A 144,179-nucleotide genomic window follows, 5' to 3' on the forward strand; every position below is an offset into this window, starting at 1 on the left:
AAAACTCTAGACAATATATGAGCTACATACTGAAAGTCATTATTACATTTCCTGAGTAAATAATAGAGACAGAGCCATTCTATTAACACATAAGAAATCACATGGTTTTTCTCTCAGGTTTGAAAATGGTCATATCGACTGTGACCATGGCAATGCTTGGCTGTCAGCCAGGTTCCCTGATGTACAGTCTGCAAAGCAAGAAGGAAGGCCCATAGCAAGAGACAGTGACCTAGAAAGTGTCCCAAATTTTAAGATACATTCTTCTATCCTGCATAAACAGTTAGTTGGTTGAACCTTGAATTTTGTAACATAAAAAAGGTTAGAAGTACATGCAGTGAGCTGGCTTTTTGGAGCCTACTACCTATGGTGGGACACCTTGCACAGCCTTGATGCAGGGGATGTGGCTTGGACCTGCCTCTACTAAATGTACCAGGCTCTGCTGACTCCCTATGGGAGACCTTACCTTGTTGGAGGAGGGAATGAGGGATGGGTTGGGGGGCAAGGCTAGTGGGTGGGAGAAGAGAAGAGAGGGGATCTGTGGTTTGTATGCAAAATGAATAAAGAATTTCTTAATAAAAAAACAACACACACACACACACACACACACACACACACACACACACACAAAGAAGTACATGCAGAAAGTCGGTTAGTACAGGGGGTTATGTCTTTAATGTTGTCAACCAGGCTTTTGCAAGGGAAAAACTGGCATTAAAGTTGTTTCATGCCTGACCTTGGTTCCACAATAAAACACCTGGGAACTAGAGCAATTCATCTCCAGGGACAAATAGTCTATTTTGAATTTGCTCTGAGGTCTGTGATTGTCTTGAAACCATGAAATAAAGACCTGGCTAAGAAAGTATATTTTATTCACCAAAATTACACAGTATAAGGTGTCATCCTTCTGACAAATCATAGATATAGCCCCAAAAGTGCAAAACACACCAATGGCCTTTGGAAAGAACCCCACAGCCTGTTCTTTTTAGGGAGGAATTGTGGTGGCACATGAGAAAATTACAGAGAGAAACAACCAGTTTCCACAGCCAGTGACCCCACGGACTTTGCCTAATGGGGCTTCCCATCAGAGAGTTATTCGTCTGGTGGGTCAACCTGTTGAATATTAGCTGTTACCTGCTATATATTCTTAGTGGCCTCTGGCAGGGAAGCAGGCCAGTAAGCAGCACCCCTCTATGGCCTCTGCATCAGCTCCTTCCCTGTTTGAGGTCCAATCCTGACTTCCTTTCATTTGAAAACAAATGTTGAAGTGTACGCCAAATAAGCCTTTCCTTCCCAACTTGCTTTTTGGTCATGGTGTTGGTCGCAGCAACAGAAATCCTAACTAAGATGTAGATTATTTCTAATTATTATTTATCTATTTTTCTCATAAAATGTACTCCTTCCTGAGCTTGTAGTTGCCTACCTCCCTCCCATGTAGGATTCCTTTATGTGTCTCCTTTAATGTTGGCGTAGTAGTCATGAATTGCTGTTGTGAAAGTTCATCAATTCTCCAATTTTTAAATGATAGCTCTGCTGGACATAGTGACCTTGGTTGGCACATTTTATTCTCAAGGACTTAATCCATGTTTTCTCTGGTTTTAGGATTTCTGCAGAAAAGTCAGGTACAGTTCTGGTGAGGTTGCTTTTTTCTAAACTGTATTTTTCTCTTGCAGCTTTCAATGTCCATTCTTGGGTCTGTACCCTTGGCATTTGAACTATGATGTAGCATGGAGAGGCTTTTTGTATGGTCATGTCTATCTGGAGTTCTGAATGCTTTAAGTACTTACCTATTCATATTCTTTCTTGTGTTTGGAAATTTTCTGTTATAATTTCATTAAGTGTGTCTTTGATGCCTTTTTGTATCCCAAGTCCTTCCATTCCATGAATTCTTATGTTTGGTTTCTTGATTGTGTCTCACAGTTGTGAAATGTGCTTATGATTACTTTTCTTTATTATCATTAGTATTAGTACTAAGCAGGGTCTTTAGTCCAGGATGGTCTCCATCTCCCTATGTACCAGAGTGTGACCTTGTACTTCTGATCCTCCTGTCTCCACTTCTGAAGTGCTGTGATTACAGGCATGCTTTATTGCTGTCTGAAGGCCACATTTCCTCAAGCCTGCCTTCAATATCCCTCATAGTCTTTCTTCTGAGGTAAACTACTAGTGATGATTTCCACTGTACTTTTAATTGACTTACTTAATTTTTCACTTGTATAATTTCTATTTGGGTTTTTGTTGTTATTTCCCCAGAATCTCAGTTTACTTACTGAATTTCCCATCCATTTTCTGAATTTTTTTTTTTTAATCCAGAACTGGAACCAAGTTCTTTACTTCATATGTGTGCTTGCTTAAGTCCTCACTGAGGTTACTACTCACTTTTAAAACTAGACTTTTAAAATTCTACTTTGTTTTTGAGACAGTGAATTATGTATCTCAGGCTGGAGCTGAGGGTGACTTGGCTTTGACCTTATTGCGTCTACCTACTGAGTGCTGGGATTAGAGGTGTATGACAACATGCTCAGTTTTTATGTGGTCTTGGGATTGAACCCAAGGCTTTGTACATGCTAGACAAGCACTTACCAACTAAGCTGAAGCCCCAATCTGTCTCATGGCTCTCTGTAAATTGTAAAATGGTCAAAGGCATAAGCTGCCAAGAAATGAACTCCCTCCCCAGCCATCCTCTCCTTTAGCCAAACTGTAAATAAATCTCTTTTCTTTACTAGTTTCTAGTTCCTAACTTCTTAAGAATACAGGAAGACCAAGGCTGGGAGCTTTCGAACCTAAGTGCTCAGTAACAAGGGGATTCCAACTGGGTGCCCATTCATGCCAGCAGTGCTCTGCCCAAGCAACTGCTTTCCACCAGCTTCACCTGGCCTGCTGATAGCACACAAAGCAGTTAAACCAAAGCAGTCTGCAGGAGCAGGTCAAGGCACGGGGCTTTGATGATCCTGTGTGTCCTGACCATGCAGTCCTCCGTTCTAGTACCTGCACTTGAATGCAAACAGTTTCTCTCCTTTCACCAGAGGTTGGGCTGCAGCTCCCTGTGTGGGCTTCTTCTGAGATGGAACTTACATTTCCCACATAAGAAGTTCAGTCTCGGGCTGGAGAGGTGGCTCAGAGGTTAAGAGCACTGGCTGTTCTTCCTGAGGTCCTGAGTTCAATTCCCAGCAACCACATGGTGGCTCACAACCATCTGTAATTTGATCTGGTGCCCTCTTCTGGCCTGCAGTCATACATGCTGTACATAATAAATAAATAAATCTTTAAAAAAAGAAGAAGTTCAGTCTCTATAAATGTGAATTCAAGTGACACAAACCCTGATTCCCAGATTCACGGTGATTTTTGGGTGGTAGCTCACTAAGCCATTGGAGAATTGAAGGGAGGCCTTTAGGGCTTAGGGACATAATAATGTTAACAGAACAAAAAACTTACAAAGAGAAACAAAAAAGAATTTATAAAGAAACATCCAGGTATAACCAGGATGGAATAACCCCTTTCCTTTCCTGGGCTCTGTAAACAAAGGCAAACTCCTCTTCCTCCCATCTACTTCATCTTCTATAAAAACCCATCCTTTCCCATGGTTCCCCACGTTCCAAGTAGACATTCAGTGACACTCCTTTCTCCTTTTGTCAATCACTTTTTTCATTTGCAAAACTGACAGTGTTTATGGGGACCAAACACGTGGAGAATTTCAAAGGAAGGAGACCAGAGACTTTAGAAGACAGTATAAAGTTGACTAAACATGTAGGACACAGGGTCCTTTTGGCAATGGTCCACTGTTTTCCTTAGCAAGGGCTCTAAGTCATTGCCCCACTCTCATCTCTTGAGGCTACCTCACTCTGGTCTCTAATACATTCTTAAGATATATATATGTTCTGTATGATTTATCTGAATCCACTTGTCGGAGACCACAGGGGCGGCAAGGGTGAAATCTCAGTAACATTTAGGAGCACACAGGACTTAACTAAAAAAGAAATAAAAACAAGGAAATACCTTAGGCTCTGAAGTCAGCTTTGATTTTGTAGTTTCACAGCTATCCCTCATTCACTTTGCAATTCTGGACAGGATAACTAATCTCTCTTATTCTTTATTTACTAAAGGGGAATAAAATATTAAAATGAAGATAAGTAATCAGTCAATCATTTAGAACATCATCCTGTAGAAACTGATGAATGAACAGGGCTTGAACATCAAGGCCTCCTTATGCTCCAGGAAGATGTTACTCATCCCTAAGATCTCTTCTGAAACCAAAGCTTGTGAGGGATGGGTGTGTGGCCTCGGGCACATGGAAGATCTCACACACACACACACACACTCACACACCGCAGTTAATTTTCTGGTCATTTGGCCCAGGTGCTGTGTCCCGGACATCTTCACTTTGGCTTCACAGCCAGTAGGCAGAAAGTCTAGTCAAGCCTGATGAGCTGCAGAGCTGAGATAACTGGGCATTATCTAAAGTGGCTAAGTTTGTGATCAGCTTTTACACCGCAATAGAAAACCTTGACTCCCGTGGATGCGATGCCTGAGGCCATGCTGCCACCTGTTGACTTCGAACAAGAACAAGAATTTCACACTCTTGCTTTTAGACATTCAGGCTTGACAGTAACTTCCTATCCTCAGGCTAGCTAGATGAAAAAACAAACTCTACCCTTTAAAAGCAAGCAAGTTGTGTCTCTCTTAAAACACAAACCCATTTGTTTTGAGACTTTGTTTTCCTAAAAAGATCACTATTCTCTTTTCCAATTAAATTGACTAAAGAAATTTGGTTTAAAATTTTCCCAAACATTTTCTAAAGCTATTCCCTGCCTACTTTCCTATGTTGCTTTTGAGAAGTGTAATGCTATTCCACTAATACATGTATATCCAGTCTGTTCTTCCCTTCCTAAGGTTGATATTGCACTGATGTCTGTAACCCTAGCACTAGAGAGGCAGAGGCAAAAGAAAAGTGAGTTTGAGGCCATCTTGAGCTATATAATGAGACAGTATCTCAAAAATACTGAAAAAAAAAACACACCAAAAATAAATTATAGCTAACACAGGGTAAATCAGTATCTATCCATCTCTACAGATACTTATCACATGCCAGTCTGTGTGAATAATTGTGAGCATACATTTATCTGTTTCTCCTTCAAGACCATTGCAAGATTTGGTCTTTCACTTACCAGTCAGATCAACCAGTGAGAAGCAGTATCAGATTCACTTTCAAACACAAAGGACTCCAATGTCCTCTGTGTGCAAAATATTCTTTTTAATTAATTAATTTTATATATAGTGTTTTGCCTGCATGTGTCCCTGCAGGCCAGAAGAGGGCACCAGATCTCATTACAGGTGGTTATGAGCCACCATGTGGTTGCTGGAAATTGAACTCAGGACCTCTGGCAGAGCAGTCAGTGCTCTTAACCACTGAGCCATCCCTCCAGCCCCAAAATATTCTTATGTTTTGTTTTATTTTTGAGACAGGTTTTCTGTGTAACATGGTGTTTCTTACAACATTCTGAGGATTCTAGCACATTTCCAACCAGTAGCTGATCAATTTCATCATTACCTTGTGCTAGAGGGCCTGGGAGACTGTTTGGGATGTGTTACATACAAGTGATGATTTCTATTTCTCATTACTTGTTGTAGCTGAATAAATAACAAAGTTAATTCTGAATCACCTGGATTAAGTTCAGCAGTTTCAATATGTAAAACAACTCTTTCTGCATATTGAGAGTCAGTAACTATATTAAGAGGTTCTGGAAAATCTAATAATACCATGAGAATAGCATATAACTGACTTTTAAACAGATCATAAGGGCTTTGAGCCACTTTACTTTCCTGACTTATAACCTGCCTTTCCTGATTTGTTTGCATCAGTGTAGAATGTAGGGGCTCCAGACAAAATTACAGGTATTAGAAAAGCTGGTATAGGAGCAGCTAAATGCTCAACATAATGAAGAATTGACCAGTCCTTGGAATTTTCCTATATATTGTCATTAAAAAGAAATCTGGATGCCGGGCGGTGGTGGTGCACGCCTTTAATCCCAGCACTTGGGAGGCAGAGGCAGGTGGATCTCTGTGAGTTCGAGGCCAGCCTGGTTTCCAAAGTGAGTTCCAGGAAAGGCACAAAGCTACACAGAGAAACCCTGTCTCGAAAAACCAAAAAAAAAAAAAAAAAAAAAATCTGGATAATGGAGAATAGTAACAGATCTAAGAGTTATTAATACGGTATCCAGCCAATGGGATCTTTACAGCCTGGATCCAATTAGTTCTCTTTATAAACTGAAGTCTTTTGCTTTTGGGATATTTGTTGCTAATCTCTCCAAAAAAAATTACTGCAAGCTCTTTGCCAAGGTTCATTTCCTGTCCTGGAACTCTTTGTAGACCAAGCTGGCATTGATCTCACAGAGATCTTGCTGTCTCTGCCCACCAAGTGCTGGGATCAAAGGTGTGCACTGGCAAAACACTCATACATAAATACATTTTAGTTTTGTAAACACTTTCAGCAGCAGCAATAAATAAATAAATAACTGTTCCGATGAGAAAAAGCTATTGTTACCAAGGGGAAAGGAGAAAGATGGGAACGTGAACCTGAATGGTGTTGGTGGAAAAGAGGGGAGCTACAATCTGTCATCATTACAAGGACGCAAATGGCTGATCTTTTCTTTTTCACCCATTTAGGGACATTAGAAACTAGAACATCAGCTTATCTGCTGAGGGATGTCTTTCTCTATGCTGTACGTATGTTTTATTGCCATTGGTTAATAAAGCTATTTTGGCTTATAGCAAGGCAGGATATGGCCAGGCAGAAAATCCAAGCAGAGATACAGGAAGAAGAGGGTAGAGTCAGGGAAGCACCAGCCAGATGCCCAAGAAGCAAGATATGAAAGTACCAGTAAGCCACTGGCCGCAGGGCGATACACAAATAGAAATGGGTTAATTTAAGATGTAAGAACTAGCTAATAATAAGCCTGAGCCATGAGCCAAACAGTTTGTAATTAATATTACACCTCTGAATGTTTATTTTTTAAGCTGCTGAGGGACCAAGCGGGACAAAGAAAGGGCTCTAGCTACACTTATCAGTATGAAATGGGACTGGTGAGAGGAGGAGTCAGGACCTAGAACACCTCTGGATGTCTAAGCCGAAACTTCCAAGTGAATTCTTCATCATGATGTGCCTTCCCTTATACACAGTACACCTAGACACTCAGAGCTTTGGCTCTAAAGCACCAGGCTGCTAGGCACACGAAGAAACCGTCCAAGGTGGAGGCTAGGGAAAACCAATCTGAAGGCCACTGGCATTGATGCTAGGAAGTTGACCTTAAGAGTCATCAGGAAAGGGCGAGGTAAGGGATGTCCTAGAGATTCTGATAACTAGAGAGCGGATACAGTACTAACAGCACCTTCCACTAATTTCTAGTTCCTCTTAACAAAAGTAGCCTATTCCCCATGAAGTAATGGAGCTATTGATACCTTCTTTCTCACCTTTCTCTAAAGGAGTCCAGTCTGAAGCTCAAAAATCCCAATTTAGACTTCCAACTCAAGCGAGGTAGGGCATGTTAAGCCTAAATGACCATTCAGCTCAACTCTCCATAGCTCATTACTTCCACAGAGTTAGAACAAAGACAAATGATGAGATAGAACATGCTTCCTTGGTTTACCTTAGAAATGGTTTGACCCCAGAATGACCATTTTCTTCAGATGATCCGGGTATAAACTAGCCTATGTAGGAGTTCTCTGGAGCTTCTCCTCTATGAAGCAGAGGATGATCCAGAAAAGCTAAATCATTCATTCTTCACTCAGAAAATGTACTATTATGTAACAAGCATGCAGCCAGGTACTAGGACTACAATGTTGAAGGAGACAGACAGATCCCTACTTTCAGAGGGCTTAAAGTCCAGTGGTGGAAAGAAAATTATAACAGAAATAGACACACCTACTTTTAGGTCCAGCATTCAGTGGTACCTGGAACAAAGCGGCTCAAAAAAGTGGGACAGGGAAGGGCATGAGAGAGTGAACAGAGGATCTCTGCCACCCTGAGTTGTAATTTTATAGCAAATAAGATGTCTTACCACATCCCTTCAGCTTGACCAGTTCCTGGATAAAGTCATAGTACCACTCTCAATGATCCCTTGATCATTACACTCTTCTGTATAAACTCATGTTACCATTTGAGTTGGCAACGTAATGCCTATAAAACATGCCTTTACAAGTACATATAAAAAGACTATTCTCAGAAGTATATGGTATTACACAACACTTAAAAAGGAGAGTTGGGGCATGTAGAATTTAGAAGCTAGAAATCATTATTATCCCTAAATTGAAGTAGGAAGGGAGAAAACAAGTTGGGGTCACAGAAGAAAGGATACCCAAGACCTCTAAGGTGTAAAGCCTTAAAGACTCAGCCTGTGGCAACTTCTGCCCTCCAATCTTATGACTAACCTCAGTCTGAAGTCAAACCTACCGGTACTCAGCTAATCTCAGCAGAGATCAGTCTTCCAGAATACAGACCAGAGCCATGAAATGCTTACTTAGAGAGACAAACAGAAACTGAACAGGCCACTACAGTTCACTGTTGACAGCCCTCTAAAAGTGCTACCTTTTAAACTTTACTAAGAGACCACATATATTCTGGTAATATTTTTTGTTTGTTTTTTAAGCTATCCCTAACACTATCCTCCACACAGAAAATACTCACTACCCTTCACTAGTGGCATCACCATGGGTTACAGGCCAGCCTGCCTGAATAGGACATAAGACTAACAACCCATTGTGAGGACACATGAGTTGTTGTTTCTCAAGTTCTAGAATTCTCAAAGGTTCTGATTCAACACTGTGAGTGTCTGTTCAGTTTCTTCTCAGCTCTTGAGTGTGCCACACTAGAGATCTATCTTTTCCTATTTCAAAATGAAGAAATTAATCTTCCTGAGTCTTTATCTACTTGTATCTGCCAGAGGTAAGTGTTCTCTTTAAACACAAACCCTGGGTGGATACCAAAGGGGGGCTTCTTTTGAGGTACTTCTGACCCCTTCAAGAAAGACCAGTCTTAGTTCCCCAGACCAACCTGCCTTGGAATCAAGAGTTAACCGAGTAAGAGCAGTTCTGAGCACCCCTATACCAACTGCTCTCTCTTGGTTACGGATGTACAGGCGAAAGAGCGCACTGGCCTAATGTGCTTCTTCAACATTTGTGACTGGGGAGGTCACACTTTACCAATACAACTCAAATCCCATCTGGTAATTTTTGTAGATTAATTTTGTGCTATCCTCTTCTAAAGTTGGCCCTACTCAAAGATTAAAGTTCTCTACTGTTGAGTGAAACACTGAGTCCTAGCACCAGCCCCACAAACGGACCTACCCTCAATTGAGGATGAACTCACTCAGCACTGAACGCTACTGGTGTAACTCCAGCCCTTGAGAAGCAGAATCAAGAGAAGCTCTGCAGTTTGAAGCCAGCCAGGATCTCACCCAGACACTGTTGTCGGGGGAAAGGACTATTTGCCTTCTCTCTCCCTCCCTATTTCTAGTCTTCGTGCCTTTCACCCCCAGAGGAATTGGAGGAAGGGTTGGTGGTTGACTTCTGATGACATGAGGGAGGGTTCTTGGATTTCTGACTCTGGTTTGTTAGGTAGGGACATTCATTTCCCTTCATTTGCTTTTCGTGCTTAGGTGAGCAGATCCCACATGTACTTCCTGTGTCTTTAGGTCTCAGAAGTGATCTCCAAACTTTTATTGAAACACTTTTGTCTTTCCTGGTCTGCTGGAGTAGTTAGATGGCTTCCCCCAACATCTAAACTATCTTTGTGTCTCACCTAGACCTGCCGGGAAACCTAGCTGTCCCACTTGTCTGGCTCCACAGAAAATCAGTCTTGATCCCGTTCTTTCATCTTCACCATTCTATTTCTTCTCCATCCTAGGAGCACCACCAGGTCAGCCTGATGAGCTTCTGAACTCTGTAGATCACCAAGCTTCTGTTCAGCAACTCTCGAGTGAGTACTTCTCACTTGCAAATCCTTCGGATGTCGAGGCTTTGTATGAAACGCCTTCAGGTGAGAAAGGTCTGACTGATCATAGTTCAAGTGAACATGAATCAAATGAGCATGCTGCAAGCGAACACGTTTCAGGTGAGCATACTTCAGAAGAACACTCTTCAGAACACAGCACAAGTGAGCATATCACAGGAGAGCACATTACGGGAGAGCACACTTCGGGTGAGCACACTTCAGTAGAGCACACTTCAAGCGATCACACTTCAAGCGAACCTGCAGACCAGTCAAGTGAACAGACTTCAGAAGTGGCTTCAGCTGACCAAGTTTCAGGTGAAAAGGCTGAGGAATCGGGCGAACAGACTTCTGAGGTAACTTCAAGTGACAAAAATGAACAAATTATAAGTACGCCATTTCCAAGCACATCTGCAGGTAAGCCACAATGGAAGGGTATTAGTCTTTGACTAGAGGTTGAAGCCAACCTGGGCTACAGAGTTCAGTGAAAGTCTAGGCAACCGAGCAACACCCTGTCCCCATAGGGAAGAGGAGAGAGATGGACAGAGGAAGGGGAGGAAAGAGAAAGAGGGATGAGAGGTGGAACACATTAGGAACTTAATTTTAGAGAAGCAACGTAAAAGAATCATTAATATGTCACAAATGGCTCTGTCGAAGAGTCTGCTTCTTCACAATATCAGGAAGCATTTTCCAGTTCCATGTGGCCCTAAATTTAACACAATTTGGAGAACCCTCTTTTTTTTTTTTTTTTTTTTGGTTTTTCAAGACAAGGTTTCTCTGTGTAGCTTTGCGCCTTTCCTGGAGCTCACTTGGTAGCCCAGGTTGGCCTCGAACTTACAGAGATCCGCCTGGCTCTGCCTCCCGAGTGCTGGGATTAAAGGCGTGCGCCACCACCGCCCGGCTAGGAGAACCCTCTTTTAAGAAGAGTATCACCAATATAAAATGCTACTAGACTCTCCAACTCCACTGTTCCTAAGAATTTATGAAGGAAGGATCAGCAAGATGGTCAGGGGTGTCATCTATGGTCAAGCTTGACAACCTGAATTCAAGAGCCAAGGCCCACATTGTGGAAGAAGGGAACTGACTCCCTGTTGTCCTCTGACCTCCATATATGCCCCATTCACAGTAGAAAAATAAGAAAAATCTAAAGTTTGATGTCTCAAATTACTATCAGACACAAGTATTTCATTTCACCCAATCAACGTTAATTATTCTAAATTTTTAGATGAGTAACGTAAGGTGATTATCCCGATGTCAGTCACATTTCTAGAAAGCAGTAAATTAAACTTAGGTCTGCTTAAAGCTACTGTTTTGTCTTTGCTCTGCTTCTTTATGCTTTTTGCTAGGGGCTTAGCAAAGAGATAGCATAAGGATGCAGAAGCGATAAGTTGTCACTGATCTTCAAGATAAATCTGAAAACAGAAACTGTGCCTGATGTGGTTCTTGTCTTATTTCAGTACTTGGGAAGCTGAGGCAGGAGGATTGGTATGACTTTGAGGTCAGACTGGGCTAAATAATCAATCTCTCTCACACACACGGAAGGAGGAAGGAAGGAAGGAGGGAGGGAGGGAGGGAGGGAGGGAGGAAGGAAGGAAGGAAGGAAGGAAGGAAGGAAGGAAGGAAGGAAGGAAGGAAGGAAGGAAGGAAGGAAGGAAGGAAGGAATGGGGAGGGGAGAAGGGAAGAAGGGAGGGAGAGGAAAATGCACTCTTTACAGGGCCGGCAACGTTCTAGCATTCTAGTATTGCTGACTTATTAGTTAAATTGACCCCAAGTGTGTCTGTCTTGGGGCGTGAGAGAGTATGACAGAGACTCAGTTACTTAACAGTTTTCTCTTGTGAAGTAAAACATGACAGAAGGGCATTTACTCATAAATTCAAGAAGCCAATGAGATACAGACTAGAATAAAAGTCACCCATAAATTTAGTATTTATGCTGAGGTTACAAATAGAGGTTACAAAGTAGTAAAAGTACTTCAGATTCAGAAGAGAACACGGGAGTCCACACTTGTAATCCCATCCCTGGGCAATTAAGCAAGACCTTGTCTCCGATAACCAAGAGGAGAGGAAGGAGTTAAGAGGGGGAGGAGAGGGAGCATTTGCCTAAGGCCCTGGAGGTTCCATCCCCAGTACTGCCTAAAGAACTAAGAACTGTGCTAACTTTTGCATCCCTCACTCCCCGTATGTGTGACTCAACTAAGTCGTCTCTCGGGAAATTTCATCAGGCTTTTCTTTCAAATTTCAGGCATAGCAATAAATTGCCACGCATGTGCTTATATGAATGATGATGGAAAATGTCTTCGTGGTGAGGGAGTATGCACCACTCAGAATTCCCAGCAGTGCATGCTAAAGAAGATCTTTGAAGGTAGGAGCAACTACTTGGGGTAAACTTGCCAGAGAGCACATTCGAGCATCTTTTAAATTAAAATGGTAGCACACTGGGGAAAGTGGGGGGAGGGATCAATGAACTTGGAGATTCAGAATTCATTCCTTCAAGGACTGAGCAGAATTCTAGGTACTAACAGGCCTATGGCTCTTAAGGGAGTAAAAAGAAAAAAGAAAAGAAATTGAAAAGAGGCTTTCTTCAGAATAAAGAAACCTTTAAGTTGTTCATTAAGCTACTTATATGACTCTACTCAGAACTGTCTAGTTTGTTGATGACTGTATCTTCCTAGGACACAGCACAATGTATAACAAATGGTAGGCATTTAGTAGACACTGAATCAACTATCTAACAACGGTCTACAGACCTATGTGCAGAGGGTAACAAAACTGAGTGCATATTCTCACACCTCTCAACCCTTACAACACTTAGTATCCATCTCCAAAACAAGGCATTTTGGCTACTTCCATTCCATGAACCATACTGCCTGGCTCTGGTTTGCCAACTCCTTGATAGAAATATCCTCCATCTATTTCTATAATCATACATTTAACCATCACTGAATAAACATCAACCACTCATACCACGAGCCTTTCAGAAAGACGCATCAAATACAAAGTGTACAGAAAGACTGTGATCTAACATAATATTAGAGAAAAGTGTCGAGGTGATGCGTGTCTTTTCTCAGTATTTGGGAGGCTAAGGTCAGGGTATTAAGCTCAGCACCCCAGCCTGGACAACAGCAAAGCCATGTCTCAGGAAAGGAGGACAAAGCACATAGAGTGCTGGAAGGAAAAGAGAAGCAGGCGAAAGGGGAGGGTCTTCAGAAAGAACACAGGAAATCCACTAGTACCCAGTCTGGGCTACACAGTAGAATCACCCGAGCAGCTTTTTAAAATCCTAATGCTCCGAACCTGCAATGTGGCTCAGTGAGTAAAGGTGCTTGCCCACCAAGCCTAATGACCTGCGTTGTACCACAGCAACCGCCAGGGCAGGACCAACTCTTACAAGCTGTCCTCTGACCTTCCTACACACATGACCACACGCATGTGCACACAAAATAATGTTAAAAACACTAAATAAACTAAAATTTCTCATGTTCATCTTGTAGCAATGAAATACCAGAAATGAAGAAAACTACTGATTCAGTCATTCTGCAGAGACATGCCCAAAACAAACACCAAAGCCAAATCAGGAATATAAGATATAGACAGGAAACACAGCAAGGTTCTTTGGGTGTGGCGAGTAGAGTAGAAGAAAATACATTAAGAAATGTTGATTGGTCAAAGCAAAATCATCCAAGACTCTCAAAGGCAGGGTAAGATTAATCAGGAAAGCAAATAGGTACAGGGAGAATGGTAGAGTTCCATCTGAGACAGGTAAATTTTAGTTGGATTATCTGCATGGAGATGATCATGTAAAAGTAGAAAAGGGGATTTGACTTGGGTGGACTCTGAGAAATCGAAAACAGAAAATTAGGGGAAACCTTAACAGACGAGTGTCAAGAAAGGGGTAAATAGTATCAAGCTCATGCAGAAATGGTAGGGGGGAGGCATGGAAAATGGCTATGGAATTGGTTAATAGAATTTTTCTTGTGCATCTTTGAGAGAAAAGTTTAAATTCTTAGTACCTGGGGTTCAGATGTGAAGAGAAAGAAGTTAAAGCGGCTAGCCAGCTAGCTAGAGGTTTGTAGGGAAGGCTAATGGCGGGAGAGTAGCATGGTCAAGAGAAAATAATGAGCTTGGTGAACTTTACCATGAGAGGGAGAGAATGAAGAAATAAAAAAGAGGAACGGGCAGCTGGGAAAGAGCAGACAAAAGGAAGGGGACAGGAAAATATACACGCTGAAGTCCTGGTCATCCCTGCATAGGAATACTGGGAACCATGGATAAAGGATAAGGGTGAGAGAAAGAGCTTTCTGTCAATGCCAGTCCGATTCTTCCCCTTCCAGGTGGAAAACTCCAGTTCATGGTTCAAGGGTGTGAGAACATGTGTCCATCTATGAATCTCTTCTCTCATGGAACAAGAATGCAAATTATGTGCTGTCGGAATGAACCTCTCTGCAACAAGACCTAGAAGCCTATGCCCCCACTTCTTGCTCTGACTCAGGCAGCTCCACCACTCTACATGGCTCAATTTATAGTCATGTTCAACTAATTACATCTGTCTCCGCCTGATCAGACAAGAAGCTGGACCCTTATCTTTATTAAAAACCCCATTGCCTATGTCCTCTGTCTTCCTTGCTCCTTTCCTTCCCCAGATTTTCTTTTTTGCAATGAATTCCTATTGTTAAAGAACACAGGCTACAGTCAGATTGTTTTTCATCAGTCTAGTTGCAGACTTGTTTCTTTCCATGACCAAATAAGGTGAATGTTTTGCACAATCATTTATGAAAGCTGAAGAGGTCTCCTGGGTCAGATACAACAGGGAATATAAAGTACATATTAATCTTTCATGGATCATAAGCAATAATGCAGGTCTGTCCCCCACACCCTTCTACTTGTAGTACACACAACTCAGTGCTTTTGTTTTTGAGCTTTTCAGTCTTCAATGGTTCACTATTAACACAATGGAAACAAAATACTCCTTTTGATTTAAGCAATCCGTAATACTTAAATCATGTTCAGAGGATCATCTACTCAGTCACAGAGGAAGGAGCAGGTGGAATACTGAGCAGTCCTTCACCTCAAGGTGTTTTCACATGTATGGTTGCTCCTTATTCTCAGGAAAGAACCAGAGGGTAGAGTGAGGAAAGACAGCATCGTCCTTACTCTACAAACAAGGAAATGTGACACACATGATTGTTTATTTAGACTCCACATCATTACAAACTGATGAAGGTTACAGAACTAGGGGACTCACAGCTGGATTCCAAAACCAAATACGCATGACTTTCAAGTTGTGTCTTCACAGTAAATATCATCCAGCCAGTCCTCTCTTCCCACACACATCCATCTCCTTTTATCCACCACTTCTACATGATTGAAGGCTCAAGATCAGCTGCTGGTCTTGATGTACATTGCAAAGCAACAGACTTTAATTTCAACAAAATAATTTACCACTTTCTAAATACTAAAGCTTTTTGTGTCATGACTAACTTTTATTTATTTATTTGATATCTTACTCTGTAGTCCAGGCTAGTTTATAATTTACTGTGTAGCTCCAGGCTGGTCTCAAATCTGTAGCAATTCTCCTGGCTCAGCCTCCCATGTTCTGGGATCATAAGCATAAGCTACCATGCATAAGAACTCCTGTACATCATAAAACAGTGTCAGTTATAGAACATGTAAACACACACCTACACACACCAACACACAGACACACTCACTCATACAAACGGCCCTTTTCAAAATCCACCTGAACAACAGGTTCCACTGACAACAAATCTAGGCTGAAAGAAATTTTGAACATATAATCTTATCTTTAGATCAAATGGAATTAAAAAATTAGGGCCTGAAACTAAAATCTAGAATTCTCAATTTGCCATATGGCTTACAAGGAGGAGCAAGAAGAAAAGCAAACCCTGTTAACAGGGTTGATACAACTGGCTCCTCTGAGGGGAGGGAATAAAGATCTACTAGCTATAGGCACTGGGAAAATAAAAATGCAAGTGTGTTATTAAAAGCTAAGAGTAAGAGTTCTGGCTTTCACCTACGGGGACCTAACCTATCACAACTACACATTACATACTCAATCAAAAACAAAAAGTAAAAAAAGCTTCCAAAATTCTCCTAAAATAGAGAAGTCACTACAAACAAAAGCAGCCCTGACTCAGATATGTGGGCTTCTGCACGATTAACTTTCAACCCACACCTTACAGGATGACAAAAGCCCGCAGTCAGTGGTCAGAGGCTTCAGGGAATACTGGCTAGGGCTGGCCAACCAGCTGTAATTGAGAGAATGGATCTATTGTAGTGTACGTACAGCATTTAAAGATAACACTTTTGACATTAATAAGATTACACAGGAAGGACAATGCAGCTGTAAACACAGTTGTTCTGCCACAGTCAAGTGAAACACGGCACACTGCTACCCGGTACTTGGGCCACTAAGGCAGGAGGGGAAAGAGCCAGCCTGAGACAGAGAGTTCAAAGGCCAGTCTGAGCTACAAAGGGAGACCCTGTTTCTTAAAAAAAAATAAAAAACTTAGTTGTTACTAATTTTAAATAGATGGCCAGGTGGTGGTGGCCCACGCCTTTGATTCCAGCACTCAGGATGCAGAGACAGGTGGATCTTTATGAGTTCAAGGCCAGCCTGGTGTTCAGAGCAAGTCCCAGGACAGCCAGAACTGTTATATAGAGAAACCTTGTCTCAGAAAACCAAAAGAAAAACAAGGTTTAAATAGATTGTTCTACTTTACAAGAAAAGACAGCAAGAGTCAAGATAACATAGCTACCACAGCAAACAACAGTACAGTGCCTGAAAACAGTAAAACACAATTACCACATGACCTACCAATTCTACCTCTGGGTGGACACAAAAGAATTAAAAACAGAGACTTGAGCAGATATTTATATATCTGTGTTCACACGAGGATCATTTAGAGTGCACAAAAGGTGGCATCAATCCAAACATACATGATTATATAAAAAAGTAAGTGCACGTGTGCCCACGCACACACATGCGATTGTGGAATATAAGTCACAAAAGGAAGGAAGTATGAAATAAGCCAAACACAAAGAAACAAACACAATTTATGTGGAGTACAGGAATATTCAAATTCATGGAGACAAAAGGCAAAATGGTGGGTGTGAAGGGCTGGCAGGAAATCAGTGAGTCATGATCTGATAGAAACAGGCTCTGGAGACAGACAGTACTACATCCCATCAGATGAAAAGACAGTCCCACAGAACTGCACAGCTCAGACCAAACTTGGAATTTCAACTATGATGAAAGTTGTAACTATTGGGAGTGGGGCAGGAATCTGATTTACACTTTAGAAGGATCATTCTGACAGCTTTTCTAGAAAATAAACTACCAAGGAATAAGTAACATTCTTTTAAAAATGACTGATTTTAACCAGTGGTACTACGATGTGAAAACCAGGAGACCGACTAAACTAGGCTCAGGTTTACTTCTGAGTACAGGAGAGGTAGGAAGTATGGCAGCATACACCAACATGTAATAAACTTCAGCCATAAGATGCTAAGTGTTCTTAGCTTCAGACTAATTAACATTGTCATTTATCTACAAAAAGGAATACAAAACCCCAATCATATAATTCATATTTTAATATAAATTTTAGGAACAAAATGAGGTTTTAGTGAGTCTAAAAGGCAAGGAACAAGAATCAGGCCTATTCTTGTGTTTCCTTACACACACACACACACACACACACACACACACACACACACACACACACCACCCCCCAGCCCCTTTTAGTCAGTGTCATCTAGAAACTTGATGGTCAATAAGTTCACTAAGTTAGGAATTGATTTTAAAAATAGAATTTATTTCTAGAGTTAAAATATGACTGTGAATGTAAAAAAAGTTATTCAAGTGTTTAATTTAAAGTAAGATAAGCACTAGAGCTTGTGTTCAACTTCTTCAAAGACCAACCAGTACTTTATACTTGACTAGCTACACCAGGGGGAAAAGCTTGTCATTTTAATCATTATAACTCAACAACAGTTTTCTAGAATTGGTCAAGCCCTTGTGCAGCGCACACACCCAAAGTGAAAATACAGCACATATCCTGGGATGCACTCTTTGTAGCGGGCTCGCTTCATGGATCAATCAACTGTACATGGTCTTTGTTTATTCATCCTTACAATTAAATAGCACAAAAGAAACATGTTTTCTTAGAACGAAGCAAAATGCTCTCATTTTCTTTTCTTTTTTTTTTTTTTAACAGAAGTCATACTACATTGGTATAAAAGCTTGCAAACTCATGCATCCCAAAAGTTGGTTTCTACCGGATAGGTTTCAAATTCAGACCATTTAAACACAGCTGGAGAAATACCTAATGAATTTGATCCATCCTTTCCCCAAAGTATTACATACAATTAAGATACAGTATTATTTGTATGTAAAACATACTCAGAATTGGAAGATGTTTGGATAATAGGAAGAGAACTCTTCAAAAACTATTGTTTGCAGTTTGCAGAACAGGATAATCTTCTCTAGGAAGAATAATGTCAACATAGCAGCACTAGAATCACCAGGGATCTCCAGAGTTGACAGCTTCATCATGTAACAGGAAACCAAACCTTCTGGCTGCTCACAACATCACTCAGCTTCCCTTTAATCTTCAGGAAGTGTCTCTTGAACTCTAATCCATCGCCCTATTTTATGAATAATATTTTGAAAATATAAAAAAAAGATTGTGTCAAAAGATCATATTATCATTCCTGGTCAGTAGAAACAAACATCCTTAGATATGTCCAGTTATGGCATCCCTCGGGTCTTTTTTTTCCTCCCCCTCTGTTTTTCTGAGAAACTGGATTGCAGGTATGTAGAGCTCTAGTTAGTTTTTCATTCCACATAAATCTTTAGCATTTTGACTTATTTGAGCAGGCTATTTTAACATCTTATGGGTTCTTCATTAATAATTTATTAAATGCAACCTGAGTCCAGTCCACTTGTGAAGACCAAATATTCTGGTGGAAATGGCTACATAAATAATTCTCACCTGATCATGTTCTCTTCACTTTCTCACCACATTGAGCTGAGAAAGCAGAATAATGGCATTTTTTTGTTTTGTTTTGTTTCAAGGGTTAGTACCTTTGGACCTACACCAATTGTTTTCCATAAGCAACAAGAATTCGTGAACTAAAAACAAGCCACACTGAAGTCGGCACAGTTTTATCACAGAAAAAGTCCGCTAAACTCTGTTATGACAATAGCTTCAATAGAGAAGCTTTCATAATTTAATTATATGCCAAGAATCTAGAAAAGAATACTGCAACTAATCTCCAACATAAAGAACGTGAATTACTCTTCAACCATCTCTAGGGCCACATATCAACTCTCAGGAAACAGATATATACTGGTTTGGTTTTATACAGAGTAGGCTTTAAAACTAAAAATAATAGTTGAGTAAAATCATAATATTAATCACAAAATGAAGATCATTACATTATAATGTGAAAGCTTTTTAATGTCATAATTTGTATTAAACAGACAAATGTTATATATGAATCAAAATAATTTGAGTATTCCAAAGTACTATAAATGATAACTGTTGGGAAGTATACTTTAAAATTATTTTTAACCCGGGCGGTGGTGGCGCACGCCTTTAGTCCCAGCAATCGGGAGGCAGAGGTAGGCGGATCTCTGTGAGTTCGAGGCCAGCCTGGGCTACCAAGTGAGTTCCAGGAAAGGCACAAAGCTACACAGAGAAACCCTGTCTCGAAAAAAAAAAAAAAAAAAAAAAAAAAAAAAAGAAATTATTTTTATTCTTTTACTCTCTACTTCTCTGAATGTTACAAAAAAAGAAAAAACAATTTTTTAGGGTGAACAAGGTCCCACGTAGGGCTGGCCTCAAACTAGCTATGAAGCCTCAGATGGCACCGAATTCCTAATCCTCCTCCCTGCTGACTGCGAAGAATACAGGCATCACTGCCACACCTGGTTTTATCTGGTGCTGGGGATCCAATCCAGAGCTTTGTGCATACTAAGCAAGCACTCTACAAACTCCAGTGCATCCCCAGTTCCTCAAGATTTTTATACTGAAAAGGTGTCAGGAAAGAAAAGAGAAAAACCAAAAAATTTTCCGAAAAATAGATGACAAAATTCAAAGTTTGTAACACTAAATGAAAATAAAAAAGTTACAGTGTATTTACAAATTCATGTGGCTATGCTCCAAAACATTCTGTGAGGGTCTGAAACCACATAAGATGGAACTTTACATGGCCTATATACCATATGCATTCCTATGTATACACGGCTATGATATAGTTTAATCTATAAATATGGCATAGTAAAAGTAACACAATTAGTAGTAAAACAGAGCAATTGTTAACAATATTCTAGAATAAAATTGCCAGCATTACTACCCTTATACTTTGGAGCCATTACTAAGTAACTGCTACCCCAAAACAAAAAGCATGAAATACTGTCACAGTCAATATGAAGGCCAAAATTAGTAATAGGCAAGTAATATATATAACCTGAACAAAAATATATGCATAAGATATTTACTCTAGGCAAAGAGAAAATTTAGGTCCTAGTTGAGAAATAGTGTAAGACAGCATAAGGACTCATCATGCACATTGGAACTGTGCTCAACCTAAAAAGCTCCAAGCAATAGTGCAGAGGGGTAGACTGCAGTATATAACACATAAAACCATTTAAAAATTCACAGAAATATTTCCATAGAAAAAAAACTATAAATAAAATGCTTTTAAAAATACCTTAGAAAGCCGGAAGTCAACCAGTATCTTCTCATCCATTTCTACAAAATTTATTTTGAAAATCAACTTATTGTTTCTTCTATCAGTTGTTGATACAGTGACCTAAAGCGATAAAAATAAGGTCAAGCCACAAACACACATGAATAGAAAATACTCTTAACGAAACCTCTGTCTCAACAGGTCAGTAATACTTTGGGGATAAAAATGTATACTACAATCCTCGCACAACAGGAGTGGCATAAAGAACACTTTAAATTACAGGGCTAGAGACAGCTCAGGTTAAGAGCACTTGACACCCACTCTTCCAGAGGACCTGAGTTCCATTCCCAGCACCCATGTCAGGAGGCTCCCAATCACCTATAATTCTACCTCCAAAGGATCTGATGCCTCCACACACAGACACTGACATATACATGCACACAGACACACTCATGTATAAAAAGTGTAAAAACAAATCTGAAAAAAAAAAAAAAAATGCTCTCTCTCTCCATTGGGCAAGTCTGCATCCAATCTAAACCAAGCTGTAAGTAGAACTCTAAGTGAACTTTTAGTAACAAAGGAAGACATTTTAGCAAAGCAGAACTGAAAGAAATGATCAAAAGGAATAGGAATGTAATGAAGACTGGGGATGTAGCTTGGCGGCACAGCACCTACCCAACATGGACAAGGCCTGTGTTCAATCCCCAATACTTTAGTCAATCAATCAATCAATCTCATATATAAGAAAGGAAACAAGATTATTACAAGAAAGAAAACAAGAAGTTGAATCTATGGCTGAAAAGCTGCAATACCAGTGAGACGATAGTGAAGGTTTGGAGAGGTCTTACAACTCCCACTTCAGTCCCCCATCCCTGTTCACTTTGGGTTTAAATATTCCCACAAGAGGACTGGTGTAAAGAAAAATCACAGCCAAGAGCCGGCACACAACCCAAACACTTAAGTAAGAACATTGTCAACTCCAGTCTAATATAAAAATGCTAACATTAGAGGTTTGGGACAAAGAAAAAAAATTCTTCAAACCTTCAATTGTTTCCTTTTCAAATTAATAACTTGTATTTTCAAAGCACTCAATGACTACTGATACCTTTTAATTTCCTATGGTTAAAAAAAAATAACTGAAAACTAATAAAACAAACCTGGTTCATACAACTCTTCTTCCACTGATAACCCAACTTCTCGAAGGTCTCTTTCAGGCACTGGTAAGATTTGTCTGCATCCAATTTGGTGAAGAAGCGTGTCATTCTTTTGACCAAGCGCTGCCAGGGGTTCTGCACAACAAAGAAGGAAGCTGGATAAATCCAGGGTGACCAGTTTACAGCAACAGTCTGAAATTCTATTCCTTGACTTAGGATTCTCACCCATAAAGGCCTCCTCTAATTATTTCTTCCTTATCCAAACAATGTGTACCAACTACAAGTAGTAATCACATATAACCTAAGATTTAAGACAACAAAAATAAAAGGCAACGGTGATTTATCTGAAGAATCCAATTCCTTACCTGTGAGGACCCAGGGGTCCCAAGTAACTGACTGTTTACAAGCATGTGATCAGGACACGTAGGCTGTGAAAAGCTGATGCCTTGTACCAGTTTGTCAACATAGGAGGAACCAGTGTCCCACAAGGAAAGCCCTGTCCGTGGCTCTGGCTGGGAACTAGAGAACTTCACATTTTCTTCACTGAGACATTAAGACAGAAGTAAAAAGTGTCATTAATTCTTGGTTTTTAAGATGTTTCATTCTTTTTAACTATTTATTTTGTGTTTCTTTCTTTCTTTCTTTCTTTTTTTTTTTTTTTTGAGATAAAATTGCATCTTGCTGCCTAGATTGGCCTGGAACTATCCATCCTCCTGCTTTAACCTCCCAATTAGCAGTTATCTGTGACTAGAAGTATGTGTGCTACAGTGTTAGACTAAAAATATCTTTAAATAAAACCCACCAGGCCCTTCTTATACCACACAATCATTCTCATTTTGGTGAAATTATTTGCATTATTGAGTAAAATATATACATTTTATTCTTTATGGGGAACAACTACATTTTAAAAAAACAATTTAATCTGCTGATGCATGATGGTGCCCATCTGAAATCCCAACACACTCAGGAAGCAGACGCAGGAGGATTAGTACAAGTTCAAGACCAGTTTGGGCTACCAAGTTCCAGTTCAGTCAAGGTTTCATAGTAAGACCGTTCCTCAAAAAGAGAGAAAGGAAGAAGGAAGAAAAAGAAAGAAAGAAGGAAGGAAGAAAAAGAAGAAAGACAGAGAGAGAGAAAGACAGAGAGAAAGAAAGAAAAAGAAAGAAAGAAAAACAAAGAAAGAAGAAGAAAGAGAAAAAGAAAAAGGAAGGAAGGAAGGAAGGAAGGAAGGAAGGAAGGAAGGAAGGAAGGAAGGAAGGAAGGAAGGAAGGAAGGAAGGAAGGAAAAGAAAGAAAGAAAGAAAGAAGGAAGGAAGGAAGGAAGGAAGGAAGGAAGGAAGAAAGAAAGAAAGAAAGAAAGAAAGAAAGAAAGAAAGAAAGAAAGAAAGAAAGAAAGAAAGAAAGAAAGAAAGAAAGAAAGAAAGAAAGAAAGAAAGAAAAAGAAAAAGAAAAAATTATTCTAATTCTTACCTGGAAGCACTATTTACTGGAGAAAAGTCCAAATTGGAATGAATGTGCTTAGAGAATCCACTAGAAGACTCTGACATACCACCTGAAGTGGCTCGTGGCCTCTTTGCACCTAAAAAGAAACAAATACAAATCTTCTATGAAAGTATTAACTAATCTAACTGGCAATTTGAATAAGTACAGCCACATCTAAATGCATTTATTAAACATAAAATAATATAAAGTTGTTTTTTTAAACGATTCTATAAGAAATGTTACATTACTGCTTCACTAAGACCACAATTTTAACGATACCTTTTATGAGTAACATGATGGTCAACAAAAGACTAGTTAAATAACTTGAACTTTTAAAATGTTTAAATAACTCCTGATGACAGTGAGCACTGAATTACTGTTCCCTTAGAATAGTCAGGATACAGAAAATGAAGCCGTTTTCAACTTTCATTCCTCAGCTAGACTGCAACAGTCCATGCCCCTGTCACCTCACACTTCCTCAAAGGGGTTATCTCAAAACTTCTATCCTCTTCTGAAATTATCAATATCATCCTCCATTCCATCATTACTTAGCATGATATACTATCCTACTGTTAGAAAAAATAATGCCAACAGACCTGAACTAACTCTGCATGTCACTACCAAATTTCCATATATACTTGCTTATGCCTCTCTTCCTCCTTGCATCCTCCCCTCAAGTGTCAAGCCTGATACTTGTACTATGGACCCATTACCCCTTCCTCAACACACACACACACCACACACACACACACACACACACACACACACACACACACACACACACACACACACACAATCTTCCTCAGAAACCCTGATCCTGATGTTCTGTTATTCATTCCCCTTTTCTTAAGTTTCAGCCTCTTCTCCCAGCAGGTGAGTCCAGCCCACAGCCACTTTCAGCTAAGGATAGGTACAGATATAGTACAATACAAAAACATAAAGTTACTTAAAACATTTGAACTCTTGTGTAGTTCCTGACTATGAACATTGGATCATAATATCAAAAGGTTGAACACACCTACATCTATTAGATCTGTCCCTAAAGCCATTTAATAATGCTTAGTGTTAACCAATATTTTTATTAATCCACTCACTAAAATGCTTTATTAGGGTTATGTAATACCAGGCATTACCCTAGTACTAGGTATTTTTTTTTTAAAAGATTTATTTAGTATGTACACAGAAGAGGGAGCCAGATCTCATTACAGATGGTGGTGAGCCACCATGTGGGTGCTGGGAATTGAACTCAGGACCTCTGGAAGAACAGTCGGTGCTCTTAACCTCTGAGCCATCTCTCCAGCCCAGTACTAGGTATTTTAACAGTGAACAAAACTTACAAAAAACACTGACTCCTAAATCTTTTTAAACCATTTTCCTTTATGTGAATATGTGTTTTATCTGCATGTCTGTGCACCACACAAATGCATGCCCTCAGAGGCCAGAGAGTATCAGACCTCCTGGGGTTTGAGTTATAGATGCTTGTAGAATCAAACCCAGGTCCTCTGGAAGAACAGCCATCATCTTCTCACATCTAAACCACTACTGTAGAAGCCCACATTACTTAATCTCTTCCTATTCATTGGAGTATTCAGAAAGATCTTTTAAAACCAAACATATCAACTTGTCATGTTCTTGCTTTTGAAGCCCCTCAAACTTATCCTAATGGTGGTAAGCTCCAGGATAAATCCTTAGCGCAGCTCATAAAGCCCTCCTATAACTGGGCTATCTGCCTTTGCTGAATCAGCTCAAACCTCTCACTCTCCCAATTCTCTATCCACTCACTCAGCCAACATTTACTGCATACCTATGACACGCCAACTACCATGTTGACCACTGGTTAGTGATGCACACAAAACACAAGGTCCATGTCATAGTGAGCTGACCTTCAAGTTCTTCAAATACACTCAATGTACAAAATCTATTTGTCCAAGGGTTGGGGATTTAGCTCAGTGGTACAGCGCTTGCCTAGCAAGCGCAAGGCCCTGGGTTCGGTCCTCAGCTCCAGAAAAGGGAGAAAGAAAAAAAAAAAAAAAGATGTCCCACAAAATCTATTTGTCCAAATGCTGCTGCTTCTGCACAGAATCCAACATGTCTCGCCTGCTAGCTCCTTTTAATCTTCAAAATTTAGATTTCCTGTCATGTCTTCATGAGGAAAAGTCTTCATTGTTTCATAAGACCTCGTCAAAACATTGAGTTATAGCACTCTTTTTAGTTGTTAATTAACAATATTAATTTCAAAATTGTTTTTCCTATTAACTACTAAAATCTTCATTTGAGTAAACCAGAGTTATGACATGGGTTTGTGGTATTTTGTTAAGCATGTTTCACAGAAGAAAATGAGTGTGCTTTCTTTTTTACCTCTGTTAAATGGTTTGTTGTACCATCGATCTTTTTTAATGTCTGGGATGGTAATCCTTGCTGATGGATTCTCAACTAGAATTTTATGAAGCAAAGCTGAAAACAAAACAAGACAGTATTTGTAAAAGAGTTAAGCAGATTAGATAAACTTAAAAGACACAAAAGCCAGGCACACGGCACACTTTGAGAGGCACAGGCAGAATGTTTAAGAATGAGACCAGCCTGGCACATATATATTAATTTTTAAAAAGAACTCATACAATTCTCAACATCAAAAAATGTAAACTAGAACTGAAAAGTGACTCAAGCTTGTAGTCCCAGCACTCAGCAGGCTGAAAGGACTGCCACAGTCAGGTTCTGCCTGAGTTTCAGATCAGCATGGACTAACATAGACCTTGTCTCCAAAACCAAACAAGCCAAACAAGTTAGCATCTGAACACCAGTATCTGGAGTTATAGACTGGAGGATAAGGTAATTCTCTATTTCATAGGGATCTGCTTAGGCTAAATGAGACTGTTGCAAAATCAAAGCCAACAACAATAAAATGTAAAAATTAAACCATAGAAACACTAAATGAGAACACAAAAAAAAACTTTTAAAAAAATATCAGGGTAGAAAAGACCTTTCTAAATATGGCGATACAAGTCAAAAACCACAAATGACAACATTTTAGATCATGAAAAATTTAAAACATCTGCATATTAAAATAACTATCACAGTTAAAATAAATGACAAATTCTAGGAAATGCTGTAACAAACACAATAAATAATATGAATACATTTTTTGGAAAAGCCCCCAAAGGATTAAGAAAAACTATAAATTTCATTACCAAAACTAAGCAAAACTGGAAAAGCTAGTAAGTTACATAAGGGGGTAGGCAACTCACTGTTAATATTAAATTTAAAATAAAGTTTAAGAAGCAGTATCAGTTACAGACTTATTGGTTAAAAAAAATTATTTTGCCAGGCATGGTAGCATACACATTTAATCCCAATATTCAGTAGGCAGAGGTAGACTAATCTCTCTGAATATGAAAGTCAGCCTGGTCTACACAGTGAGTTCCGGGCCAGTCACAGATACGTAGTGAAACCCAGTGTTTCAAAATATAATGTAAAAAATGATGAAATGGTACAAACTTTTAAAAAAATAAATTTGTAAAATAAGCCCATAACACTTAAAAAAATACATACTCTCTTAACTCTGCAATTTTGCTTGTGGGAGAAGGGAAAATTTCTTTTTTCTCTTTTTTTTTAAAGAAGGAAAATTTTTAAGCAAATAATTAAAGGATACACACAAGCATCAAGTAACAGAGATGTTATCACACCTCTTCGCTAAAATAAAATTAAAGGAAAAAAAACCTAAACATATCCATATAATGAATACCATCAGTCTTTAAAAGTATGATCCAGACCAGTAATTATAGATACGGGAAAATGCTGAGTATCAAAACTGAAATAGGTTATGAAATATAAAGTACTAGGGTTTAATTTTTGCAAAAGTATATACTTATAACTAATATATATAATATCTATGTAGTATATATTTGATATATATTTTTTTACATGAAAGCATAGGCACATATATCAGAATACCTTTAAAAGGCTATTTCCAAATGCCACAATTATAGCTGTTTCCTTCCTCCTTCCCGCTCTCTTTCTTGAGATGAGGTCTCACTATGTAGTCCTGGCTGGCCTGGAACTCCCTATGTAGGCCAGGCAGACTCAGAGATCCACCTGCCTCTGCTTCCTGGGTACTGGGATTAAAGACAAGTGCCTCTACATTCAACTATTTTTTTAATTTTTACGTATATTTTCTAAGTTAGCTAAAAGTACTATGGGTCACTTACATTTAAAAAAAAAAAAGAAGAGAAGGAAGAAGAAAGGGAGGAAGAGAGGGAGAAAGGGAGAGAGGGAGGAGAAAGGAAGGGAGGGAGGAAGGAAAAATCAGTTAGCATGAGACTTTATTACCCACAAAACCAATACTTTCAATGTAACAACCAGTTACCCAGAGGAGCAGAATCAATTTTTTTCCAAGGATTGAGATAGGTTTTTTTTTCTTTCCAATCAGAATATTCCTGACAGCTGTCACTGGGCTGGTCCCACGGCAACTCTAAAAATGAAACAAGTTTCAGTTTTCTGAGTGTTCATAAAATTATGTAATAAAAATTTCAAGGAAAAATAATCACACAATAGAATAAATGAACAATACATAAAAAAAAAAAAATGCAAGTTTCCTCCCTAGTAATTCAATATGGTTTTCATACTAAGTTTCATTGAAATATACTCTTTCACATAAAAGCTAGGGATACAGCTTCGTGACAGAGTGCTTGCCTGGTAGGTGTTAAGCCCTGGGTTCAATCTCCAGCAACCCCAAAAGAAGTGTTGAGATTTTCATTTAATAAATATAATTCATGTAAATGAATCTCTCTCTGGGTTACAACTTTCATGGTAGTGAGAAATAAGATGTTCATTTAATTAATTTATTTATTTATTTTGTTTTTTTGAGACAGGGTTTCTCTGTGCAACAGTCCTGGCTGTCCTGGAACTCACTTTGTAGACCAGACTGGCCTCAAACTCAATGAATTAAGCCTGCCTCTGACTCCCAAGTGATAGGATTAAAGGCATGAGCCACCACCGCCCGGCCTATAGTAAGATGTTAATTATAACGGGTTAAATGTTTGCTTCCCCTCTAAATTTTATAATGAAATCCTAATCCCTAAGATAATGAAAGTGAGAACTTGATTGGTCACGGTTAGGAAAGCCCTCAAAAGTGGGATCTGGCCGGGCAGTGGTGGCGCACGCCTTTAATCCCCGCACTCGGGAGGCAGAGCCAGGCGGATCTCTGTGAGTTCGAGGCCAGCCTGGACTACCAAGTGAGTCCCAGGAAAGGCACAAAGCTACACAGAGAAACTCTGTCTTGGAAAACAAAAAAAAAAAAACAAAAAAAAAAAAACAAAAGTGGGATCTGGGTCCTTATGAAGACCCTGAAGAGTCTGCCTCGCCTCTCAGTAAGATGGTCAACTACAAGGGAGGGAGAGGGCCCTCAGAATATGGCCATGCTTGCACCTTCATCACCCAGACTTGAGGCCTTCATAATTTGTACAAAATGGATAAATCTGCTGTTTAAGGTGCACTCACTGTATGGTACTTTGTTACTGCAGCCCAAAGCAATTAGTTAAACACTAACAAAACTACTACAGAACGGGAGAGGTGGCTCACAACCTTTCTATTACAGAATTAGATTCCCTTAGGTTATTTCATTTTTATTTTGGTATAAGAAACATGATTTTTCAGAGAAAATAAGTTTTCTCATAATTAAACTGCCTTACCTCCAGCCAACATTGCAGTAAGTACTATTCCACAAGACCAAACATCAACTGGTTCTGCATGAAATTCTTTTCTCTTTAGAAGCTCTGGAGCAACGTAAGGTAAAGTACCACACATCTTGTTTAGTAAGCGTTCACGATTATTATGCCGAAACACTGTCGCCAAGCCAAAGTCAGAGATTTTGAGATTATCTAAGTAAGCCAAAAGAGAAAAAGACCAGCACCGAATTAAAAGGATTTGTAAATACATATAGGAATTACTAAATAACACTAGTTTTCCTTAAGACTTGTAAAATTTCTCTTCCTGAAAAATCAGCAAAAGAAATCTATGTATGTGTAATGAAGTAAAATTAAAAGGCACCAATCATTTATACCAAACTAAACTTAGCAAAGACCTCAAGTTCTTATTAACTAAAGCAATACATCATCAACACAAAAACCAGCTTGTACCAGGTCAAATAAAGATGCTGTAGATGCCCTCCTAGAAAACAAACCTGGGAAGACAATAGAGCAAAACCCTTCACTGAGAACTGTGGAGGGTAAGAAGCCATCAGCAAAGCTTTCTCCATGGCAAACGATGTCAGTTGGCAAAAAGGAAACATATAAGGATGTATCAAACTAAACTGAAAACTGAGAAGCCACAAGAACTTGTCACAGAAGCAAATCTGAGAAAAGCAGCAGAAATTCCATGCCAAAATGAGCCCGAAGAACAAACTTCCACTCTGCTCTCCCTTCTTCATCACATACAAACTGCATGAAGAACTTCCAGTTTTAACATACCAGATTAATGTCTACTGCATGCAAGTAATAGGCACTGCATTAGCCAATGTAGGCAGTAGATAAAATCAGCCAAGAGAGGATGACAATAAACCATGGTTATATGGGATATGAAAATACAGACATTATAGGATGCCGTAGCAAAGGGTCTAACTAAGGAGTTAGGGAAACCCTATTACGAGAGGTCATCATAGGTACAACCTTTTGAAAGCAGTGTGGCCAAGGTGTCAATCTGTGAAATTATTCACTCTTTAACAATTCTCACTTCAACTATGGAAGCAGTTAACAAAACAAGGTATATGCATTCATACGAAATCAGGTATTATATAGGAAAAAGGCTAGTAGTATGAACAAATCTTGTTATAAGTATTATAAATATAAATATGTATTTTTGTTTTAGGTAATTATTGTTCTATTTTAAGTTAGAAACAAATGTTCATACCTCATACCATATAAGCCAGTGTATTTGTTACCTATATTTAACTTTGAGAGATACAGGTTGCAATTACATCTTTTTAATAACTATATATGATAAAATCTAGACCAACTACTGAGATCACAACTTCAAACTACTTCTAAGTAGTAGTCACTTTGAGTACTAATGGTTTACCATAGTGTTTTTGGGGTTTGGTTGCTTCATCCTGTGTGTAACATAATATTGTTAAGTTAGAGAGCTACAGATATGAATTTAACATTTAGAGATGTAATTTAGAGATATGTGTCTGGGAAGGAAGGAATGGAAGGGAGATTTTAGATACTGGTGGAATTTTGTTTCTTTAGCTTACTAACAAATACTAAATGGAAACGAAATAAATACACAAGAATAACAGTGTAATCAAGATGCGCTTACCAGACATTCTGCTTAACATTTGTTGAAATTCTTAAATTAATAAAACTATATTTAAAAAAAAATAGCTGCATCCAAGCACTTGGGAGACAGAGGCAGATCTGTTCGTTCAAGGCCAGCCTGGTCTACTGAGCAAGCTCCAGGGCAGCCAGGGTTACTACACAGAGAACTCCTGTCTCAAATACCCAAAATAAAGAAATAAAAATAAAGAAAAGAGCAGGGCTGGAGAGATGGTTCAGTGGTTCAAGAACCCTAATTCAAATCCCAGCATCCACATAGCAGCTAACAAGTGTCTGTGACTCCAGTTCTAAGAGGATTCTGTCCCTTCTTCTGGTCCCCACCAGCACTGCAGGCACACGGTGCACAGACACACTGCAGGCCAAACACAAACACACACACACACACACACACACACACACACACACACACTCCCTTGCCTCTCAGAGCGGCCTACCATTCAGTTTTCTTTCTACTTGTGCTACCGTTACATGTTTCTAATCCTAAACAATAATTTGGGTTTTGGATTTCATAAAAACAGATAATGTATGAGTTTGGGATTTTGTTGTGTTTTTGTTTGTTATGTTTTTTTGATTTTGTTTTTTACCTACATCCTTTTATCCCTGAAATTCATCTGCCATTGCTTGTCACTATAAATTATACATTTCGGGGTGGAGAGATGGCTCAGCGGTTAAGAGCACTGGCTGTTCTTACAGGTCTTGAGTTCGATTCCCAACAACCACATGGTGGCGCCCAACCATCTGTAATGAGAACTGGCGCCCTCTTCTGGCATGCAGGCAGAACACTGTATACAAAATAAATAAATCCTTAAATAAATAAATAAACAAACAAACCATTTCATAATTTATCTGTCTTACAGTTGGTACATATTTGGGTTGTTTTGAGATTTTTACAAACCACCAATACTATGAGCATTTTTAGCAATACCACTGATGTCAGAAATGAGATAGGAATGTCCACTATCCCTACTCCTTTTTAAAACACTGTGCCTGAAACACTAAGTGGAACAATAGGCAAAAGGAAATTAAAGGGATACAATAGGAAGCCAAAATATCCCTACTTGCAGATGACATATGATACAGTAGATATCTCAGAAATTCTGCCAGAAAACCCCTAGAAATAATGAACAAGTTCAGCAGTGTGGTAGGATACAGAATTAGTTTGGGCAAAGCAATAACTTTTCTATACAACAACAACAAACACAGAGAAAGAGAGAATGGACATACTCCTATTCACACTCTAAATCTAGGCCACCGCCTCCAGTGGCAGCCCACAGAACAGAACATTGAAGAAGGAAGCTTTGTTTTCTGTCTGCTTGCCCTCACTTTCACTAGCAAGTTCATCATTCCTAACTCATTCTTTGGCTGGTGTTAAAACCTACTTCTTCAGGATTCCAACATGAACTGAAAACTAGGACCTCCCTGGAACTCTAGCACGAAACTGGGACTGCTAAGACATCAAGTCTTGTGGGTTAGACAACTATTGGATATTATTCTGTCATGAGACAGCCATTGCTGGGCTTACCACAGGCAGTAAGCTACTCTAATAAATCCCTCACCAATATACAAATATACATTAATTCATTCTATTATTGTTTCTTAAGAGAACCCCAAATAATATACCAAGGAAGGTGAAGAACGTCTATAATAAAATCTTTAAACCTCTAAAGAAGGAGATAGAGAAAGACTCTAGAAAACGGAAAGCCATCCCATGCTCATGGATTGGTAAAATATGAAAATGACCATTTTACCAAAAGCTATTTACAGATTCAATGGAATTACAATCTCAGCCCCCATCTCATTCTTCACAGGAATAGAAAAAAAAAAAAAACTATCCTAAAACTCATATGGAATTGTAAAAGACTCTGGGTAGTCAAAACAATCCTGAGCAAAAAAAATGCTGGAGAGATTACAACTAGAGATCTCAATATATATTACAGAGCTATAGTGATAAAAAACATTATGGTACTCGCTCAAAAACAGACATGTAGACCAATATGACAAACTCGAAGACCTAAACAAAAGTACACATAACTTCAGTCACTTAGTATTTAACAAGATGACAAAAACACACACTGGAGAAAAGAATGGATCTCCAACAAACGGTGCTGGGAAAACTAGATGTTCACAAGCAGAAGAATGGAATTAGACCCACATCTATCGTCTTGCACAAAAACTAACTCACATAGATCAAAAACCTAAATGTGAAACTCAAAACACTGAAACTGCTAGAAAAAAAACATAAGCAGTACCTACCCTTGCGACACAGATGTAGGAAAGGGCTTTCTGAATCGATCTTCATTTGCCCAAGAATTAAGGCCAATAATTGAAAAGTGGAACTTCACAAAACTGAAAAGCTTCTGCAGAAGTAAAGAAACAGTCAACTAGGTGAAGCGGAAGCCCACACACAGAACAGGAAAGAGATAAATGCAGGATGAAGAAGAGGGTTAAATAACAGTATGGATGTCTGAAAATATCATAAAGAATCATACTCAACAGAGAATCAATATCCAGAATATATATATATATATATATATATATATATATATATATATATATATATATATATACCCTCAGAAAACAAAGACTGAGAAAAAAAAAAAGGGCCTGGGACCTTAACAGAGTTCACAAAGAGAGAGATTAAGAAATGTCTCAAAAAATGTTCACTGTCTTTATTTAGCAAGGAAGAAAATGCAGATGAAAACAGCTCTGAGATTTCCTCTCACCCCACTCAAATGGTAAAGAACGGACAACAAATGCTGGAGGGAATGTGCAGAAAGGGAGCTTCATTCACTGTTGGTGGGATAATAAACTGGTCACTCTGGAAATCAGTGTAGAGAACTTTCAAAAAGCTACAAATAAATCTACCGTATTTCTGATGCAACTCTATTATCCTGTGGCATGGTACTCTACTCCAGATACTTGATCAGCCATGTTCACTGCTGCTCTATTCACAGTAGCTAGGAAACGGGAACAACCAACAATCTGACAATGAATTGTGGCGCACAGACACTATGGAATACTCGTCGGGTGTAATGAAAAATGAAATCAAGAACTCTGCAGGCAAATGGATGGAACAGGAACAATAATATTGAGTGAAATAACCCAGACCCCAAAAGACAAACATCACATGTTCTCTATCATCTGAGGCTGCAATCTTCAGATGTGAGTACATATCCTGGAATAACTACAGAAACCAGGAAAGTGAAAAGGGACCATTGTTGGTTTGGGGAAAATGAAGGAGCAAATACAAGAGCACAAGTGATCTGATGAGAGAAATGGAAAACTGGGGTGAGGGCTCTAACTGGGGGAGAGGAGCAGTGCAAAAGAAGGAGGGAGGAGGGTTTACTAACAGCAAGGATTTCTGGAAATACTGGAATCATACTATTAACTATCTACCTAAAGATTAACTATAGTAAACATAAGTCAGTGTGTAAACATACACAGTCGAAATGAAATCTTCTCATCTAGGCTAACAGTTCTCCTTCTAGGAGCCAAAGACCATCTAAGAAAAACTCCACCACCAAGCATGAGAAGCCCTCTTTTAAGTTTTATTAGTCAGGGTTATCCAAGAGACCCCCAAAACATCACAGGCTACTGCTACTGACCTTGGATGCTCCTCAAAGGTAGAAGATAAGTAAGGCCTTGTTGCTAAATACACCAGACACAGGGCCAGAGGCCCCTTGAGCTGGAACTGACCTGCAAGCCTCCTCCCTGTGGATTGGCTTTCTTGGTACCAGAAGGCACCATGCAAGTTTCCAAAAGAGGGGAGCAACCCACAGTCCTACCCAGCTTTGATGCCTGTGAACTCCAACAACCACCAGCATGGCACAACAATGCCATAATGTGCAGTAACGGTATAAACACCTTGACTCTCAGACTGGACGTAAGACCCACTCAACAAGACAGAAATCGGGGCTGGAGAGATGGCTCAGAGGTTAAGAGCACTGACTGCTCTTCCAGAGGTCCTGAGTTCAATTCCCAGCAACCACATGGTGGCTCACAGCCATCTGTAATAAGATCTGGTGCCCTCTTCTGGTGTGCAGGGATACATGCAGGTGGAACACTGTATACATAATAAATAAATAAATCTTAAAAAAAAACTTCTAAAAAAAAGACAGAAATCATGCCTAGTACTGGAAACCTTGTCAACTACACAGGACTAGTGAAACCATGGGTACTGGAGAAGACCCTAGAACTGCCACTTTCCTAAGCCAGCATAATCCCTAGCTACATCCTAAATATACGTTCTTCTACCCAAAGGTTAAGTATGTCCTCATCCCTCATCAAGGAAATTTCCTTATACAACAGAATGAGGCCATTACAGAAAACCAAAAAGCAGAGTTGTCCCAATGGATACATCTTATTGGACCTAAGGCTCAGGGGTCATTGCACAAGAGGGCAGTAGAAAGATATAAAAGCCAGAGAATCAGGGGGTTTGCTGTGAGACTGGATCTTAGGAATGTCAGAAGTTACATGAATCTTGGAGAACCTACAAACAAAGCCAATAAGCAACATGCCAACGTGGACAGGGGAAAACCCTGGAGGCCTCAACCTTACACAAAGAAGCTGAGATTAGGAGAAATAGTCTTCCCCAGGGAAAAGCACACCAATTAGTTATTCAATACCAAATGGTCAACACTGAAAACATGCATACACATAAGACTATAAAACCAAGCAGGCAGTACTTATATATTTAGGAATACACACACATATACATATATGTATGTTATAATACATACATACATATGAAAAAGAGGGGCCATGAATCTAAAAGAGAACAAGGAGAGGTATAAGGGAGGGTCCGGAAGGAGAAAAGGGAAGGGGGGAATTATGTAATTATATTATCGTCTCTAAAAAGTAAAAGAAATAGTGAAACATACAAAAAAAGGGGGGAGAAATAAAAAGGATACAAGTAAGAAAGGAAGAAGTCAAATTAACCTATTTAATCTAGATGGTATTATCTTATACTTAAAAGACCCTAAAGCAGGCTGGAGAGATGGCTCAGAGTTTAAGAGCACTAACTGCTCTTCCAGAGGTCCTGAGTTCAATTCCCAGCAACCACATGGTGGCTCACAATCATCTGTAATGAGATCTGGTGCCCTCTTCTGACCTGCAGTTATACATGCTGTATACATAATAAATAAATTTAAAAAAAAAGACCCTAAAGCCTCCACCAGAAAACTTAGACCTGGTAAGTATTTCAAAAGGATAGTAAGATACAAAATCAACAAGCAAAAATTAGAACCTTTCCTATATACCTATAACAAACATTCTGAGGAAATAAAATAGTATTCATAAAGCTTTTCTAAACATGGAAAAACAAAAAAACAAAACAAAAACAAACAAAAAAGCCAGCAATAAACCTAACCAAGGAAGTTAAAAAAAACACTACAATGAAGGCTTTAAGACACTGAAAAAAGACATGGAAGAGGGTACTAGAAGACTGAAAGCCCACACTACAGAATGTAAAAATAATTGTATTGCTAGGAGCGATTTATAGATTCAGTCATCAATGGCATTCTTCTCAGGACTAGCAAAGGCACCCTAGGCAGGAAGAGCAATACTGGCAGCATCACGATACCTGATCCCAATCAACTAAAAAGCCACAGTAAGTGCATCATGACAAAGGCAGAAAAACAAGACATGTAAACAGTGGAGCAGAACAGAAGAGCCAGAAATAAACTCATACAGCTACAGCCACCTTCAAGAAAAATTTCTTCCTTCATTTTTGTTTTGCTTTGTTTTTCTGGCTGTCCTGGAACTCATTATGTTGACCAGGCTGGCCTAGAGCTCACAGAGATCTACCTGCCTCTGCCTCGCAAGTGCTAGGATTAGAGGTGTGCATCACGGGGGTTTTTTGTTTTGTTTTGTTTTGTTTTGTTTTAATGTGTATGGGTGTTTTGCCTGCACTTATGCCTGTGCACCGTGGAGGTCAGATCCTCTGGCACTGGAGTTACAGACAGGTGTGAGCTGCCACCTTGGGTGCTGGGAACTGGAACCCAGGGTTCTCTAGAAGAGCAGCCAGTGCATAATATACTCTGATGCAACTCTCCAGCCCCTAACCACAGCCACCTAACTGGAAAAGGTCAGCACCATGAACACAATGATGCTGGAAAAGTCAGATAATCATACAGGAAAGGATGACATTAAATCCATCTCTCACACTTTGTACAAAACCATGTTCAAAATAAATCAAACCCTTAAGATGAGATCTTAAACTTTGAATGAACTGATAGAGAAAAACAAGCAACCCCAAGATTCAGAGAGGCACAGGCAAGGGCTTCCCAAGACATTAAAGCGCTTCCATACAGCAAACAAGCAGCAGGGTAGGATACAGCCGACAGGATGACAGAAAATCTTTTCCAATTATATATTTCACCTTAGCTCAATATCTGCAGCGTCTACAGAATTCCAAAACTTAAGCCAAAACACAAAGCATCCAATCAACAAAGGGGTGGATGAGGTTAACAGATAGTTCTCTAACCACACACACAAAAACTTTAAAAAAAAAAAAAAGGCCAACAAATATTGGGAAAAAATGTTCAACATCCTCAGACATCAGAGAAACACACACTAAAAAGGCAATGAGATCTCATCTCAGAGCAAAACAAAATCCCTGCCTCATACAGCCGACACTTGTCATCTTTTTGATCCTGGTTCTATAAAACTAACACTTTTGCTATTCTTCTCTCTCAATTTTATGACATCTATAGAACAAAAGTAGAGCCATCATGGGTGCACACACCTGTATTCTCAGCAGCAGAAGGGCAAGTCCCAGGCTATCCCAGCTACAGAAGCAATTCAACAGCCTAAGATATACATCAAGCTTTTCTGAGGGGTAGACATGAGGAAGTATCTCCCATAACCCTAGTTGACCTCAAACTCAGTATGTAGCTAAAGATGGCCTTGAATTTCCAATCTGCCTCCGTCTCCCAAGTGTTGGGAATACAGGAGTATAACTGTCTCAATAAAAAACAGAAAAGTGGGGACTTGAGAGATGGCTCAGTGGTTAAGAGCACTGACTGATCTTCTAGAGGACGCAGGTTCAATTCCCAGCACCCACATGGCAGCTCACATCTATCTATAACTCCCAGATCTGACACCCCAACACAGACAAACATGGAGGTAAAACAACAATGCACATAAAATGAAAATAAACAAGTAAGTTATTTAAAAAACAGAACAGGACCAGTGAGACTGCTCAGCAGGTAAACACACTTTCCACCAAGTCTGACAACATGAGTTTGACCTCTAAGACTAAGGCGTAGGATATTTCAATAAAAGCATGGCACATTAATTCTTTAAAGAACTTTTAAATTTTCTTGTAGGGCTGGAGCAATGGCTCAGCAGTTAAAAGTGCATACCATTCCTCCAGAGAGCTGGAGTTTTATTACTAACAACCGCATCATGCAGCTGACCAAGTAGATCCAAGGGATCCCCTACTTTTTCTGGCCTCCCTGGGTAGTCCCACAGCATACACACATACATGCATACATACATACGCTCACACAAATACACATACACACACAAACTATAAAAAAATAAATGAATGAATTTTGAAATAAATAAAAATAATTCTATTTACTCATCCAGTGAGGTACCATTCATCATTCCAAGTATTTGTCTACCTTCATCTACAACTATATCATTAAAGACTTGTAAAATTCTTAGACTTTTGACCTTTTTTTTTTTTTTTTTTTGGTCCCAGGATTTCAGTAATGTAAAACCCTTGATCAGTTCTATATGACCAGCCTAAAAAAACAACATTAACAAAATGCAATCTTACCCCTTTCATCCAAGAGGAGGTTTTCTGGTTTAATATCCCTGTGAGTTATTCCAATTCCATGCAGATAAACCTAAGTGGGGGGTAGAAACAATAGAATTTAGCAACTCACCTACTGGTGCTAATTTTAAGCACAGTGTAAGAGGCTATGGTACCTACCACTCCTGCCATGAGTTGATGGAAGAACCTCTGAGCATCTTGTTCAGGCATGCCTATGTCTGGTTCTGTAAGAAATAAGTATTGAATGTCTACTGAAAAAAATATAACCAGGCATCCATCATACAGGCTCTTACTCCATATCTCAATTTATGTTTGTACTAAAGCAAACAGAAACTTATACTAACAAAAGACTCAAGTCTAATAACAAATATATTACTAAATGTCTCACATCTGCCTAGCTGCTAAATAGTAAAAACAAACTAACATCATAGGAAAATAATAAAAGCATCAAAGTATTTTAATCTGATACTAACTCCAGTGGCCTTGGCTTCCTTCACATTTCCCTCTACTTCTTTTAAACACAAAACTCAGGGCTGGAGAGATGGCTTAGCAGTTTAGAGTACTGGCTACTCTTCCAGAAGACCAGGATTTGATTCTCATTATCGACATGGCTCACAATCATCTGTAACTCCAGGTCCAGGGGATCCAGTGCTCTCTTCAGACCTCTTACAGAACCAGGCATGCCTCCATGGATGTCAGACATGCACACAGTACACAGAATATAAATCACCCTAAGATAAATAAATAAACAGTGCCTATTTTTCCTCAATATTCTAGTATGACTGCCAACAAGAAAATCTAATACAATTTCACTACTTAACAGATTTAAATCATAAAATTTTCACATTACAAAGTCAAGAGTGCCTGATCTTTTACTCCAGCTTTACTGTTGCATAACTAACTGATATAAAACTGATCAAACAGCTATCTAACACTAAAATAGTTAGACGGTGGTAGCACACGCCTTTAATCCCTGCACTCAGGAGGCAAAAGAATGCGGATCTCTGAGCTCAAGGCCAGCTTGGTATACAGAGTGAATCCCAAGACAGTCAGGACTACAGAAAAACCCTGTCTTGAAAAAACACCCTCCAAAAAATACAACTGAGGGCTGGAGAGAGGCTCAGCAGTTAAGAGCACTGGCTGCTCTTCCAGAGGACTCAGATTCAACTCCCAGCACTGGTGTGGCAGCTCACACCTTTCTCCAGTAACTCCAGTTCCAGGGGATCTAACACCCTCACATAGACAACAGACAGGTGAGACAACAATGCACACAGAATAACATTAAATCTTAGATAGATAGATAGATAGATAGATAGATAGATAGATAGATAGATAAAATGCAACTGAGAATGTTACTTAATAACAGACCACTTGAAGGGCCTATGGAAAGACCCTAGGTAGCAATTTATAAGCTTGTACAGTAAAAGAATTATCATAAATCTTTTCCATACCTATTCTATCAAAAAGCTCTCCTCCGCTACAGTACTCCAGAAATAGATACTGGATATTGCCTTCCCTCCGGTGGCCATAGAATTTCACTACATTCTCATGATTTAACATTTTATTGATGCAGATCTCTTTCTTAATATTTTCTGGACAGTCTACGGCCCGCTTCATATCTACAATTTTCACGGCAACAGCTTCTTCAGTTATTCTATTCACAGCAAGTTGAACTCTTAAAAAAAGAGAGAGAGAAAATTAAAACATTTTCACATCAGAATTCTATTTCTCCTCTAAAACTTCAAAATATTAGCGATGCATGCCTGTAATTCCAGCATTCTAAGTTCAAGGCCAGCCTGAGCTACAAAGAAACTCTCTAAGCAAACAAACAAAAAACCCAAACAAGCAGGATGCCTTTGATCTTTGAGAAGCAGAGACAGGCAGAGCTCTTGAAGTCTGAGGTAGCCAGCTACATAATGAGACACTGTTTGTTATGCCCAGATCGCGGGGACCCCCAAAAGACCACCATGGAGACCAAATCCCGCATGTAAAAGCAAAGAGCCTTTATTTCAAGCTCCAGAGCTTGGTCCCTCTGTTTGTCTGACACAGTGGTAAGAGCAGGGAGCCCTGAGCTCAGGTGGGGCAGAGTTTTCATAGCAGAGGTTGGGGGGGAGGGCATTTCCAGGGTCCAGGACCCTGAGTGGCTGACAATTGTCTAGGGGTATCTGTAAAACAAAAAATAGGTGTGTGCTAGACTCAAGGGCATCTGACTACCTTATCTAATGGTTGGAAAGTTTTCAATGCCAGGTACTTCCTCATCCCTGGGTGGTACTAGCTTAAGGCTTTTCCTGGATCTGGGTGTTGCCTGCCAGTAAGCCTGTCACAGAAGCTGTATCTAGGGCCCTAAGCCTATCATGGCTGCTGTGCAGTCAAGCTATTTTGGGGCCCCTTCACAATCTCTTCAAACAAAACGGGGGGGGGGGGGGGGGGGCAGAAAAAGGGCACCAGGCTGGAGTACAGTTCCTAACACCCACATGGTAGCTCACAATCTGTAATTCCAGTTGCGGAGGATCCTACCTTCTTCTGGCCTCTGTCTGCACTGTATACATGTAGTATACTAACATGTAGGCAAACACTCACACATATAAAAATATATAAATTTTAAATATTTAACACTTCCCAAAATATTTTTCCTTCACTCTTTTCTTCATCAAGGAAGATGAGATGGTTCTGCCATGTTCTCAAAAGAAACGAAAGGAAATGTGAAGTACTACAGTTAAACCTCCAAAAAGTCATGGTCTGGTGCATGCAGGGTGGGTACTATTAATTCTGTCTGCAGATGAGGAAACAGAGGCACACAAAGCTTGCTCAAGAACACAGAACACAACCAGTCTGCTAAGACTTTTCATTATCTCATTTAAATTCTAAGACAGACAGCTTGAAATAAAAAATAAAAAAAAACTGATTCTCTTATAATCCTTGGGAAAAGAAGTTTTTAAAAAGCTGGGTCGACTAATGCACGCTTATAATATCTGAGAGGGTAGAGTGTACCACAAGTTCAAGGCCAACCTGGCAACATAACAAGATTTTGATCTGAACAAAAATAAACAAAAGAAGAAATGTTGGGTTTGTCTGTTGTTGTTTTTAAGGCCTAGTGGCAGAGCATTTACCTAGCATGTGTGATGCCATAGCTTCAATCCCCAGTACCACAAAAAAGGAGTGGGTGTGGCTATGTGACTTTACTTGCTAAGAGCCTTGATTTACAAATGCAAATATCCACTCCCTTTGCCACTTGAAATAAAGGATTTTTTTTAATGTGTATTCAAACAGCAGATGGGAAACTAAAGCAAGCACACAGGCAAGGTAAAATTTAAATTAGGGAGGGCAGAAAGATGGCTAAGCTGGTGAAGCCACTTGCTGTCAAGCCTGAGGATCTGAGTTCAATTCTCCGAACCCTCATGAGAACCAACTCCTACAAGTTGTCCCCTGACCTCCATATGCTCACCATGGCAGCACAGATAAACACACACACACACACACACACACACACACGCACGCACGCACGCACGCACGCACCACTTAAATGTAATAAAAATTTAAATGAGGGCTCAAACTTACTCTCCATAGGCACCTTCTCCCAAAGTTTGCACCAAGTCCCAGTCTTCCACAAAAGGCACTGCCATGACTTCAAGCGCAGCGGCTGTAAAATGCAGGATCCCAGAAAATAGGGAGAATGAGTGTAAACTCTCATCGCTCATAATGCCGCTCAGCCATGCGTGCCTCTTGCCATGATTCCGCACGACTGTGGTTTCCCCTTACATCTCATCCACATTTACCCAAGTCACAATCTTAAATGTAGGCATTTTGTCCTGTATATCAGGATCCCTGTTCAGCCACGTTTGTCCTCCGCATTTATGCAAACCTGAACACTTGCTTGGATCGGAGGCTGGGAGACAAAGGCTTCCCGGTGGATGACGGGGAGGGGTAGGAGTTGCGGGCAGGGAGAGCGGCGTTGGGGGGTTGTGGGGGATAGCAGGACAGGTGTGAGTAACTACCGTAATCACTACCGGAGCAGCCCCTCCTCCCACCCGCTCACTTCCAATTCCCACCCCAACGGCACGTGTCCCCAGGGCCCGGAGGGAAGGGGGCGGGGCCAGGCTGTTGAGAGAGGCGGAAGGCAGGGACCCCTAGAGCCGGAAGCGTGCGAACCCCGAAGGCTCAAACAGCTCTGGTCCCTTTACGCTGGGAAGCCGCGGGCCACCAGCTCCAGCCCGCACTCCGGGAGGCCCTCCCATCTCCCGGTCGTCACGACCACTCCCTCACCGTGCCCGTCCGCACTAATCAAGACCTCTGAGTCCTTCGCTGGAGTCCTGTCCCACCGTTCGGGACGCCCCTCTCACCAAGCAGTCCTTTGCCAGCTGCCACGGGAATCCAAATGCAGAGCTTTTCCCGCCAAAACTTACTTGCGTCATGCTGTCGCAAACGCGCACACCTTTGCCGTAAAGCGGGCCGGCGCGCGTTGTCCTATCCCAGGCTGATAATAACTTCAGCCGACTGACCCGGAAGGGGCTCCTCCTCCTAGCGCTGACCCTGCCCGGCCAGGCTGGAGTTCTGATGGCAGAGACCCGCAGACGGGATTTGCTATTGACGACCTCCTTGGTGAGAATTGATCTGTGAGTCCCAGAGTGGAACGGTATCGGGTGTGTGCCCCGCTAGATGCCTCACGTTGCTCCGGAGAGGCGCCGAAGCCTCCATCCAGACCGAGCGTCAGTTGGGCCAGGGCAAGCACTGGGTTCCTTGCTGCTGACCCTGCAAGGGCTGCACCGTTAACTACGTAAACCGACCAGCTCGTGACCCCGGCGCTCCTGCTAGGAAGGGCTTGTGAGGCTCAAACTGAGCGCTACAAAGTGCTCTGTAAACGCTAGACTGTGGCACCCTTAGTATTCGAGCTTAGAAGCTAGCAACTGCTGTTAGAATTGATCCTGGGGGGACGGAGGGAGGAAGACCAGGTGTGGTGATGTATATTGTAATCGTAGAATTTGGAAGGCATATGCAAGAAAATAGCGAGTTCAAGGCCAGCCCGGGTTATACAGGGTTAATCTCAAAAAAAAAAAAAAACGAAATAGTTTTAAATGTGACCACACAATGTCGGGTACAAGGGGGCAGGTCGAAAATAGTATTTGTTTACAGTCCAGTCAGGATCACCGATTTTGCCTGCACAGGCTCCAAAACTAGTTCAGCCTAACCTGTTTGTAGGAAGACCATTTGCCTAGCTTAGTCTCATTAGCTTTCTAATTTTTAAACGAATATAGTGGCCCACACCTATAATACCACACTCTAGAGCTGGCAAGAGATACTTAGCCAGATGCTCTTTCAAACAAAAAACCAGCAAGCTACACGTGGTGATGACTCGCCTGTAATCTCAGCCAAAGAAGGCTGAAGCAGGGGGAACTGCTTCAGGTTTGTCAGCCTGAATCAAAAAATATGACCCTGTCTTTAAAAAGGTGGGTAGAGTAACAATAAATATTAGAGTAACTGGGCTAGACATGTGGCATAATGGTAGAGTACTTGCCAAGCATGCAGAAAGTCAGAATAAAGTGAGAAATGTCAATTCTCAGGGAAAGGACTTGAGTACAAACAAACTTGTGCTTGCTTTGCCACTGAGCTACACAGCTCCATCTCTACAAAACCTATCAAAAGTGAAAAGGTGAAACACCTACAAATGTTTATATATGAAGTTTTAAACCATGACATTATAGGATTCATATGATGAAAACAAGTTTTTAGATCTTTCCCATTTCTTTATAATTTCCTGTGTTCTGAAATTAAAGAAAATAAAGACCCATGAGTTTCCTATATTCCTGGATAGAATGTCATCACCTGGAAAAAATAGATTCAGGCAGAGTATCAGCGCTCTTAGGTGTGCATATGTGTGCTTTTATATATGTATATGACCTTATACCAGCCACCAAGGAGGTAGAGGCAGGAGATCAGTTCAGGATCACACTGGCCATATAGAAAATTCAAGGTCAACCTGGGCTAAATGAAATACTGCCTCAATAAACTTAATATGTCTAAACAGATTAAAAGAAAATTGCCACAAGAGTAAACAGATTTACACACACACACCAAAACCATGATAAAACTTCCTAAAAATAGTTATAAAGGAATAGTAGTAAGAAGAGAGGTTTCATAGCACTTGCCTATAATCACAGTACCTTGGGGGCAGATGCAGGAGGATCAGGAATTCAAAGCCATCCTTAGCTACACACTAAGCTTGAAGCCACATAAGGGCTACATAAGTCTTTTAAAGGGAGTGGGGCATGAGCAATAGCCTCTATTCCTTTCTGAGCATGAGGAAATTTTGGAAAAGTGAAAACCTACTGCAGATAAAAGGTAACAAGTACAAAATAAAGATTAATCCCAAAGTACAGAAAAGTGACTTGAACTGCATTATGGGAAACCCAGAAGACTCAAGTTGAAATGATATCAGGTAACTCTAAATATGGAGGTCAAAGTGGGGCAGTCACAAGACTACCCATGAAGCAGAGACCTCTACACTCTTCCTCTGTGTAACCAAGGAACAGCTCTTCCCCAAAGCTGGTAGTTAAGATTTGAGAGTAAATAAATGGAAGGTGGCTTGTAGAGTAAGCACAGTCAAAGGTGTGGCTATCCTACTAAAAACAGCAATTCAATTTAAGTATATGTACTTCAAGTTGGACCCATAAGCTTTCTTTTCCTACTAGGCTCCAGAAAGGTGACAGAATGCGTAGCCTGGCCAATATCCTTGAATAAGAGCACATACAAACCTTGAATCTTACGTATGGAAGAAAAGGAAACGTAAGGGCAGTATCAATGACTTCTCAGTGTACCTGAGTGTACCAGCCTGATCACAGTATATTGAAAAGAACAAGCATACACTCCCTTTCCAACACCCAGTCTTAAAAAGCAGTCAGCCAAGAATTTGGGAAAGTCTTTAATTGGAAAGGCAGCAAAACAATGGGATAGTCAGACAAAAGAGCTCTTAAGACTTTCGAAATGGAAAGCAGAAAAGAAAAAAATAAAATATTTGAAAGCATGATTGAAGATGGAAATATAGCTCATTAACAGAGTGACCCCGGGCTTGACCCAATACAGAAAGGAGGCGGGGGAGGAGTGAGAAGAGAGAAAATACAGCTGAGGAAATCTCCCAGGAGGTGAAAAATAAAACAGCAACTATGAAAATTTTAAGAAATTGACTCAGGAAGCCCCACATTCAAATAACTATACCAGGGCTGGGGAGTTGATTCAACGGTTAAGACCACTGACAGCTCTTCCAAATGACCTGGGTTCAATTCCCAGCACCCACATGGCAGCTCACAACTGTCTATAACTCCAGTTCTAAAAATCTGATGCCCTCTTCTGGACTCTGTGGGCACCAGGCATACACATGATATTACACATGTATGCAGGCAAAACACCCAAACACATAAAATAAAAGTAAATATTGTGTTGACTAACATTTAAATTTTTTTAATTAACTGTATCAGAAAGACACTTGGAGAAATCTACGTGTAGCGTGTTTTTTCAAAAAAAAAAAAAAAAAAACTTGACTATGCACACATGAAAATCCAGAGTGCCTGGCACAGTGGATACCACCAATAAAGATGCAACCAAGAGGTCTGGGGCGAAGAACAGACAAATACTCATTGGAATAACTGCATTTCTTAACATCAGAAAAGTAGAGAACAATAGGCCAGTGCCTTTATAATGCAAAATAGTGACAGTCTGGAATTCTTTACCCCGCTATGCACTGAGTATGAATAGAAGAGATCCAGAAATTTATCCCCCCCCCATGCACTTTCTTAAGAAGATACTTAGAAATGGCAAATCAATAAAAAAGGCAAAAGATTAACAAATACAACAGTGAAATAATACAACTCAACAAACTTGGAGAGTTAACCAATTCAAGCTGAAAAATAAAAGACATTCTTAAAAGTAAACAATGTAGTCAGGTGTAGTAGCCTGATTATATACCTAGAATCCCAATAGAGGCACGAGAATCAGGAATTCAAAGCCAACCCCTGCTACAAAAGACCCTGTCTCAAAAAAGCCAAAGTTGGTTAATGAATGTATTTGATCACATTAAGAGAAAATAGGCACAAATGAAAGAGAATTGGCTAGGGAGTGAGGGGGTAGGAGAGATTTATAATAGGTACTAAAAATTAAATTACTTCCTAAACGAAGTTATAGAGGAAAATAGTAACTAGCTGGCTATAGTGGCCCACACCTGTAATCTCAACACTTGGGAGGTAGAGGCAAGACAATTACAAGTTCAAAGCCAGCCTAAGTACATGGACCTGTCTTAAAAACAACCACCATCCAAAAGTAACAGTATATAACACATCTTAACTGAGAATAACGGAAAGATAAAAGGTAATCACAGCTATAACATGACAGTAAAAATATGTCACAATATGTAAGGCAGTGGTTCTCAACCTTCTTATTTGGAGACCCTTTAAAAATACAGTTGTTTTTGTTTCTATTTCTAACTGTAATTTTGCTACTGTTATGAATCAAAGTAAGTATTTTTGGAGACAGAGGTGTACCAAGGGGTCCCAACCCACGAGTTAAGAACCACTGATATAAGGGATGGTGAAAAGGTACTAATTTCTGTTCCCACCCAAATCAATGCTACCTCAAACTACAATACCAAAACATAACAAAGCAAGTTACTAACGGTCAGGCAAGAGGCAATAACGGGAGGTCAGCATAGTTGAATGTGGAGTCTCTAGAGGGTGAATGGGTGCGTGGGAAGGGATATGTGTGAAAGTGTATTGTTGTTTTTTAGATGGACTTTTTTTTTACACTAAGTGAACTATAACTGAAAATGAAAGCAATTTAAAAAAAAAAAAATCTGTGTAAACTAGAAAATATCAAAATCCCAGGAGTTAAAATAGTATGAAAAAAGGTTATCCCATTTATACTATAGAGAAAGCTTACTAATAATCTGTAATATAATCATATTGATAAATTTCAGATTAACCTTTCCCAGTAGGCAGTAATTATGTATATAAATCAAGTAATATATTTACATATAGGAAATCAAATCTTCTGTTAAATCTAAATTTCAACCACAGTTAAAGTACATGGTACATAAACTGGCTTGAAGGTGAAGTCCTTAGGTATACAAGTGTACCTAAGCATATATGCACAGAGTACTAATGTGACTATCTAAAAGTCATATAATTCCTGTCTTCTTAAACAGATTCAACTAATTTTTTAAGACAGTTTATATACATCAGTGATTATGTCCTATGTTGTTAAATACATGAAATGTCCTATTATACTGAACAGAAAGCTGCTTATCTTGGCATAAAATAACTATGAGACCTGTGCTTTGAAGTTAAAACATTTTTTGAAAGTCTCTTTTCTTACAGTCAGACTGGCAATGATCTCTAGGTACCTGCTAGTAGCCACACTTTCTACTTCCTAGTTATATATTTAGCAAGGCCTTCAAAACCAGGTAATCAAGCCTGAAGTGGTATATGAACACAGCAGATTGACACTTAAGAAAAACAGAAGCTCATGGTGGAAACCCCAAGAGATTTAGTGCAGTCTACAGGACATGAGCAAAGAGCCATTTACTGTGTTTCAGATTTAGTGAAGTACAGAAAACCTAAATGTCATATAGGTACATATAACTATATCTGATTCCAGAAACATCTACTGACCCATCAACCTCTATATGTGATGTTAGAGGAGTGTCTTCCTCTCAGATTAATATGTTTCACTGAGTCTTAAAAACTACTGGATTAGTCACATTTGGTTCACCTACCTGCTTAGAATAAGAAAAACCCTCACTAGTTTAAAAGAATCCTGGTGAGATCGGGAATACTTAGCAACTTTCTGTCCTTACAAAGCCAAAGAGCTTCTAAAGAAAGACATTGAGAACATAGGTATAACAGCAAGAAAGCTGTCTTCCTTGCTCAGAAATAGCACTCTTCCGGTCCCAAAAACATTTATTCATTTGATAAAAATTTTTATTAAGCACCCATTATATGCAAAGCATTGTACCGGGTGCTATAAAGCAAGAAATGTGAAAAAGTTTTTATATTTGTAGAACCAGAGCTAGTCCTTGAGTTTGCTGATAGGAAAGAGAAAGAAAATGCTCCTATTTGGTTCATCTGGGGACCTAGAGCATGGATATGGTCTTCCATCCAATCACTTCTGTGATCCTCAAATCAGCCAATTTAAGTCAAAACAAATAAGGCACATTAAAAAAAAAAAAAAAAAAATACCCCCTTTTAATTGACCAAGTAAAGCCATGACATTTCATTTGGTAACCTGCTCAGAATTATAAAAATCATTTCATTTGGCCCAGCCCATACTGTCCAGGGCAAAACTTCCAGACAATTCTAATCCCATCCGGCTCTGTTCTTATAAACTGTATATATAAAAAAAAAAATCTTCAGCGTCCTCAATATGACGCGCTCAGTGCGAAGCATATCAGGGCACAATGTAACATTTATGTCCTTGACAAGCCTCGATTATCCAGGTCCTTTACCTGCAACATAAAGACATCAGTTTAGTATGTACCCTAAGTTTTTCTTTGGCAACATCTACTAGTTCCACAGAGCAGAAAAGATCACACTAGACTCTGTTGCTTGTTTGACAATGTGAATAAATAAGCATGGATTAGAGTTTACCTACTGTCAACTTAGCCTTTAAGAAACAGTATAGACTAACTATGGCATTGACCAAAAGACCTCAATCATTCTTTTTTATTCTGTTACTTGAGATATATGTACCCTAGGCTGGCCTCAAACTCAATCCCCTGCCTTTGCTACCCTAGGCATAGATGCTATATCTGGTTCAACCTGTTCTCATATAAAAGATATAACACATTCCTACATGACATCATGTGATTCTGTGTCAAAAATTCAGCAAAAAGAAAACATAGTTCAAAAACACATACACATGCATTTCCCCCAACTCCCGAGCTATTTCAAACCCTACCTAGAACACTATTGCTGAGCCAAGTACAGAGGCCACATCTAAAATACAACCATTCCAGAGGCTGAAGAAATGGGATCTGAGTTTAAAGCCAACCTGGAATAAATAGTACTTTTAAGACTAGCCTGTAAGGCATCCTGAGACCCTATCCCCAAAACCATAAGGAAAGAAGAAAGAAAAAAGTACTGGTCTGGCAAATGTTTCAGTGGGTAAAGGCACTTGCCATCCATCCTGGTAACTTGATTTGGATCTCCAGGACCCATATGATAAAAGAACTGACCCCTACAAGCTGTCCTCACATGTAGCATACATATATAATGCCTCCTCCTATATAAAAATGTAGTAAAAGAATTTTTTTTTTTTTAAAGAAAAAGAAATGTTGGCATAACAACTGCCAATCCTCTATAAAAAATAATCAAAAATATGATTAGTAACATTTTGGCCTAACCAGATAGCTTAGCAGGTAAAGTTGCATACCAGCCTGATGACCTGAATTCAATCTCGGGAATCTATTAAAACGTAAAGAGAATCCACAAAGTTGTACACATGCACACACACACAATTTAAAAATAATTAACACTTCGAGTAAGTTATAAGCTACTTTGAAACCAGATGCCATTAAAAATGTCCCTATTTGGAAAAATTGTAAACTAGAACAAGATCAGTTTTCTGAGCTATGTAGCACCTACTCACCTTGTATATCCTGACCAGCCAATGTTCTGTGGTATATGCTTCCTCCAGGACATCAAGCTCAAAGTCTTTATTACCAATCTCAGCATTTCGAACACGGTCAAAGCCTGGCGGACGCTCTAAAAGCAACAAGAGAAAAATCTTTTCTATTCTGCAAGTTAATTTCCTAAAGAGATGGAAGCTATACACCAACTACTGCATTGATGGCCCTTTCTCAGCCTGCACTTTGACTAGAGTCTGCAAGACAGAGCTTTAGATAGAAATGGCAAATCAAGTGCTACCCTAGTTGCGTCCTGCCCAATGTGATACTTGGCAGAGTCCATGAAGCTTATAAGTCTACAAGGTGAATTTCAAGCCTCTCTATTCCCGAAGACTGTTATCCAGAGACCTAACACTAGTAAACCTTCCATGGATCATGAGTTCAAGACTTGTATATACTGCAAACGTTTTCCCAGATGCAGAAACAAAACTGAAATGGACAGGATCTAACCTGACCAAATGTATTCATCTAAAAAGTGAAAAAGTACTTATTTCTTTATCCCTTAGTCCTTCTCACACTATAATACTCTTTATTGAGACAGCCACAATAAAAGGTCAATTTTTGTTTGTTTGTTTGTTTGTTTGTTTGTTTGTTTTGTTTTTCAAGACAGGGTCTCTCTGTGTATCCCTGGCTGTCCTGGAATTTGCTCTGTAGAAGAGGCTGGCCTCAAACTCATAGAGAGCCTCCTGTCTCTACCTCCCAAGTGCTGGGATTAAAGGCATGTGCCACTACCACCCAAGCAAAAGATAATGTTTTAAAGTACAGAATTCAGAGGCAGACTGAGTTTGAATTCTATCATGTGATATTAGCTAGTTCAGTAACCTGTTAGTTATTTCAATTTCTTCATACATAAAATGGCATTAATATTAGTTTCTATCTTCTGGGCTCCTGTGAGGACTAAATGAGTTAAAGAGACTAAGAGCAGAACCTGGAAAACACAGTATATGTTAGCTATCACTCTTGTTGACAGTATTATGAATCACTCACTGGCTTCTGTGTAGACCTGCCCAAAGCGGTAGTAACACATTTTGTACATAAGGCAGTTGAGCAGCACTGGAGACCCCTCACGATCCACACGGAATTCCCCAGTTGGAGTATAGTAGTCATTCTCCTTGATATGTCTTCCTGTATCTGTGCTTCCTCCAATCCGGACCATCCAAAGAAACTTGTTGATATCTAGAGGAAAAAGGAAAGGACTGTGTATCAGAAAGGCTGTTGGATATAAATAACTCAATGAAAATGTCACTATTCCTAAGGAAATTTCCATCACACTTTTCTAATAAGGAAAGCTGTCATTTAACTCTGTAAAAACAAGAAATAGTGTGTGAGCAAAGCATTTCCTAAAAACACAAAACTTTTATTAGAAATTATTTGTTAAAGGCTAAAATTGTATGCTATTAGTCCAGTCTTAAGCCACAACTGAAAGTATTCCTAGAAATCAGGAAGAGATAAGCTATTGCAAGCAGTAGCCAGTAACCACATACACTTAAGTAAGCACCTGAAGTATTATTGATACCAATTTAGAGGTGCTGTAAGAGTATAATACACAGTGGAAACTAGGCACATTGATGCCAATCTGTAATCCCAGCACTGAGAGGCTGAGAGAAGAGTTTCAGGAATTTAAGGCCAGCCTGGGCTGCACAGCATCAAGCTTTCATAATAAAAGAATCTGTACTATGATCAAATATTTTATTTTAAGCCTTAATAAACATTCAATAAAAAGTGAAACTAGAAGCCAGGTGTAGTAGTACATGACTTTAACCCTAGCACTTGGGAGACAGAGGCAGGTGGATCACTGTTAGTTTAAGGCTAGCCTGGTCTACATAGTGAGTTCCAGGCCAGATATCTCTCCATAGTGAGATCCTGTCTGGAAAAAAAAAATTTTAATGAGTAAAAAGGGCCAGGCGATGGTGGCACACACCTTTAATCCCAGCGCTTGGGAGGTAGAGGCAGGCAGATCTCTGTGAATTCAAGGCTAGCATGAGCTACAGAGTGAGTTCCAGGAAGGGCTCCAAAGCTTCACAGAAAAACCTTGTCTCAAAAAACAAAACCAAAAAATAAATAAATAAATAAATAAATAAATAAATAAATAAATAAATAAAAATAAATAAAAAGTTAAAATTAAGAACACTGAAAACATGTAAGATATGTCCAAGAAGAAATGAAACTTTCCTAAAAGCAACAGAAAATGCATTTCCAAAGACCTGTTAATTGCTTTAGAAAACATCATCCTGGGGGCTGGAGAGATGGCTCAGAGGTTAAAGACACTGGCTGCTCTTCCAGAGATCCTGAGTTCAATTCCCAGCACCCACATGGTGGCTCACAACCATCTGTAATGAGATCTGGTGCCCTCTTCTATATACATAATAAATAAATAAATCTTTAAAAAAAAAAAAAAAAAAGAAAACATCATCCTGCCTGTGCCTATAATCTCAGCACCAAAGAAGCTAAATTAAAAGTAAACTAAGAGTTCAAGGCCAACCTAGGCAGCATCACAAGCCTCCTGCCTTGCATTCAGAATGCTAGGATTATAGCTATCGGCATACTCCACCATCCATTACCTCACTTATTGTTTAATAGAACCAAGAAAAGAATAATGACTAAAAGCTGAAGGTGAGTTGGGAATGAGCAACTGAAGCAAAATCAAACACAACTGAAATTGTCTTTGGGCACATAATACTGTGGGAGGAGGGATGTTTAAAATTCAGAAAGTATTCACCGACAGACACAACTGAATGTTGAAATGACAACATTAGCAGCAACAATAATAATCACTCTCAAACTTTCAGAACTCCTACTAAAACAGGTTTTAGTTTTGGGGGAGTTTTATTTATTTATTTATTTTTTGTTTTTCAAGGCAGGGTTTCTCTGCTTAGTCCTTGCTATCCTGGAACTCACTTTGTAGACCAGCCTGGCCTTGAACTCAGAGTTCCTCCTGCCTCTGCCTCCAGAAGGCTGGGATTAAAAGTGTGTGCCACCACCTCCCAGCCTAATACAGTTTAATAACATGGTCTTGAGGATTGTCTTTCATGACTGTCACATGCATGTTATCACAGAGCTAGATATTGAATATTCTGCATTATTTTTAATGTCTTAAAAAAAAAAAAAAAAAGACTAGTTCCCACAGTTAGATTATTGTCAAATCATTTTTTCAACAACTCAAAAATATGACATCATCTCCAAAGGAAGTTCAGGGGTTTTTTTTTTCCCTGTTTTTCTGACTAAGTCTTTCTTTGCATACAATTAGCTAGTATGCAACAATCTGACTTCACAAAATCTGATTTTTCACCACGTTTTTCTAGTCCTGCATAATAACAAGTTAAAGAAGTAGTTTTCCCATAGTCGCCGTCGTCGTCGTCATTATAAAACATCTATATCGCCATTACAAACATACCCAAGTGAAAAAGACAAATAAAATCAAGTACAGACGAAAATGTAGAGCAACTGAGAATTGTACAGTGCCTGCCATACAAACTAAGAACCTAAGTTCAGATCCTAAACAACCCATTAAAAAAAAAAGCCCAAAAGCCAGGCAGTGGTGGCCCACTCCTTTAATCCCAGCCTAGTCTACAGAGCCAGGAGTTTTAAAATATAAAGATTTGAGAGTATAGCTCAGTGGGGAAGTGCTTGCCTAACACATGTAAGCTCTAGGCATCAATCCCCAGCACTGACAAAACAAATAAACAAACAAAAACCTAAGTAACTGAAGATAGGAATTATTGGTTCTGGGCACTAATGTTAAAGATGCTTATTTAAGTTTAGGGCCACGAGACAACCACTTATTTTAAACTTTCAGAATTGTTTAACTTTTAAAAATATAAACAGGTATTATTAACTTCAGTTTTGTGAAAGTTAATTTTACTTTGTGTACATTACATACATAATTATTTCTTTAAAAAGAGAAAACAAAGCCAGATGTTGCAGGCCTGTAGCTATAGCACCAGGGAGGTAGAAGATCAGTAGTTCAAGGTCATCCTTATGGACACAGCAAGTTCAAGGCTAGCCTGAGTCACATGAGACTCTCAAAAACAAATATATACAAATAAAACAGTAAGTGATTCACTATATTTTCTAAGACTCTAGACATAATATCAAGTACATTACCATCAGAGGAATACCCTGTAAGGCCTCCAAAAATGACAAGCACATAGCTGACATCCAGCTCCCTCATGATTTCATAGGCTTTTTCTTCTGTGGATGCCATTGCCTAGAAAAATAAGTGTACAATTCTCAAAGAAAAATCTCAAGTCAACCCCCTCTCCTAGTAATGAGTTTCCCAGTAGACCTCATATATCAGACACTCAATGGACCCTTTTACCTTACCTGCCCTACTCGAGAAATATGAGTATTATTCCATGTGTTATTATCCACTAAAATTGTCCGATTTGCCATTGCAGTAATTTGGTAGCCGTAATCCCACCATGACATGACCTTTGCATCCTAAAACAAGAATGAAAATAAGAAAATGTTCATCTCACTGCTCTTAAAAACCAAATGAAGAGTGGAAGGACAACTTTGATAAGACTTGTCTAATTAATAAACTTCTTTACAAAGTAATGTACTCCTAACAAGAAAATAAAATTGAGGCACCTTTCTTCAGTAGCCTTAATTGACCTTTGCTTCCTATTTGAGCTTAAAGTAGAATCGGTATTTTGATTTTTCAGGAAATATGTACTATACAGTTTAGGAAAATGTTGTCCCACAAGAAAATAGTTATAACTAAATAAACAAAATCTCAGTTACACTTTTGCCTTCGGTACATAATGCAGAGCCTTGTACTGGTACAAGAGCAGAAATGCCTCAGTCTTTATGGTCGTCAACTTAGCCTTTGTAGGCTGAGGCACATGCTGCAGAGGACAGAGACCTTGGTGATAACAGCCATGCCTGAAAGCTGCTCATGGCAAACTTCACTTAACACTGTCAACAGAGTTTTGTTATGTTTGTAGTAGTTTAAAAACAGGTATTTTGGGTAGTTGTTTTTGGTGTCATTAAGAATGTCATACTCTATTCTTTTTTTTCTTTTTTCCCTTACCACTCATTGTTACCCAGATCTTTAAAAAATACATCCCATATCCAGGAAGTACTAATTACAAAGATTGCTGACCACACCAAGTTTTACACTGAAATTTCACCTCATTGCTCGGACTGCCTGTTCTGGTTTAACTCATCTGTGAAGCATTTTCCCTGAGCTCTTTTCTGAAAGATCCCATGTAGAGCAGCCTTGACTTTCCATTTTCTATTGATGAACAGACTGCTTAGAGAAAATGGGAATTTTACTGTGAACAGAATGGAATGGGACAAGAAAGATGGATGATCGTTTTCAGTACTGTATCTGAAGTGGGAAATAGCACAGCTAGAAGCCTCTAACACTGTCTAGTATTTTACATGATCTGTTCATAAAATTCTCTTTTTCTGTTTGCAAGAATGTTCATCTAAAAGAAAATGCTGTAAATATTTATAACAACACCTTTTTAAACCAGGCCAAAAAGAAAAAAAAAAGGTTTTGGGGAACAAGTTAATATATAAAGTGGTTTTATAGAAAACAGCAATTGTCTTGTATATTTTGATTTCATTTATAATACAGTTTGTAGTATTGGAAGAAAAGGATTCTGTGATTGTCTAAGTGAATTATGAATTATGTTATAAATGCAAAGAGGAGACAATATTAAAAACCATATTTACTAAAAAAAAAAAAAAAAAAATGGGGCACCTGCTCCTCCATTCAGGAAATAGTTTACATAGTTTACATTATATACAATCCAACATTCCCAAATACCCTAATTCCAGACCATTGAAACAAGCATAATGGATCAAGAGGTATGGGGGACTATGAAGTACAGCTAAGACAGCTTGATGTCATTAGGTAATTTAAATTTTTTTCTTTAGAGATAGGGTCTCACCATGTACATCAGGCTGGCCCCAAACTCAGAGGTTTACCTGCCTCTGCATTCTCAAGGCTATATTAAAGGAATGTGCCAACACTCCTGGTTTGTCAATAGGTAATTTTTAATAAGTGACCCTTAATAACATTATAAAATCATTATAAAATTTATAAAAACATTATAAAATTACTACAAAGGTAGAAGGGAAAACACAAACCACAAAATATGTTGGCAAGGATTAAAAAATTCTTAGTTTGAGGGCTGGATACACAGTTCGGTGATAGAATATGTACCTAGCATATGTTAAAGTTCTGGGTTCAATCCCCAACACTACTTTTAAAAAAAATTCTTAGTTTGGGTATTTAGCAAATCTGACTCAGAAATACTATTTCCAATGGCTACTTCAAAAGAAATCACTTCAGATCCTCAAAAAAACATAACTTACAATGTTTAATGTCATTATTATTAGGTGGTAACTGTTTACCTTGATTCTGATTCTAGTTTCTATTTTTTTTTTATAGCAAACATATTTAACATTTTCTTCTTTTGAAACTGGGTTAATCTATCTTATATTAAAACCACTACCATATCAACACAAATGTCCAAACAGAATCTAGCATTTAAGATACTCTCGAACAATGGTTTTCAACCTTCCTAATGCTTCAACCCTTTAATATAGTTACTCATGTTGTGGTGAATCCCAACCATAAAATTATTTTTGTTGCTACTTCATAAATGTAATTTTGCTACTGTTATGAATTGTAATATAAATGTTTTTGGAGACAGGGGTTTGCCAAAGGGGCTGCAACCCACGGGGTGAGAAACACTACTTCAGATGAACACCCTCAATAGAGGTTGGTCTTTAAAGCTTACTAAAAACTGAGAGTCTAAATTTCAAATTTTTCTAAGCTTCCTATCCATCTAAAAGATGTCATATTCCCTACAACATCAAGTTTCTTGGACACTATCTAACTATCCAACTCCTCACAAATTTTTACCTCTGGTGTATTGTGACGAAGCCAATAATATGCTTCTCGGAAGTCATCAAAAATGATCCTACTGCCATCCCCACCACGGGCCGACAGTACAATAGAAGGAGAAGAGTAGGCTTCACTGGTTACCCAAGTTGAATGAAAAGTGTAGGTGATAAGAAAAAAAGCCATGACCAGTATCATTCCACTTGCCACCTACAGAAGAAAGAATTGTACAGTAAACCAAACACACAGACAGCTTCTTACGTGCGATCAAAATATGTTGGGCTACACAAGTTAATTCTGACCACCCAAGACATTGTTGTAATACCCGTCTCAAACACACACACACAGGCATGGGCACGCATACACACACACACACACACACACACACACACACACACACACACACACACACACACTTTCCCCAGTCAATGTGTTACTTAAATCTCACCTCATTCTTAATAGGGTAAGTAGAATCCTGTTGCTTCTTGCTCTTCTTGTCTGGGCGACTTATATCCAGATTCTTCATGTATGTGGACAGCACCTGGGAGACACCAATGCCAGAAAGAATGCACATAACAGGTGCCAACACCAGCATTAGACGCACCTAAAAAGAACAAGAATCATGATCAGTATTATCAGTCTTTCATAAATGACAAGACTTCAATCTATCAGAAGACTGACTATGACACCAATTTAGCAATTTTCAACAACTGTTCTACTTCAGCAAAAGTGAAACAGAAAATATGTGGTATAGCTATAGCCTAACCGAAGTAAGTATTTCTTAAACTTTGTCGGACTTGAGCCAGTTGCAGTGGAAATCTGTAATTCCAGCAATCAAGATGCTGGGGAAAAAAAGATCAAAAAGTTCAAGGCCAGGACTAGAGAGACGGCTCAATGGCTTCTGAGCAGATACTGCTCTTCTAGAGGACCTAAGTTAAGCCATGTTGGGCAGTTCACAACTGCCAAGAACTCAGATCCGTCATGTTCTTCTGGACTCTGTGGGAACCTGTACCTGCACATATGCATGTAGACACCTACAGCAAGGGCTGGAGAGACAGCTCAGCAGTTTAAGACTGTAAGAGTATGTGGTGCTTTTCCAGAGGACTGGAGTGCTGTTCCCAATACCCCTGCTGTTAGGCAACTCAAGGAGATCGGATGCCCTCTTCTGGACTCTAGAAGCACCTCCTAGCATGAAGCATACACATAAGTAAACATAATAAATGATAGTCTTTGGAGTTGAAGAGATGACTCAGTGGTTTAAGATCATCTACTGCTCTTGCAGAGAAATTGAGTTGAGTTCCCAGCACACACATGGGGTAGCTCACAATAGCCTGCCTCTGGCCTCCATGGCACCTTCACTAACATGCACATACCAACACACAGATACACACACACACACACACACACACACACACACACAATTAAAACTTAGAGGGAAATTAAGACCTTGTCTCAAAAACCATAAATATAAATGACAAACTCAGCTACATGTGTCTAAATGTGTCTAGGTTCTGAAAGATAATACAAAATTTTTACTTTTTTATATACTTATTTTTGCTCATTTTGTTTTCTGAGATAGAGTCATGTTGCCCAGACCATGTAGAACCTGAACTAATGGTTCTACTTCCCAAGTGCTGGGACTACAGGTGTATGCTAATATTCCCAATAAAAATATATTTTTAATTGCTATTTCTGATTTGACAAAGTAAAAAAAGAGCTAGAGAGATGGCCCAGAAGTTAGGAGCACTATCTGCACTTTCAGAGGACCCAGTTCAATTCCCAACACTAACATAGCAGTTTATAGTCCAGTCCCAGAGGATCTAACTCCCTCTTCTGGATTCTGAGGATGCCAAGTATCCACGTGGTGTACAGACACACACTCAAACACCCATACACATAAAAAATAAATACAATAAAAAATGTTTCGGGGTTGGGGATTTAGCTCAATGGTAGAGCGCTTGCCTAGCAAGCACAAGGTCCTAGGTTCAGTCCTCAGCTCCGAATTAAAAAAAAAAAAAAAAGTTTCAAAATAGTGTAAGAAATATGTTAGTACCTTACATAAAATCCTTCCCTGTCTTAACAGCAAAGCAGTAGACAGTACTCTCAAGGCTTTAAGATAAAAAATCCACACTACAAGCTAGGGAGTGGCTTATGGTTAAGCTTCTGGCTCTTCTAGGGAACCTAGATTTGGTTTCTAGCATCTACATCAGGTTGCTCAAAATTGCCTGTAACTCCAGTTCCATGTAAATATTTTTCTTTAATCTGCTCCAATTCAATGAAGTACAAAAGTGCCTAATACAAGGTTATGAACTCAAGAAAATTAGACCCCACAAACAGTGTGAATGTCTGTGTATTCCAAAATAGGATTAACAACAGCAAGCAGCTTTGCATAATCACCAGTATTTTTTTTTTTTTTTTAAATTCAGCCAGGCAAAAAAGAACAATCAAGAAAGCACCTCGGAGTCACAGATAGTTTGGCTAGAACTGAGGGAATTCCTCACCATTACAGCTGAAAAGTACATGCTGGTCACACCATACATGATGATAAAAATCCGAGCATCAGACAGGTTACTAAAGCAGTAATAGAGGCCAACTACAAAAGAGGAAAGAAAAGTAAGCAGCTGAGCCCTGTAGACAGAAACCTACAAGGAAAAATATCTTCATTATATAACTGGGTGACTTCATACATTTACCTCAGTAATTCTAGGAATCTATTCTTAATAAAATGATGCAAAGATGTTTACTATAGTATTCTTAAATACCCAACAACCACAAATAATCTATATGTCTAGCAGAAGAGATGGTTAATTACGCTATATTTTAAGTATAAAATACATTAAGATATTACTATAAGTTATAGGTCCTTGTCCTCTTCCACATCTTTACACACTTCTATAGATGAAAAATATTTCCACAAATTCTAAATCAGCAGAAATTATTTTTCCCCAGGCCTCAGTCATGCTAGGCAAGGGTCCCACCCGACATAGCCCTAGACTTATGCCTAATCATGATCTCATTCACACTCAACAAATAAGCAAATGAATGCACCTATTAAGATGGGTTGTTTGGGCTGGGTGTGGTGTCACGTCCCAGGACTTGCAAGGAAGGTAGAGGCAGGCAGATATCTGTAAGTTTGAAGCCAGCCTGCCCTATATAGCAAGTTCCAGGTCAGCCACAAATACACAATAGACCCTGTCTCAAAATTAATTAATACTGAAAATGGGTTTTTCGTTACAACTTTTTGAGAATGTTTCACTATGTAGCCCAGAATGAACTCGAATTCACAATCCTCATGCCCCAGGCTTCCAAGTACAGACATTCATCACTGCCTCTGATTTAAAATGTCCATGGTGGTAGAACAGGTAGTAAGAACTAGCGCAAATGTACCTTTTTGTGTGTTTTTAACTTATCTCTGTTGTTTTCACCATATAAAAACCATTTTAACTACAAAAACTCAACACAGAACTTCAATATAGCCAAGAAGAAAACTAGGTAAAAGGAGAAGGGCCGGGCGGTGGTGGCGCACGCCTTTAATCCCAGCACTCGGGGGGCAGAGCCAGGTGGATCTCTATGAGTTCGAGGCCAGCCTGGGCTGCCAAGTGAGTTCCAGGAAAGGCGCAAAGCTACACAGAGAAACCCTGTCTCGGAAAAAAAAAAAAAAAAAAAAAAAAAAAGGAGAAGGAACATGCTGAGTACTAAGTTTAAGTACCCACATGGGGCAGCTCATAACTGCCCATAACTCTACCTCCAGGGTACTGGACACCCTCTTCTGGTCTCTGCAGACACCTGCACTCATATATAAATACATACACATATAGATAAAGATATTTTTAAAAACATAATAAAAATTAAATATTTAAAAAGTAAGGATGAGGGTAGTCAATATATTTGGAATCAAAGGATGATTCATATGAAGGTCACTTCAAACTGCAAAACAGACCTGGGAACATGAAGACGAGAAGCTGCAGATCAAAATAGTAGGAGGACCAGGTTGTGGGCTGGTGCTCAGACACAGACGCAATGATGGGGATGTTGTTCTTAGCGTAAGAAGGATCCAGCAGAGAGTAGAAACGCCCTGTCCAGGGAGAAATTTTTCCTGGAAGAGAAGGTAATAAATATTTCACATATAGTCCTAAAACATGAAGCTAAAATGCTAAGTAATCACAACATCCCACTTCACTGTTATTATTAGCGTGCCTGTGCAGTATGTGTGAGTATGCAGAGCAGTGGTCAAGTAAGAAGGCAACTGGTGGGAGCTGGTTCTTGCCTTCCCCCTTGTCTGAGGCAGGACCTCTTCTACTGTTTCTGCCACACCATATTCCAGACTAACTTACCTCCAAGCTTCTGAGAGATGGTACTGTCTTAGTTACCCATTTCATGAGTGCAGGTTTGTGCAAAAAGCATTTTTATCCACAACATTCCATTTGAGTGAAATTCTGAGATAAAAAAAGGACTATTTTTGCTTTACTTACCATCAGTAATATTTACAGAGTTTTGCTCCTGTTCTTTTAAACTTGAGAGTATTTTTTTCAACATAACAATTTGGTTATATCTAAACTCACAGGGGAAGAGAGTTAAGGGAAGCCTACTGGTAAGGAGGATCTTAGGCTTAATCTGGTCAAATCAAGAAATCAAGCCAGGTGGTGATGACGCACACCTTTAATCCCAGCACTCTGGAGGCAGAGGCAGGTGGATCTCTGTGAGTTCGAGGCCAGCCTGGTCTACAGAGTGAGATCCAGGAAAGGCACCAAAGCTACACAGAGAAACCCTGTCTGGAAAAAAACCAAAAAAAAAAAAACGAAAGAAATTAAGGCCAACTCCAGAATCTAAGTGAACTAGGTCCTCATCCTGCTATGAGTTAGAAAAATCAAATTAGTTCCTGAGATGTATAAGTTAAAAAAAAAAATGGAGACTGTCAACTAAACTAAATAAAACCATGATTTAGTTCCCATAGCATGAGTGCCATGACTTAAAGTATGACAAAGAGTATAAGAATTTCTACACGCCAACCAATAGAAAAAAAGAAAGCTGAAAAAAGACCGGCAAGGCAGTTCTACAAAGACACTCCGCCATGCTAAATCCAAACAGGCTAACAAACAGAAGGTTTTAAAAAGTAGGACTTTGAGGCTGGAGAGATAGCAGTTAAGAGAACTTGCTGCTCTTGCAGAGGATGGGGGCTCAGTTCCCAGCACCCACAATTGTCTACAACTCCAGTTCTAGGGGATCTGATGCCTTCTTCCGGTTTCCTCAGGGGCCAGGCACACATGGCGCATGGACATACATACAGACAAGACACCCATACACATAAAATTCATCCTTTTTAAATGCTTGACTTTAGTGCTTGAAATAAAGAAACAGAAGAGAGGAGCTTCTGTGGTGAGCAAACAAGCGTCTTTTTGGTATTTATCTTGTCTGTATTTGGTATTTATTTGTCTGTACCCATGAGTATCTAACTCTAAAGATGTGCTCCTCTACCTGTCAGCATGAGGAGTGCTCCCACGGTGAGGAGGACAAAGCCAACCAGCGAGATAACACTTCGGAAAAGAACTTCAAATTGCTGTGGATTCAACTTGCTGCGCAGATAATCTACGAAGGCATGGATCTGACAGAGACCAAACACTCCAAAGGCTGCCATGTGCTCTGATGAAAGGACAGGCTGGGGGAAGTGGGTGACATATACGGCAGTATTAGGAGCAAAACAAACAGAATGAGCTCATCCAAGACTGGCATTCTCCTGATCTACTTCAGCCCAAGGAGTCCAACGAGTTTTGAAGTTCCAAAATGAACAAGGATCAATACAGAGAAGGGCTTAATTGACCGAATATATTTTCCAAAGAATGTCTGGAGTCTAACAAAGCATACCATACACTATGACAACCCCATCTGTGCCATTTGCTCTGGTTACTTCCTTAGTGTGGCTGCAATTTTCTCCCAACTCCCTTTCACTAAAACTCATCATTTAAAATTCAATGTAACAGTCCTCTCCAAACCCGACAAATCAATAGCTCCTATGTCTCGAGCACTGATATGTCTCCTTTAGTATATAATTACTCTTTTCCACAGACCGTGGTTCACTAACTCTAGTGGGCATCATAACCAATGGGAATGTTAAAGTAGGTTGCTGAGCCCCACCTCAGAGTCGGTGACTCAAGAGGTCTCTTTTACTGTTTCATTTGGCTTGGTTTAGTTTGGTCTGGGTTCTTTTGTTTGTTTGTTCAGATCTGTTTGTTGAGACAGGGTTCCATGTATATCAGGCTGGGCTTGAACTTGACTAAAGTCCAGGATGACCTTGAATTCTTAATCCTCCTTTCTCTACAGAATCTGCATTTTTAACAAGTGTCCAGACACTATTAATGTTAATGTTCTGGAAATAACTCTCCAGAAGTACTGCTGTAGAGTATCAACAGCGTGTTTATTTCTTTCTCCAACTTCCTCAAGGACAAACATATCACTTACATTCTCTTACATCTTCCAGTGAGTAGCAAATTGCATATATTAAGTGACTAAAAATACTTGCTTATCTCTAAATAAAGATGAGAACTTTACAAAAGAAAACAAACACACAATTTCCCCTTAATTTTACCTAATAATCTGGGTAAAAGATTTGTGCTTTGCTTCCTCAAGGGCTCACCTAGGCCCCATTAGGATGATCAGAGTTCACTGGAATTTTAAACTTTTTTTAAATTCTAACTTTGATCATTCATATCAACCCTGCTTAACTAAACTGTCCCTCCTCCTCACACAAACCTAAACCAAAGAGCCATTAAATTCAAACAACATGCAGCAAATATTGATGTGCTATTAGAAGCAGATTCATAACTAATAATTCTGTTGTTTCAGTTAATAAACAGCCCAAAACAAAAATTGTAATTTATATTCTTCTTAAGAGAACCCAATCTAAATTAATCTAGTTGAAGCTACTTAGAAACATTTGGCTGCAGGAAACTCTACAAAGTCACATGCTTACCTGGAAGCCCACAAAGGAGATCTGCATAGAAAGAATGGTACCCAGGCAATAAACAGTACAGTAGGCTACGTAGATCCGATGAGAAAAACGGCCTGTCAACATTAGCACCAGGACATGAAGAGGAATCAAGTTGATCAGGAACACATAACCTCCCCATGAAGAGACCTGTGAGAAGACAGAAAAAACAGTCCCTTTGAGCAAGACTCACAGGATGCTGACACTGTGACACAATACTATCAAGCTACAGTGTTAATGTAGATGCCAATTACTGTGTCACACACAGAATCTAAGTAGAAGCAGAAAAGTAAAGAAACCCAAGGGACAGATGTAAAATTACATAGAAAAAAAGAATATATCTTAGAAAAGAAAGTTTTTAAGGGGAATACAACAAAAATATAAAATAACCAACATGTACCTATAGAAAATTCAGTAATACAGAATATGAAAAACTTTTTTATTAGCAGACTGAAAAAAAGAGAGCTAGGGATACAAGTCAGATGGCAGAGTGCTTGCCTAGCACACATGAGGCCTTCAGTTCAGTCTCAAGCATCGTATAATCCAGGCATTGTTGTACACATCTGTAACCCCAGCTCTCAGGCAGTAGAGGCAGGAGGATCAGAAGGTCATTCTCGGCTACATAGAGTTTGAGGCCTACTGGGATACATGAGATCCCATCTCAAAAAGATCTTGGGGGTGGGGGAGCAAGAAAATTTTAAAATTAAAAGTATGTAAAGAAGTAGCTCGGTAGTAAATCAGCCTAGTACAGGTTCAATCCCCTGGACCAAAAAAAAAAGAAAAAAAGAAAAAGAAAGAAAGAGAGAGAGAGAGAGAGAGAGAGAAAGAAAGGAAGGGAGGGAGGGAGGGAGGGAGGGAGGGAGGGAGGGAGGGAGGGAGGGAGGGAGGGAGGGAGGGGGAGAGAGAGAGAGAGAGAGAGAGAGAGAGAGAGAGAGAGAGAGAGAGAGAGAAGAAAGAAAGAAAGAAAGAAAGAAAGAAAGAAAGAAAGAAAGAAAGAAAGAAAGAAAGAAAGAAAGAAAGAAAGAAAGAAAGAAAGAAAGAAAGAAAGAGACACAGAGAATACATGTACATAGTTACCATGTAGAAATAAGCAAGGGCACACTTGGCAGCCCAGTAGATGGAACCAGTCTTCACTGCCTTGATCCACATGTAATAAGTAAGCAGCATGCAAAAGATAGCAATTCCTGCAGAAAATAAGACATTCAGAAGCCACACCAACACAAGTTAAGAATACTTTTCCAGGAGCTGAGCCTTTAATCCCAGCACTCAGGAGTCAGAGGTAGGTGGATATCTGAGTCTGAAGCTAACCTGGTCCAGAGTGAAATCCAGGACATCCAGAGCTATACATAGAAACCCTGTCTCAAAAAAACAAACCAAAAACAAAAAAAACTACATTTTTAGGGACTGGAAGACGGCTCAGTGGTTAAGAACAAATACTGCTGTTGTTAGAAGAACAAAATGTGGTTCCTAGCACCCACATTTGGTGGCTCACAACTACCTATAACACTAGATCCAACTCCTCAGGCACCTGCACTTACACACATACAATCAGAACAGTCTGGAACACACTATCTAGAATCACATTTCTAAACTACTATTCAGTACAAGTATAATTTTAGGCAAATTATTTTATGTCCCTTTGCCTTTGCTTCCCATAAGAAGAAATCTGAGTATAATTTTCTTCCCCCAGTGCTAGAGATTAAACACAGGGCCTCATGCATGCTAGGCAAATCTTACCTCCTGAACTGCACCTCTAGTCCACAGAGTCTACAGTAAATATCTACTTATTAAAATCATTGTAAAGACAGATGCAGTGCAGATAAAGCACCTGGAATAGTTACTAGAATATAGAAAGCAACCAGTAAATATTGGTCCTAACACTATTTTATTTGTAGGCATTTAGTCTTACGTATATACAAAGCTATATGCATGTTAATAAAGGCAGACTTTTTACTTGGAATGTGCTGTCCTTAATAGTTGACTAATGGATGACCTGGGGCTATATCTATAAGACAGAACACGTGTCTAGCATGCCCAAAGCCCTAAATTCAATCTACAGTTCCACCACCACCTGACTCCCCACCCCCTGGAAAAAAAAAATTGCCTCATGAAATTCCCAAATATGGATCCAGATCAATTTCCACCACTTCCAAAAGACTTTCCTTTGATTCCCAAAACCAAATACATTTCTCTTTACATGACATCCCCAAAGCACAATGTTCGAGAGCTTTAACTTTTTGTTGTTGTTTAGTTTTGTTTGTTTGTGCTAGGTAGCACAGGTTGGCCTGAAATTCACTATGTAGCCAAAGCTAAACTCATACTCACTATGAAGCCCACACTGGACTTGAACTCAACATCTTCCATTTTCACTTTGAATGCTAGGATTACCATAATATGAGCATCAGTCCAGCTTTGAAGTTTTTTAAATTGTTTTTATTTTCTGGAACAATGACTCATGTAGCCCAGGCTGGCCTCAAAATCACTATATAGTCAAGGATGGCCTTGAACTCATCTTCCTGCTTAAATGACAGGATTACAAATATATGCAACCATACTCAGTTCGAGTTATTTATACAGGTCCATTACTATATTATTTAACAGATTATGGGACATCTATCATCTATCCCTTAAATTTCTTAATTATAACACAAAATAATCTAATTTATTATCTATCTTTATAATAACTAACATTATGTTTTCCCAATATGTTTCAACAAAAATATGTCAAGAAAAGTCACTGTAATTTTAAAGAAACACTAGGAAAATTAAGAACAACAATCATAATGTTAAAACAACAGTTAAATGTGAGTCCAGAGAGTAAACAAAGGTCTGTTAAGAAGTTTCCAGCTATGGCTGATGAGACTGCTCAGCTAGCTCAAGTAGCACTTGCTATCAAGTCTGATGACCTGAGTCTAATCCCTGGGAATCACAGGGAAGAACAGAAGAGAATTAACAGCTTCAAGCTGTCCTCTGACCTTGACATAAAAGCATGTATAAGCATGCATGCAGATACACACAGTAAACAGGTATTAATTTTTTAAAGTTCCCAGCTACCTCTCGAGAAGAGTATCTTGTCCAAGATCCTTTCCTGCCTATTCCTAATCTTCTTACCAAGTCCAATTTTATTACTGCTAAGCAATAGAGATGAACCCAAATTCAGCGCCTTGTGAAATTTCAGTAGATAATAAAGCGAACAGCATTCACCAGGTGTAGTGGCACATGCCTTTAATCCCAGCACTTGGAAAGCAGAGACGGTGGATCTCTATGAGTTCAAAGGCAGACTGGTCTCTACAAAGCAAGTTCCAGGACAGCCAGGACTACACAGAGAAACCCTGTCTCAAAAAAACAGAACAACAATAAAAATCCATTTCGGCACTCTAAATCTTACCTTCGTTGTCATAAGAGCCAGCTACAGACCGAGAAATATACCCAGGAACTACAGCAATCATGGCAGCAGCAAGAAGACCAGCTCCTGCATCCTGAAGAAAAAGAAATTAACATGGATACACCCCTAAGAGAACTGAGTACCCACAGTCTATTCTCTTTATAAGGGGCCCAGTGAGGGTTCAAAAATTTCCACTGTCAATATGAGATGCTAGAAATGCACACAGCACAAGAAAGCCAAAAACTTCATAGTCAATTCCGCATGAGAACACCAAATCTAATGCTGAGTACAAATATGCTGAGACAGATACACCATATGGAATATGGACTCTGATGTATGATGGAAAGACCTGTAATATCAGCAGATGAGGCAAGAGGATTACAAACCCAAGACCAATACAGCACGATCCTTTCTAAAAGCAAAAGAAAGAGTAGGAGGAGAGTAATTAGAGATATAACTCAGTTGACAGGGTATTTATGTGCCCAGCAAGCATGAAACCCTGGTTTGATCCCTAGAACCACATACACCAAGCATGGTGGGACATGCCTATAATCTCAGCAGACATTCAAGATCATCCTTGGCTACACAGTGAGTTCAAGATTAGCTTGGACTACATAGTAGCCTGCCCCAAAACAATAATAATACTGATAATAATAGTAAAAATCCCATGAGCTGTCAAAACCAGAGCCTGCTTGGGTATGGTGGCACACACCTTTAACCTCAGCACTCCAGAGCTAGAGGCAAAAGCAGGTAAATCTCTGTGAGTTTGAGATCAGCCAGGACTATACAGTGAGACTCTGTCTAAAATAAATAAATAAAAGCCAGAATTTGCACCAGAATGGACTATTTAGCTACAAGTATCACAGACTTTTTAGTTCCCTCCTCTAACAGTAACTATACATCACAAAAACGCCAGTTCTACAAGAATAAAGTTATTATTTAACTTTAAAAGAAAACAAAAAATTGGGCATGATAGCAAACACATGTAATCCCAGCACTTGGAAAGTGGAAACAGGAAGATAGCGATTCTGAGACCAGCCTGGGCTCCATAGGAAAATCCTATCTCAAAAACAACAACTCAACAAAAAAGTGTCGATCTACCTAGACTGAGGATGTCAGGAGGTTAGACTATAAAGTTAGAGAGTTACCAGCCAACTTTTAAAGTTAAAAAAAAAGAGAGAGAGAAACAAAATAAAACCATATTCAAAATATAAGAAAGTAAATAAATAGTAAGGTTTGTTTGTTGATGATCACACCAAAGGATAAAAAGTCCTCCAAACTGACCCTGGCTTCTCAAGCCCTCCTGCTAGCTTGTCATCTCTCAGGAACCCCCCTAACACTGCAGCCACAGAGTAAGAATAGAGTCCAAAGAATCAAGTCAACAAGAAACCTGAAAAAAGAGAATCAGCATTATCAAGCCAAAATGCTTAAGAATTTCAAAAATTTTTTTTTTTAATGTATCAACAAAAAATTGCTAAGTGCCTATTTCCAGTAGAAATAACCACTTTGGAAAACATGTAGTTTTTTTCCCCTCTTCTTCCTCACATTGGTGAGGGATTCAAAATCTAAACATGTCAATTTTACATGTTAACTGCTGATTTTTTTCTTTACATAGCAATTTGTCCTTAAAAAAACAGACAGCTACAAATGATAATAAAGCACATATTCCCCACTAATTCAGTTCAACAAATGTCTTTAACCTCTGGCTCCCCATTGTGTAAAAATTTCTAATTTCCTTCAAGAGCTAACAAGCCACCCTAAAGAGAAGCTCCTTAAAACTAAGGATGTTCTGGCTGGGCAGTGGTGGCTCACGCCTTTAATCCCAGTACCTGGGAAGAAGACGCAGGCAGGTCTTGGTGAGTTCGAGGCCAGCCTGGTCTATACAGCAAGTTTCAAGACAGCCAGCACTACATAAAGAAACCCTGTCTCGGGACACTTGGCTCAGTCTGGGAGGAAGGGACTGGACCTCCCTGGACTGAGTCTACCAAGTCGATCACAGTCCTCGGGGGAGGACTTGTCCTGGAGGAGATGGGAATGGAGGGTGGGCTGGGGGTAAGGGGAGGGCGTGGGAGGGGGGAGAATAGGGGAACCCATGGCTGATATGTAGAACTGAATGGTATTGTAAAATAAAAAATATATATCACAAAAAAAAAAAAAAAAGAAACCCTGTCTCAAAAAAAAAAAAAAAAAAAAAAAAAAAAAAAAAAAAACTAAGAATGTTCTAAAGCAATGGTTCTCAATCTTCCTAATGAGGCGACCCTTTAATACAATTCTTCATGTTGTGGTAACCCCTAACCATAAAATTATTTTTGTTGCTACTTCATAACCATATTTTCGCTACTGTTATGAATTGTAATGTAAATATTTTTGGAGATAGAGGTTTGCCAAAGAGGTCACAAGCAACAGGTTAAGAACCTGTTATAAAGGGAAGTATTCCGCCCTTCAGAAAGAAAACAACTTAAAAGCTTTAGGAAGTCCCTAAAACAAACCAGATTCACTAGGCCCCTGGCTCCCCATTTTATATAAACAGTAACTGCTCAGAGATACTCTCAGATAAGTAGAGCAGCCTAGAAGAGGCCCAGACCTGCCAACCCGCATGGAAGAGGCCCAAACAAAGTGAGCTGCCGGAAGAGACATTCCAGTCTGTCAAGCTGCTTGCAACTCATGCAGTAAGCCCTGGCCTTCCAGCTTTTATGAGATGTCACCCATGCTGAGGTGGCTTTTGTTGATGTAGCTGTCACTTTTGAGTCATTTCCACTTTAAGTAACCGTAATAAAAATTTATCAGTTCCGCCGGGCGGTGGTGGCGCACGCCTTTAATCCCAGCACTCGGGAGGCAAAGCCAGGTGGATCTCTGTGAGTTCGAGGCCAGCCTGGTCTACCAAGTGAGTTCCAGGAAAGGCGCAAAGCTACACAGAGAAACCCTGTCTCGAAAAACCAAAAAAAAAAAAAAAAAAAAAATTTATCAGTTCCAAGCTGAACTTTGGGGGTATCCTTAGTTGGTCTGTCATTGGTTCCCTATCTGGGGTGAATAGATATTTGTACATCTCCCCTGTAAGTTTCACAACATTCCCCAACCTTTTAAGGCTCTAGATTCCTCCACCTCTCCAACATCTACTAGAGATTCCACAACATTCGGTCCCAAGCTTCCTGTCACTCAAATCCTTTACCTTGAGCTCTTTGGTAAGATGGTATGTAACGATGGTGGTAAAGGAGGAGAAGAGAGGGGCCAGGAAAACACAGACATTCCTAATGTCAATGGTGATATGGAAAAAATGCAGTACGTGGTAGATTGCAGCAGAGGTGATCATTAAGCCTGAAACAGGAAAAAGTAATCCCATTAGGTTGTCCTGGTAAGAAAATAAAAAGAAAAGTGTCAATCCAAATTTCAATAAAGTAACAACACAGGTCTTAACAAACCACTAGAAATACTATCATAGCAATTGTACTAAGTTTCTACACTTCTCTGCTAAGGATTCTCTCCAGAATGTGTAAGACATCCTCCCCTCCTCACATCTCCACTATCCCACCCATGTTCTCTATAAGACCCACTTTTGGAAATCTATAATCAGAAAGAAATTACAAGTATCCTGAAGTGAAGCAGACAGAAATAAAGCCGTTTCACGGCATACAAACACCACACTGTCCTTACAAACACAACAAATCCTGTCCCTCCTCACCTGGGTAAATTGTTCCTCCAATGATTCGGCCCAAAGGGTACCAGGCCCGGTCATCAAACCAGTTATGGAATTTATAAAACCCCTCCTCAGCCAGAAACCGGGTAGTCCGATAATTAAAGTACCTAGAACAAGAAAGAAAAGCACCATGTCCCCCCACATCTCTGTACTCAGAGTGTCCTACTTTGCAAAGAGCTTGGTTTTCAGATTATGCCACTAAGGAACACAGCCTTGTGTGAATAAAGTTTATTGCCAAAAATTATGTCATGAAAATCATTTATACTAACTTAAGTCTCTATTTCTATTCTACACTTGTATCAATTAAAGCACTGCTTTTCTCCAAAGGAAATGAACTTGAAGTCTAATGTCCATACAAAGCACTCAAACGGGATACTTCAGCAGGCCAGGCTGTGGCAGATAATAAAGCCAGCAAAAGAATTCAAGCACCCAGAAGGCAAGACCTCTAAAGCATGAGATTTGACCCTTTTCAAGTGACAAACATTTTGTTCCTCTACCACACACAAGAACACATGGACACCTCTAGGTAATGAACATCTATAAAGATATTAGTATAACACTATATGCAGGATGGGAAAAAATTTAACCCACATGATAACAAGAACTTCCTAATGAGTGCTTAACCTTCTAACAAGGTCCATTCATGGTATTTCAAATACGTCTGACATCACCTACACTGCAGCATACCTAACAGTATACATTACATATAAAGTACAGGGTGAGAAATGTTAAAAATTATACATGGAAGAAGTTTTTTAGAGCCAGGCTGTGTAAGCACTTCCCTAAATGAAAAAGAAAGGGGAGGTGGAGCAAAACCAAATAAATAAATGGGTCTCCAACCATGGATAATCACTCCCTAGCCCACTTCCTTAACTCTATTTTTCTCCTTGGTCAGTCAAGTTTTGGCAGCTGAGGTAAGGAGAAGCAGCAGATGGCGTAAAGCTCTACCCTTCTGTTCCTCACGAAGAAATGTTATTCTGGTAACTGTCAGAGGTACAGAAAAGATGAAGGTTCTAGAAGGCAGTCAGCGTGTGTTATAATCATGTCCACTATCTACCAGTAGGAGGCGGACTAAGAAAGAAGCGTAAATTAGTGAACTAAGATCAGCTCTGGGCATGGTTCCTCCTTAGAAAAGGAATAGTCAGATCATTTGTACAGTGTCTTCCAGTTCTACTACAGACACTTTTTCGCCCTGATTAGCTCACCTCAATATTCACCTATCTGGAGGGTCTAAGAATGAAGCTCTAACAGTTAGATCAAGAAACAAAACAAAGATGTGGGCCTGGTGGCACAAGACTGTAATTCCAGCATCTGGGAGATGGAGGCAGGAGTATCAGGAGTTCAAGGTCATCCTCAGCCAGCTACAGAGCAGATTAGAAGCTACCCTGAACTACATAAAACCCTTTCTCAAAAAAGAAAGAAAATGATATAAGTGTTGTGTTTTCATTTCTGTTCTATGATAAAATACCCTGACAAAAAACAGTAGGGGTTTGAGGGAGGAAAGAGAGTGGAGAAATGACTTAACTATATTTTAATTTTTTGTTTTTAGTTGCAAAACAAAAAAAGTAAAGTACTTAGACTAAGACAAAAAAAAAAAAACAAGGGGAAAAAGTAAGTATTTGGCTTACAATTCCAGGTTACAGTCCATGCTAGCAAAGAAGTTGAAACAGCAGGTTACATCCACAGTCAACAGCAGAGAAATGAACACATACAGGCCAGCCGGCCTGCCTGCCTGCCAGTCTACCTGCTTGCTTGCTCTCTCTCTCTCTCTTTAACTGTTCAGGACCACTTGCCCAGGGAATGACTCCACTTACAATGGGGCTGGGTCTTCCTCCTTAATGAAAAATCCAGACAATCCCCCACAAATAGGCCCACAAGGCAACCTGATTTAGACTCTGCCTGGGCCTGGTGTAGTGGCATACACTTTTAGTTCCAGTGCTTAGGAGTAGAAGCAAGCAGACCTCTGTGAGTGTCAAGGCCAGCCTGGTCTACATAGAGTTCCAGGACAGATAGGGCTGCAAAGTAAGAACCTGTCTCAAAAAACACACAAAACCTCTCTTCTCAGGAGATTTTAGAGTCAAGTTGACAGTCAAAACTAACCAGCATAAGATGGGCAGTGGTGGCACACGCCTTTAATCCCAGCACTTGGGAGGCAGAGGCAGGCGGATCTCTGTGAGTTTGAGGCCAGCCTGGTCTACAGAGTGAGATCCAGGGCAGGCACCAAAACTACACAGAGAAACCGTCTCGAAAAACAAAAAAAAAAAAAAAAAACCTAACCAGCACAGTAAATCTTCTCATTCATGAGAAAAAAAAAATGTAAATTGATTTCAAAGCTCCCCAAAGAAAATATCTATAATACCTCCAAGTTCTTTAAAATACCTATATAAAACAAAATGACAAGTCTACAAACCAAGTACAGGCCTTGAATGTTTTAAGCAATGTTACCAAATATGAATGAGCTGTTTTTTTTTGTTGTTTTTTTTTTTTTTTTTTGGTTTTTCGAGACAGGGTTTCTCTGTGTAGCTTTGCGCCTTTCCTGGAGCTCACTTGGTAGCCCAGGCTGGCCTTGAACTCACAGAGATCCGCCTGGCTCTGCCTCCCGAGTGCTGGGATTAAAGGCGTGCGCCACCAACGCCCGGCCGAATGAGCTGTTTTTAAATATTCAAAAACTAAAGAATCTAGGACTCTGGCTTCTATATTTCCTAAGACTCAACTTTAGGCAATAATGACAATGACCTCAGTCTGTGGAATCAGACAAATCCACATTCAAATCTAGGTTCCCACCTAGTAAATGTGTAACTTTGGACACAGTCCCAGTCTTCTCATTAACAGAAAAAAAAACTGTACCTGTATTTCACTGAATTGTTTTAAGGATTTAAAGACAATCTGTAAAATAGTGCTCAAAAGAAAAAAAGAAAGATGCTTAGAAAATGTTAAGTTTAAAAACAAAAAAAAAAGTTTTATTTATTTGGAAGTATGATGATATATTGTGTACCCTAATAAACTTGCCTAGGGATCAGAGGACAGAGCAGCCACTGCATTAGACACAGAGCCAGGCAGTGGTGGCTCACACCTTTAATCCCAGCACTTATTCTCATGCCTTGACTTGAGAAGCCCACATGTCTTTAATCCCTTTAATTTAATATGGCAGGGCAGAGAAAGGTATATGAGGCACGAGCAAACAGGAACTCACTCTTTCAGGCTGAGGATTTCATAGAGGTAGGAACTAGTGGCTGGCTGTTCTGCTTCTCTGATCTTTCAGCTTTCACTCTGATATCTGGCTCTGAGTTTTTTGTTGAAAGACCATCTAAGATTGAACAATGACAGGGAGGTGGTATCTTGCCAGGAGAGTAGAGGACAACTTTTGAGAATTAACTCTTTCCTTCCACAGTGTGAGTGCTGGGGGTCTACCTCAATCCTAACAGCAAGTGCCTTTACTCAGTGCGCCATATCACTGTCCCAGTTCAGGGTTTTTTCAGATAGGGTCTTCCAATGTAGTCCTAGATAGCCTCGTACTTACTATGTGGCCAAAGCTGGTCTCCAGCTTGCCACAACCCTCTTGCATCTTGACCCCTAGAGTACTGAAGTTATAGGCATGTACCATCATGCCCAGCTAATGGTATTAATACTAACTGAGGGTTTCACCCTATCTTTTTCAATCTAATAAACAAAATCTTAGACTTTTTATTATGTGTTTATGCATGTGTCTGAGATGTCAGAAGCCTCAGACCCCCTGGAGCTGGAGTTACAAGTGGTAGTGAGCCATCTGACATGGGAGCTGGGAACTAAATTTCAATCCTCTGCAAAAGCAGTACATGCTCTTAACCATAGAGCCAACTCTCCAGTCCCAGGTTGGCTTTTGTTTGGTTTGGTTTTTCTGAGATAGGATCTCACTACATAACCTTATAGTCTTAGCTAGCCTAGAACCTACTATGTAAACCAGGCTGGTCTTGAACTTAAAGAGATACACCTGCCTCTTCCTCCCAAGTGCTGGGATTAAAGGAATGTGCCACCATGCCCAGATTTTTTTATTTTATTTTATTTTCCCAATACTTTTTAGATAGACTCTCACTATACAGCCCAGGATTATAGGCATTTGCCACAATACCCAGCTCTCATAGTTTTTAACATTTTTAGTGCCTTCAAATTTAACAACAAGCCCAATTTCTACTGTATAAATAAATAAATAGGAAAGGAAGTTATGATCTCAAGTTCATGACTTGTGATATTCTTAATAGTCTTAAATATAGTCCAGGATCCTTTCCTTTATGTGTATTACTGTTCTTGATCAAAAAAAAAAAAAAAAAAAAAGGTAGATTTCTCTTAGCCTAGCCAGACCTCAAGTAAGCAGGCTTAACAGCAAAGTCTATTGCATTGTTTGAGTTGACAATACTCACTTGGAAAACTTGAAGGAGTCATCTTTTAAATGTACTGAAAATACACTTCCATTACTGATAACTGATTAGAATTTAAACCCAAAAACTTCAACACCTCCAGAAGGAAATATCAGAGCAAAGGTACTCACGGATCAAACTCATGGATAACACTTTCAAATCTCAGGACAGCAAAGAGACGAGTAGAAAATGCTGCAAAGTCCAGAGAATAAATGTTTTCATTGGTAACATTCCATTAAAGAACAGAAGATAAACAGCAGCACTATGGAGAAACTAAAGTTATCTAGCACTAGAGTCACAGAGAATACAGAATAGTTCTCAAATAAAGTCTCCATCCATTTCTCCCCACCTAGAAGAAACGAGTCTGACCAAACCATCTACGTTTTTTTCACTTCAATGGGATTCATTTAACTGTTGTATTACACAAAGCCTGTCCGATCACATTTACCTAATACCGAATTTGGTGACTTTTACATATACTGACCCTTTTACATATACACACACCCCTTACCTTAGTCTTGGAACAAACAAAGAGATATGTCAAGTAAGGGTATACTTATGACTCATCAAGAGCTGGAAAAGCTTTAAAAACAATAAGTCCTCAAAAGGCTTTCAAAAATACTAAGGTTCAGTAATGCGTGCTTACAATGCCAGCCCTTGGGAAGCTGAGGGTTCATAGCAAAACTCTGCCTCAAACTAGTTACTTTTCCTATTGCTGGATTAAAAACCTGACAAAACAAATGGAAGGGAGAATTTTTTGGCTTTTATTTTATTTTATTTTGGTTCATAGTTCAAGGATGAGAGAGCTATGAGCATAGAACGGAGGTGGCAGAGCACAATGCGACAGATCCTACTGCATCCAATCAGGAAGAGGCCGGTTCTGCTCACTTTCTCCTTTTAATTCAGTTCAGACCCCCTGCCCACAGAAGGGCATCAACCTTCCAACCTCAGTAGACATAATCCAGATAATTCCTCACTGTAGTGCCCTGGGCTTGTCTCCTAGGGGATTCTAGAGCCTGTCAAGATGGCAATATGATCCATCACAAGCACCAGAGTTGAAGATAACTCTTTTACAAAATTCAACACCCAACAGCTCCCACTTTCTTTCAGCCAATGAAAATACAGAACCAACAGAGCATGTTTCCTACTTTTCCTATGATCAACAGCCCTGAATTTAGTATTTCTTGAGTTAGTTTGTCTTCATAAGATTATACCAATGAGAAATGGTAAAAAGAACAGTGATCTGCTAAAAGAATAAGGCATGTTTTTTAAAATCCATTTTTAAGTTTTTCATCATTCCAACTCCAAGAAGCCCACACATAGACTCACATAACACAGCAGCCATCGACAGGATGAGAAGCTTCAGAAGTGTGTCCTGCTTCTCATAGGACAACCGCAAAAATCCAAGCTTAGTCATCTTGACATCAATGGGTGGTAACTGATGATATTCAAATAGCTAAAATGAGAGGACAAGACGAAGATGTTGAATACCCTGAATTTACTTAAGTTAACTTTAATCTTTTAGGGTGAGAAAGAACCATAAGTATATACAAGCTACAAAAATACTAGAGAGGTTAGAGCTAATACTAACACCCAAGCTTTGACTAAAGATTGATGTACCAGCAAAGAAGCAAACACTATTAGGTTTATGTGTCAAGAATAAATAGTTAGGACCATTCTTGGTGGCACATGCCTTTAATCCCAGCACTCAGGAGGCCAGTCTGATCTACACAGCAAACTCTAGGCTAGTCGGGGTTACCTGGTAACCTAATGATACTGCCTCCCCCATCAAAAATGACTAAAAATGAGTAATCATACCACTCAACATGTCTAAAATCCCAGTTACTCAAGAGACAGAGGCAGAAGGATCAAAGGCTCCAGCCACACTAGCCAACTTAGTGAGAGCCTGTCTCAAAATAAAAATCTTTAAAAGGGCTGCCCATGGAATTCAACAACAGGGCATTTGCCTAATAGGCAAAAAGCCCCACCTTTCCATCTTCTGTACTACAGAAACAAATATTCAACCGACAATTCTGTTGCCTACTTCCACAGCTACCAAGTACATAGCACAACAGGCAAAAGTATGACAGGAGAATCAGGCAGAAATAGAAGTGGGAAAAAAGGCGGCAGAAGAAAAGCATGCAAAAATAAAAAGATGGAAAAAAAACAAATAAAGATGATTTTTTAAAAGGGAAAAGAAAGCATACATGAAAATGAATGATGGGGGTGGGGAGGACACATGCACCAAGCCAGGTACGGATAGCGCACGTACATGTCCCCAACACTTGGTGACACTGAGGAAAAGTCATTGTGCAGTTGAGTTCAAGCTGGATACAAGGTTAAGTTCTAGGTCAGTTTGGATTAGTGTGAGAGCCGACCACAAAAAGAGTAAGGGGGTGGGGCTGGAGCTGGGGGAAAGAGGAGGGAGGTTAAGTAGAAGATGGAAACGAACATGACCTACAAAAGTGAAAGCAGAAAACCAGAAATCATGACGGACTGGACGTGAGTTCCAGCCCTAAGTCTAAGCCTCAACTGATTGGCTACAAGTGGCTACAAGCTTTTTTCTGTTCCAAATCCCAGTGTGGATGCTTCCTGGCCAACGGAAGTACAGGTTGATGACTAACCCAAGAGCAAGCCATGCACTCAAGAGGAGAGAAACATACTCAGCCCACTGTATTTTCATCTTCATAATTCATACTCTATTGCTCAGATCTATTTCCCTGTCAAATCATGTTTCAAGGCATCTCTGTAACTGACCCTAATGACCCAGAAACAGCTTGTAACACCAGATGATAATCTAGAGGGAAAACATAATTTTTTTTCTTCTGAACCAGAATAAAATATCGGAGTGGTAGTGAGGGAAGCAATCTGCAGACAGTTCAAAATGGTAATTATAGACAAGAGTTGTGTTAAGGACTAAGGGCAAAGAATGTAATGACAGAAAATATGTAGCATTGTTCAAAACTATGGGGATCAAGTGAGTCTGCATTACTACTTATCTTGTTCCTTTCTTACTGGAGGAAAAACAAAAAGATTGGAAAAGGATAGCACTGGACTAGATGGAAAATACGAAGAATCACATGGGGAAGTCAAGAATTTTTTCTTTAATTAACTGTCCCAGCGGAGCAGTTTGGGCTAGTGTGTCTAATTATAATTCCAAAGGGAAGGCTTTATCATGCACTAACTCCGGGGAGTGAAAAATTCAGTCCCATCTCCTGGGTTTGGAGCTGTTCTCCGGAGATAGCTGAAACCGCAACAAAACACCACTGACCTGATATGATCCACACACCTGAAAAGTAAGCAGGGGGAGCGACAGCGCTAAAACCTGGACTTGAAAACCGAGTAAAGGCAGTTAGTAATTTAAAGCCGAGTGCTGGGAGTTTTCATCCTGTTCTCCGGTAATTTCCACACGCCGACAGGGCACCGAACGGAGAAAGACGCTTTTCTTATCCGCTCAGCATCTCGCTGCTTCTCAGCCGTGCATGCAAGCCTTGACATCCTGACCCACCCTAGCTGCAGCCTCAGCGTCTCCACGTCCTCCTGCACACCCTCACCGAACGGACCCCAGACCCCGACCCCAACACCTCAGCACACTCCGCATGGCCCCTCCAAGCTAGTCTCAGGATTTCGGGGCCCACGCCCACGCTGCCAGAGCGCAGCACCCTGCCAAGACCCTTCCTCCGATCGTCCGGTGCCCAGTGCCCGGAGGTCCCCACATCACCCCACACGCCCCCTCCTCCGCAAGGCCGCAGGCATGCTCTGCTCCCCACCGTTACAGGCCTGCCTCCAGCACCTCGTTCGGGCCCGCCAACACCCTGCACTGCACCTGTCGCTAACCTTCAAGCACTACCCTAGGGGCCTCCTCACCCGGCGGATGCTGCTCAGGAATCCACTCGGCTCCCACTGCCATCCGTTCAGTGGCGCACCCAACCCTGACAGCAGCCAAGGCCCGCCTCCCTGCCCTGCTCCGCATTGGCTGGCCCAGGGCAATGAGCACTTCAGGGGAGCGATAGGATGGCGATCCTGTCTGTCATTCCGAAGGCGTAGACCAAGCCAGGTTCCCCCTTTTTGAGTGGTCAATTTTAGCTATCACTCAGCCAATTGAGAGGCGTGACTATGAGCGCCCGCCGAACTGGGATAGGTGGAGGCAGGCGAGCGGAATGCGCGGAAAGAGCCTGCTCCGAGCAGTTTGGTTGAGAACCGAGGAGTGACGTGTCGGTCTGCGGACTGGGAAGGAGTCGCGGTGAGAAGGAGCGGCCGCGGTACCCCTGCCACATGACCAGAAGCGGAAATACGCAGCGAGAGCGGAGGTCGCACCACGTCCGGAAAAGTTGGAGTGCGGAGCCGCTTGTTTCTAAGGTGGCGGTGCCTGGCCCGTTACCTAGTAAACGGTTAAAGGAGAGAAGACTGCCCTACAAGTTATGAAGACTCTCCGGCTTGATCCCCAGAAGCCAACTGTGTCTGCTAACGAGCCCGAGGATTGTTTTTGACTCTGTTCCAGTAACTTGGGTAAAGGGACCCCTGACAGATTTCACCGAGGCATGTCTTCACTTCCTTCAGGCCTGGCTTTGTGAAAGTGCCTACTTCGGCCTCAAAGGCTGTCGGAACCGCCCGTGCCCGAGCCAGCGATGGCCTGCAGAAGTCACCGCAAGCCCTGGAGCGGTCCTTGGCAATCAGGAAGCGGCCTTGCTTGGTCAGTTTGGCCCTTGGCCGGGGGAGCAGCTTTCTGCCCTCCCCGACCCTCCGAGGACGTTGCCGAGAGCAGGCACAGGGCAGGGTTTCAGCAGCCAAACGCCTATCTTTCAGATATAAACATATACACGGATGTACGAGCGCTTCCACTCCTTACATGCCTCCGACCAAAGACTGCACTAAAGATCAGACCATCCGGACAGCGTTCACATTTAGTGCCAGTGGCGCTGGCTTTTCTTTTACTCTCCCATGAAGGGAACAACCAACGTATTGAAATCAGTGCTTTGCGATCATGTGTTTCCTCAAAATTCCCATGACCAGTTTTACCCCAGGACCCAACTCAATAGCTCTCTTTTGTCCTTATAGTAAATAGTCCATGTAGTTTTATTTTAGCAAGAATAATGGTAAAGCACACACTTTATGATGCCAGCACTCCCAAAGCCTGAGGCAGAAAGAGCTGAGTTCCCAGGCATCTTAATCCGATGGAGATAAGCATAAGGACTTTACATGCCTTCAAATGCATGTGTCTTCAAAACATAGCTTAATTTCTTAGATAGAAAAATTATTTCTCACAGTTCTAGAGCCTGAGAAATGCAAGATCACAGTGCCTGAATTTGGCAAAGACTTTTACCATGTCACATAAAGGGAGATCACCTCCAAATTTTTACTTTGAAAAAAAAAATGCTAGGGCCAATGAGATGGCTTGGTGGGTTAAGACAGTTGCGACAATTGCCCCTTACCATACCAACCTTACAATGTGAGTTAGATCCCCAGGACCCACCTAAAGGTGGCAGAAGAGAACTGACTCCACAGAGTTGTTCTCTGACCTACACACACACACACACACACACACACACACACACGATGAGTAATAATAACATTTTTAAGGGATGTTAACCTAAGCCTCGTGGAAGGCCTGTCATCCCAGCTAGTTCAAAACCTTCCTGTGAAGCTCATGAGACCCTGTCTCAAAGGGTAAACTGAGGCCTGGTGATGTAATTCAGTGGTGGAAAATAAGGTCCTAGATTAAATCTCTCATAGCAAAGAGACAGAAAAGAGGAATTTAAAAAAGATTTTAAAGTTTGTTTTTTTATTTAAAAAAAAATAGCACTTCAAAAAATGTTAGAAGAGTGTTCCTTTCCTGGCACCTCTCCCACTCAGGAATTTTTTCCTTTTCATTAGTCTGCATTCACCCTGAAAGGGAATAAGAAAGACTGTTGAGGGAAAAAATATGGTCATTATTGAAAGCATTTAAGTTTCTAGGTGTTAAAGTTAACTTCTCATTTTTAGGAGTGAAATTCCTATTAATAAAGAGAGACTGGGCTTGGTGGGGAGCAGAGATAGGCAGATTTCTGTGAGTTGAAGGCCAGCTTAGTCTACATAGAGAGTTCTAGACCAGTGAGAATCACAGTGAGACCTTGTCTTTTCTCAAAAACAAAACAAAAAGAGCAGGATGAGTTTTTGATACCAGACTAGCTAATGATAATTATAGTATAATTATAGATAATCTATAAATATCAGAGAAGTCAGCAAAACTAAGTTGCACAAAATTTTATTGTAAATCAACTCACAAAAAAGGAAAAGTACAATAAATCAGCCTACAGATTACATATGAATTCAGTTCTGAGATGGTGGTTTTAGAAAGCAATGACTTTACTATTCCATCAGTTATTAAAGTGTTTGGCAACACTATTGGCAATAACTTAGATAGGGAATGAGCCTCACTGCCTGCCAGCAGATAAATGGGCAAAGAAAACATATGCATATGTACACTATGTTGGCTAATTTTATGTCAACTTGACACAAGCTAAAGCTATCTGAAAGGAGGAAACATCAATTAGGAAATGCCTCCATAAGATCAGGCAGTAGGCAGGCCTGTAGGGCATTTTTTTTTTTTTTAATTTATTTCTTTATTATGTACACAGTGTTCTTCCTGCAGGCCAGGAGAGGGCACCAGATCACATTACAGATGGCTGTGAGCCACCATGTGGTTGCTGGAAATTGAACTCAGGACCTCTAGAAGAGCAGCCAGGGCTCTTAACCTCTGAGCCATCTCTCCAGCCCCACATTTTCTTAAGTAGTGATTGATGTGGGAGGGCCCAGACCATTGGTGGTGGTGCCACCCCTGGGCTGGTGATCCTGGATTCTATAAGAAAGCAGGCCGAGCAAAGCAATAGGGAGCAAGCCAGTAGGCGCTCCTCCATGGCCTCTGCCTCAGCTTCTGCCTCCAGGTTCCTGCCTTGTTTGAGTTTCTGTCCTGACTTCCTTTAGTGATCGACTGATATGGAAGCACAAGCCAAATAAACCCTTTCCTCCCCAAGTTGCTTTGGTCATGGTGTTTCATCACAGCAACAGTAAGCCGAAAGAGGACATACACAATGAAGCATTATAAAAATGAGGTCCGATGGGCAGTGGTGGCGCACGCCTTTAGTCCTAGCACTCAGGAGGCAGAGGCAGGCAGAAGTATGTGAATTCGAAGTTCAAGGCCAGCCTGGTCTACAGAGCGAGTTCCAGGACAGGCTCCAAAGCTACACAGAGAAACCCTGTCTCAAAAAAAAAAAAGAAGAAGAAGAAGAAGAAGAAGGAGGAGGAGGAGGAGGAGGAGGAGGAGGAGGAGGAGGAGGAGGAGGAGGAGGAGGAAGAAGAAGAAGAAGAAGAAGAAGAAGAAGAAGAAGAAGAAGAAGAAGAAGAAGAAGAAGAAGAAGAAGAAGAAAAGAAGCAGGAAAGTTAATAGAACTAAATGGCATCATGTTAAATAAAGTAAGCCAGTCAGAGAACAGTGAGCATTGCATGTGCTCTCCTATGTAATAACTTTAAAAGTGAGGGCAGTGGTCCTGGAGAGATGGCTTGTCAGCTAAGGTGTGTACTAATCTTGCAAAGGACACAAGTTTGATTGCTTGTACCCACTTAATGTGACTCTCAGCTGATTATAACTCCAGATACGAAGGATCTGATAGCCACTGAAGGCACCTTCACTCAAGGACACATACCCCACACACAAACGCATGCATACAAATAATTACAAATGCTTTGTTTTGTAAGGGCTAAAGGTTAATATACTCTGTAGTCAGTGCACATGTATGGAGATACCACAGTGAATCCCATCAATTCATATAACTACCATGTATAATATAAATTAAAAATATAATAGGAATTGGAAAATCATGTTTTGTAGGAGTTAAGACTTTCACATAAAGCTGTGAGTCTTTCCTGAAGTGTGTATTTACATTTTTAATTTTAAAAACTAATTTGCTATGTATGTGCGTGGTATGATGACACATGCCAGGGCATGCATAAGGAGGTCAGAGGACAACTTGAGGGATCTCTCCTTCCACCATGCAAGGATCAAACTCAGTTTTTTGGGGCTTGGCAGCAAATGTTCTTACCTGCTAAGCCATCTTGTTGGCCCTTACCTTTCTGTCCATGCTAATTTTTGCTACTATGACAAAAAAAAAAATTATGATAGCCAACTTAAAAGGAGGAAAGGCTTAAATGAGCTCATCACTTGGCACTGTTACTTTGGCCCATGCTGGCACAACATATCATGCAAAGAGTCCAACATATAGACCTATTCACTTCATGGCAGCTGAGAAAGAGAGGACCAGAGAGACTGGGGCTCTAATATCCCCTTCGAGGGCATACTCCCAGTGACCCAACTTACTTCCACTAGTGTTGCAAGATCTTTGATTACACTGTGTAAAGATATGTCACTCAGATTGGTTTAATAAAAAGCTGAGTGGCCAATAGCTAGGCAGGATTTCCAGGCACAGAGGATGCTGGGAAGAAGGGGGAGTTGCCAACCAGACACAGAGGAAGCAGGACATGCAGGAGGAGAGGTAACAGCCATGTGCCACATGGCAGGATGTAGATTATATAGAAATGGGTTAATTTAAGTTATAAGAACTAGTTAGAAACAGGCCTAAGCTATAGGCCTAGCTTTCATAATTAATAAGAAGTCTCGGTATGATTATTTGGGAGCTGGCTAGTGGGACAGAGAAAGACTTGCTATACACTAAGCCCTACCTAATAAAGGTTCCATCATTTCCTAACAGTGTCATGGTCTAGGAACTAAGCTTTCAATACTTACATTAAAAATACTTATGTATATCTTTGGGGATATTTAACATTCAAACTTCAAAGGCCTTAGGGTTTAATCGATGGTAGAACAGTTACTTAGCATGTAGGAGGCCCTTCCAAAATCTGATCCATAGAACTGGAGAGAAGGATCATAAACTGTGGCATTGTCACTGATTAAAAGAGGCACAAGACCCCTGAAATGTCTCTGTAAATGCACTTGCTCTGAAAGCCTGAGTTCAGTTTCCTGGAGGCTGAGTTACAAAAAAACAAAAATCCTGGTTGCAGTGGCCCATATCTCTAATCCCAGAATTCCTCTGATAAAATGGGAGAGGGGAGATAAAAAGGTAATCATCCAAAATCTCAAAAGCCAGCTAGCCATGGAGTACACAGCAAAGCCGTAGAAACAAGACAGACCCTGCCCCCAGACAAGGCAGGAGGCAAGAACTAACCTTGAAGTTAACTTCATATGCTGGCACACACACCCCTTACCCTTCCTTGCTTAATGTGTATGATAACCTCTTCTGGAAAATTAGTCACAGAACTCATTTTTCTAAGTGTATTTCAAAGCTGTATTAAGATTTCCTCCCTTTTGGGAGGTGTGGAGTGTTGTTGTTGTTTGGGAATTTTATTTCAGGAAGCTTTTTATTTTTTTATTTTATGTATATGAATGTTTTGCCTGGTTGGATGTAGGTACACTACATTTCCAGTCGGCATCTGAAGCACCTACTTTCTAACCCTTTAGAACTTGCTACAATTGCCGGGCGGTGGTGGCGCACGCCTTTAATCCCAGCACTCGGGAGGCAGAGACAGGCGGATCTCTGTGAGTTCGAGGCCAGCCTGGGCTACCAAGTGAGCTCCAGGAAAGGCGCAAAGCTACACAGAGAAACCCTGTCTCGAAAAACCAAAAAAAAAAAAAAAAAAAAAAAAAAAAAAAAAAAAAAAGAACTTGCTACAATAGGCTGGGCAGGCATATGGGTCAATTATAGAGCCCTTGCCTAGCATTAAAGAAAACAAAAGTCCTAATACCAGGAAAAGGAGTTGCTATAACAAACATCTGGACTCTACAGAAAAATACAAAAGACCTAGAACCGGAGATATTCATCAGTTAAGGGTTCTTCCAGAAGACCAATTTTGACTGACAGCAGCCAGGAGTGGCTCACAGTTGCCTCTAACTTTCACTCCCGAGCGTTGACTCCTTTTTCTGGCCTCTGCAGGCATTCAGACATGTGTGGCATATACTCACATGAACACACACACACATAAAAACATAAATCTTCAAAAGGAGGTGGACTAGTGTTTGAAATCACATTTGCCTGCCCAGGTGGTGGTGTCTGTTTTTCTTTAACTATTAACATGATTTTAGGGTTTTGTTGTTTTGTTTCTGGGGGGTGGGGGGTGGGGTGCACAGGTGCATGGGAACCAGTGCCACACAGCACACAGGTCAAAATCAAAGGACAATTTTGTGGAATTGGTTCTCTCCTTATACCTTTCTATAGGTCCCAGGGATGAAATTCCGCTTGCCAAGCTTATACAAGTCTTTACCCACTGAGCTAACCCTTTTATGAGCAACTCGAGTCCTACTGATTGCATTATTTATTTTTTTTGTTTTTGTTTTTTTCGAGACAGGGTTTCTCTGTGTAGCTTTGCACCTTTTCTGGGACTCACTTGGTAGCCCAGGCTGGCCTCGAACTCAGAGATCTGCCTGGCTCTGCCTCCGGAGTGCTGGGATTAAAGGCGTGCGCCACCGCCGCCGCCCAGCTGATTGCATTTTAAAACAATGGTAGTGCTGGGGGAGATGGCTCAGCAGGTTAAGGTACTTGACAGAATGAGTAGGATTTTGGAACTAAGGCTGGGAGAGAAACAACTTCTGAAAAGTTGTCCTATGACTGCCACACATGCCATGTGTGCAAACACGTGTGCACACGCGCACATGCGCTCATGTGTATCTTTTTTTAAAATCTCAACATAATTTTCATTTGTAGTAAGATAGGTGCCCCTGCATTTGGTTGCTAATTACTAGTTGGCCTCAAGCTGCCACTCTGAACTTGGCAAAAACAGAGCCTAGTCACCCTTTGACTCTCGTTTCCTAACAACTACCCAGTGCCCATGCACTAGTGAAGAAGAAAGACTCACACTACCTTCTGGGGTGGGCACTGGGTGCATACCTAAAACCCCAGAAGTTAGGAGGCAAAAGCAGAAAGGATACCATAAGTTCAAGGTCGGCACAGTCTAGTTTCAGACCAGCAAGGCCTATACATTGAGACCCCATCTTAAAAACAAAAATGGAGCCAGCAAAAAGCTCAGTGGGCAGAGGTGTTTGCTAAGCAATCCTCAAGACCCGAGTTCAATCCCCAGAACCAACATTAACACGGATGGACAGAACCAACTCCACAAAGTTGTTCTGACATCGACACATGTGCCATGGCATGAACTACCTTCCCACACACGATAGAGATTTAAGAACAAAACAATGTGTGTGTATACTTTGAGGCTGCTACCCAATGTCTATTGCATAGACTTAATTGAGCCTTCACACTAATTTGGCATCAAGTACATTAACAAAAAAAGATACTCACTTTTTTTCTGTTGGCTTACTAGTTTTTAATTTTTGAGGCATGTCTCAGCCAGGCCAGGCTGGCCTTCAACTTGTTCTGTAGCTGGAGATGACCTTAAATTCCTGTTCCTTCTGCTTCCACCTCCCCAGTGGAAGAAGTATAGATATGTACCACCACACCTGGCCACTGGAAATTCCTTTTAAAAAATGTGGATGGGTGTTTTTGCCTCTTGTCTGTGCACCCTTAAGTTCCAGACAGTCATAAACCACCATGTGGGTGCTGGGATCCAAACCCAGGTCCTCTGTAAGAGCAGCCAGAGTTCTTTACTGATGAGCTATGCTCCAGCCCTGGAAACTCCTTTTTTGTTTGTTTGTTTGTTTGTTTTGTTTTGTTTTTGTTTTTCCAGAGTTGAGGACCAAACCCAGGGCCTTAGCAAGTGCTCTACCACTGAGCTAAATCCCCAACCCCAGAAACTCCTTTTGAAACCTTTATAAAGTAGGAAGTGGAAACAAGGCTCAGTGGTTAAGGACACTTGCTACAATTTTTGTGCACAATTTGACAACTGTGATCACATCCATCAACTGTATAAGCACTTAAGACTTTGGATACAGTTATCATGTGTACCTATCATGTGTTAGACACATATCAAATGTCTAACCTCTTCCTTGGACTACAGAACAGCATTTAATATACTGAAATCCAGAGGATTTTCTCCCTGAATTAATACACAATAGAAATGAACACACTCGCTTTAAAAGAAAACAAATAAACAAGCAAAAAACCAACAATAACCAAGTCTTTTATAAGTAGTAAACATAATTATAACACTATTATCCAAGCTCACTCTGAGAATATCTTTCAGAACTAATTTCTAAAATCTATAACCAGATTATTCAAGACGAAGTCATTCAATCTATGAATACATCTAGTTCAGGACATGATTCAGAAATCAAACATTACTCATTTATGGGAAACAAGCTCACGTTTAATTGTGATATTTTAAAATTGTACAAGTTTTTTACATCTGCCCTCCCACCCCATATTTAGACTCTTAAAATGACAGGAAAACATCACCAATCACAGGTTGAGTGGGTTTAATAAGATTAACCCTTCAGTTCCTATATGAAGCACCCAATATTCCTTAAAACACCAATGAGACCTGGCAGTGGCCAACAGTAAATTTCATCTTTCAGGGTTAAGAAGTTCAGATCTTCTGAGCATTCTGTGATGCAGTGGCACTTGTCCAGAACTGGTACTACCCCATAGGTGGGGAACTTAAACTGTACCAGTGAAAAAAGCTGTTTCCCCTTCAAGGGGAAGAAAGAAAATGACTCCTCAAAACCCAGCCAGTTTGGCGAGTCTATCTGTCCCATCTCTTCAGGCTCTTTTTTCTTTTCTTTTTTTCCTTACTTTCCTTTTCTGCGGCAGAGCAAGAGAGACCAAAACCTAACCTGAGTTACAAGAAAACAAGACAGTGATGGCTATAGAGGGAGTGACTTGGAGCAACTGGAATGCTCCTTTACCTCCAACATCCGATGTATGTGCTTCACAGAAAACAGTAACAACAAATTCACAAAATACAACAGTTAAAATCACAAAGCCCATTCATCCAGGGGTGCTGGAAGGCAGGAAGAAGTGGGAGGGTAAATGATACAGGGAAAGGAAAAGAAAAAAAATGTAGTTAACCAGTCCAGACACAGGAGCTGGCAAATGCTGGAAAACTCTGGTCCTTTCAGACCTAGGGTGGTAGAAAAAATCCACTTCCTGAAGTCAAAGATTCTGCCTTACGTGCACCAGAGACAAAAATTCCAATTCATCAAAGAGAAGGGAATACACAGAGGGCCCTTGGCAGTGGGTCCTGCCTTCCGTGGCAGGGGGCGGAAAACAGAGAAAAGAGCTGCCACATCCTCCACCCAATCCCACCCATCCCTTCTGGACAGCAGGACTCAGTGGCCTGCAGCAGCTTTCAGTTTGGCAGGAGAAGGATGTGGCGAAGGGAACTTCTCTGCAGAGGAGGAGCTGCTCAGGGCTGACTGCAGGTAGACTGTCTTGTGGAAAAGTCTGTTGCTTAAAAAGACCACCAAGGAGAAGAGGCGCAACTGAAAAAGACTGAAAGACAAGAGACCCCACGTGAGCTCCAGTTAATCAAAGTAACTGCTTCAAATCTGACTACTTGAAATCTAAAACCACATAGGGAAAACAAGGCAACAGAACTCATCAAGAGCAGTCCAGATATTAGACACTGACTAGCTAAAGAATGCACTGAGTGCAGAGCAAGGAGCAGGATAGACTATTTGCCTAGCATGCTTGAGGCTGGGAGTTTAATCCCACCCCTGGAAAAAAGAGATGTGGCTAGGTGGTGACGACCCATGCCTTTAATCCCAGCACTGTGGAGGCAGAGGCAGGAGGATCTCTGAGTTCAAGGCCTGCCTGGTCTACAGAGTGAGTTCCAGGACAGCCAGAGCTACACAGAAAACCCCGTCTCGAAAACCCAAAAAAGAAAAGTAAATGTAACATATCCTGTTGCTGCCACAAATGCATTATAATCAGCATCTTAAGAATCAGGGCTAGGGGGCGTTGGTGGCGCATGCCTTTAATCCCAGCACTCGGGAGGCAGAGCCAGGCGGATCTCTGTGAGTTCGAGGCCAGCCTGGGCTACCAAGTGAGCTCCAGCAAAGGCGCAAAGCTACACAGAGAAACCCTGTCTCGAAAAACCAAAAAAAAAAAAAAAAAAAAAAAAAAAAAGAATCAGGGCTAGGGCTTTTAAAGGAAATAAAATTATATTTTATATTAATCCTGATTTTTTTGATTTGTTTTGTTTTTTGAGACAGGGTTTCTCTGTGTAACAGTCCTGGCTTTCCTGGAACTCACTCTGTAGACCAGGCAGGCCTCAAACTCACAGAGATTCGCCTGCCTCTGCCTCCTGAGTGTTGGAATTAAAGGCGTGAGCCACCACTGCCCAATTTAATCCAGTTTGTTTAAATTTATTTTATTATTTTATGGAATTGTTTGCCTACAAGTATGTTTCTGTACTACTTGTGTGCCTGCTGCCACAAAAGCCAGAAGAGGGTGCTGGATCCTGTAGAACTGGAATCACAGGTGCCTGTGAGCCACCCAGATGCTAGGAACTGAACTAGGTCCTCTGAAGAACAGCCAGTGCTCTTATTGCACTTAATTGCCATATCTCCAGCCCCATAATTCAGATTTTAAAAGCACTTCTCTGTGTGGCCAGATCACATAGAACCTACTACTTTCTTTAAAAGTAGCCATTTTTACAAAAACGAGCTTTACTCAGATGCTTACAAAGGACTTCCATCTAGTGACTGTTGGCTTAGAACTCAGTATGCAGTGCAGCTGATCTTGAACTCATTAATTCTCCTGCCACAGGCTTCCAAGTGCTGGTTAAGGCATGACTTACCATACCTGTACAACCTTTAAGAACAGGTATAAATGGACAGGCTTGGTGGCATCCACCTACAGTTAGTTTCAGCACTGGGGGACAAGGCAGAAGAATCACAAGCTCAAAACACAATAAGGCTACACAGGGAGAAATAAAAATGAACGTACACAAAGCCGGGCGGTGGTGGCGCACGCCTTTAATCCCAGCACTCGGGAGGCAGAGGCAGGCGGATCTCTGTGAGTTCGAGGCCAGCCTGGGCTACCAAGTGAACTCCAGGAAAGGCGCAAAGCTACACAGAGAAACCCTGTCTCGAAAAACCAAAAAAAAAAAAAAAAAAAAAAAATGAACGTACACATGTAAGGGTCAATTTGAGAAATATAAACAAATTTATATGCTTATACTAAAAAAATTTGGTATATATCTCATAAGTGTCTGTGTGTGTGTGTGTGTGTGTGTCTGTCTGTCTGTCTGTCTGTCTCAGTTCCCAGCACCCATATGGTAGCTCACAGTAACCTGTAACCCAGTTCTAAGGGATCTGATACCATCTACTGTCCTCCATGGGCACTGCATATACATGGTACACAGACAGACATATAAACAAAACACTAACAGAAATCTTAAAAAACTATATATTAAGATGTGCTGGCTAGTTTGATGTCAACTTGACACAAACTACAGTCACTGGAGAGAAGGGAACCTCAGTTGAGAAAAATGGCGCCGTAAGATCCAACTGTAAGGCATTTTCTTAATCAGTGATTGATGGAAGAGGGTCTGGCCCATTGTAAGAGGGGCTATCCCTGCGCTGGTGGTCCTGAGTTCTCTAAGGAAGCAGGCTGGGCAAGCCATGTGGAATATGCCAGTGAGCAACACCCTCCATGGCCTCTGCATCCAATCCTACCTCCAGGATCCTGCTTTGTTTGAGTTTCTGTCCTGACTTTTCCTTCAATGATGGAACAGTGATACAGAAATGTAAGCCAAGTAAATCCTTTCCTCCTCAAGCTTCTTTTGGTCATGGTGTCCACACCAAGAGAAACTCTTAACTAGGATATAGGTTTTCCCAGCCTAAGAGCAGAAGTCTCATCCCGGCACTTACTATGCTTTTCCAGGAGTCTTTGCTTCATTGGCGCTGATGATGAATAAAGGGAACAGGATAGAGAAGAGGCAGCCACTGTTTAAAGAAAAAAAGGTCAACTTCACAAGGCATGACTTTAGGAAAGGTATCCATCGGAAGCTTCATATCTCTTTCCCTGTTTTGCAAACAGCATGATGTGATGAAACCTTAATATATCATATAAGCACAGCTTCAAAAATGAACAAGATTTTCTAAGTATCTGCCTCCAGGAGGCAGCATAGAATATGGCAGACTACATTTTAATGCTGACAAATAGTCAATTACTATTATCAACAACAGCAAAAACATCTTCCTGATGGTCAAGTGATGTAAAATGCTAGATACAGAAGCAAACCAATAAAAGATGCTTGTTAAAACACACTTACTACCCCAGTTTTTATTTTTCTAGTTTTCTATATTATACCTGATAATATAGGAGGATTGCATTGCTGTGAGGAAAGCCAAGGGCAAGCCAAATCCAAAGTAGTAAGGCCAATTCCTTTCTATGTTTGACAATCGCTGGTGCATTTCAATTCCTAAAACAAGGAAGTCAGGACATTTAAGATTCATATTTTATTTACATGACTAGACTAACTGCCATACCCAATTATTTGAGGCTTAGGTTTTAGGCATAGAGCTACCATTTGGAACACAGATACAGCATATAAACAATACAAATCTACCCAGGTTCATGATGGTACAAACCTTTAATCCCAGCACTCTGGAAAGCAGAGGCAACTCAGTCCACATGGGGAGTTACTGACGGGCCAGAACTAAAAAGACCCTGTTTCAAAGAATTGTGCAAATCTGATATAAAGCTTCAATGCAAAGATTTTACAATAATTATAATTTCAAAGTAGCATTAATTTTAGCACCAGTATCCTTTGACAGGACAGTCTAGAACAAAGCAAAATATCAAAAGAGGATGGCATCTTGCCAGGTGGTTGTGGTGCATGCCTTTAATTCCAGCACTCAGGAGGCAGAAGCAGCCTGATCTCTGAGTTGGAGGCCAGCTTGGTCAACAGAGCAATTTCCAGGACAGCCAGGGAAACCGTCTCAAAAACAAACAAAAAAGGATAGCATCCCTACTGAAAGCAGTTACCCCAGTCACCTTCACCAAGATGAATATGCAAATGTTTTTGTCTGATTGTATTTAGTTTTTTTTGATATAGACTCTTATATCTGGTCCAGGCTAGTTTCAAACTCAAAATCCTCCTATCTGGACCCCACACGAAACATCGAAGTCTTTTACATGATTCCCAGCTGGATATGGTGGCACACACTTGCAATCCCAGCATTCAAGTTGCCAAAAAAGAGGACTGGAGTAAGAAACTAGCCTGAACCATAAAAACAGCAGGCAACTGGGGCTGGAGAGATGGCTCAGAGGTTAAGAGCACTGGCTGCTCTTCCAGAGGTCCTGAGTTCAATTCCCAGCCACTATATGGTGGCTCACAACCATTTATAATGCAATCAGGTGCCCTCTTCTGGCATGCATTGCAGGCATAAATGCAGGCAGAACACTGTGTGTGTGTGTGTGTACATACCTACATACATACATACATAATAAGTAAATCTAAAAAATAAATAATAAACACCAGGCCACAAAGCTACATACAGCAAGACCCCAACTCAAAAAAAAAAAAAGAGAGAGAGAGAGTGTGTGCTGGATATGATGGTGCATACCTATATTCCCAGCACTCTGGAAATAGAAAGAAGTTAGATCAGAAGTTCAAGGTCATCCTCAGCTCCATAGCAAGTTCAATGCTAACATGGGCAACATGAGATCTTGACTCAAAAAAACAATAATTTAAAAAGAAAACAACTAAAATTTAAAAATAATAGAATGAAAATAAATAAAGGTTTTATTCCAAAGTAATCAAACAAGCTTGACTTGATAGTGCCCATATGTAAAATAACCCCAGGACTCGGGAGATAGAAGCAGGAAGCTGGAAAGTCAAGGCCAGCGTGAACTAAGACTGAGTGTACAACGCCAGCCGAGGTTACATAGCAAGATCATGTCTTAAAATAAGTGGATAAAAAATTTTTTTAATTCTAAATGCACTAGCATCTACTTAACTTCTCTAAAAACAAATTGTGCTCTTTCTATCCACTTCTGGCCCAGACAGAGCTACATCATATTAAGCACTAAAATGGTAATTTATTCTACAATGCCACTTCCCTTGACCCCAAAGGTTAATGAACCCACGAGGCCAAATGTAACCTCCCTCTTGCCAATGAGCCAATATCTTTTCAGAAATCTGCTAAGAGCTTACGTACTGAGTAGCTGAGTCTGTGTAGCACCAGTCTTTCTGAACAGGTCCTGGGTTTCTCTACATGGGCTTACCTTTATTGAACCAACGGTACTCAAAGCAGTACAGCGAGTACAGAAGAGACATATGCAGCAGGCTCACCAGCTGACCCACGAGGTGGATGGGGAAGAGACTCACAAACATCCCCTGAGGAGCAAATGCAACAAATCTTAATTCCGGAGTGTCAGACATTCCTCACTTACTACTCCAATCAGAGATGGCTTCCTGATGACTGCCGCAAAAGCTGTTTAGTGGCAGGGTCAGAATCTCCAAAGGGAGAAGAGGTAAATTCATGGTTCTTATCATTTTATTTCAAACTCTCTAGCTGCTTCTGAGGAAAAGCTTTTAGAGTCTCACTCTCCCCTTTCCCCGCCTCCCCTCCAATACCCATGCCTCAGGTAGATACTATTGTCCTCTCCTTTTTCCTTCCTTAATTTTTTTAGATCTTTAAATTGTATATGTCCGAGTACTCTGCCTGCATGGATGGATATGCACCACTTGTGTGCCTGATGCCCTTAGTCATAAGAGAATGCTACATCAACTGGAAATGGAGTTATGGATGGCTGTGAGTCACCATATGGGTACTAGAAACCAACCACTGAGTCATTTCTTCAGCCTCCATTTTCCTTCTCTTAAATAAGTCGTGTGTGTGTGTGTGTGTGTGTGTGTGTGTGTGTGTGTGTGTGTGTGTCCTCTTAAATCTCAATGTGTACCAATTCTTATCTCTACCTAATAAACTTCAATTTAACTTCTTAGGTAGAGGTTCACTGGGTGGAAGAGCTGCTGTGAAAGCAAAAGGACTGAGTTCAAGTCCCCAGCACCCACATAAATGCCAGGCATGGATGGATGTCAGTAACTCCAACACTTGAGGGGAGGCAGAGACGGACAAATCCTAGGAGATTGCTGGCTAGTCAGTTACCCTAGCCAAAAATAGTGATCTTCAGGTTCAGTCAGAGATCTCATCTCAAAAACTAAGGTAAAGAATGTATATATACTCCCCCCCACACACACACTGCTTTAAAATCATTACTTCCCACAAAGCACATATGCATACTCCAGTATAAAGGCAAAAACCCATCTTTGTGAAGTCCCCTCCCCTAAACTTCTTTTTCCTTTGTTTTTAAAAATGTCTCCACGTGCCTCTCACCTGAATAAGGAAAAGTGCCTGTAGCAAAAGGTTGAAGAGCATGTCAGCAATTATTTTGCTGACGCTGGGGAACGGATGAGGTTTTCTCCCAGATACCTCAAATGCCAGGTCAGCTATATCCTGAAACAGAACAGTAGTACAGCAAAACATGAATTAACGGTCCCGTGTCCATCCCCAGAGCTGACACCATGGTCTGCTACTACAGCTGCCAGGTGAGAAAAGTCTGCCTTAGTAACCTGAGACAGTCATTTCATTTTACAAAGCCAGAGAGATTACCAAACTCTTGTCAAGGCTTGAAAACTGTTTCTCTATGGGCCACTAACTTCATAAGCTAATATATGTGATCTAGTGAACCCATCATGTAGAACCCAGACTCCATTCTGTCTTGGACCTACTTGGAACCAAATGGCATTCACAACTTTGCTAAGCACAAACAGAGGGAGCACCCAAAGAGCACTGAAAATTGATGTGAGGAAGAATTCCAGCCATGACCAAACATCTCCATGTAGTGATGGATCACCTAAAAAAAAAAAAAAAGTAAAAAGAGTTATTAGTTTATCAGACAGATGGAACACCAGAAATCCAAAAAGGGAACTATTTTGTGACTTTTCCTCTGCCTCCCATTCTGACCACAGCTCTTATTCATAGTAATCAGTTTTGTCCTGCTTATCTTGAAACAACCCTGCTTACAGGCTGACTACTGAGATGTCACAGTGACTAACTGCAGAGCTATCCAGAAACCACCTGAGTTTAAATCTCAGCTCTGCTCCTTACTAATGGCCTACCTTCTATTTACTTATCCATAAAATGGACAGTCCAACAATGCCTATCTCAAAAAGAAGTCTAAATTAAAAACATGGGGGAGGGCATATGCCTTTAATCCCAGCACTCAGGAGGCAGAGGCAGGCGGATCTCTGTAAATCTGAGAGCAGCCTGTCGTACAGAGCGAGTTCCAGGACAGCCAGAGCTGTTACATAGAAAAGCCTAGTCTCAAAAAACATCAAACTGCTGGTATTGTTAGGAAGTGCTTAGGGAACTGAGGAAGACTAGAAACAAACATTTCAAACCTCTATCCCCAAGCCCAGCAAAATACATACATACTTACCAATAATCCGGGCTGTTACTGACTGAAGCACAGGGATAAACACTCGATAAAACAAGAGGAGACTGAACTGAAGGAAACAAACAATAAAGTAATCAAGACCCTTTTTCAAATTAAAACAAGGTGTCAGGCAGTGGTGGCAGATGCCTTTAATCCTAGCACATGAGAGGCAGAGGGAGGTGGATTAAAGCCAGCCTGATCTACAGAATGATCTGAAGGACAGCAAGGACTACACAGAGAATCTCAAAAAACCAAAAACATAATAATAGTAGTAATAATAATATAATAAATTAAAACAAAGCATTTCACTGTAATGACTATCCAGTCAAGACTGCTAGTTTACAAATCAGGAGGCCAGAAAAAGTACTTTTCCTACTTGCCAAAACTCCAAGAGAGTGTAGCAAGCTGATACTATGTATTACCTGAGATGTCTGAGACAGAGAAAACATTTTAACTAATATTCAGGCCAAAGTATAAAGGTATATACTAAACATCCCGTGATGTTTGTTAGTTAAATCTAAAACTAACATCTGAAAATATTAGTGAAATGTTTACATTAAGACAAACTGAATTACACTGAATATCAAGTCAAGAACAGTATTTACTCGTTCTGGAAACATCCAGATTTCACTAAAGACTATGATAGTTCTCAATTAATTATAGGTAACCTTTTTGATCTGGGTCTCAATAATAATCAATTGCTACAACCAGAAACAAGGAGAATTTTGCTTATCTGGCCACATCTACCCTTCTATAATCCCACAGACAGACAAAATGTCCAGTCAGTGTTAACACAAGTTATTTCTAACAATACTAAAACCTGTCAATGACTCATATAAACAAACATATATTCAGGACTCTCCCAGATATCTCTTTACATATAGGTGTTAACTGTGAATAGGATTAAAATTCACTACAGAATCACATGTTACCTCTTGTCTTAGAAACAACAGTTCTTCTCTGGCAAGCAAAGTCACTACAGATGCACAAAATCCAAATTCATGTTTGTTGTTTAGGGTTTTCTGTTTGCTGGTTTTTCCAGATAGGGCTTCTCTGTGTAGCCCTGGCTGTCCTGGAACTCATTCTGTAGACCAGGCTGGACTTAAACTCAGAGATCTGCCTGCCTCTGCCTCCTGAGTACTAGGATTAAAGGTGTGTGCAACTACGCCTGACTCGTATTTGTTTTTTTGAGGCAGGGTCTCATGTATCTCAGGCTGATCCAAACTTAGTAAAGGATGACCCTGAACTTCTGCTCCTCCTGCTTTTACCACCAAGTGCTGGTATTATAAGTATTGTTGTTTATTTTTTAAAGATTTGTTTTTATTATTTTACATATGTATGTGTCTGGTTGTCTATAAATGCAGCACATGCATACAGGTGCCCATGGAGGCCAGAGAGTGTACAAAATCCCCTGGAACTGTCATTAAAAACAGTCATGAGCTGCCTGGTGTAAGTGCTGGGAACTGAACTCAGGTCCTCTGCAAGAGCGACAACTGCTCTGAAGTACTGGTCCATCTCTCCAATGCACAGGCACCTTTTTAATATTAACTGTCTTTCTTCTTTTTCTTTTCTTCGCTTTTTTTTCTTTCTTTCTTGAGACAGCATCTCACTATATAGTCCCTGGATGGCCTGAAACTCAGTTATGTGCCTGAGATTAGCTAGACCTCACAGAGATCTGCCTGCCTCTGCCTCCCAAGTACGAGGAATATAGGCATGCACTACCACACATGGCAATTATTAATGTTTTTAGCCACCATACAAAATAAAGGGTTTCATTTTGACATTTTCATACATATCATTATTTCTTGCTCAGTACCCCACTCCCCTCCTCCATCCCCATCCATGTGATAATCATCAGCATATATAAGCAGCTCAAACATCAAAGATAATTCATCTTAGTGTTTCAAGGAAGTGGCTGAGAAATAATCTAATAACAATCTAAAGATACGTATAAGGAACCTAGAATTTGATGGAAAAGAACTTACCCAGAATACTCCACCATTCCAAGCACAACACTGGAAAATCCTACTAACAATGCGTGGCTCACTGGAAAAGATGTATGAATTTAGCTTATAAGGCGTGCCGGCTGTTTTCTGATGTTATCTAGTAACTCCCCACTTACAGCTCCTCTTGCACCACGTTATCTTTGAGCACCTACTGCTCTCCCAATGTTCTAATTCAGTCATAAGAAAAGGCTGAGAAAAAGCCAGTGAGAAAAGGCTTCCGAGGAACCAGGTGTCTGTTTTTGAGACAGAGCTTCGTCATACAGTCCCGGCTGGTCTCAAACTCTTGGCAATCATCCTGTCATCCTCACAGTGCTGGGATAACAGGCCTGTGCCACCACGCCCAGGTGAAGAACCAGCTTTTCTGTTTTGTTGTTGTTTTGAGACAGAATGTCACTATGCAGCCCTGCCTGGCTTGGAACGCACTGTTTCGCTTCAAACTGCCTGCCTCTGCCTAAGTGCTGGTATTAACCAGTTTTTCCTTAAAAATTAAAAAGGGGCTGACGAGACGGCTTACTGATAAAAGTGTCACACAAGGCAGGCAACCTGAGTTTGGTTCCCTGAACCCATGGAAAAGGTGGACCGAGAGAACTAATTCCACAAAGATGTCCCATGACATGTACACATGTGCTGTGAAATGGACATCCTCTCCCAACAAGAAATCGTTTTTTAAATGCTATTTACTTTTATGTGTGGGTGTTTTGCCTGCGTGTGTGTCTGTGCACCACATGTGTGCAGTGCCCACGCAGACTAGAAGACAGCCTTGGATTCCCTGGAGCCAGAGTTGCAGATAGTTGTTTGCCTCCATGTTGGTGCTGGGAATTGAACCCAGGTCCTCTGGAAGACCAATAAGAACTCTTAACCACTGAGCCACCTCGTCAGCCCCCAAATAAAACAAAACTGTTTTGAGTGTGTATGTAGATGTGTGTTCTTCCCTCTAAAGACTGAGGTTAGAGCACATTAAACAAGAAAGTCTGGGGGTAGGGTTTAGTCTATCAATAAATAAATCCATATAGACGTTCCTACAAATATCCATCAAATCAAATACTGTTTGTGGTCCTCTATTTTGCACTCTTGATTTTATTTTTGTTGTTGTTGAATTTATTGTTGTATGTGTGAGATGTGGAGGTCCAAGGATAAGTCTGTGGAGTTAGTTCTTTCCTTCCAGTCTTTCCATGGGTTCTAAGGACTAAAGCCAGGCCATCAGGCTTGCTTAGCAGGCACCTTTTGTCTTTGAGGTAACTCATGAGCATAGATTTTACTTTTTAATATCATGCCATTTTGAGTAAGAATCACAGTTTAAGTCAATGTGTGTGTGTTGGGGGGAATTACCTATAACATTTTTCCTACTAAAAATTAAAAGTAAAAAAACTAATAGGATGCTGAAATTATGACTTACTATGTAGGGCCTTCATTCTATACTAAGTCATTTCCTCAAGTGCCCCTCCGATGACAGCTTGGGATGTGGGCCTGTACTCCTCACCTCTCTTGCTTCCGCTCTACACTCTGGGCTCTCCTCTGGGCCAAGACACTACTTGCCCTTCTTCGACGCTGTTCCTCTCTCTTCTGCTGGATCCGAGCATCTAGCTTTGAGATGGTACAGATGCCCCAGATGGAGTCTTTGATTCCCTGTAGATAAGGACATTCTTAAAGAGAGATCATGGGCTGGAGAAGACTTTCCAAAGTTACACACACAGGAAAGTGAGCAACAGTGGAAACCACAGTGTTTATTTTGCTACAGAACTTAAGGAGATGGTGTGTGCTGTCAGTGCTGTGATGGAGCTCAGGATTTCCTGCACAGTAGGCAGAACTCTGCCACTGAACTGTATCCTCTATGGAGTGTTACTTTAACTAGGTAAAGATGTGTTGCACTTGTTTATGCTGCACTTGTATAACTATGTAAAGATGTGTTTCATTTGTTTCACCTTGCCTGTCTAAGGTACCTGATTGGTCTAATAAAAAGCTGAATGGCCAATAGCTATGCAGTAGGACAGGCAGGGCTGCAGGCAGAGAGAACTGAGTTGTAGGAGGAATGGGGGTGGGCAGAGGGAGGACGAGGGACACACCCAGGACCAGCCAGGCAGTCACCAGCCAGACACAGAGGAAACAGGACATACAGAACGAAGGAAAAGTAATAAGCTCCAAGGCAAAATGTAGATAAGAGAAACAGGTTAAAATAAGTTATAAGAGCTAATGGGACAAGCCTAAACTAAGGTCACGAATTCATAATTAATATTAAGTCTCTGTGTCTTTATTTGGGAGCTGGTTGGCAGCCCAAAGAAAAATTTCAACTACAATCCTTAATCTACAGATGAACTGCAACAATAGAGATCTTCCAAAATCCTTTAGTCTAGAATCACCAGGTTAGTATTTTTTCTATATTAATATATACCTTTTTTCAAATTATTCAAGTAGGTTGTTGTGAAACAGGGTCTTGCTACATAAGTCAGACTGACTTCAAACTTGAGACTTTGCTTCAGCTCCCAAATGCTGGGAACACAAGTATAGTGGCCGACATGATGAGCTTATCAGGCTCCTGCACAGTCATTTTTCAGGAGGTGTCCTAAGAACAATGCTCTTTACATAACCGTAGGGTAGTTATCAATTCAAGAAACTTAGTACTAAAAGACTTTACAGTCCACATTCCAACTTTTCCATTCACCACAACAATGGACTTCATGACATTTTACCCCTCAAGAGTTTCATCCAGAATCAAATGACGCATGTCATTAGAATGCCTCCTTGGTATTTTCAAATCAACAACAGTTCTTTATACTTTTTCTTTTTCCCATTTTCTTTATTTGTGAGTGTGTCGCCATGCATGGTGCTCAGAGCACCACTTGTGAGAGTCAGTTCTCTCCTTCCACTGGCTGGGCCTCTGGGGTCAGCACACTCCTGGTATCAGGCTTGGTAGTAGTACAAGTCTTTACTTCTAAGCCACCTCACCAGCCCCAGTCTTCACCTTTCTTTTTGAAAAATACAGGCCAGCTACTTCATGGAATTTTCTCAGTATAAGTTTCCCCATGATTACCCGGGTTAAGCACTTTGAGTGACAATATCACAGAACTGATGGTATCACACCAAGAAACACATAAGCTAGGCATGGGGGCGCATGTCTCTTTTCCAAAAATTCAAGATTGAGGCAGGAAAAATCCTAACTCCAATGTCAGCCAGGGATACACAGCCAGCCTGTCCTGTCCAGGGAAATCACAACCACCCTCTCTCCCTAAAACAATGGCACACAGTAACTGTTTGGCCTTTTGGTAATATTAAGTCCATGGTTTCAAACTTTTTCCTCTAGTAACTAGAAAGTCGTTAAGTAGGGAAATACTTCCAATGCCATGCAAATATCATGCCCATGGATTTCTCCCAAATTTAGCATCCTTCCACGATTCTTGCCTAAACCAATTTTGAATTATATGAACACTAAATAGTACTTTTCCAACACTTTTACATTTACCAATACTATGAAAACATGTTATCATCTTCTCTACTCCCCTTCAGTACCAATTAAATTGCTGCAGTACTCCTTGAATTCTATATTAGCTCTAAAAACCAATCAAGAAAGCACTACATTATTATCAAATTTGGAGAAAGACACAATTACTGTTCTAAAAGGAGAGGAAAAAAAGGAAGGAAGAAGAGGGAGAGGAAGAAATCAATTGCTGCAAAATGTAAACCTCTATAGTAAGAGAGTGCCACGTAAAACAGAAGCATTGTGGTAGTGTGGCTGGAGAATATCCTGAGTAGGTACAAGACGAGAGAGGTGCTGTTGAGTTTGTATAGACAACATGCAGACAGGGAGAAATGCACCTGCCAACCCTATCTGAAGAACTCCGAGTTGTTGCTGGTGCTACAAAGACCAGAATTACCTACCGGTCATCTAGTTCAAAGACCTGCATTCACTTATCCATCCCTGCACCCAACTGCATATTGTGCAACTTCAATGAACTAATCTTTGGTCAGACGGAAACACCCAAGGAGATAGTGTAATCCCAGCAGGGGAGACAGGGGCAGAATAATTGCCTCAAGTTAGGTCAGCCTGGGCTTACAAGGTAAGACTACCTCAAAATAAAAGCAAGAAAAAGCTGGGGATTCAGCAGAGTGTTTGCCTATCATGTGAGAGACTTTGGGTTCAATCCCCACTACTGAAAGGTAGACACAAAAATTATAGAAATAAAGCTAAAAATTTAATACACACGCACACTAGAGTTTAATAAAAACCGTAACAGATTTACACCCAAAGTAGAATAATTTCACCAGGATAATCAACTTCATAAAAAGACAAAAGAGCGGGGGGGGGGGGGGGGGGCGGCCGCCGCCTGTGGCAGTGGTGGTGGTGCACGCCTTTAATCCCAGCACTTGGGAGGCAGAGGCAAGTAGCTCTCTGTGAGTTCAAGGCCAGCCTGGGCTACAGAGTGATTTCCAAGAAAGGAACAAAGCTACACAGAGAAACCCTGTCTCAAAAAAAAAAAAAAAAGACAAAAGAGAAAAAGAAATAACTAGCCAGGTGTGGTGGCATATTCCTATAAGACTAGCATTAGGGTACTTGAGAGACTGAGGCAAAATGGTCACCACAAATTTGAACCCAGTCTGAGATATGGAGTAAGAACAAGTCTTTTAAAAAAATAAATAAATAAATAAACAAGACCGGATGGTGGTGGCACATGCCTTTAATCTCAGCACTCAGGAGGCAGAGGCAGGTGGATCTCTGAGTCTGAGGCCAGCTTGGTCTACAAAGTGTTCCAGGACAGCCAGGACTAAACAGAGAAACCTGTCTTGAAAAACCAAAAATAAAATAAAATAAAAAATAAAGGCCAGCAAGCTGGCTCAGCAGGTAAAGGCACTTACCACCAAGTTGACAGCCATGGGACTACATGGTAGAAGGAGAAAACTGACATAATGCCCAAGCATACACTCATTAAATAAAGCTAATAAAAACAAAGCATGGCTGTGCATGAGTCAGAAGGCCAAGAAGATCCTAGGGTTGAACTTGGTGTCAGGTTTGTTCACAGCACCTTTACCTGCTTGTAGGAGGGTTACAAGAATGTGAAGTCACTTTGTAGAAACAGATCATGAAGTAATGTATCTTTAACATAAGTCTTTTTCCTCCATCTGTGTCCAGGCCCTCCATGATGAGTGACTTGGGGACACTTCCCTCTCTGTGAGCCATCTCACACGCCCAGGGTTATTTTTTCTAAAACTGACTTTGATTAACAGGCAGTTAGAATGTCACCCTTAAACCTAGATGGTCATTTTCAAAATCTGTTTCTTTCTGAGACAGGGTCTCATGTAGCTCAGGCTGGCATCAAACTCCCTACGTAGCCAAGTATGGACTTGAACTACTGATCCTTTTGCTCTATCTTTCAAGTACTGCAAGGTCAGTTGCATGTGCCATTACACTTTAGGCTTTTTTTTTTTTTTTTTTTTTTTTTTTTTTTGGTTTTTCGAGACAGGGTTTCTCTTGTGTAGCTTTGCGCCTTTCCTGGGACTCACTTGGTAGCCCAGGCTGGCCTCGAACTCACAGAGATCCACCTGGCTCTGCCTCCCGAGTGCTGGGATTAAAGGCGTGCGCCACCACGGCCCGGCTCACCTTAGGTTTTTTTGTTGTTGTTTTGTTTTTTGTTTCATTTTTGAGATGGGTCTCACTACATAGCCCAAGATGGCCAAGAACCCATGATCCTCCTGCCTCAGTCAATTGAATGCTATGATTACAGATGTGTACAACATCATCTGGCTCAAACTAGCATAGTGACACATGCTTGTGATCCCAGAACTTTCTATAAAGGCAAGGGGAACAGTTCAAGGTCATCCTGGACTCCACAGACAGTTGGAGGCTAACCTGTCTCAAAACAAAAAAAAGTCTAACCTAAAGTTCTACTTTGGCCTCCACATGAGAATGGGACTGTACCTGCACACCCACATGCATGGACCACACAAATACACACACACACACACACACACACACACACACACATTGTGGAATATTTAACTACACAAAGATGTGTTGCATTTGTTTAATTATGTAAAGATATACTACTGCTTTACCTTGCCTGCCTAAGGCACCTGATTGGTCTAATGAAAAGCTGAATGGCCAATAGCGAGGGAGGAGGTATAGGCAGGACTTCTAGGCAGGGAGATTAAGTAGGAGGAGGAATTTAGGCTTGAGGGAAGAAAAGAAAAAGAGATGCCAAGTAGACAACAATGGCCAGTCAGACAGACACAAGGAAGCAGGAAAGTAGGACATAAAAACAAAAGAAAGGAGCCGGGCGGTGGTGGCGCACGCCTTTAATCCCAGCACTCGGGAGGCAGAGGCAGGCGGATCTTTGTGAGTTCGAGGCCAGCCTGGGCTACCAAGTGAGTTCCAGGAAAGGTGCAAAGCTACACAGAGAAACCCTGTCTCGAAAAAAAACCAAAAAAAAAAAAAACAAAAACAAAAGAAAGGTAAAAAGCCCCAATGCAAAACGTAGATGAATAGAAACAGGTTAAATTAAAAGAGCTTGTGGGACTAGCCTAAGCTAAGGCTGAGAAGTCATAATTAATAATAAGTCTCTGTATCTTTATTTGGGAGCTGGTTGGTGGCCCAAAGAAAATTCCAACTATATGCACAGACACAGACAGACAGACAGACAGTCTCTGTCTCTGTCTCTCTCTCTCTCACTCACTCACTCACTCACTCACTTTATTAAAAGAGAAAAGATACAGGATATAGCTAGGCACAGGCTTGTAATCCCAGCTTTTGGGAAGGAGAAAACAACAGGACTGAAATGAACTCAAACCAGCCAGGGATGCATAGCAAAATAAAGAAGAGTGGGATAGTGTATGTCTACATTCTTAGTACTCGGCACAGGAGGCATCACCAGGTGTTCAAGGTCAGCCTGAGATTGTCTCAAAAATATGAAAAACTGTTTACTGAGTAATGTAGACTACACCGAAAACCTACACTCGATGTAAAAGATCCAACAAATATGATAAAAATTGCAAAAACACCTAAAGGATTTCCTAGTCAGTTCTTTAGCAAAAAAGAAAAGAAAGGTGGGGGACAAATTCCGTGAAACAAAATATACTCACCCTGCCAAGGTCCTGCAGAAAGGTTTTGACACTGTCAGCCATCTCTTCACTGCCCAGACTATCAATCACACACAGAGGGAAGTACCCCCAAATCTCTCATCATGGAGGGCCTGGGAACAAATGGAGAAAAACACTTACGTTAAAGATATATTACTTCATGATCTGTTTCTACAAAATGACTTTACATTCTAGTAGCCCTAATACAAGATTAACAGATTGTAGCACTAATACAATGAACTATGAGGCTATACCGTAACTTATTTTTTCTTTTGAGATATGAGGTCTTGATAAGTTGTCTCAGCTAGCCTCACACTCTTGGGCTCAAATTTTCCTGCCTCAGCCTCCCTACTAAAAAAAGAGGGGGCAAATGTGCTCCCAGACAAGTGGTCTCTCCTGAGTCTTGGTGTCCCAAACACTTGGTGTCTTCTAAACACTTCAAACACTGTTGAGGATTTGGAGATGAATGGTAATGATATTTGAATACCCTCTTAAGCAATTTTTATGCTGGCTATATATTCTCAAACACCTGACTATGGGGCTGGAGAGATGGCTCAGCGGTTAAGAGAGAACCCGGGTTCAACTCCTAACACCTGAGTCAGACCCCTGCCAACCATCTGAACTCCAGCTCCAGGGGATTCAATACCCTTTTCTGGCCTACACAGGTACCCAAATGCACATGCATAGACACAAATATACACACCAAAACCAAACAAAACCAAAACCAAAAAAAAAAAAAACTATCTTGAAGGAACTAGGCACTATCGTACACTGTAATTCTAGCACTAGGAGGCAGAGGCAGGAGGATAACTACAATTTCTATGACAGGCTGTCTACACACTGAGTTCTAAACCTACTAGGGCTTCATGGGGAAACCCTCTCTCATACAATAGTAATTTGTTTTGATTCACTTTAATCATGCAGACTCTTCAAACATACAGAAAAGTTTAAGACATAATATGAAACTACCAAGCCCTCTAATTAGGTCTTTATGTTTCCTAACTTCATCCCCCACCATCAGCATAGTCCTAGAGATATAACCTAGTGACCTACAGCACCAACTCATTTTCTAATTTTAAATGTACATGTATATGCATGTATTTTAATCATCACGTAGGAAACAATGAGTTTTACACTAGACTATGACTTGGGAGGGGTCTAGTTCAAAGGTAGACCAAATGCTCAATATGCTTGAGAACCAGACAGAGTTCAATCCCCAGTACCCAAAACAAACAAACAAACAAACAAACAACAAAAAGCTCATGAAGTTCACATTTGTAAGCAGTCTTTAGAACAGCAAGGGTTAGTTGGGTATGTTGGCACATAACTATACCATGTGGGAAGCTGAGGCAAGAGACTCAGGAGTTCAAGGTCATTCCAGCTAAACTGGAAGTTTGAGTTATATGGGGTACATGAGACCCTGTCTCAAAAGAAAAAAAATAAACATCAGTGTTTCTCATTTCATTTCTCAGACGGATGGGAAACCTAGCTCCAAAAATGTTGCACGAATCCTAATTGGCCTTATAATAAAAACCCAGAGCCAGACATTGGGGTAAATGCTGAAAGATCAGAGAGACAAAGGAACAAGCCACAAGAGAAACTTACCACCACACTACTGAATCCTCAGGCTGCAAGGGAGGCAAGATTTTATCTCCACCAACCCACAGACTGACCACCTCCGAGTCCTCAGTGGAAAGCCCCCCCTCCTATCTCCTCCCACCTGATATTCCTTTCCCCGCCCAGTCATATCACTTCCTGTCTCAACCTTCCTAGTCCTGGGATTAATGGCATGTGTGGCATTCCAAATACTGGGAGCAAAAGGCATAAGATCTGGAGTGCTGGGATTAAAGGTGTGTGCCACCGCTGCCTGGCTCTGTTTCTCTTTCAGACCGAATAAATCTTGTGCAGTCCAGGGTGGCCTTGAACTCACAGAGATCCAGGCGGATCTCTGCCTCCTGAGTGCTAGGATTAAAGGTGTGTGCCACCGCAGCCTGACTCTATGTTTAATCTAGTGGCTGGCTCTGTCCTCTGATCTTCAGGCAAATTTTATGTGTTAGAGTACAAACAAAATATCACCACACAAAAATTAAGAAATTGACAGGGCTGAAAATATGACTCAGTCAGGGCTAAGGGGGTGGCTGAGCAGGTAAAGAAGCCTTCTGCCAAGCCAAACCACCTGAGTTTAATCCCCAGGACCCACACTGGTTGTCCTGACTTCACAGGCACCCCACAGCACACTCACATCATGGCACAGTCACATGCATGTTCACGCAAACTCATAATTAATAAGTGTTGAAAAAAAGAGAACTATAATTCAGCAATAGAGTGCTTGTATGGCATGTTCAATTCCCACCATCAAAGAAAAAATTTTAAAAAATGGAGACAGGCCTGACAGTGCAGTCCTATAATCTCAGCTACTTGGCAGGCTAAGGCGGCTCACTAGTTCAAAGTCTGCATAAACTGAATTCAAGGCCAACCTGAGTAACTTAATGAAATCTAGTCTCAAAAACAAAACAAAAGGTTAGGGATACAGTTCACTGGTAGAGAGTCCACCTAGCATACCTGGAGCTCTAAAGTACTGAGTTCAGGCTAGGGCGGTGGTGGCACACGCCTTTAATCCCAGTACTGGGAGGCAGAGGCAGGCGGATCTCTGTGAGTTCAAGGCCAGCCTGGACTACAGAGTGAGTTCTAGGAAAAAGCACAAAGCTACACAGAGAAACCCTGTCTCAAAAAACAAAACAAAGTTCTGAGTTCAATCCCCAGTACTGAAAGGACAAGAGAGTTCATACTATAAATAATCTTTTTTTGTTTGTTTTGTTTTGTTTTTTGAGACAGGGTTTCTCTGTGTAGTTTTGGTGCCTGTCCTGGCTCTCTGTAGCCCAGGCTGGCCTCAATCTCACAGAGATCCGCTTGCCTCTGCCTCCCAAGTGATAGGACAAAAAGTATGCACCCACCGCCACCACTGCACGGCTTATAAATAATCTTAAAATACTAGTCTCTCATTTCATGGAATCAATGTAAAGATTACTTGCAAAAATGTAAGAATTCAGGATTTTAATGTTCTCAAGCCCCACTAAATCAAGCTGAGAATCTCCAATTTAAGAGATAACAACCTTAATACATTAATTTCACAGGCAGCTTTTAAAAAACTCAACTTCAAAACATAAAGGATACTCTCCTTGACCTTCGGCCACCTCATCAAGTAGCACCACACTGACCCAACTGGACTAATGCCACTCAGAACTGGATGAACAGGGAGTGTGCAATCAGAAGGCTACCTTCACAACACCACGTACATCATCTGCTCCTTAGGTCAAATCCTAGACAGATGTGCTCATCTGTTATTACACTCCTCCCTCCTAAAAAAAAAAAAATTATATATATATATATATATATATATATAGAGAGAGAGAGAGAGAGAGAGAGAGAGACGCGCCCACAAAGGTTTCCTAGTAAGATCTGAACTTGCTTTACCCAGTAGGGCTGCATAAGGGGATGGATTAACCACTCGCATGGTTACCGGGTGTTTGGAAGGGTCTGTACTTGGGGGTGCAGGGGGGTGTCTTTTGCTCCACACCTTGGCATTCCTTTAAAGGGCTCTTTAGAAGAGACAGAAGGGGCCAGTGGATAACGATCCAGGCCCTCCAGAGCAATCCTGTGTTTCTGTCTCTCTCTCCTCTACTCTTCTAAGTATTTCTCACTTCTTCCTCAAGAGTACCCTGGAGTAAAAGTGGGAGCGGGTCTCCCACAATATATATGCATACCTCAGAGTTTCTAACATGTGTTTTCTAGCAGACAGTGTTCTAAGAGTTGTGGTGAAAGCAGTCCATGGCCAGGAGAACAGTAAATGTCTAATGATGGGCAAGATACTAGTGTGTGAAGACGACCATAGACACACCCTCTTAACCAATGACTTTCTCATCTACAAAGAAAGGGTAGTAAAATTCTTCACAAGGTTTTTGAGGATGGAGTACAACACAAAGGTGAAAATTCTGTATAAATGTAATCCTATTAAAGAATGCACCCGATGTGAGGTTTGAGGAAACTCATTACTTGGTCTAGTTTTCTGCCAGAGCCCAGTCAGGGAACTTCAAACATGTCTATCCTAGCTCAGAACCACTATGTTATTTGACCCCTGGCAGATTAATACCCAGCTTCTGCATGTACCAACCAGCAAAGGACCTACTGACCATTTCAATTTTATACCGTGGGCCTAACATCTTTCCTACAGGAGGGAACATTTGGTATGAACTACCCTGTTTAACAAATTGCTGAGGCATGCAGAAAAATAACCTGTCACGTTTTGAGACCACACCATTGACAAAGGGCTCCTTCAACACAGGGACTCAAGATGTGTCACCTGGTTCACAATATTTTACAGGTGGAGAACGGTTTGTCCAACAGCGAGTGAAAGCTAATTACAGAAAACTTCTGAACTTCAGTGTCCGAAAAGGAGTCCAGGCTTCTTTTTTGCTTAAGCTTTGCAACGAGGATTTTTGTTTAACCCAAGTATCCCATGGACAAATCATCTTTCTTAAACCTTGTAATGCTGCGGGCCACTCAATTCTTGACAGTCTTTAGAACCGATTGAGCATCTACTGAGACATACTTTCATTTCCGAAGCCACCAAGCCCCAAGTCCCGGAAGGCAGGAAGCCGGCGTTTCCCACGCCAGGTAGGGAAAAGGTAAACACCCTCACTCATCACCGGGCCGCAGAATGCCTCCTGGGGCCCCGGCAGTGCTCGGTCCCTTCTCTCCCGGAGCTTCTGGGTAAATGGGCTGAGAACCCGATTTTTTCTCCCCAGCCACCGCCGCGCACAGGGTGCGGACCACGCTCACCGCGGGTCACGGGAGCTAAAGATAGCCCCACCGCACCTGGGGAGACAGAGAGAGAGAGCCTGGGCGCCGCGCGCCGCAGGGCCTGCCCTCGCCGCCCTTCGGGACCCAGGCCCTTGGGGTCGGGGTCCTTGCCGCAGCCCCCGCCAGAACCTCACCCACCAGCTCTGGCCTGCCAGCCCTCGCTTGCTCCTGGGCCCGGTCGCCCAGGCCCAGGCGTGCAAGCGGCTCGACACCCCGCTTGCCGTGGCCCACACCTACCCCGCAGCCTTGCCGCGGCGGCTCCGGCCCGGGCGCTCGCCCACCGAGGTTCGCCTGCCTCGCGCCCGGCTGCCCGCTCCGCCCCGGCGCTCCCAGAGCCGGGGCTGCGCCCACACTGGGCATGCCCGGGCTGCACGGGGCAGCTGGGAAGTCGGGCGGGCACCCTGCCGGTCGCCGAGCGGGGGCGGGGCCAGCGAGGCTGGGAGGGGCCATCCAGGAGGGGCGTGGCCAGGGAGCCTGGGAATTGTAGTCGGCGGGGCCCCGAGAGTCTGTCTGTCTCGTCTTGGTTCTACAGCTCCAGGCTTCTAGCCCCTGTTGCCGCCGCCTCTCTAAACCCCTTCTCACTAATCAGCAGTCCTGTCCTTTAGCCTCCTCACTCTACCTATGCAGCAATGCTAGTCTTTCTAAAATCCTTTAAGAACAAATGATGGAAACAATAAAATAGGGGTCACCTTGATTAATTTGGAGGCTTTCTATAATTAAAGACTAATAAACCAGGTAAGGTGATGCACACCTGTAATCCCAGATCTTGGAAAGCTGAGGAGGAGAATTGTTGAGATTTGAGGCCAGTTTGGGCTATATAGTAAGTACCAGGCTAGGTAAAGCTATATAACAAGAACTCATCTCAGAAAAACAAAACAAACAAAATAACGCAATAGAACAATCGCTTATCATGCTCAAAGTCCTAGGTTCAATTCTCAGCACCGTATACACAGGGCACGGTGGTGCAATCTCAGCACTTGGGAGTTGGAGGCAAGGAGGATCAGAAGTTTGAAAATATCTTTGACTACATAACAAATTTAAGGCCAGATTTGACTACCTGAGACCTTATCTCAAAAAAAAAAAAAAAAAACCAACTAAACAGTGCCAAGTTTGCATCAAGATGATTCAGAATATAAACCATCAACCACTTAGGCTGTATTTAGTGCAAATTCCAATAATGATGGAATGGCTGAGATAAAAACCAAGTAGAGATTACTGTTTCCACATCCATCCCCACTGGTCTAATTCTAGCCTAGCCCCACCATTTCTTGGCATGAAAACTATAGAGAAAGTCAATTTTACCTTTATATTTTTGGGGGTTTCTCCTCTGGATCTAAGAAATTAAACCAAAAATAACAAGTCAAATATAAGAAAAGCATGCAAGTTATCTAATGAGTTAGTGGTGACCGACACAGAAACCCTGGAAAGGAACTAAAGACAGTTGGGAATGTGTATTAGTCAGGGTTCTCTAGAGAAACAGAACTTATATAATGAATCTATCTACCTATTAATATCGAGATAGATAGACAGACAGACAGATAGATATGGGATTTATTAGAATGACTTACAGGCTGTGGTCCAGCCTATCCAAATATGGCTGCCTAGGAACAGAAAGTCCAAGAATCCAGTAATTGTCCAGTTCACAAGGCTGCATGTCTCAGATGGCCTTCAGTATACACTGAAACCCTGAAGAAGTAGGCTCTAATGCCAGTGCCAATGAAGCAACAGACTGGCTAGAGAGAGCAGGAGCAAGCTGGCAAGGAGAGAGCTTCCTTCATCCATGTCCTTTATAAAGGCTGCCAGCGGAAGGTGTGGCCCAGGTTAAAAGTGGATCTTCCCACTTCAAAAGATCTGGATTAGAAGTGAGTCTCCCCAGCTGGATGGTGGTGGTACACACTTTTAGTCCCAGCACTAAGAAGGCTGAGTTCAAGGCTAGAATGCTCTATAGAGTGAGTTTCAGGACCAACCAGGACTATACAGAGAAACCCTGTCTTGAAATTCCAAATAATAGTAATAATAATAAAAGAAGAGGAAGAAGACGAAATGAGTCTTCCCACTTCAAATGATGTAATTAAGAAAAGGTCACTCACAGGGCTTTCATTAATTCCAGATGTAGTCAAGTTAACAATCAAGAATAGCCATCATAGGATGTATATGCTAAAGTGTTAAAGCCCTTGCCAACACTATGAAGGGTAGCATAAAAAACCTAAGTGTAGGGCTGGAGAGACAGCTCAGAGGTTAAGAGCACCAACTGCTCTCCCAGAGGTTTGGAGTTCAATTCCCAGCACCCACATGGTGGCTCACAACCATCCATAATGAGATCTGGTGCCCTCTTCTGTATACATAATAAATAAATAAAAAACAAAAACAAAAAAAAAAACCTAAGTGTAGCAAACCCCAAATATATATTGTTGGGCTTTTTTGTTGGTTTGCTTTGTGCTTTTTTTGTTTGTTTGTTTGTTTGTTTTGGTTTTGGTTTTTCGAGACAGGGTTTCTCTGTTTAGCTTTGCGCCTTTCCTGGAACTCACTTGGTAGCCCAGGCTGGCCTCGAACTCACAGAGATCCGCCTGCCTCTGCCTCCCGAGTGCTGGGATTAAAGGCGTGCGCCACCACCGCCCGGCTTGTTTTTGTTTTTTTTTTTTTTTTTTTTTTTTTTTTTTTTTTTTTTTTTTTTTTTTTTTTTTTTTGGTTTTTCGAGACAGGGTTTCTCTGTGTAGCTTTGCGCCTTTCCTGGAGCTCACTTGGTAGCCCAGGCTGGCCTCGAACTCACAGAGATCCACCTGGCTCTGCCTCCCGAGTGCTGGGATTAAAGGCGTGCGCCACCAACGCCCGGCATTTGTTTTTGTTTTTTTAAGACAGGCTTTCTCTGTGTAGCTCTGGTTGTCCTAGAACTTGCTCTGTAGACCAGACTGGCCTCAAACGTAAAGATCTTCCTGTCTCTGCCTCCCCAGTGCTGGGACTAAAGGAGTGTGCCACCCAGCCCAAATGTTTTTATACCACATTGTGCAAAGAAAGGCAATGTGGAGAAACGGGGGTGCTAAAGAAAAACCACTATTTTAATAAGATTTGTTTTGTATCCAGCCTATTGGCTTTGACAAAAAAGTCTAGCCAGGGTATATATGCATGCTGGGCCAGGGCTTTATCATTGAGCTATTTAGCAGTAACGCCAGCATTACCGATACCCGTTTACCATGTCTGAGCGAAGGGCTGCGGATTAAAAAATAGAGACAAGAGACAGCGGGTCATTCGTACGATTGGATGTCTAATGCCATTTATTGAAAGAGGGAAGAAACCTTAAATACAGGCTTACAGCATAAATGGAGGAACCCCCGGAGGGCAGAAGTTCGCTACCAATGGTCTACATTCCAGACCCAATGTTCTACATTCTTGTATCTAAGTTGTTAACGCCCAAAATGCAGGATACACAAACAAGGAACTTCCCTTAAGCATTCAGAAGGGTGGATACCCGCAGGGAATCTGAATAGGGAGGACATCTGATCAAGGTCAGCAAGCAAGGCCGCAGCCACTCCCAGTCGGGGGCCAGGGCCCATGGCGCCCACAGAGCTAAATTCCCAATCCTTTCAAATTCCTGTTCAAGTTACTTTCCTTATGGTCCCAGAGCAGCAACTCCCTGCTTTGGGGAGGATAATAGCACCACTTGGCCTGATAGTGTAGCTCAGTGGTAAAGACCTGACCAGTATGTCTGAGGCTCTCAGTTCCTGGTGCTTTTGCTTCATTTTTAAGTGTTCTTAGCTCAAAATCACCCTTATGGGAAAGTGGCATAATTTAAGGTGGCCTCTTTGATTACTCTGTGAACTATTCTGCCTCATCTAGAAGCCTTTTCTTGCCTATTCCCAACCTCTTCCATGACTCTACATTTCTTTTCACTTCTTGTTTCTTTTTGTCTGTACCAATGCTTAGAGTTGCTAATTGCAGGGCCACCTATAGAATCCAATGCTGGTATCTATAAGCTATTTAGTGCAGCCTCTTACGTGGAGAGAACCTGAAACTCAGATGTCAAGGCCAGTGGCAAAGCAAATACCCAGACCTCTTGGCTCTTCTATCAGTCAGGTTGCTATGGCTACAATCAAACACCACGTCCAAAAGCAACTGGAAGAGGAATTTATTTGACTTCTGTTTTTATGTCTCACTCTGTCACTGAAGTCAGTACGGGAACTCAAGGCAGAATCCTGGAGGCAGGAAGTGAAACATGAAGGAACACTGGTTACTGACTTGCTTTCCAAGGCTTGTTTGGCCTTCTCATACCTCCCAGGCCCAGCTGCCCAGGTGTGTCATTGCCCTCATGGCCTCATCCCATGGCCGGGATCTTCCACATTAATCATTAATCAAGAAAATCCCAGCCCTGCAGACTTACCTTCATGCAATCTGCTCAAGGCATATTCTCTATGGGGCCCTCTTCCCAGGTGATTCTCTAGCTTGTATCAAGCTGACAAACTACTAATCAAGATAGCTCTTTTCCAGTTCACTGGACCAATATTCCCTGGCCCACATGCAGGAACTATTCCAGAATAAACTCCCCCTTTGCCCAACATGCTGAAATCTTAGCTTCCCTTTTAAAAGAGGAAACTCAAAGTTCAAATCAGCAAAATGGGGAAGGGAACAAAGCCCCTAGAAGAAGTCCTTGCTGAGCATAGTGGTTGGTACAAACCTGTAATCACAGCACTGGAAAGATCAAGACAGAGGATTCCAAGTTCAAAGCCAGCCTGGGCTATGAGGAGTCCTCCCTGCTTTAAAAAAAAAAAAAATCCTGATGGTGGTGGCTCAAGACTTTAACCCTTCACCTGAGTGACAGAGGCAGAGGCAAGTGGATCTCTGTGAGTCTGAATCTAGCCTGGTCTATATAGTAAGTTCCAGGCCAGCCAGGGATACATAGTGAGACCCTAATACAAAATAATAATGATAATCATCATCCTTTTGGATTTACATATGGAAAATCTTATGGGGAGAAGATCTTTTGTTTTCTGGTTTGATTCAGCCATGGACAATAATCTCTTCTTTGAAGAAAAATGGATCTGGATCTGGGGGTTTCTTCTCAATATTCGATTGTTCTATTTTCATAAGTCTTTTGATCCATTTATTCCACCACTAAGATGGTTATAAACTCTAAACCAGGCATGTGTGGGCACGCTTGTAATCCCAGCAAGCAGGAGGCCCAAGCAGGAAGACTATGGCAAAAGTGAGACCAATCTGGGCTACATAGTTAGTTCTCAACCAGCGTAGGCTGCATAGAAAGACTCCGTCTAAAACACACACACAAAAGAATCATGATTAAGAAAGGACATCCTGAGCCGGGCATTGGTGGCACATGCCTTTAATCCCAGCACTCGAGAGGCAGAGGCAGGTAGATCTCTGTGAGTTCAAGGCCAGCCTGGTCTCCAAAGCAAGTTCCAGGAAAGGCGCAAAGTTACACAGAGAAACCCTGTCTCGCTCAAAAAAAAAAAAAAAAAAAAAAAAAAGGATTTTTTTTTTTTACAAATAATTTATTTAATTTTATTTTATGTGCATTTGTTATGATTGGTGTCAGATCCACTGGAACTGGTGTTACAGACAGTTGTGAGCTGCTATGGGGGTGCTGGGAATTGAACCCCCGTCCTCTGGAAGAGCAGCCAGTGCTTGTAACTACTGAGTCATCTCTCCAGCCCAAGAAGGGACATTTTTTATTTACTTATTTTTTTTTATTTTTACATCCTGACCAAAGTTTCCCTCCCTCCTCTCCTCCCAATTCCTCTCCCCCACTGTCCCCCCCCCATCCATTCCTCCTCCTTCTCTTCAGAAAAGGGCAGGCCTCCCATGGCTGTCAACCAGCAATGGTATATATCAAGTTGCAGCGAGACTAGGCACCTCCTCTCCTGTTAAGGTTGAAGGAGGCAACCAGTAGGAAGAAAAAGTCCCAAAAGCAGGCAACAGGGTCAGAGACAGCCTAAGAAGGGACATTCTTGAACTTTTATATTGTCCTCTATGAATAAATCTCTTCAACTGTTTATTAACAAGAACTACATAGAAGAGATATTACTGTAGGGAGTTTATTTTTATTAAAACAAACAATTCATCTGCTGATGCTTAGAAATCTTATTATAAGGAAATTTAAGTGGTTTAATAACAAACTGATGCTTGTAATTATCAATTATAGAGCAGCTCTTCCTCCAAACTTTATTATTTCTTAAAAAAAAAAAATCTGACTTTATAGCCAGCTGCTTATTTGCTTCTTAGTTCTAGCACCTGGGAGGCTGAGGCTCAAGGATCACTACCACAAGTTCAGTTCCAGCCAGAATAATGCAGCGAGATCAAATGTAACTGAAAAATAAAAAAGAAGTTAGATGGTGGCGCTTTACTGTCTTTAATCTCATCAGGAGCAGGTGGGTCTCTGAGTTCAAGGCCAGCCTGGTCTACAGAGTGAGTTCCAGGACAGCCAGGGCTACAGAGAAACCTGTCTTTAAAAAAAAAAAAAAAAAAAAAAAAAAAGACAGAAAGAGAAAAAGAAACACAGGGGGTGGGGGAGGAATGAATGTAGGTAGGGCTGAAGACGTAGCTCTGTGCTACAGCACCTGCCTAGTGTGAAGGAGGCTGTGGGTTCTGTCCCCTGTCCCGCAAGCAGAGTCGATTCTTTCCTGCCACCTTGTGGGTCCTGGAGATTGAACTCAGGTCTTCGGGCTTGGCAACAGGTGTTTTTACTCTCTGAACCATCTCACCAACCCTATAGGGCATTTTTTAAATGTAGGAATGAGAGAAGAGTGTTAATATAAGTGTTCAGGTCCAGAATAACCTGGGTTGGTTGTGTTCTTAAAGCTACTAGTTCAAGATGTCTTTTTTTTTCTTTATTTTTTTTAAATTTTATTTTACTATACTATTCAGTTCTACATAATAGCCACAGATTCCCTTGTTCTCTCCCTTCCTGCCCCCTCCCAAAGGAAAACACTCATTGTCTATGTAGACATATTTGCACTATTGGTTGTGTTGAAATGCCTTTTGTCTCTTTTTTGTTTTGTTTTGAGACAAGATCTCTCTATTATGCAGATCTAGCTGTCCTGGAACTCACTATGTGTAACAGGCTGACCTTGAACTCACAATGACCCACCTGCCACCCACTGCCTCTCTAGTGCTGGGGTTCTATGTTGAAGTTTCTTGACTCTAAGTCAACAGAAAGACAAACTAGATCCCAAGGTGAGAGGTTTCTTTGTCTTCCTGTGTTCCTACATCCCCCACCCCCTTCACCCCGGTTTTCTTCCTTCCCTCAATACTTTTTGTTTTAAAAGAGCATTCACATACTGATGCAGGATTGGACAGCACTTGTCAGACAAGCAGGAGAGAGCATTGTTGAAAGGATTTAAAAAAAAAAAAAAAAAAAAAAAGTGAAGTGGGTCCCTTTTGGCGGGCCCTGCCATGGTATGCCACTAAGCAAACACGCCACTCGCAACAGAGTTAGTGCAGAGGATTATTGGGGAGGGGGCGGGGGGGACATAAGAGAGGCAGGCAGATAGACAGACAACAGAAGAGATGCAAGAGAGGAGCAAGAGGCAAGAAAGACAAGAGATGGGCGAGCGAGCTGTGCACTTGTCACACGGTAGAAAGGCACCTGGCGGCCGGTGATGACGTAACTGTTGGGCGGGCTGAGGCAGGCTGCTGCGGAGGAAGCTAACAATCGTTGTAGTGGTTTTGCTATTGAAGAAGCTCAGAAAAACAGTATTGAACTCAGAGGACTATCTTCAGTCTAGCTATGAGCCCAGGTTGATCTTATGAAAGGAATATGAAGCCAGGCCTGTTGGCGCACACCTGAATTCCCAGCACTTGTGGGAGGGGGGAAAGCAGCAGGATTGGGAATTCAAGGTCATCCTCAACTATACTGTGAATTCAGGGCCAGCCTGCTCTGCGTGAGCCCTGTCTCAAAACAAACAAACCAAAATAATGTGAAAGATGTCAAAATAAAGATGAAGTTGCGCCGGGCAGTGGTGGCACACGCCTTTGATTCCAGCACTTGGGAGGCAGAGCCAGGCGGATCTCTGTGAGTTCGAGGCCAGCCTGGGCTACAGAGTGAGTTCCAGGAAAGGCGCAAAGCTACACAGAGAAACCCTGTCTCAAAACAAAACAAAACAAAAAGATGAAGTTGCTTGTGTCAACCCTCACAAAGAAGGAAGGAGGGAAGGAAGGAAGGAAGGAAGGAAGGAAGGAAGGAAGGAAGGAAGGAAGGAAGGAAGGAAGGAAGGAAGGAAGCTATCTGGAATGTTATAAAGGGAGAGTTCTTATACATTTCCTGAGAATATTTATGTATCACAAGACTGCCAGAACCCTAGACAGAAAGTACTTATGCCCAGCAACTGCTGGCTGAACTTCAAACTGACACCACTTTTTCCCCAAATGGGGTTCATTGTGCAGCCCTCGCTGGCTTGTAACTTGAAAGGTAGACCAGGGTGGCCTGCAACTGACAGAAAGACTCCTGCTTCTGCATCCCCAGTGCTGGGATTAAGACACCATTCTTGTTATTAATTATTGTGACCAAGAATTGTTGTTTCAGCATATCCAATGCCATCCTCTCCATTTCTGTCTTTAAAAGCAACCCATTTATCCAGGTATGATACTGCACACTTGTAATCTCAGCATTCGAGAGCCCGAGGCAGGAGTGTTACAGTAAATTCTAGGTCAGCTCTGTGGGGAGGGGAACAGAATAAGACTTTGTCTCAAAAAAAAAAAAAAATCTGGGGTGGGGGAACTTGCCCCTCCGCCACCTTGAATACAGACACAGTTTACAGCATACATATTCCCATTGCAAAGCTCTGCTATTTCAATTGTAATGATATTCCCATGTTTTTAATTTAGGTTGATTGTCTTGAAAACACATGACTGCTGGGTACAGTGGCTCACTCTCCCTAATGCCAGCCCTTGGGAGGCTTAGGCAGAGGACTGTTTCAAGTTCAAGGACGACCTAGGCTACATAGTGACTTCCAGACAACCAGCAACAACTAAGGAAAGATGCTAGCAGGGGAGTGGACAGAGAGGTGCTCTTACACATTGCTGGTGGGAATGTAAATTGGCCCATCCACTGTGGAAATCAATATGGAGGTATTTAAAAAAAATTAAAAATAGGGCTGAAGATGTAGTTCAGCTGACAGTGTTTGCCTACCATACACGAGGCCCTAGGTTCCATCTCAAGCACCTTACAAAGTGGACATGGTGCTGCATGTCTATAATCCCAGCCCTTAGGAGCTTTCAGCAGGACTATCAGAAGTTGAAGGTTATCATCGTGAATTCTAGGAAACCCTTCCAAAAAACAAGCAAATAAACAAACTCTCTTAAAAATAGACCTACCACAGGACCCAGCTGTGCCACACCTTGGAATTAACCCAGATGACTCCAAGCCAATATATCACAGAGATTCTTGCACACCATTTTTATTGCAGCACTGTCTACAACCTAGGTGTCCACAGAGGAATGGAAAAGAAAGTGGTATTTATGCACATACACAATGAAAATTTCTCAGCCATAAAGAATTGAAGTTACGCCATTTGCAGGAAAAATGGAGACAGCTAGAGATAATCATATTAACAGTCTCCAAAAGTCAGATACGTATTTTCTCTCATTACTGGATCCTAGACTATAGTCATAAAATCGTATATGTACAGATAACATGAAGACAGAAACAACTGGAACTGTTGGACCCCAAAGTTTAGGGTCTCAAGTGGGTGCCCCAAGAACCCAGACTCCAGTCCAGTTGATGCAATAGCAAGAGATTTTTATTTAAACTTCTATATAGAAGGGCAAACTCTACTCCTAAGAGCAAGAGCCGCATCTTACTGCAGCCACATGGGTGTTTTTAAAGGAAAAACCCACAAAAGCCATAAGATTACAATTCCCATACAATTTTGTTTCACAAGATCATGGTCTGGGTACAGAGTAATCACAGAGGGGGTACAGTTATGTCAAGAGGTACATTTTTCCTGAAACCTCAAGGGGGGATATCAGGGCAGGAGTGGAGTTTACACAAAGGTCACAGTGGTCCTTCCTGGAACACCTATAACTATCCCAGTCACAGTTGAGCACATCTCTTAACAGAAATCTTTTTACATTGTTATATGGTTGCAGGGGAGATTGAACAATGGCTAAGTCAGGTTGCCCTTGGAACTAGATTTTTAGTTTCTCATTTCCTGGTGCTTGAAGTTTCTCCTTTCCTGAGGCTTCGGGGTATAAGACTGAAGGGCTAGGGTCTTTCAGAACAAAGGCAATGTAGGCAAGAGGGGAAAGGAGCCTCTTATGGAGGGAAATATGCTCAAAGTTTATTACATATTTGCATGAAAATGGCCTCATGTAATCCAGTATAAAAACTTAAAAATCTAAAAATTAGTCAAGACTCAACATAGAAACAAGATACAGATATAGATATAGATCCCCACTAAGCTGCTAAAATGTGTGGAATCTAGAAGTTCTCTCCTGCTTTGGATTTGTGACATACAAACTGTCAATAATATCAGATCTAGAATCCAGATGCTCTAGCTTTTAGGCTTAGACTCTTCCAAAGGAGAATGATACTGTGATTTATTAAGCATCTAATTTGTAGCAGGCCTTTCATATTTTTTATTTTACAATTGTGTGTGTGTAGTGTGTGTGTGTGTGTGTGTGTGTGTGTGTAACATAGGTCCCTATGCATACTAAGCAAACATTCTACCACTAAACTATATCCCCATCCTTCTTTTTTACTTTTTATTTGTTTTGATATAGTTTCACTAAGTTGCCCAGGCTAGCCTAAATTTCATTCTTTAGCCAGGGCAGGCCTTGAACTTGTGATCTTGTTAGCTCAGATTTCGGAGGAGCTGAAATTACAGGCTTTTGCCACCAAGCCCCACATTGCACAACCACCATCATCTCTCCCCACCCCCTCCTCCCTCCTCCTCTTCTTCTCCTATTCCTCCTCCATCTCCTCCTCCTTTTTCTTTTTTTCTTCTCTTCTTCTTCCTTCTTCTTTCTTTACTCCCTCTCTCGCCCCCTTTTTTGTTGTCATTTTTTTTTTATCACAGGGTCTCCTATAGCGCAGGGTAGCCCCAACTTTGCCATGTAACTGAGGATGATCTTGCAATCTCAAGCCTGCCTCTACTTCCCAAGTGCTGGATAACAGGCACGCACCACACACCTATTAAGTATTGTTTACAACCAGGTTTGCCTAGTGTCTGGTGCCACACCCTTTTATTTGGCACATCTACCTCCCTGAGTGGGTCACTACAAGCCTCTATGAATTTTAGGTTGTGTATCATCACTAAAGTAGTGTTCCTCTAATTTTAATGTGACTTTGCAGTAGACTTTGCGCAATACAGATTTTGACTCAGTTGATCTGGGGTAAGGGCCAAAATTCTGTAGTTCTAACTGTTTCCCAAGTGATCCCAATAAACATTTACTAAGTGCCTGCTATCTATCTTGGCTAGGTGTTTGGAACACATGATGTTCTCCACTTGTTTTCTTCCAATGGGGAAACAGACAAGGTAACGAAAGGTAATGAAACGAAAACAAAGTATTAGGAGAAAGTAAGGTTAGCAAAGTACGAAGAGAACTCTGCTCCACACAAACAGCTCCAGGAAAGCTATTGGGAGTATTTGGAGCACTGGAACCTATTTGCTATGACTGGGACTTAGAACAGCAGCAAAATTGGCAAGAGACACACTTCCTCTTCATTGCCAGGCTCTAATTGCCAGACTCTTTTCAAATAATAAGATTTCGTGGTACGAAAAGCAGACAAGAAGTCTGCTGTAACAGAGTTCCTGTTCAAGTAGAATGAGATAAGGTAGAACAGAATAAAATAAAATCTGGGTCTGAGGCAGGAGGATATCTGAGAGTTCAATGATAGCCAATGACTGACCCAGTGCCTACCATTGGTTCTCCAAAGGGTCCCAACTTGAGCAATTGACTGTGTTAAGATCTGAATTCAGGGGGCAAAGGGGACCGGCCATGTAAAGATTTGAGGTCATGCAGTAGTGCTGCTCGTCTTTAACCTCTGCACTCAGGAAGCAGAGGCAGGTAGAGCTCTGTGAGTTTAAGTCCGGCCTGGTCCACATAGAGAGTTCCAATAACCAACCAGGTCAAAATCTGCCTGCTGGATATCAAGCCCAGAAACAAGGACATGGTGGCTACAGATATGACCAAGTCCTGTTTGCTGTTCAGCTTCTTCTTTTACTTCTATTGGTGTCCATAATGACCAAAGAGGTTTGATATTCTCTCTCTCTCTCTCTCTCTCTCTCTCTCTCTCTCTCTCTCTCTCTCTCTCTCTCTCTCTCTCTCTCACACACACACACACACACACACAGAGTGAATGTCCTCTGCCTCCTTCTACCTCTTCCATCCTTCACACATGACCTGTAGATCCCTCTCTGTGGTGGTTTGAATAAAAATGACCCCATAGGCTCATAGATTTAAATGCTTTGCCCCAGTTAGTGAACCTGTTAGGGAAGGATTAGGGGTTGTGGTCTTGTTGGAGTAAGTGTGTCACCGGGGGTGGGCTTTGAGGTTTCTTTATTTTTTTTATAAGACTTATTTATTATGTATGTGATTGCTGGGAATTGAACTCATGACCTCTGGAAGAGCAGCCAGTGTTCTTAACCTCTGAGCCATCTCTCCAGCCCTGCTTTGAGGTTTCAAAAGCCCAAGCAAGGCTCGATCTCACTCTCTCTCTCTCTGTCTGTGTAAGCTCTCAGATACAGCTCTTAACGCCATGTCTACCTGCCTGTCATCATGCTCTATGCTCTGATGTTCGTAGACTCACCCTCTGGAACTGTAAGCAAGCCCCCAATTAAATGCTTCTTTTATATGTTGCCTTGGTCATGGTGTTTCATCACAGCTATAGAACAGTAACTAAGACACTCCCCAACCACTTCCCTATTCCTCCTTTGATCTACAAGAGCATCCTGCATAGTAGGTACCAAAATACTAGTCCTGTTAATTATGGTCAGTTCTATAATTATTCTGTCCCACTAGACTAGGTGAAGACTTATTACTGCTTTTCTTTTTTATATCCCTAGTGCCCATGTTAGACGATGTCTACAGTTAGAGTACACACTCAAATTTATGGAAAGTATTCATAAATGAGTTAATGAAAGTAGAAATAAGTCTGTTTCATTGTTGTTGGTTTGTGTATTCATTTTTTGAGACAGGTTTCGTTCTCTAGCCCGTGATGGCCTTGAACTCACTAGTGCAGGCTAGCATCCAGTTGACGGTGATGCTCCTATTTCAGTGCCCTGAGAAGTAGGATTTTAAGTGTGAGCCACCACACCTTGCTTTCATGATGACTTTTTTTAACTTTAAGATTTAATAAATTATTAGTGAGGAAACCAGTTAGGTATTATAAACAATTCAGAGGAGAAGAAAAACCCTACAAATTTATATGAAATAAAAAAAATTGACAGGCTAGTGTTATGCTACTGAGCAATGTCTCTCACCCTGTTGGAATGAATTCACAAACGACAGTAATCTTCATTATTTGTTTTGTTTTGTTGAGACTGGATCTCTGTGTGGCCCAGGCTTGCCTTGAACTTGTAATCCTCCTGCTCAGCCTCCCCAGAGCAGGAATTTCAAGTATGAAGCACCATGTTTGGGTTTGGCCTGGAATTCTCAGTTTTCTTGTCTCCACCACTCTTGTGCTGAGATCATAGGTGTGGACACCGAGCCAACTTAGTCCACCATTTTTAAGGGTTCGAAAAGAAGTTAACCTTCACTTTCATAGAATTAATTTATACGTATTAATCCACACGACTATGAGTTACTTACAATTTACAGCATAGTAAAGTATCTCAGAACAGTGATAGTTTAGAATCAGATATCCATAAAGTTATGTTGGTGTTTTGTGTGATACTAAATATGTGTCTGTTTTCACATCAACTTTCCAATCCATTGACACAAAATTGGCTCAAAAATTCAATTACGTTCTGACACTTTGTACCGGGAGTTAATGTCAGATGCTGTTAGTTAAGATCAGTCCCACGAGAGAGAACCATTTGTGAGGGCGGTTAACATCCCAAACACCTGTACTTCTGGCTAGCCAGTTATAAATTGCGAGTTCTTCTGACATTCTCTTCAAGGATGATAATTATTAGAATGTCTCACAGAACTCAAGAGAATCTTGTGTATACTAGATTATTATGAAGTATAAAATGCTGCCTGGGAGGGTGATACACTCTTCTAATTCCTGTCAGCACCCAGAAGACTGAGACCCTAGATTATGAGTTTGACACCAGCCTAAGACATATAGCAGGGTTGTGTCTCCAAGTTAACACAGCAATAACCTGGAGACAGGAGGATCAGAAGGTTAAGGTCATCCTCAGGTAAATAGCAAGATCAAGGTCAGCCTAGGGGGAAGGGAGAGAGAGAGAGAGGGAGGTTGGGAGGATACATCTTAGTAACAATTAGCAAAAGGGAAGTGGGAGTGAGTGGTGGCTCATGCTTGTAATCCCAGCAGTTCCAAGGCTGAAGCAGGAGAACTGCTGACCAGTTGGGGCTAACCTGGGTTACACACTGAGTTCCAGATCAGCCTGGCCTACAGTGTGAGACTCCTATTTCAAAAAACAAAACAAAACACCCACAAAAGTAAAAACCTGTAAACAAGTGGAATACATGCAAAGAAAGAGGTAAGGGGAGAGGCTCCCACACCCCCCACACCCCTATGGGATGCCACCTACAGGCATGTTGACATGTTCATTAACCTAGAAGATTCTATGAACCCTGTTATTTAGGATTTATTAAATCATTGGTTAAAAAAAAAGGCAATCTCTAGCCCCTTTCCTGTTCCTTGAGCAGAGTGGAGTGAGCTGAAAATTCCACCCATTCATTGTGACGTGGTCTTTCTGGTGACCATCCTGAAGCTATCTAGAGCTCCACCAAGAGCAATCTCATACATTATACATTATTCTATTTATATGTCATGTGTTATAATTTGTGTACATCATATGTTATTTTTTCTAACTTTGTACATTTCTTAAAAGTATGTGTGTGCATTCAGGCCTACCATTGAAAACACATGGAGGTCAGAGAATAATTCTCAGGGGTCCACCCTACCATGTGGGTTCCAGGACTAGAGCTCAGGTCATGCTGCAAAGCAAGTCCCTTCCCCCACTGAACCGCTTGGTCCCTCTTTTTTAGATGAGGCCTCATTGTATAGCCCTGGCGGGCCTAGAACTGACTATACATATCAGACCACCCTCAAATACACAGAGATCTACCTGCCTTTGCCTCCCAAGTGATGGGATCATAGGTGTGTACCACTATTCCTAGCTCTCATATATATTTTAAACCCCTGATAAAGTTAATTTTGGATTTTAATTATTTTATTCATGAGATCTGTTTGTGTGTGTGAGCCTGTGTGTCTGTGTGTGCCACATGTGTGTGTGTGGTGGGGTGGGGAGAGGGGTGCCTGTAGAGGCCTGAAGAGAGTGTTGATGTCTCAGAACTGGAGTTACAGTTAGTTTGAGCTGTCCATTGTGAGGGTTGGGAACCAAACTTGAGCCCTTTGGAAGAGCACCAAAGGTTCCTATACTTTGAACCATCTCTCCAGCCTCTCATACATTCTTTATACAAACTCATGTATGATTGAAAAATATACATTATGAACACTTATAATGGAAGATGCTCTTATTTATTCAGTAAATTCCAAGGTATTTGGGATACTGTGCCAGGAGCTGGGAACAAAAAACAAATATCTATTTCTCATGACACCACAGATGTCCTCTCCACAGTGACTGGTTTCCATTAGATAAATCGGTTAAATATCATTTGCTTATTTCACATTTCCTTTGTCAATTTTATGTATTTAATTATTTCTGTGTGGAGGTTAATTTTGTCTGCATGCATGATTGTGATTCTCTTGCATGCCTGGTGCCTGAAGAGGCCAGAAGAGGGCATCAGATCTCCTGGGTCTGGAGTTACAGATGGTGGTAAGACTTCATGTGGGTGCTAAGAATCAAACCTGGGTCCTTGGTGAATCCTCTTAACTGATGACCTCTCTCTCCAGCTCCCCTCCCCAATTTTCTTATATAAGCTAATAGAAATTATACTTATTTTTATCTCCATTATTGATATAATAAAGTGAAAGCAAAAGAAGAATCTTGCCAGAGAAACATGTTAAGTGGCTGAGGATACAATGATCTGGAGATGGTTTGAGTGTCATCCAAAGGCTCATTGCTGGAGGTGTGGTCCCCCATGTGAGTTATAGAAGAAACTTAGAAAGAGGGATTAGTTTGTGAGTGTCCTCAGAAGGGGTTAATGTTGATCTGGGAACAGACTCAACTCTTGTAAGAGCAGGTTGTTATAGAGAGCACACACACATGGGGTGAGTCCCTGTCATATAAGAAGTGGAGGCAAGCCGGGCGGTGGTGGCGCACGCCTTTAATCCCAGCACTCGGGAGGCAGAGGCAGGCGGATCTCTGTGAGTTCGAGGCCAGCCTGGACTACCAAGTGAGTCCCAGGAAAGGCGCAAAGCTACACAGAGAAACCCTGTCTTGAAAAACCAAAAAAAAAAAAAAATAAAAAAAAAAAAAAGAAGTGGAGGCAAGAGGATTACCATGAGTTCAAGGCCAGATTGAGCTATCGCGTGAGTTCTGGACCATTCTGGACTAGCCAGAGTGAGACTCTGCTTCAAACAAAACAAAACCCAATAAATAAACAAATACCACCAGGATGCAGGCACCATGCTGTGTGGACCCTCCAGCCACTAGCATCATGAGCCAAGAACACAATACAGTAGAGCTCATCTGAGGAATGTTTCTTATTGTTGCTGGTTTGTTTGCTTGCTTGCTTGAGGTACTACATACTGCAGCCAGAACTTCTCACAGCTAGGCAAGGTCTCATATTCTTCCCCTCCCCTCCCCTCTTCTCCCCACCCTGCCCCTCCACTGCCTTCCCTTCCTACACCTACTTCCAACCTGAAGTTTGCTAGTACCTAAATGCCTTCTTATGACTTTCTGTAGCCCAGGCTGGCCTATAGATACTCTTTTAGCTGAAGATAATCTCAATTCCCCGGTTCTTCTGTCTCTATCTCCCAAATATTAGGGATCTAGGTATAGCTCAACCGTCATGGTGCAGTGTTGGCTAGTATGCTTAAAGTCTTGGGTTCTGATCTCTAACAAAAATAATACATAGCCAGGTGGTGGTGGCACACGCCTTTAATCCCAGCACTTGGGAAATAGAGGAAGGCGGGATCATCCAATGGAATCAGGAACTCAGAGCAGGAATCTGGAGGCACAGAGGAGTGCTGCTTACTGGCTTACTCTCCATAGCACCCGAGACCATCAACCCAGAGCAGCACCACCCATAATGAGTTAGGCCCTTTCCCATCAATCACTAATTAAGAAAACGCCATACAGACTTGTCTATAGCCTAATCTTTTGGAGACAATAGTTGAGGTTCCTTCCTCTCAGACGACTCTAGCTTGTGTCAAGTTGGCATAGGAACTAGCAGGTACAGTAATGTAACAAGACTACCCTGAAATCATTCTTCACCCTCTCTCTTTTTATGTCCTCCTGCCATCCCTAATTCTCTGGCTGCCCCTATGGTTAAGGTGTTCACTGCCAAATCTGTTTTTAGTCACCTAACCCAAATATGCTTTGTAACATCCTTCCTGGGCAGTAGCTACTGGAAGTTCAGGTCTGTTGTTGTGTTCCAGCTCCATCTGCAGCCTCACTAGACCTCCTACCCCTATGCATCAGAGCCCTTCAGTCTACTGAGCCTCTTGCCAGAGAGCTCTGAGAAGCTAGACCCTCTGCCTTCTTCTGTGCCAGTTTTGAATACATCTGATTTTTATTCTTCTTCTTCCTACTGTTGGAGCCCACAGAGGTTTCCTAGTGAGGTCTGAGCTTGCTTTACCAGCAGGGCTGCATAAGAGGATGACTGGACCACAGGTGTTTGGTAGGTACCAGGTGTTTGGTAGGGTTTGCACTTGGTTGTATCTAGTAAGGGGGAGGTCTTTTGCCTTGCCCCTTGGTATTATTAAAAAAAAAAAAAAGCCCTTTTGAATAAAGTTCTGGCGGGTCGATAAAAACCCAGCCCCTCTCGAGGCTATCCGGTGTTTCCGTCTTTCCTCTCATCACTTAGGTATCTCTTTCTATCTGAATATTTCTGGACATAAATGTGGGAGTGGTTCTCCCACATCCCATCAATTCTCTTTTCCCAAATTTGATCATTTTTTGTAGCTGGCAGTCCAGACCTTTGCTTCTGGTAACAAACAACTCTGTTTTTTTTTTTTTTTTTGCGGGGGGGGGGGGGTAATAGTCATGTGGTTTTTTCTTTCCTTCCCCCCACCTTTTAAAATTGCTGATAAAAGAGAGACATTTTTCATAATGACAAAACTCTGAATAAAACAAACTGAGTCAAACAATAAGTATTGTTTTAAGATGTTGGGACTGGAGAGATGGCTCAGTGGATAAAGGAGCTGGCCACATAAGCCTGGAGAACTGAGTTTATCCCTGGGAACTCACATAAAGGTACAAGGAGAGAACCAAAGGAATCCTCTGACCTTGACATACATGTTCTGTGGCATGTGTATCTCCCTGTCATGCACACACACAAACATACAATAATAAATAAATTTTAAATGATTTTTTACAATTGTGTGATAGGGTTTGGGTAATGGGTATCAAAATGCAATTAAATTAGGCAAATAAGTTCAAGTATTGTATAATTCAGTAGAATTACTATACACACAGATATTTGTTTATGTGTATTTGTCTATTTATAGATGTGATCCAGGTCGTTGCACATGCTAGTCAAGAGCTTTACCACTGAGCTGAAGCTACAGCATCTACATTTAAAAAATGACATTTATTTATTTCTGTGTAGGAGAGGTAAGTGGGTGGGTGGGTGAGTGTGTGTGTGTGTGTGTGTGTGTGTGTGTGTGTGTGTGTGTGTGTGTTCCTGAGCCCATTTGTGAAAGGTTAGAGGAAAACTTTTCGGGAGAAGCAGTGTAGCTAGAGGCTTTTCTGCATCCTACCTGGTCCTGCAGCTGCTTATACAATAGTCATTTACCGGGAGGTGGTGGCACACACCTTTAATCCCAGTACTCAGGAGGCAGAGCCAGGCAGATCTCTGTGAGTTCAAGGCCAGCCTGGTCTACAGAGCAAGATACAGGACAGGCACCAAAATTACACAGAGAAACCCTGTCTGGAAAAGCCGAAAAGAAAATAAGAATAATAATAATTCAAAGGCGTATATTACTTATAAATACTTGGCCTACTGCTCAGGCTTATTACTAAGTAGCTCTTACAACTTAAATTAACCCATTCCTATTACTCTAAGTATCACCACATGGCCATGGCATCACCGCCTGCTGGCATGTTGCTCCTTGGGCGGCTGGAAGGTGTCTCTCTTGATTCCACCCTTCTTTCTCCTTGTATTCAGTTTGGCTTTCCTGTCTAGCTATATTCTGCCCTGTCATAGGCCAAAGCAGTTTTATTCATCAGCCAATAAAAGCAACACATATTAGCAGCATACAGAAGTGCTGTGGGACGGTCTATATGTCAAATTGCTCTGATTGGTCAATAAATAAAACACTGGTTGGCCAGTGGCAGGAAGTAGGTGGGACAAGGAGAGAGGAGAATTCTGGGAAGTGGAAGGCTGAGGCAGAGAGAAACTGCAGTCGCCGCCATGACCAGCAGCATGTGAAGACGCCGGTAAGCCACCAACCACGTGGCAAGGTATAGATTTATGGAAATGGATTAATTTAAGATATAAGAACAGTTAGCAAGAAGCCTGCCACGGCCACACAGTTTGTATGCAATATAAGTCTCTGTGTTTACTTGGTTGGGTCTGAGCGGCTGTGGGACTGGTGGGTGACAAAGATTTGTCCTGACTGTGGGCAAGGCAGGAAAACTCTAGCTACAAATGGCGCCCAACGTGTTGGCAAGAGTTTCCACTTAAAACCTGAGTAAAAAGATTCTAAAATGGAGCTAAAAACAGCTTCCTAATTGTCTCTCTCAAATGAGCGGCAGCCTGCCGGTTTGAGTTCCTGGCGGGTTCCTGTCGTGTGTGCTTGACCTGCAGTATGGTGGGAATGAGGCCTCTGCAAGTGGCACATTAAGCTGCGTGGTGGATTTAGCCTTTACTAGTACAAAACAAAAAGAGGTTTCTGGGCTACATGCTGCTTGGATAAAAGCACAGACCCACGATGGCTCCCAGAGCTGGCGGAAAACGTACCACCGCCAAGTTGGGAAGCTGAAGTGGGAGGAGCCAGCAGCCACAGAGCCGTTTCAGGCTTAGAAGGCTGCAGTTTAAAGCAATAGGCTCAAGGTAATATAAAACATAAGCCACATAAAGATGGCTACCACACAGAGAATCTGGATTATGTTCTCTTTGATATTCGTAACTGAAGAGAAACATTTGATTGCAAAAGCTGTTGAGTTATGCCAAAATGTATATTTTAAAGGTACTTTAACTTCAAAATGTGGATGTAAGGATATGTTGCTTTGGAAAGGAGGCTCTGCTTTTGTTTCCACAGAAAGCCAGAGGCTATGGATTTGTTCCAGATTAAGATACATCAGGTTTGACCAGCCAAGACCACCTGAAAGATCTCTGATGACACTGTGACCCAGATGATTCAACATCCAGAATCGTTTCAAGGCAACTGGCTCAGACAATACGGTCTCACGGACTACTCCATGATCCTACAATTTTCTTTGTGTCCCCATAAGATACAGCGCCCCCCTCCAGCAGGAAGTAGTAAGAGAAGCTACGCCCAAATTCCCAAAAATACCAAGCTGACTTTGGAGATGTGTAAAAGTTAAAACCTTCCTTTTTAAAAAAAAGAAAGGGGAAGTGCTGTGGGACGGTCTATATGTCAAATTGCTCTGATTGGTCAATAAATAAAACACTGGTTGGCCAGTGGCAGGAAGTAGGTGGGACAAGGAGAGAGGAGAATTCTGGGAAGTGGAAGGCTGAGGCAGAGAGAAACTGCAGTCGCCGCCATGACCAGCAGCATGTGAAGACGCCGGTAAGCCACCAACCACGTGGCAAGGTATAGATTTATGGAAATGGATTAATTTAAGATATAAGAACAGTTAGCAAGAAGCCTGCCACGGCCACACAGTTTGTATGCAATATAAGTCTCTGTGTTTACTTGGTTGGGTCTGAGCGGCTGTGGGACTGGTGGGTGACAAAGATTTGTCCTGACTGTGGGCAAGGCAGGAAAACTCTAGCTACACAGAAGGACATCTCACATCATTTCTCCCTTTCTGTCTAATCAAAATTTCCCAAAACATTCCCGAGAGGTGGGGTGGGTGGTTTTGGTCTTCCAATGGGTTATGGATATTTGTCATCATTTAGGGTGGTTGGTTACAAGTTGTTATTGGCAATGGTCAGGAAAAAAGCTGAACAAAGGAGTTTAGATTCAGTGATCTTGTTTTGAAAAGAAAAAGTGGGGGATATAGAAATAGGATAAAAAGGTAGATTATTGAAATCTACTTTTAAACCAAAATAGCAGTTACTAGTTTAAAATATTTTACATTGATATGGATCTTTGTATATTGATACAAAGTTGAGATTATTTTGTTAGAACATACTGTACATGCATTTCTACTTTTGTTCAAGGTATTGTACCTATACAACTCATTTAACAATGTAATGCAAAATTCTATTTATTTTATTTTTTAATGAATATCATGAGAATAATTAATATCTTGGATGTAATTCATGCCACTGAATTATGAACTTAAAAATGATTACAATTGCAAAAAAAAAAAAAAAAAAAAACCCAAACCAAACCAAAAAAAAAAAAAGAGGCCTTTGTGAAGAGCTGGTGGTCAGCCCTGGGGTGAGTCACCCCCAGAAGCATGGCTCCCAGAAGGCTGCTGGGATCTCATCAGTGAAGGTCCAGGTTGGGACCCAGCCAGCAGTTGGAGTGGCTCCAGAGGCAGCAGCAAACTTTAGCAGACCTCTCTGGTCCAGTGTTCCTGGAGATGCTGACAGCAGCAGGGTTCTCATTGGAAACAATAGCTTAAGCTGTTAGCCATAGCCTCCGCTAGGTCCTCTTCAGATTTATCCTGTAGACACCATCACTCTTCCTTTTGGAGATGAACTGCTCCATCTGGAAGTGTAGGCTGATGCCACCTAAGTGCAGCAAGGAATTTGAGGATGTCCTCGTCCATCTGTAGGACATCAAGGACTCTGGACATTGTATAAGTTTCCCCTTAAGTACAAAGGGAATGAAGAACAATGTCACTGATGATCACCATACATAGTAATGCAAATTTCTAGTCCTTGAAAGTTATTATTACAAACTATTTAGGTTAATAAAGAAATACAGCCCTGAGAGATGGCTCAGAGGTTAAGAGCACTGACTGTTCTTCCAGAGATCCTGAGTTCAATTCCCGGAAACCACGTGGTGGCTCACAACCATCTGTAATAAGATCTGGTGCCCTCTTCTGGCCTGTAGATATACATGCAGGCAGAACATTGTATACATAATAAATAAATAAATCTTAAAAAAAAAAAAAAAGCCAGGCCTTGGTGGCACACGCCTTTAATCCCAGCACTCGGGAGGCAGAGCCAGGTGGATCTCTGTGAGTTCAAGGCCAGCCTGGTCTACAGAGCGAGTTCTAGGAAAGGAGTAAATCTACAGAGAAACCCTGTCTCGAAAAACAAAAACAAAACAAAACAAAAAAAGAATCCAGTGCTTAACACCCTTTGGGCTGGAGAGATGGCTCAGAGGTTAAGAGCACTGGCTGTTCTTCCAGAGGCCCTGAGTTCAATTCCCAGCAACCACACAGTGGCTCACAACCATCTATAATGAGATCTGGCTCCCTCTTCTGGCCTGCAGGCATACACGTAAACAGGACACTGTATATATAATAAATAATAAATAAACCTTTAAAAAAAAGAAATACAGGCTAGTAATTAGCATTACAATCAAACTTATAGTCATATTAGATATGTTTTCAAGGTCAAGCAGAGATATATTTTAGATAGGCAGGTCATCTTCAAACACTTCAGAGATCTATAGAATATGACATTTAAGATGTTTTAATAATATAGGTTCTCTCTCTCTCTCTCTCTCTCTCTCTCTCTCTCTCTCTCTCTCTCTCTCTCTCAGAGTGAGACATATCTGCTCCTGGCAGCACCAATCTACTTCAGAGAAGATGATGGGCATTGAAGAAACTTCATATGGAGTTTGCTTTTATTGTGGCAAGATTAGCCACTGGGCAAAGAATTGCTCTTGCATTTGGCTGCTGACAGTATGCTGTGCAGACTGGACATGCAGGACACACAGGAAAAAGACTATTGAACTCTACCAAAACAAGGCAGGATATTCCTTCAAAATTCCTGCTTCACAGAAGAGTCTGCCAACATATTCTACAGGACACAGAGGAAAGCAACTGATGAACTTTGTGAATACAAGGCAGGACAGTCCTTCAAATTTCCTGCTTCACTAAAAAGTCTGCCAGATATTCTGGGCCTGTAGGCTGAAGATGGATGCCTCAATGTTACAGAAGAACTTTAGGTGTCTGTCCAGGCAGCCAGATGTCTTTGTCATTTTTAGAGTTTTAGAGGTTGTTTGCAATGTACTTCTTGTTTACTTAGGTAATATGATATCCCTCTGGGGTCTTTGATGGAGTTGAAGACAAAATAGTTATAATTATAGTTTTCCTTAGTTCTAATAGAAAGTAAATTAGATACAAAACTTTAGACTCACCAAGATAAGATAGATGATTAAATATTTTCTCTAATTTTGCCAAATGCAAATGGATTAGATATTGTAACTGTAATTCTTGCTTGATAACTGTTTCGTTATATGTAATTTTAGTATGTTAAAGTTAAAACCTTTTTTGATTAGACAAAAAAGGGGAAATGTTGTGGGATAATGCTCTTGTACACTGTAAAGATTTGTCACTGGAATTGGTTTAATAAAATGCTTATTGGCCAGTAGCCAGGTAGGAAGTATAGGCAGGTCAACCAAACTAAGAATGCTGGAAAGAGGAAGGGTTAAGTCAGTAGTTTCCAGTCAGCCTCAGAGGAAGCAAGATGAGGATGCTTCACTAAAAAAAGGTACCATGCCACGTGGCTAAACATAGATAAGAATTATGGGTTAATTTAAGTGTAAGAGCTAGTTAGTAATAAGCCTCAGCTACCGGCCTAGCATCTATAAGTAATATTCAGTCTCTGATTTAATTATTTGGGAACAGGCAGGCGGGAGAGAAATTTCTACCTACAGGTCAGTTCTCTCCACCATGTAGGTTTTTGAGGTTCAAATTCAGGTTATCAGCCTTGGCAGCAAGTGCATTTATCTACTAAGCCAAAGCACTGGTCCTAGACTCTGAATTTCATAAAGCTCTAACAAATAAGAGTTTGAAGGTTCTCAACACAAAGATTTGAGAACTCTTTAAGAAGATAGAAATGCGCCGGGGGGTGGTGGCGCACGCCTTTAATCCCAGCACTCGGGAGGCAGAGCCAGGCGGATCTCTGTGAGTTCGAGGCCAGCCTGGGCTACCAAGTGAGTTCCAGGAAAGGCGCAAAGCTACACAGAGAAACCCTGTCTCAAAAAACCAAAAAAAAAAAAAACCAAAAAAAAAAAAAAAAAAGAAGATAGAAATGCTAATCACTCAGATTTGACCATTATATTTTATAAAATATATATGTATACTTTGTATATATACTTTGTATACATATATATGTATGTGTGTCAAAACATCACACTATATCCCACAAACATATACAATTATCTGTTAATTAAATATAAAATGAAGCATTTAAGCTACATATTATGTTTATTTTTCTTTCCAAGACAAGGTCTCCTATAGCTCACACTGGCTTGAACTCTCTATGTAGCCCAGGATAACTCTGACCCTCTGAGACCCTTGCCTCCACCTCCCAAATGCTGGGAAACATTGTAATTTGAAACTGTAAATGTTTTTCCCCCTATTTTCTTTAGTTTTGAATTTTACACTAAAATCATGCCTTTCTATTTTAAGAGAACAAATTTTGTGTTTAAAAAGAAACAGAAACAAGGTGTGGCCGAGAGTGCCGAGGCGGGGAAGAACACCACACAGCACCATGTGGAGAAAAACAGACAAGACTCTGGTCTCCAACTGAGAAGAGGGAAGGGCCCGCTTTGCATTTTGCCAGTTTCCTTGCTGCACAGAGAGCACAGATGTATCCATTATTTACAGATTAACATGATCTTCACAATGTGCTGTCTATTTAGACCCCACAATAGGCAAAACAATGGGCTTGAACCAGTGCCAGGCACCTCTCTCCCTAGGTTTAGGAGAGGGACAACTTGAGCGGAGGCAGCAGGATTCTGTCCAAGGTCTAGCCCGGAGACCGGACTTTTACAACATTCTTCCTCCGACAGCTCTGGGGCTGGGACCGCGCTGTCCTTTTTCACTTATGTATTTATTCGTTTGACCCTGGAGGCAATAACGGTCTCCCTTTTCTTTGAATAGAGAGAGGCTGCCTATGGGAATGCAGCAGCGCCTCCTAGTAACCATGGGAACCTTATTGGCATGGCAACCCGGCAGGCAGCCCTGAGAGAGGCAGCCCAGGGGGTGGAAAGGGAGAAAGCAGTGGGAAGTGCTGTAGTCCTGAGAAAGCGGGGAGGGGGATGCAGCTTTCCATCCTGCTGAGGAGAGAAGAGGAGGAGAAAAAAAAAAAAAAAACTGTCCAGCTGATCCTTTAGCTCTCTGGCGGGCACCGAGGAGAAGTTTGGCATGAATTCAAACCTCACTCCTTCATAAGTCAACTTGGGTATGGAGACCTAAACCTACTCATGGCCCTTTGGTTCTGAAGTGAGACTTGGTTGCACCAGAAAAATGAGTAGAGACTAGCAGACGGAATGAAGGATCTCACAGCACAGGAACAGAGAGGCTCCTGCGGAGTTCAGATCAAGGTACCAACCAGCAGGGCGGAAGGCTGTGAGCCCCAGCACCTTCCCCAGTGCTCAAACCACAGCTAGACACATCCTTCCCAACTTCTGTTCTCCTTTGGCAAATGCTGCAGATAGAACCTAGGGCCTCCCGCTGGCTAGGTAAGTGCTCTCTATCACTGAGCTGTACCGCTAACGTATTTCATAATCTTCACTGCCAAATAAAAAGCATCTTTTATTACAGTTGTCTAGGAATGAGGAAACCGCTAAGGAGCACTTAAGTAAGAAATTAATCTTTTGGTAAATTTGAGAATGGCTAGGGATGTAGTAAAGATAAGACAAATAAAGGAGCCAAGAACACACAGGATGTTATATTATTATTATTATTATTATTATTATTATTATTTGAAAAAGGAGTGTTGAGGACCTCCCTACACAGTCCAGGCTGGCTTTGTATTCTGCAGGCCTCAGCATCCCAAATGACAAAGATTATACACATGTATAATATTTTGAAAGATGTCGAGATCATGATGGGAAGACATGCAGAGATGACCAGCCACACTAGTGGAAGTCCATGAACTGTAGACTAGTGGCTGTGGAGCCCCCATGGGACTGGACTAGGCCCTCTGGATATGGAAGACAGTCGTTTGGCTTGAACTGTTTGGGGGACTCCCAGGTAGGGAGATCAGGATCTGTCCTTGGTACATGGGTAGGTATTTGGGAGTCCGGTGATTGTAGTGGGTAGCCATTCCAGCTTTGGTCTGGAAGTTCCAACCCCCATTGAGGCTTCAGTAACTGTCACACCTACAAGGCAGGACCAAGGGAGGGCCCTGAAGACCCAAGATCAGGATGTGCCACGCTCTCTCCCAGCTTGGACCTGGACTGCGCTGCATCCTTCCCAGAACCTGTAACTTACAGCTAGCTCAGTCAGTAGAGCATGAGACTCTTAATCTCAGGGTCGTGGGTTCGTGCCCCATGTTGGGCTACAGATATTGGTGAAATTATTAAGGCCACCCCACGTAGTTAAAAGGGAGATTTATTTAATGGCGTAACTTACAAATGAAGGGATAGGTAAGCTGCGGGTTCTGGAAAGGACACAGTGCAATCCAGCGGTGTTCTCTGGAGAACTCTCCTCAGTCTACCTCCAGCATCCAGGGTCCAAGCCGGAAGAGAGCATGGCACATCCTGATCTTGGGTCTTCAGGGCCCTCCCTTGGCCCCGCCTTGTAGGTGTGATAGTTACCAAAGCCTCAATGGGGATTGGAACTTCCAGACCAAAGCTGGAATGGCTACCCACTACAGTTGACTATGATGTGACGCCTTGCACAGCCTTGGTGCAGTGGGGAGGGGCTTGGACCTCTCGGAGAGAAGTTATGGTTCTTCACTGCTGAGCCATTTCTCCACTCTTACTTTATTATTACATTTTACGTTATTTTATGGGTTTGGGTGTTTTGTCTGTATGTATGTGGGTGCTTGGAATTGAGCTCAGTTCCTCTGGAAGTTTAGTCCATTATCATCATGGCAGGGAACATGGAAGGAGGTAGGCATGGTACTGGAGCAATAGCTGAGAGCTACATCCTGATCCACAGGCCGAGAGAGAGACTATGGGCTTGTCACAGGCTTTTGAAACCTCAAAGCCCACCCCCAGTAACACATGTCCTCCAACAAGGCCATGCCTCCTAATCCTTCTAATCCTTTCAAATAGTGTCACTCTCTGGTGACTAAGCATTCAAATATATGAGCCTACTGGGACCATTCTTAATTCAAGTCAGGGATGGAGAGATGGATCAGCAGTTAAGAGTGTGATCCAAGTTCTCTTCCCAGCATTCATTTAGGGGGGTGCACAACTGCCTGTAGCTCCAACTCCTGGGGACCTAATATCTTCTTCTGGCCTCAGAAGGCATATGTACAAACCCACACACAGTGGCTGGAGAGATGGCTCAGTTCTTAGGAGCAGTTGGTGCTTTTGCAGGGGACCCAAGCTTGGTTCCCAGCACCCATACATCCATCTGTAACTCCAGTTCCAGGGGATCTGATGTCCTCTTCTGGCTTCTGTGGGCACCAGGCATGCAAGTGGTGCACTTGTATACATACAGACAAAACACTTATACACATAAAATAAAAAGTAAATACTTTCAGGGAAAAAAAATAACCCTTCCCCCCACATACATTGGATCTCAAACCAGGGATCATTTTTTGAGTCCTAATACATACTCATTCTAAAACATTATCCATCAGGGCATGGGTACACACAACTTGTAATCTCAGTTTGAGAGAGAAGAGTAGGGAGGGTCGGGAATTGAAGGGCATCCTCAACTACTGAGAAATAGCAAGGCTAGCCTTGACTACATACTGAGACCCTGTATCAAAAGATTCAAATCAACCAAACAACCCCAAATAAAAACAAGTAAAACATTACCCATTGTTTATCTAAGATTCAAATTTCTGTTGTTATTGTTTGTGCTTTTGAGACAAGGTCTCACTCTAGTCTAGGTTGGCCTCAAACTTTCCATCTTCCTGCTTCAACAACAGAATTTTAGTTAAAGAAAATTATTGAATAAAATGGAATTTGGAGTTAATTTATAGATTTAATTTTCTTTGCTCTTGACATAGGATTTTGTATAATTAAAATTTTCAGCTGGGTGGTATGGTGATATTTTATTTGTGCTGAAATGTGATTTTATTTGTATGTTAATAAATAAGTTGCCTGGGGGTCAGAGCTAATAGCAAGCCATAGCAGAAGCCGGGCAGTGATGGCACATGCCTTTAATCCTATCACATGGCAGGCAGAGTCTGTATGTTCAAGGACATAGCCAGCTTGGAGAGACACGCCTTTAATCTCAACACAAACCATAGAGACCTGGAGGTCTGTATAGACAGGCAGTGACGAAGAGGTCATGTGGTTGGGTTTACAACCAATGACAAGGCAAAACAGAAAGTCAATAAAATGACAGATGCACAGGAAGGAGGCCTCTTTCTCAGGGGAAGGACGGCATCGGGTGATAAGAAGGTGGTTTTAGTCTCAGCTCTCAGCTACTGCTCTGACCTCTTGGGCTGTTACCTCTGCATTTGGCTCTGTGTTTCTTATTTAATCAAACCATTTAGAATTACATCTACAGGGTGGCGGTGGCACATGCCTTTGATCCCAGCACTCGGAGGCAGAGGCAGACGATCTCTGAGACCAGCCTGGTCTATAGAGGGAGTTCCAGGACAGCCAAGGCTACACAGAGAAACCCTGTCTCAAAAATACACACCAAATTTTTTTTTCGTCTTATTTTCTCTTAATATCTCTGTGAAGAATGTGTCTGCAAGTGAGGAAACAAAGACAAAGAGATTAGAAGACAGTGCATGATCCCACAGTGACCTGAATGTGTTAAGGGCATAGCTCCACGATGGTGTTACACCTAGCATGTTGAAGGCCCTGTATTCAATGTTTAGCACTGCAAAAACAAATCAAAATAAAATATAGTAAAACAAATCAAATTTAAACAAAGTGGGGGGGGCAACTTGGGATCAGGTTTATTTGATTTGATTTATTGATATATTTTGAGAGAGACTCTCATGTAGCCCTAGCTGGCCTTGTTGACCTTACTATGTAGTCTAGACTGATTTTGAATTTCTGATCCTCCTGCCTCGATCTCTTTGCCTGATTTTATGTGGTGAAGGGGATTCAGGCTTTGAACATACTAACTAGGTAAGCACTCTACCAACTGAACTACTAGGCTGGAGTCCATTTAAAAAAGATACGGAAACTGGAACAAGTGAGAGGTCTCAGGAGGTTAAGGTACTTGCTACGAACCATGATGACTAGAGTTCAACCCCAGGACCCACGTAGTGGAAGGAGAAAACTGTTGTCCTCTGATCTCCACATGCCCACACACACACCACTAAGTAAATAATGTAAAAGAAGGAAAATACAGAGTTTAAATTCATGAATTTTGCTGGGCGGTGGTGCTGCATGCCTGTAATCCCAGCACTCGGGAGGCAGAGGCAGGTGGATCTCTGTGAGTTCAAGACCAGCCTGGTCTACAGAGCTAGTCCAGGATAGGCTCCAAAGCTATAGAGAAACCCTGTCTTGAAAAAAAAAAAAAAAAAAAAAAAGAAAGAAAGAAAAGAAAAAAAGAAAAAAAATTCATGAATTTTTTAGTAACAGGCACATGTGTTAGTTTGTCTTATGTAATATATTAAAGGAAACTAAAGTTTAGAGAACTTTTAAATAGATATTGATGTCTCACATTTGGTTTCTCTGTGTAGTTTTGGTGCCTGTCCTGTATCTCACTCTGTAGACCAAGCTGGCCTCGAATTCACAGAGATCCACCTGCCTCTGCCTCCTGAGTGCTGGGATTAGAGGTGTGCGGCACCATCGCCCAGCTGTTTTTTATTATTTTAACGAAAAAAATTTCATACAATATGTTTTCCCCTCCCCCAACTCTCCCCAAATCCTCCCATCCTCCCTACCCACCCAACTTTATTCCCTCTCTTTCTCTCTCTCCCTCAAAAACAAACACCTTTAATCCCAGCACTCAGGAGGCTGATCCAGTCTAAGTTCAAAGCCAGCCTGGTCTACAGAGCAAATTCCAAGACAGCCAGGGCTACACAGAAAAAAAACCTGTGTCAAAACAACAATAAAAGAAAAACAAAAATGAAACAAAAAAGATCCCACAAAAATCAAAATCTTAGCCTCAAGAGGGTAAAGCAGAAAGGTTGTTGCGCGCCGGGCGGTGGTGGCGCACGCCTTTAATCCCAGCACTTGGGAGGCAGAGCCAGGTGGATCTCTGTGAGTTCAAGGCCAGCCTGGGCTACCAGGTGAGTTCCAGGAAAGGCGCAAAGCTACACAAGAGAAACCCTGTCTTGAAAAACAAACAAAAAAAACCCAAACAAACAAACAAAAAAAGGTTGTTGCAAATTTGAGGCCGGTGTGGGAGATAAAATGAGTTCCAGGTGGACTTGGGCTACAGAGTCGAACTTTGTCAAAAAAAAAAAAAAAAAAAAAAGGTAAGTTCCCACAGGTCACCCAGATGTCTAATGGTTGAAGCCCAGACTCTTGACTCACAGAACTTTGCCAATAAGCCCTCCTTCTGCCCTGTTAGTTCAGGAAAGCTTTTAATGTGATCTGGTTAGATCACCCCCACAATCACACAATGCATGAAACACCACACTGGGAATTCTTCCAAGTCTCAAAAGTAGTAGTAGGCATCGAGAGAGATTTTTGTTCTAAACAAGGTAAGCAGAAGGATTTAAGAGTGATTTCTACTCATTTCTTTTGGCTTTAAAGAAGGTTGCTATTCTCAGGCTCGCTCAGAACCTTCTCTAAGAGGTGCCGCATGAGCTTTCCTTGATTTATGTGTTTTGTGTCTCATTCTTGTCCCATAGTTATACACAATGAACCAATTCTTAACCTGGAAGGAATCTGGATTTATTTGAATATGCAGATTTCAAGGGTCTGAGGTTGCCAAGTCTCCCAAAGCTTCTGGCTTTCTGTTCATTCTGTGCCCGGCTGCTTTGTGTGTCTCTAAGACAGCAGTTTTGCCACACAGACTTCTCTCATGGCCCAGGCATCCGATCAACAGCCAACAGTGAACTTTTCCTCTTAGAACTTTCCAAAACCCAGCTTCAATGCCATGCCATGTCAAGAATTTTGTATGATATCATTTGCCAGCCTCCTCTCGTCCCCCGTCTCTGTCTCAGTCTCTCATGTCTCTGTCTCTCTCCTCTCATACTTTTTAAGAGAGCTTAAAAATTGTCAAGCAAGGTAAGGGCAAGTGCCTCTAAGCATAATGACTTCTAGAGCTCAATCCCTGGAACCTACCACACACACACACACAATCACACGCACACACACAATTTTAAAATCTCAGTGGTATTATTGCGGTACTTGATAAGTGCAGAATTTCTCTAGGGCCATCATCACAGACAAAGGAATGACAATAGTGGAATTTCTGCAGTAGGAGAAAAAAAATTGATCTTAGCTCACAAAACAGCAAAGGCAAGTGGGAATTTTTTATAGCTGAGAAGCAGGGTGGGATTCAGAGAAAAGAAGGTGAGGATGGGTGGAGGTATGGGGCTTCTGGGTAAGCTGACCTAACAGGGTTATTGCTGGAGATTAGTCACAGTGTCTGGACAGCATCTGGTAGAAGGGAGAATGAGGAAGTTGCTTAAGTATCAAGGGTATCCAGACATTGAAAATAGGGGACTCTGCAAAGATGACTTAGCAGGGATTTTGCTAGGAAAAATATATATATATTGGTTTTTCGAGACAGGGTTTCTCTGTGTAGTTTTGTACCTTTCCTGGAACTCACTTGGTAGCCCAGGCTGGCCTCAAACTCACAGAGATCCGCCTGCCTCTGCCTCCCCAGTGCTGGGATTAAAGGTGTGCGCCACCACCGCCCGGCCAGAACTAGATTTTTATAAGGAAGGGCATAAATGGGGCTGAGAGAGGTTTAGGAGGCTGGTGGGAGTTGGTCAAGCAAACAGTGTTTATCAGAGCAACTGTATTCACCACCTACTCAGGACACCTTGGAGTTCTGGGTTGGTGAGCTCTCACCTGATAGGGGATGACAAGCAGAAGAGATTGGCCTGCTGAAATCCTGCCTGAACTGACTCTGTGGGCAACACTAACTGCTGCAAATGAGACTTTGGGGAAAATGTGAGTTCTCGTCTCATCATTTTCACAGCGCTGAACATTGTCATGACTCAAAGTTGAGGACTTAAGTGGGACAGCTGTGGCCTGGAGGAACATTTTCATGGCATGCGGGCTCTGTGGATTTGCTGGTGGTGAAATGATTTTTATTTGGCTAGATAAGTGCAATGGAATGGTAATATTCTATGCCATTTTCATTTCTTCAAGTTCGTTTCTGAATCGTTACATTTCTGATACCTGTGCATGTAGAATGTAGCAGAAATAGAGAGGAGTCTAAGGCTGGAAATAGTGGGAGTTGGTCTTGGGGTTTAATACAAAGGGAATCTCTAATTAAACCAGGTGTCTATAGATTCCCTTAAGTGAGTATCCCATGTCCATGACACTTGTCTAGGACATCTTTTGCCTTATTCATCCAGGGCACATGCTGATCTACATTGATAAGTCACTAAGCCATAGGACATGGGAGACTGAGTTTTCTATAGATCTAAAAGCTTCCCAAACAATGGGAAACACACTTCCGTTTTTGTTTTGCTTGTTTGATACAGGGTCTCATTCTTAGCCTGCCCGGACTGGAACTCTTGGTGGTCCTGTTTTCCAGCCTCTTTTGCTGGCATACAGACTGAACGGCCGCCCCCCTTGCTGCTTCCCAGCTCTCACAGTGCTCGGGATCCAACCCCGCCTCTGTGCTTAGGCAAACACTCTACAACTAAACTGTATCTCCAGCCCCAAACTCAGGAGAGATGTGGCACAAATGCCTGAAATCTAAGTACTTGAGAGGCTGAGGCAAGAGAATCACTTTGAGTTCAAGGCCAGCTTGGGCTACATACTAAGTTCCAGCCAGCCTAAGGTACATAGGGAAAGCCATCTCAAAAACAAACCAAAACCAAACCAAAACAGCCCCACCCAACATCAAAAGAAAAAAGATTACATTTGTGTTATGGGAGTTTTCACTCTCTTGGGATGTCACTTTGTTAGCTAGTTTGTGTATTTGGGGCGGAGATTTCTTTCTTCCTTCCTTCCTTCCTTCCTTCCTTCCTTCCTTCCTTCCTTCCTTTCTTTCTTAAGATTTATTTATTTATTTATTTATTTATTTATTTATTTATTATGAACACAGAAGAAGGTGTCAGATCTCATTTCAGATGGTTGTGATCCACCATGTGGGTGCTAGGAATTGAACTCAGGACCTCTGGAAGAGCAGTCGGTGCTCTTAACCTCTGAGCCATCTCTCCAGCCCCGGGAGATTTCTTGTTTTGTTTTTTGTCCTTTGTTTTTTTGAGGCATGTTCTCATGTAACCCAGGTAGGAAAATGACTGTGTAGCTGAGGATAACCTGATCGTCCTCTGCTTTGGACACTGTAGATGTAACCAATCGTATTATTAAAATAAGAAACACAGAGCCAAGGTAAAAGAGAAAAGCCGAGAGGTCAGAGCTCAGAGATAAAATCTTACCTCCTGCAGTGCTCCTAGCTTCCCCGAGAGAGGGAGGTACTTCCTGTGTCCCTGTTTAAATAATCTTTCTGTTCTGCCTTCTCATTGGTTGTAAACCCAACCACATGACTGCCTCATCACTGCCTGTAAGTACCGCCCTCCAGGTCTTAAAGGCGTATGTCTCCAATACTGGCTGTATCCCTGAACACACAGAAATCTACCTAGCTCTTCTAACCACCACACTCTTACTATGGCTCTAATAGCTCTGACCCCAGGGCAACTTTATTTATTAACATAAAATTAAAATTACACTTCAGTACAAATAAAATATCACCATATTTCCCCTTTTCTATTTTAATAAAAAGAAAAAAGGCAAAAGGTTATAACTAACAAAAGAAAAACTATATACAAAAGTACAATAACTATATACAATATATACAAGTAACAAATACCTAAACGATGTCTAGTCCATTTGTATTTGACAAATCAGAGAAAATAATTCCCTTATCTATCCTATTTTAGTAAGTCCAAAATGTATCTAATTCAC

General features: G+C 41.2%; 4 protein-coding genes across 9 annotated transcripts; 1 reads left to right on the top strand and 3 right to left on the bottom strand.

Moving 5' to 3' along the window:
- The first annotated feature begins 8,329 nt into the window (after positions 1-8,329).
- On the top strand, positions 8,330-14,581 carry LOC102928062 (acrosomal protein SP-10). The gene is made up of 4 exons (XM_006991167.4): positions 8,330-8,932; positions 9,893-10,393; positions 12,219-12,338; positions 14,308-14,581. Exons 1-4 carry the CDS (start codon positions 8,884-8,886, stop codon positions 14,430-14,432), a joined length of 795 nt encoding a protein of 264 aa, XP_006991229.1. The 5' UTR covers positions 8,330-8,883; the 3' UTR covers positions 14,433-14,581.
- A 3,206-nt stretch (positions 14,582-17,787) lies between these two features.
- Positions 17,788-43,209, bottom strand: Chek1 (checkpoint kinase 1). Of its 3 annotated transcripts, none has more exons than XM_076576011.1 (13): positions 42,839-43,209; positions 41,994-42,075; positions 39,887-40,110; positions 38,595-38,659; positions 38,439-38,508; positions 29,012-29,200; positions 27,688-27,792; positions 25,683-25,778; positions 23,313-23,421; positions 22,209-22,386; positions 21,847-21,978; positions 20,711-20,812; positions 17,788-18,640 (listed from the first exon to the last, which is right to left on the bottom strand). In XM_076576011.1, exons 2-13 carry the CDS (start codon positions 42,056-42,058, stop codon positions 18,545-18,547), a joined length of 1,431 nt encoding a protein of 476 aa, XP_076432126.1. In that variant the 5' UTR covers positions 42,059-42,075; positions 42,839-43,209; the 3' UTR covers positions 17,788-18,544. The 3 variants fall into 3 exon arrangements, with proteins under 3 accessions (XP_076432126.1, XP_076432127.1, XP_076432125.1); XM_076576012.1 differs by lacking the exon at positions 42,839-43,209 and adding an exon at positions 42,699-42,837 and having other exon boundaries at positions 18,182-18,640; XM_076576010.1 differs by lacking the exon at positions 42,839-43,209 and having other exon boundaries at positions 18,182-18,640; positions 41,994-42,471.
- Positions 43,210-48,358: 5,149 nt separating this feature from the next.
- On the bottom strand, positions 48,359-80,007 carry Stt3a (STT3 oligosaccharyltransferase complex catalytic subunit A). 3 transcript variants are annotated; one of them, XM_042280656.2, is made up of 18 exons: positions 79,282-80,007; positions 76,744-76,870; positions 75,546-75,606; positions 71,006-71,127; positions 70,496-70,641; positions 67,330-67,420; positions 65,019-65,125; positions 63,927-64,091; positions 62,435-62,615; positions 60,900-61,055; positions 59,461-59,552; positions 57,408-57,563; positions 56,981-57,169; positions 54,424-54,540; positions 54,205-54,307; positions 51,088-51,276; positions 50,064-50,179; positions 48,359-48,921 (listed from the first exon to the last, which is right to left on the bottom strand). In XM_042280656.2, exons 2-18 carry the CDS (start codon positions 76,829-76,831, stop codon positions 48,883-48,885), a joined length of 2,118 nt encoding a protein of 705 aa, XP_042136590.1. In that variant the 5' UTR covers positions 76,832-76,870; positions 79,282-80,007; the 3' UTR covers positions 48,359-48,882. The 3 variants fall into 3 exon arrangements, with proteins under 3 accessions (XP_042136590.1, XP_076432123.1, XP_076432124.1); XM_076576008.1 differs by having other exon boundaries at positions 79,252-79,375; XM_076576009.1 differs by lacking the exon at positions 79,282-80,007 and adding an exon at positions 78,704-79,156.
- A 7,694-nt stretch (positions 80,008-87,701) lies between these two features.
- Ei24 (EI24 autophagy associated transmembrane protein) lies at positions 87,702-110,115 on the bottom strand. 2 transcript variants are annotated; one of them, XM_076576014.1, is made up of 12 exons: positions 109,976-110,086; positions 108,157-108,237; positions 104,882-104,991; positions 99,294-99,439; positions 97,793-97,853; positions 95,811-95,877; positions 95,101-95,225; positions 94,706-94,825; positions 93,594-93,705; positions 91,674-91,785; positions 91,232-91,306; positions 87,702-88,847 (listed from the first exon to the last, which is right to left on the bottom strand). In XM_076576014.1, exons 3-12 carry the CDS (start codon positions 104,921-104,923, stop codon positions 88,685-88,687), a joined length of 1,023 nt encoding a protein of 340 aa, XP_076432129.1. In that variant the 5' UTR covers positions 104,924-104,991; positions 108,157-108,237; positions 109,976-110,086; the 3' UTR covers positions 87,702-88,684. The 2 variants fall into 2 exon arrangements, with proteins under 2 accessions (XP_076432129.1, XP_076432128.1); XM_076576013.1 differs by lacking the exon at positions 108,157-108,237 and having other exon boundaries at positions 109,976-110,115.
- Positions 110,116-144,179: the final 34,064 nt, after the last annotated feature.

The sequence above is a fragment of the Peromyscus maniculatus genome, chromosome 7 (genome assembly GCF_049852395.1).
Source record: "Peromyscus maniculatus bairdii isolate BWxNUB_F1_BW_parent chromosome 7, HU_Pman_BW_mat_3.1, whole genome shotgun sequence".
Taxonomy (NCBI): domain Eukaryota; kingdom Metazoa; phylum Chordata; class Mammalia; order Rodentia; family Cricetidae; genus Peromyscus; species Peromyscus maniculatus.

Coding starts and splice junctions, on each gene's coding strand:
- LOC102928062 (XM_006991167.4), top strand. CDS start 8,884: ATGAAGAAATTAATCTTCCTGAGTCTTTATCTACTTGTATCTGCCAGA. Junction 8,933..9,892: donor TCTACTTGTATCTGCCAGAG/GTAAGTGTTCTC, acceptor TCTCCATCCTAG/GAGCACCACCAGGTCAGCCT. Junction 12,339..14,307: donor GCTAAAGAAGATCTTTGAAG/GTAGGAGCAACT, acceptor TTCCCCTTCCAG/GTGGAAAACTCCAGTTCATG.
- Chek1 (XM_076576010.1), bottom strand. CDS start 42,133: ATGAGCGATGAGAGTTTACACTCATTCTCCCTATTTTCTGGGATCCTG. Junction 38,660..39,886: donor AGAGCTTTTTGATAGAATAG/GTATGGAAAAGA, acceptor TATTTCTTACAG/AACCAGACATAGGCATGCCT. Junction 23,422..25,682: donor CAACAAACCATTTAACAGAG/GTAAAAAAGAAA, acceptor GTTTCTTTTTAG/GTGCAAAGAGGCCACGAGCC.
- Stt3a (XM_042280656.2), bottom strand. CDS start 76,831: ATGACTAAGCTTGGATTTTTGCGGTTGTCCTATGAGAAGCAGGACACA. Junction 67,421..70,495: donor ATCTTACCAAAGAGCTCAAG/GTAAAGGATTTG, acceptor CTTTTTCTTCAG/GATGCAGGAGCTGGTCTTCT. Junction 62,616..63,926: donor TCTCCTTTGTGGGCTTCCAG/GTAAGCATGTGA, acceptor CACTTCCCCCAG/CCTGTCCTTTCATCAGAGCA.
- Ei24 (XM_076576013.1), bottom strand. CDS start 104,923: ATGGCTGACAGTGTCAAAACCTTTCTGCAGGACCTTGGCAGG. Junction 93,706..94,705: donor AGGCACTTTTCCTTATTCAG/GTGAGAGGCACG, acceptor TTTGCTCCTCAG/GGGATGTTTGTGAGTCTCTT. Junction 91,786..93,593: donor GTACCGTTGGTTCAATAAAG/GTAAGCCCATGT, acceptor TCCTTGTTTTAG/GAATTGAAATGCACCAGCGA.